This window comes from Cuculus canorus, chromosome 3 (assembly GCF_017976375.1).
Source record: "Cuculus canorus isolate bCucCan1 chromosome 3, bCucCan1.pri, whole genome shotgun sequence".
In the NCBI taxonomy this organism is placed as follows: Eukaryota; Metazoa; Chordata; class Aves; order Cuculiformes; family Cuculidae; genus Cuculus; species Cuculus canorus.
In genome coordinates this window covers 90391864-90534664 of record NC_071403.1, presented here as the reverse complement: position 1 = coordinate 90534664, position 142801 = coordinate 90391864, and the positions used below count along the sequence as shown (strand labels likewise).

Sequence of the window (142801 nt, the reverse complement as noted above, 5' to 3'; positions counted from 1 at the left end):
TTGGCCACAAGGGCACATTGCTGGTTCATGGTTAAGTACTTGTCTTCCAGGACTCCCAGGTCCTTCTCCACAAGCTGCTTTCCAGCAGGTCAACCCCTAACCTGTACTGGTGCATGAGGTTATTCCTCTCTACATGCAGGACTCTACATTTTCCTTTGTTGAACATCATTATGTTCCTCTCCACCCAGCTCTCCAGCCTGTCCAGGTCTCACTAAATGGCAGCACAGCCCTCCGGTGTATCAGCCACTCCTCCCAGTTTTGTATCAGCAGCAAACTTGCTGAGGGTGCACACTGTCCCTTCATCCAGATCATTGATGAACATGCTGAGTAAGACCGCCCAGTACTGACCCATGGGGAACGCCTCTAGCTACAGGTCTCCGACTAGACTCTGCACTACTGATCACAATCCTCTGAGCTCTGCCATCCAGCTTGTTCTAAATCCACCTCACTTCCTACTTGTCTAGCCCAAGCTCATCTATGAGGATGCTTTCCTAAGCTTATCTATGATGTTGTGGGAGACTGTCAAAAGCCTTGCTGATACGAGGTAGACGACATCCACAACTCTTCCCTCATCTATCCACCCAGTTATGCCGTCATAGAAGGCTGTGAGATTGGTCAAGCATGATTTCCCCTTGGCGATCTCATGTTGGCCACTTCCTGGAAAATTTACCGTGTCCCACATAAGCTGTAAGAAAGCCTCCTGGATGCTCAGTCCAGCTGGTGAAAGACTCACGCAAACCCAGAATGGAGAAAAGCATTCCCTTCTGCCACTGCTAACTGTTGTACATTAGACAGTGGGACACAAGTTCTAGGTTAACAGAGTTAATTTCTCATTTGGACTCATTTCATATTGGAGAACTGGGAGGAATGGGACGGCCTCCAGATATGTCTCCAGATACAATTCAGGTTCAAAGACATGGAGAGGTCAGGATTTTATTTCAAACCAAATCAAAGCTAGGCTTCTCCTGTAAATTTAAAAGTGATTCTCTGGAGATTTAGGCCTGTAGACCCTTCTGTGATCCATGGTATTTCTGGGAAATATTGAGTAGTCTTGGGCCTAATTATGGACAGATTCAAGCACATCCATTGAAATAGGAGCTTTCCTGAGCCCACCACATACCATGTGTGTACACTTGGCCTGGGAACAAGAGGAACCTCGTGGTATCCAATCTCCACCCTCCCACCTCCCCACTCCTGGGGAAACGCTTAGCAAGTTATTTACAGAGTTTCTCTGCTTCAGGGAAAGACAATGAGCACACAGGAACCAGCAGACATGAAAACAGTACTAAAATGGCTTTCTTGCAGCTTGTGTTGTCCTCAGTGAAAGTCACATTCTTTTATATGACCTTATTTCTCTCTACTCGCTCCTGTTGCTACTACAAGGGTAACCACATCCCCTGTCTCACACGGGTCTTGCGAGAAGGAAGTGCATCAAAGCTTGTAAGTGCTGTGGTAATCAATTAAACAAGTCTCAACTATGTGAAAGACAAGAAGAATTTGTTTTGGAAGTGGTATCGTCTTTGTAGATTTATAATAACAAATATAAATCAACTAAAATAATAATGCCAGCTTTTATGGTTTGGACATAGGGTGTAATCAGTCTTTTTGCAAAAACAGGGAAGGTAAGAAAGCTGTATTTTTAGCCTGATTAATCAAAACTAATGAGCCCCTAAAACCTTATGTTTCTCTCAATCAGTATACCATTAGCAGTGACACTATGCTCACCTTTGTCCATCAAAGAGCAGGCCAGGGGCCATCTAATGACACTCCAGTGTGAGTCAGTCAGAGTTTCTCCGTAAAGCTTGCCTAAATTTCCAGACCAGATGGTTGAACTGTGAGACAATCAGTCAGATGTCTCTGAAGTGTTTAATACAATTAATTATATGCAATCTGGAAATGCCCTGAGCTCAGACAATTTGTCCACAGATTTCTGTAAAGCTTTCAAAAACAAATTCCCACTGTCTCCTTCTGAACAAGCTTAATGATTTCTCAGCCAACAGCAAGGGAATCAGCCAATAAGGGCAAACAGAACCCCTTGCTAATGCCTTCTCAACCCTGTAATGAGCAAGACAGCAAAGGAACAGAACATCAACTGTTGACGAACATCATTAAATAAGATCAGTTTCTCAATACTAAACAGTTCGTTTGCATAGTGCTTTTCATCTAAGAAATGACAACATTGATTCTCTACAATCCCCAAAGACTTGCAATTACACTTACTTCCTACTTGTACAGGTAGGAAAACTGAGGTGCATCGCTACACAGCTTGTCTCCATCCAGGAGAAAGTGGGAGAACAGCACATACTGGGCCTGCCTGACTTTTCCCTTTTACTCACCCACTTCTCCCTTTCTTTCCGCTTGCACTGCCGCCAGCCTAAGGAAGCATTTCCCAAACTCCTAACAATTTCCCAAGCTCAGGAAGACAGCTTGCCTTTAACACCAGGAGAGACAGGGGGATCCCACTGGAGTGGACAAGCTCATGCTTCTTACTTCAAAACAGCAGACCTGAGTGGAGGCTGACTGTGAACAGAACTTCACCAACACATTGTCCCATCTACTGTTTGTCATCACACCAACAAGGTACCAGGAACAGGAGTATCGGGTAGCAATCATTTCACATGTGACTACTCTTACATAAATATTTCATTTATTGCTAAGTGAAGAGAGAGTCTTGCTGGCTAAAACATATGCCCACAGAGACAGGATGAGGAAAGGAAATAAATGCATGGAAGAGAGGCAAACTGAGAGGCTGAGCTGCCATAACACAAAGCTAAAATCTAGTACCTATGTGCAAATTCAAGATATCATGCATTCAGCTCTGCTTCGTGATCTGTTAAAGGGCAGCAGGGAGATGACCACAACAGCATAGTGAGGTAAGTCAAATCCACTCCAGGCAGGGATTTGTCTTTTTTGAACTCAAACAGAAATACATGAAGAGCTTGAAAGAACTTTCCAATATTTTGAGGTACACTGTACATAAGCGTACTACACGTGTTTCTAAAACAAGCAGTGAAAATCCAGTATATCCAATTTAAAGAAATCAAATTCTGTTTGAGCTGGACAAACACAGACATTAATTGAATGGCTACAACTAAAACCCGTATGTGTAGAGTCATGAGCTCTGGTTCCATTATTATTTTAAGCCAATCTAACTACCAGCTGCCACCAAAAAAATTACTCTCCCACTTCACACTCCTGTGACTCCTTCCTACTCCCACTAGCAACTGGAAGCTGCATCAAGATCTGTGGGTTTTGAAATGCGTGTGGCAGCACTGGTAGAGGGATCAGAGAAGCAGAGGTGGAATTGGAAGACTGGGAGTGATTGTGGCATTGTCATCTCAAATTAAATTCATGTGCCTTTAAAAGATAGATATGATTTCTTTTCCTACCCCTCATACTGACCTTGCAGGCCAGAGGCCTGACTCTTCCTGCCAAAATGGTGCATGTTGTGCTGCTTCGGCCAAGCCCCACAGCCTCCTGTCTAGGCTGAGCTTCACAGCACAAAACATTTCCTTTGAACTGTGCAGCTCATGGAAGAGGCTGTTGTGCAGCCACACAAGTAACATACTTACCACTGCTCAACAAACAGAAGGGAAGATACATGCAACTGTGCAGCAGAGAATTGTATTGAGAACTGTATTTGTTGCACATGCTCAGGTGGACACATTAAAACCTTACAGATTAGCTTCATCTCCTACACCACCAAACTCCTAGGTGTTCATTTTCATGTTTCTTTTGTGCTTCAGGTTTTCTTCTGTGATATAACTATGCATACTTCTAACATCCTCTTTGTTGTGCAAGATTCCTTAGTGTAGCTATTACTGGTTAAATGGCTGTACGCTACACTACACACCATACCTAAAAACAAGTCAAAACCTCCTGATGCGTATTTTTATTATATATAATAAGTGGAAATTGTGCCTGTAAGCATGGAGGGGGGAATTTGATGCTAGAGCATAATTGAAGAGCAAATAGGCTGTAGAAAGTATTTCAAGGTGGAAGACCCCATCTAACTAATGTTCTAGAAAGTCAGAGCTCAGTTCAGTAATTATATATTTAACAACATAGCATTGTCAATCTTTAAAAGGCAAGTCAAGAGTACTTTTTAGCCTTTAAAACCAGGTGTTTGTGGCAGATTAAAACTGTTAAATTAAAGCATGCATTGCTACCTTAAATATCACGTTTTACATCTCAGAATGCTGAGAGGATATTGGCACAACTTTCAGTGTTTAGGGTGTTAGGCTTGCTGCTGAATCCAAGCCACGTGCACAGGGATGTAACAGGAGCACTCACTGGGAGACTGCACGAGTATTGCGCTGCAGGAGTCCACATGAATCAGTCACTAGTTGGAAACCTCACCAGCTCAAGATGAATTACAAGCTGTCTCATTTGAAGACTGCGTATAGCATGAGCTCCCTCTCAGTTCCTACACCACAAATTCACCATCACATTTTGCTCAAGCTGACAGGTGCAGCAACAGATGGAAGAACTGCTGGAGCTGTACCGATTGAAGAGTCGCTGTTCCCACCAGAAAACGTTCCCATACTTCTCCTTGAATCATTGTTGTACTAGGCAGGCAGACTCACGGAGCTGAGAAGTGACCTGCTATGACTTTGTACAAGAGACTCCATTCTTTAGAGTGTAGTATTAAATGTATAGAGTATGCAGTATTAAACGCAGTATTAAATGTATAGAGTCCTCATGCAGGTTATTGGCAAACAAGTTCAATAGATATCAGAGCTTCAGGTAAATTCTCCAGCTGCTCCAATGCCTACTTGTAATCTTCTCACAGGACTCATTTCATACATTGATTGTGAGCTCCCTGTGCTCCACGTTCTCACCCCCCAAGATGTCATACATCTGACCAAAACAACATGCGTACAGTTCGAGGTCCACTCTCAACCTGCTATATTCCCTCTCTCCTCAAGCTCATGAAAAATGCCTTCTGTAGGCAGCTGCTTCAAAGAAATTCTTTTCTATACATGCTTTTATAAACAATCTGTACTACCAGAACAATGTATCTATCAGATAGCATAACTGGTAATTCTGAGACGGGGCCCAGGTACACTTCCATAACATTTTCTTACTGCTATTATTCATCAGAACTACTGATGAAAGTCAGTGGGAGCATGAAGATAAATACTAAAAGGCAAATGAAGTCTTCATGCATTGTGCCATGGTCTTTGTTTTAAAGACAGATAGCAACCTGCAAAATATTGAGCTTCATACTGTATAGGACCCAGTGGATTAGTGACAACAGACATCATCAGCCGCCTAGCCCTGGCTGGACTATCGGAGAAAGGAAGGTGGGATTACACAGGGGAAAGACTTACTTGGTCCCTGTGCGTAATATGTAGGTAAGCAAATCACTTCGTCCCACTCTAAATCTGCAGGATGTGTCATTTTGGTTGACAAAGACACGCCTCTTTATTATTTTCTTTTGGTAGCAGCTTTGGACAAATTAGCTTATGAGCAGTTTTATATGCTCTAACTCTGGCAGTTTCAGATTATGTCCTTTACTGCACAACAAGGACATTTTCAATCTCAGTGTGTAATTCGAATCTCATAATTTCATTGGACAAATGCAGATTAGAGCTCTGAAAGGGTCTCACTTTCTTCCTCCTGCTTCTGAGGTGAAAATGAAAACCGGAGGGGAGCACTTGATGAAGATTTTGCTGATGGGATCACCTACAGTTTTCTCTATTGATACTCATCACAGTTTACAAATTCAGACAAAGAATTATTTTTATTAAATAATGTCCCACAAGCCAAATTATTTTTCTATATGGCACCAGCTATGAGAGGCAGAAAGCGTGTTAAACATAAGCAATCTAATTTGAAATGTAAGCACCTCAAAAAAAATCAAAGAATCATTGAGTGGTTTGGATTGGAAGAGACCTAAATATCCAGATCCTAAATTACACAGATCAAATTGTCATTTAAAATCGTTGGCTTATATTATCATAGGCTCAGATTGTCATCTAGCATAGAGTAGAACAACATAGTATAAAGCAAGACCTAGGATTCACAGTGCAAACATAGTATAAAGCAAGACCTAGGATTCACAGTGCAAACACAGCACACAACCTACTCCAACTAGCCACCAGAAGAAACAAACTCTATGTCCTTTACTTCTCTGATCTGCTATGCAACTTACATAAATTGCTCATCTTCTGCAAAGAATATTTATTGGATATTCCATAGCTCTGTCTCCAATACAGAAACTATTTGAACTCATGATCAGCCAGAAGAGCTTTGAGAAGCTCCACCTGTCATCTTGAGTAAGAGATTCCACATTTATAATGTAGCATAATTCATGCTTCCAAGAACATAAAGTGCCTTCACCTGTCACATGAGCACCCAGAATCTAGGCTACACCCGCCAGGGCCTGCAAGGCAGCCACTGGCAGATGAGGTGATCACCTGCAGTCTAACAGCTACATCCAAGCATAAGGAGAATTTAAGGAAGAAGCTTCCTCAAGGACAAAGCATTGTGGCCTTCCACTGATACCACAAATACGAGACTCCTTGCACCTGGTGGTGCTCCGCAGCACAAGTAAAACTGATGATACAGCATCCAAAAGAGATGGAAGGGAATATAGTCTTGCAAAACAGTGATCTAACCTCTAAGGTTGTATTTGGGTGCTGTGTACCAGAACATGTATCAATCCAACCTGGGCTACAACACACTGATTCACAGAAAGAATATCTGTTTCACTGATGGTCCTTTTCCAAGCAATGCTTAAAGGGAACTTTTGACTTTCCTTCTGTTGCACCACAAAGAGGTGTTAAAATGGGAACTGAGAGAATGAGCCTGAAGAAGGCATTTAAGGGAATAATCCTAGGTCTGAGGGATGAGATAAAGGCTCCGAATTGTTTCTGCCAATTCATCTAAACAATGCTGTGGTCAGGGTTCAAGGACTTTGAGATTTTCATCTACGCAATCTTTAAATTTATTACACTGGTGAGTTTTCAGATGTTTTTTTCCCTCTTGGCAAGGTGTAAATAGTAAAAGGACTATTCCAACTGAGATGGAAAAAGCAGTCCCTCCCTGCTTCATCTAAACACACACAGAGGACACTAAATGCACGCTGCAGCAGCCAATAGCTGGTCTTATTGATATTTTCTAACCTGTCCCCCAGCAGGTTAGGTGGAAAGGGTCACTGGGGAGTCTTTAGCTGAAGTTTGATTGATCAGCTCCTGCTGAACCTCAGTGTTTCTGTAAGTGCTTCTGTAAACAAGCTAATTAAAAGCCCCTGCTACACTGTATTTAGTTTATGCATTTAACAGTGGCAGCTGCACTAGCTAAATCAGATTGGAGCAAGCACACCTACCTCTGGCACTGTATCTAGCAGAGAAAACATATTAAATTTTTTGTTCACAGTTTTTTCTCCTTTCCCTCAAACCTGGTGACCCTCTATGGGAAAGATTTATAGAACTGGCAGTGTAAAGGGAGTAATTGCAGAGGAAGAAAGCGGAAAATGAAAATGGAAGAGGCTACTGGAGATTAGCTTAAACCTAGATTCATGTCTTACAATTATCACTGTAAATGTGCTATTACTTCTCACTAAGCACATTGGAGTGATTTAGAACAAGTGACCATAGGTTCAGCTGGAAACAACTTAGTCTAGTAATTACTTTGACTTGCTACTTGCTGCTTTAAACATGAGCTGTGATGATCCACCTTCCGGTCTGCAGTTTTCAACTCTCATGTGGAAAGACAGCAAGATCTAAGATTTTCAGCAAAATATCTGTAAAAACATCTCTTTGCTGGGACTGCTAAGGAACATTCTCTGGGGAAGGAAAAAGAAGAAATGAACACCAAAGAACAGAAAGACTCTTTGCATTGATTTATTCTCCAGTTCACATTCTTAGGCATTGAATTACCCATCTTCCATATAAGATGATGTATTTATTACTATCTATTTTCCAGACATCCCAAAATATATACCAAGAATTTTCCTTACAGAGAACTCTCAGTCCAAGGACACGTCTAAGGGGATGGGTACAGGTAAACTCATGCTGCTTTGCCATTCCTTCTCAGCTTTCTGCACTAAGAACGTGGGTCTCTCTACTCTTTCTTCATGGCATGTTCAAGGGCTCCAGATGTTAAACATGTATGCAAGGCATAAGAATGATTTAGGGCTGACCGCATGCACTCCACGCTAATGCAAAAGTATTTGACGGACTGGAGATTAGAGTAGTGCTTCTGCATTACTGCTTCTTCTTTTTCTATTCTCCAAAGAACTTTAAAAGTGAGTATATTTATGCTAGGAAGAATCAAACAAGTTTCATTCACTTGTCCTATAAAAGCACAATAGCTGAGTCAGTCTTTAAAGGATTTTTTTTTTAGTGTTGTTTCCTTCATATAGTATTTATTTATTCATGATAACTAGGAATGGGTCAATTTTTATTTACTTGAAGACATGATCATTTTTTTTGCCCAAGCTATTTGAAAGAGAAAATTCCCAATCATAACCTCTTAGACCATATTAATTGGCACTAGAACCTTCAACCTTGAAGCAATTCTGCTTCATCCATAGAACTAAGTGAAAAGTTAATTAATATTTTTTACAGGAAAACAAAAATGGACAGATTGGTCCCACTGCCAGGATTGCTTCCACCAGAAGAAGAGCGGGTTTAGCAGAAGGCGAGAGTAATTTTCAGTAAGCTTTTGCTTAGAGTTACACTGTTGGAAAGGTCACCAGAGCTGGGTCCTCTGTAGGCAAGAGACATCCTTTCTTTCGTGTGATTTTTTTGGAACAATCATACAGAGCTTTTTCACCATGCAGAGGAAATGCCAGCAGCAAAACAAGAATGCCTCATAAACACACCCACAACACAATCCCACAATCCAGCAGTGTCTCAGTGGAAAGACTAAGAACTTCATAGATATGTTGCTAAATTATTTCCTACTTTGTAATGCAAGACACATTTGATATATAAAGCCACTATAAGACCTAACAATTACCAGGCAAATAATATTCCGTGTAATCTAAATTTTAATTGCTCTGCTGATAAGAAATGTGGTCTTAAGACAGTGGGTTTCACACACTGGGTCACAGCAGATGACCCAGCTCTGTTGCACAGCCCATATTTCAGTGAATATGACTCCCTGTTCCTCTATTCGTTCTCATTGGGAATGACTGCGGAGACTAAAACAGAAAAAAAAAAACAATCAGCACAACAAACTAGGCTTTCTGAAGAGCAACAAGACATTACACTTCTCAAATAAAGACGTACTGGAAGGCACAGTAAAGGATTATGGGCTTGGTACAAGCCAGACATTTCAGCACACTTCTGAATACAATTTAAAGTGACAGCATCTAAATATTTTGCCGATCTGAGATCTAAACAGGCTCACATTCATATATACAAACTCCTCATCACCTCCTTTCAATCCCACTGGACATACAAATCTTGTGTTTACCAATGTAATTTGCAGACTGATTTGCTTATAATTTATTTGGCAGAAGTGCCTCGCTGTCCTGACCCTCATCACTTCCTACTTCTGACTACACAGAAATATCGACCAAGTCTTGCCACAGGAGTTGAATAAGTTCCAATCCACATTACAGAAATCATGGGCTTGATAAATCCTCTGCCCTTCATACGGTCCTGGCTGGAGGTTACAAATTAGTCACTTCTAAATTTATTTACATAATACCAAAGTAAATTGGGACAAGCATATCCCAGCACACTAAAACCATTAATACATCAGTTACCTAAGTGAATTAAGATGCTTAAGATATCTACTCTGCCCTATGGCAGATGGAGGCATCCTTCAAATAAATTTTAGTTAGAAGAAGAGTAATAGGCATCTATAAACTTTGAAAGAGAACTGTCACGTATGAAGAGCAGCAGCTGATATTTATACCCTACAAAGAGAGGCTCATTTGGCGTTTGATTACAATAGCCTAATGTTCTGCTTTGTGAATTACACTCAAAAACAATTTATCCCCTTATGCAGATGCAATCTAACCTCATCAGTCCCATCTGACATTCTCAGTGGTGCTTTTAAAGCTTTTGGGCACATTTGACCATGGAATCAGCTTGACAATTCTGCTTAAGTGGATTTGTCAAAGTCATTAGAGTACAAACTGGATGCCAGTGTCTGAAGGATGTAGTATCACCTGCGTTAGCCTTCATTAGCTAGCCAAGACCTCAGTGGTAGATATGTTTGCACTATTATGGAGTGAGATCATTTGAAAAAGACAAGCCTCAAACGAAAAGCTTTACACAAAGCTTGATCCAAATCTTCAAGGCTCAAAACATATCCATTAATTCTTTTCCCATTCATTTTCATCCCTGCATGATGCATTACATCTGGGAATGCCAAAGAAAACAGATAGTACCCTGAGGAGGTCTGTATTCTCAGTATTTCCAACCCAATCAAAAGCAAGAAAAACGGCAAAGGAGATACAAACCCAACCACAAAAGATGAACTGTGGGTCAAACCTTATGCAAAAGAAGGGAATTTCAAGGATGTGCAGACAATTTGGGTTTTCAGAAACAAAGGAAGGACTTGGGAAAAGCCAATTACTCACCACTTTGAAAACCAGACAATATTTTGTCAGCAAAAGCATACTGTGAAACAGTAGCACCAGCCTAAAAACTGAGGAAGGTGAGATTTTTCCATGCTCAGTGGGCAGTCTTACGGAAACAGTGTCAGAAGACGAGCTGATTGCTCAAAAGCTGGCCTGCAAAACTTTTCCAAATGTGGTTCAGGAAAGATTTACAGCAGCAACTTTAAGAGGAGGGGTTTCCATCAATTACTAGCATAAGGCTAGGAGCAGAATCACAGCTTCCCAGCATTCAGGACTGTTCATTTCTCAGATTCTTTTCTGGCTTATTTCTAATGGAAACCAGATCAGAGGAGAGGATGCTCATCTGGTTTGCTATCCTAAAACAAAGCCGTTGTTAGATTTTACTCAGTGAGGCTGCAATGTATCTATGGACTGGTTGCTGTATTTCACCTCAAACTGTAGATATTCATGACTTGCTAAGAGTGTGCACAGGACCCTTGGTGGTTTGGCAGCTGAAGACCACAAGTTCGGAGCATGCAGAACTGCAGCCACTTGCATGATCTGTGTTCAAAACCTTGACCAGCAACAGGAACCAAGGGACTGGAACACGGAGAAGGGCTTCAATATGGCACAAATTCACAAGGGGGGCAGTATACAGAAATTTTCCATCCAATGTTTTTTCATTTCAGTTCATTCTGTCACATATGTTGGTCCAGACTGGTAACTGGAAAGATGAATGTATTCTCCTAGAAGGGACTGAGCCACACATCTCATCCACAGAATAACAGATAAGCCTGCGTGCAAGCAGGACTGTGCAAGTATTTCCATCCAGCCCAACCCCAGAAACAGAGAAATGAATCAGTAAATTCCCATTCTCACTGATGACCAGGGGCTAGTGACCCTACATAGGGGCTGAAACACTTGGTCCCAGTCACTTCTCCGGAACATGTTTCTGCTTCAGCAGAAGTGTCCCGGGCTGCCTATCCTGGGGTGATGAGGACAGATCCCCAAACGCCTGGAGCTCAGCTTTGAGGCACACAAGGAAATATGGTCAAGATAGTCTTAACTAACTGCACTGAAGAATAACATACGGCCTCTTTTGTGACTCTAACCCACCAACTGCTGTCTCTAGCAGCAAACATATGGCAAAACCAGAAACAGAGTTGGGAATAAAACCATATTTTCAGTTCATATACTTTTCCCAGAAGGAAAAAAGTACATATAACCTAGCTCCAGTTATCATGTTCAGCACTTAAGCAACAGTTGGCTTTTCACAGTTTATGTGTTATTTATTATACATGCATCTTTCCTCCATTTACCTTAAGAGAGCTCCAGAACAAAGAACATTCTATTCCTTGATTAGCACAGAGACTGTCTGCCTTCAGAACTCAGATGTGTTTCAGGGAAAAGGGAATGTGAGCACTTGGGGAAGGTGCCTGATGCTTGTGACATGTCTTTTATTTTGATTTCCCAGTACTTGAAACGCAGAGCAGACCCACACGTTTCTGTCTTGCTAAGCGGCATCCTCGTTTGAGCCAAATATTCAATCCCTTGCAAACAGGCCTTGGCTGAGACAATAACCTCCCGTGTACAGCAGTGCTGGCCATACCGGGATGCATTACCTTTTCCCTACCTCCCTGTTACTGAGTTGTAACAGGAACTTACTACTTATAGCTTTACAGCTTCTTGGAAGAAACCATCACAAGAAGTTTATTTAAAACAAGGATTCTGATGTCTATTTTGAAGCTTTGTTCCCTGTATCTAGAAACAGCAACAGAAAAACGAACCTGTTCATACTTTTTTTTCAGAGGCAGGGAGTTTGGGCAACCCTGTTTCTACATTTTATTATTTACAGCCAGCTTGAAATCTTCTATTTTTACACTGATAATAGTTAGATTTTTCATTTATAGAGCACACTACAAACATAGGTATCAGCCATCCCTTTGGGAGGTTGGGAGGGGAGTGGTGAACAGCTATGGAAACAGGGCACAGGGTTAAGTAGCAGAGTCCATATCAGAGTAAGGGTGGGGACTCTGGATGTCCTGGTTCTTCTGACTCACACTTATTCCTGAATTGTGCATCTTCCCGTTTTAAAAGCTTGCTTGGAAAATGTGATCAGTATGGTTTTAGCTTGGTTTTCCTTGGAAAAAAAGGTTCAAGTGACCACATTGGTTGCTAACTCCAGTCCCAAGTAACTTTCAAATCTGCTAACATGTTTCAACCAAATTTGGGAGGATTGAGGGGCTCAAAGGTAGTCCGACATTCCTGCACATTTTGGAAAACAACAATTAATCAGAAGCCTTCAGACTTCAGATATAACTGCTTTACACTCTTCTTGGCAGCATGAGCATGCTTACATGTGTGTATACATACACAGACATAAACTTACATGTTTAGTAACGGATCAACAACAAATGCGCAGCCTGGGTCAGCTGTTTCCTGCCTTGTGGACTTCTGGAGGGGACATGCAAGGACAAGAAACTGGGTGATGGCAGCACACAGCTTTCAATGTGCTGTCCTGTTTGGGCAGCCGGCATGGCTGACACGTGGATCAGGGCTGAGGGGCATCGTGCAGCCATGGTTTGTCTGCAGAGAGCTCTGGGTAGGTTCAACACAGTTCAGGAGGTGAAAAGCACAGACGTCCGGAGAAGGGCCCACAGCTTCACTGTTCAGATCACAGCAAGACGTGTTACACTACTTTCTTTACCCAGCTACTGGAGGATGTCTATCTTGCTGGTGGCTCCAGGAGAGGAACCCTTCATGCTCTCCCAGAGAAGTAAAGCATTGGGTGATCTTTCTCTGTCCCTCCCTGGCAGGGATCCAGGAATGTCTCTAACTTCAAGGCAAAGTCCAGGCAAGGTCAGGTTCTTTTCTGCACTTTGAAGAACATTTTGTCCTTCAGCTAAGACATAGGCCTTCTACATATTTTCAACAAGGAGACAATAACACAGACAGACGCGACTACTTTTTAATATCAGACAGGAAAGGAGAAATATTCTAGATGCTTCCCGGACTACATAACTGTCATAAAACTGTCTTTCACTAGCAGCCAGTTCATCTTGGAGCAGGTAATATCTTGATTTTTCAAAGATCCTAAGGCTCACCACTTATCTTATTATCATAATCAGTAATACTTTATTGTTGTAGCTTTAAATCTCACCTGGATCACAGAAGTAACTCCAAAGTGAACAAGATTGAACTACTCCTTTCTTGTTTCATAAAGCTCAAATAACAAGGTATTTGAAGATGTGATTTCTTCTGCTTGGATTTCTCACATTAAGGAACATACAGAAGATGCATGTTAGCTTCAAGAAATAAACAATAACTGTATCACATGCCACAACAGGAGAGCACAAAGAAAGCAGAGACTGAACTGTTACTCCAGTCTTGAAAATGGTGACGGCCTCTCACTGAAAAGTACTGATGCCCAAACACGAGCAATGAACACCGCAACTCCCATTACATAAGCTGGCCTATGAGCAAATAGAGATGCACGGAATATGGTTGGCTTTACATATCCCTTATGTGTTGTCACTTTTCTGCAGAACAAGAAAGACCTGAATTTTCATAGACACCTCAGTCCCTGGCTTCTCTTCAGAGCTTTACAAAATGCTGTTAAAAAGGCAAGATTTTTTTTTTTTTTCACACATGATAATGGATGTTTGTCCAAAACAAGAGTACTGAGACCACCAAATTAATTCACAATGCTTTTACTAAACAGCTGCTACTAGCCCTCCACTTTTATCAGCATTAATTCACTGAGCCAGATGACAAGAATACATGCTTGGGAAAACCCCAGTTTAGTAAGGGGGACACAGAACATGTCTTTCTGTAAATCAGCAGAAATTTTACAGAGCATATATAAACATGGATCTTTACATGTTTGACACCTCTTTAAGGGTAAAAAGTCCCACAGATTTTTTTTTAAGACATTTATATGGTAAAAATTTACTCAACATTTAAAATCTGCAAAATGTTTTCCTCATCTCTTCATGCAGTACTTAGGTTCCATCTAGTGGCTTTCAACAGCAATAAACAGAATACTATGTAGGCATTTTATTGCTTAAATACTTAGTCTTCAGAGTCTGAGACTCTAGTTGCAAAGATAATCATGGAGTCCTCTTCAGACACATAATTTATCTTGCCGTCTCCCTAAAAATTCTCTTGTTCACCTGATAGGTATTTTCCAGCTACCGTTATTCTAGTTTAAGCATCTAAAGCAAAAAGGTACTAAATTAACCTAAAGCTTATTCCTTGTGCAAACAAGACTGAGAGGATGGGCTCGCTAAGAGCATTAGCAGCTTGCAGACAGGAGCTATGCAGTGCTGTTGTGCTTGTTAAATAAAGCAGCTGTTGTGTCCCTCCCCAGACAGGTCTCACCAGCAGGGTGCCTACTCACTAGCCAAACTTATTCAGTACAAGTCTGTCACATCCAGTCAGACCTGTCTCAATTTCTGACATTTTCAGCATGGACTCACTTCAGAGGCAACTGAGAAACAAGCACTCCTAGGCCATGATTCAGATGACTTATTTTAGAGGTTTACCCTCAGGTGAGATGAATTGTGTCCTAGATGTGTCTCATTTCCTCATTTCCACTACAAAGAAAAGCTAGAGGGCTTGCAGATAGCATGGTACCTCCATCGCAGGACTTGAATCCCACCCAAGGTGTCTGACTAAGACTCTGTCTTCTACACAGCAATTGCAGTGTAGCCCATCTTGCAGCAACCTCTAAGCAGGCAGCAAAAAGAATCTGGAAGCAGGGAAACCACAGCAGTTACAAACTTTGCACTCAAGTTGAAAAAACATAGTGATAAGTAGCCATAGTACCACAGATATCTTGATTTCAACACTGTTCTTGTCTCAGAATACATCTCACCCTGCTGCTGAGCTCTGTTAGACTGATGAAGGTAGATTTGTCTTATAGCAGAAGTGTAAGACAGTTCTGCTCCCACTTACTTTAAGGTTATAAAACAAGCTATGCTTATCATTTAGTTCCCTGAGGCATTAGCAGAACACTCATCAGAGACATTTTAGTCTTCTTTGGAAGAGCTTTACCAACTCTGAAGAGTCACTATCTTCAAAGCGAAAAGGAAAAAAAGCAACCTTCAAAGAAATGTGAGACGTCACAAATTTGTCAGCTGCCACATTAGAGGTCAAAAGCAGATATTTTAAAATCATTTTAGCGTCTTACATAAACAACAAGACGGGGTTCACCAGAACTGATCTAGTTTGTCTACCAAGATCATATGCATTTAAAGAGAGGGTGAAATAAAAGAAAATCAAAAAGAAGTTGACCTAGTTCATGATTTGTGGAGTGTGGGATGGATGAAAGGTCTTTGACACCTTAATGCAGCTTTTTCTGTCTATTCTCATTACAAGGCACTTTACTCTTGGTCCCACACCATTTGAGGCTTGCACCCAGCAAATCATGTCTGCTGGTCTAGACTGTGACTGCAGTGGGCAGCAGAACTACTCTGATTTATTACTTCAGAGCAGTGTCCTTCAGTTTCTTCTCCGCAGCTTATCTTTTCACCTTTACTTAAACTTCCACGGAGGAAGGCTACATGTGTAGACTGGATTTTTTATGCAAAGGAGAGAATCTTCAACAGTTTCAAACTTGCTCTGTCAAAATGACAAGAGAAACAAGCTACACAATACCTGTCTTGCTATTGGGTTTATAGAATCATAGAATGGTTTGAGTTGGAAGGAACCTTAAAGTTCCAACCTCCCTGCCAGTGGGACACCTCCCACTGGATCAGGTTTCTCGAAGCCTCGTCCAGTCTGGCCTTGAACACCTCCGGGGATGGGGCAGCCAGACTTCCCAGGACAACCTGTGCCAGTGCCTCCTCTTTTCACAGGAAAACATTTCTTCCCAATATCTCATTTAAATCTCCCCTTTCAGCTTCAAACTATTCCTCCTCTGCACTACCTGATAAAGAGCCCCTTCCCAGCTTTCCTATAGGCCCCCTTTAAGTACTGGAAGGTTGCTATAAGGTCTCCTGGAGCCCTGTCTTCTCTAGGCTGAACAACCCCAACTCTCTCAGCCTGTCCTGCTGAGGGAGGTGCTCCAGCCCGCTGACAACCTTCATGGCCTCCTCTGGACTCACTCCAACAGATACGTGTCCTTCCTCTGCTGAGGACTCCAGAAATGAATGCAGTACTCCCGGTGAGTCTCACAAGAGCAGAGTAGAAGGGCAGAATCACTTCCTCTGTCCTGCTGGTAACATTTCTGATGCACCCCAGGATACGGTTGGCTTTCTGGGCTGCAAGCTGTACATTACTGGCTTATGTTGAGCTTCTCACCCACCAGCACCCTAAGTCCTTCTCTTCAGCACTACTCTCCAACCATTCTCTGCCCAGCCTGTATTTGTGCTTGAGATTGCCAAAATTGACCTCCAGGAGGGTCATATCCTAATCAGCCTAGAACTGTGAGTTATTTCCAAGATAGTTAAAGCCATTATTGTGCAACAGATATTTCACAAAACCTGAGGAGCTTTACAACACCAATTTGATTATCACCTCTCCATTTAAACTGACATGCCCACACACATACACTTTGCACAAAACCATGTTGTACAGCCTGGCTTCCCAAAGCCTTGAATCAGTTCCCTCCACAGTGAGCAACCACTCCTTCCCTCACAGCGCAGAGGCCACTGCCAGGCAACCCAGGGGCACGAGAGCTCGCTTGTTCTCAGGGCTGAGACCTGAGGTAGGTGGCAGGTGACCCTGCCCACTGCCTCACACTCCTACAGCAAGAGGGGTGCCGAGCCCTGTGGCTGAGATGATACAAGAAGTAGTCACCATTGCAAAAAGTAGAATATTTTTATTTAAGCTAAAGTAGAGTTAAGTTTCATATAAGTAATTGTAATTTTTTTTTTTTTGAAAGGCAGACAGAATGTCCCTCTGAGAGCACATTTGCTTCCACAGTGTTTTTCCAGACCCTATTTGTTCTTCGGGGCTGATAACGCCTTGTGTGCAGTGTGATCTGTTCTGAGCAGGTGTCTTTGCTTCTGCGATCACCCCTGTTTGCAGCCTTTCCCCACCTCAAAGGCAAGGGCAGGCAGAGCTGGAGCCAAAGCTCCAAAGTAGCAAGAGCTTTTGCTGTTGTTAAGTTCCTTATAACATTAAAATGAGTCCTTGGAAAGGAACAGAATATGCATAAGATTTCTGGGAAAGTTTATCCATGTGCATGTGAGTGGGAAATACATCCTGTCCTAGCTCTCGTCTCTCTGCACACGGTGGATGGAGAACGCTCCCTTGCGTTGCCCAGCCCTGAGAAAGGATGCTGGAGGCGGCCCGAATAGTCGCAGAGGGGCTATGAACAGCCGAAAGAGCAGTAGGCGGCTCCATAGCTCAGTGGTTAGAGCACTGGTCTTGTAAACCAGGGGTCGCGAGTTCGATCCTCGCTGGGGCCTTAAGAGCTCTTTTCGGGTTTGTCTTTTGTTTTTGTTTGGTTTTTTTTCCCTTTTCCTTCCCTCTCGCAGACGGGAGTTTCTCTTCGCGGCGGTGGAGGGGTGGGGGCAGCCCCGCTGCGGGGTTCGTTCAGCGCCTCTGCCGGAGGAGCGCCCAGAGGGTGGCGGTAGGAGATAACAGTGACGCTGAAGCTGCAAAACTACGTCATTTGCTTCGGCTCTTCGGTGAGATAAGAGCAGCATTCCGAGACAGGCTGTAGCTCTGCTGCGCAAATAAATGCACTGCTCTAAAAGCTGGGGAGGGGCTCTGGGTCGGGGGTGCAGAGACAGAGCGAGGGGGAATGGTTTTAAGCTGAAAGAGGGAAGATTTACTTTAGATTTTAGGAAGAAATATTTGCCTGTGGGGGTGGCGAAGCACTGGCACAGGTTGCCCAGAGAACACATGGGTGCCCCATCCCCGGACGTGTTCAAGGCCAGGCTGGATGAAGCTTTGAGCACCCTGATCCAGTGGGATGTCCGAGCCCATGGCAGTGAGTTGGAAACGGATGGGCTTTAAGGTCCCTTCCCACACAGACCATTCTGTGATCGTGACATTTGAGGGTTGTTGCCGTCTTTGGAACACTCTATTGCAAATGGGTGTCACAGTGTGCTCTGCGTACCTTCGTACCAGCTCTCTTAGTTCCTTTGCCCTTGAAGTCAACATAAAATCATAGAATCACTAGGTTGGAAAGGACCTACTGGGTCATCGAGTCTAACCATTCCTATCATTCCCTAAACCATACCCCTCAGCACCTCATCCACCTGTCCGTTAAGCACCTCCAGGGAAAGTGACACAACCACCTCCCTGGGCAGCCTCTGCCAGTGACATACGCATGAACTAAATTGTTCTTTTTGAATTGAGAATTCAAATTAAGCAAATTTAACAAAAAATTTTATGACTCTGAACAGCCTTAATGACTCAAAGCTTGCTTTATTTAGTTATGTAGGAAGTAATCATGCTCCTTTCTAGGTTTTCGTGAACTTGTGGAAGGTAAAAAGATCTTTATTTTCTAGCCACTTCGGCTTTGCAAGTTTTATTATAGGTGAGTTTACTTAGGTATTTCACAAATAGATCATCAACCTTCTATTTTTAGTGCTGATAGGTATTATTAATTCACATTGTTGTTTTTTAAATGTAGATACATCCCTCTGCCCCACAGAGCCACCCTCTGGCCCCATAGATGCACTCCCTGCTCCACATCATGCCCAAGAACCCCTCAATTCTGCTTCCATTGGGGTGTCAGGACACACTTTCTGCCCCACAGATCCATAGATATGCCCTCAGCCCCATAGATTCATCCCCTGACCCATAGATTTGTCCTCTGCCCCATAGATCCATAGAGTGCTGCTCCTGGCAGCCTGTCTGGACCCTCACACTCCCCTAGGTCACTCCTAACCCCACGCTGCTCGCATGACAGAGAAAAGACTCAGACAGGGAGAGCTACAGGCAGTAACCCTACACCTGGCCACACCTGTGAGCCAAGAGATGCTCTCCAGAAGGACAGGACCCAGCCTATGTTCAGTTAGAAGCCAGGTGACAGTTCAATCCAGTTTCTCAGCTGTAACTAGTGTTTTTGAGAGGTTGATTGGTTTCTGTTGCTTTGGGTTTGTTTGGTTTAAATATTTACTGGATGTTCCCCACCCTTATTGAATCCTTTGAAACTTGCAGGTGATCCGTGCCTTGAAGAAAATATATATATTTACACTGAAATGCAAGGAAAAGGAAAAAATAAAAAAAAAAAAAAAACAAAAAAAAAAAAAGAAAGTTGAGGTCATTGACATGTCTATTCCTTGATCATGGATTACACATGTAAACCCAGAAAGATGTAGACACTTGGATTTATTAGAAACACATTCACAACCAAGTCTTACCAGTAAATGTCCAAAGACCCTGATAACTACTTCTGTCAGAAAAAAGATGTCATAGCAGGATCTGCAAAGCAAGTTAGTATTAGGAGGCTGGTGCTGTTGAGGTTTAGTAGAACACAGACTGCTAGCACTGATATTAATGGAGGCGCACGTGGGAGCACTGGCATAACGAGTCAACTGATCCTCTTTTATTTGGTCTCTATCAAAAACATTTGTTTAACCATCTTCTAAGTGACTTATTTTTTCTGGGATATCACTGAGCTTCAAAGGCTGCTTCCTAATCTACTCTTCTTCCCCTTCTTCTCCAGTTTTTCCTTGGCTAGTGCTGTTTTCTTTGGAAGGAGCTTCTTGGTTCTGATTAGGTGGGAGCTCTTCTTTTTTAGCAAAGGTGGTGTTGGTATAGTTTTGGAAATGCATGCAATCTTCTCTTTCTGCTTTGACTTGTGATGTTTAGCCTCAGCTTTGATGTTCTATCTGTTTTTCCCAGATGGAGCTTGTTTCACTGTTTATGTCTTCAGCTTTCTTAGAAGAAAATTTTGGGACAGATGCAGTGGGAGTAGAAGATCTTTTTGGAGTCTTAGTTGTTGAAGCAGCTCAAGGACAGTCTGAGGAAAGCTATTAACATGGTTCAGCATCCCTGCTTTAAGACAAAAGGCTACTTCAGAGACATGACTGATACAAACCCTTGTTAGAGTTACAATTAAGAAAAATACCTGACATTCTGAAAGAAGATATACACGCTATGTAAAAAAGAGCCTTGGGTTTCTTGGGAATAAAATTTGTTTAATTTTTGACATGATGAATATTTAAGGAATATAACTCCAGACAGAATATGATGAAACCTTACACACTTCTCTGGCAGACTCAGCAGTATGAATTTTTCATGTTATACTTATATATGGAAATCCCGGACAAGATAATCTCAACTTGCTGAACACTGTTTCTACTGAGTAATAAGATGTAACCCCTGCCCTAGTTGCATGGGACATAGGACAGAAAAAGGGAAGGAGAAAGAAAGATTGGCTCCCCTAGATTTACAAAGATTATTTGACTCAAGGAACCTGTCAGAGAGCCAGGGACAGATGCTTACAACTTCCCAGACCAAATCCAGTGCCTGAGTCAAAGCCATCAGTTCTCTTGTGATGCCCATTCACACTATTACTTGGCAACACTTAGAAAATATCAGAGACTGGGATTAAGAAAAGGCATGGCAGAAGCACACATTAAATGTGATAACCTAACTTCAAGATTGCTCCTACTCCGTGCTTTAGTTTTTAAGACACAAAGATTTTAATCACATGCCTGAATAATAGTTATATGTTTTGCTTCTCAGTAAAATTAAAGCCTAACCACTTACTTGCATGTGGAACAAATAGTGTCCGTTTGCTCTTTGCTTTCACCAGAACAGGACTGTATTTGTATTTCCCTGGTAGAGCTCACCTTGAAAGACACAAAGCCATATGCAGATATCTGAGTGATTGTTATGGGTTGGGTTTTTTTTATTCCAGAGGCACACATCAATCCCCCATTGTCATTTGCCTCTGCTGGAGGAGGCATGAAATCACTTTAGGCAACTGGAGTGCAACATAGGTGGAATTCAAGAGCCTAACTCAGGGCTGCAAACCATAAAATTCCTTTCTGAATAGCAATAACAGCTGGAAGGCTGCAGCTTCCGTTCTATCACCCTTCTGGTCAATCTTCTGCCATCAGGTAGTCAGGACTGTCTCTATGCAACATCTGGTTTATTTCTGTGTGGGATGCTGGCCTGCCTGCATGAACTGGTAACCCACCACTGAACTCAGGGGTGCTGATTAACTGTGCTCAGCTAGGTCTCCTGCTGCTGAAGGCGCAGCACAAGGCTGTTTCTAGAAGTCTGGTGGATGCATTGTTTGAACTTCAGACTATCAGTTACTTTGTACTGTCCTCACCAACGTTAGCTTGTGCATTCTACCTTGAAGTGAAGTCCCATTCATGCACTTAAGGCTTGTCATGGTGCAGCGTAAGGATGTCTATACACGCAGCAGAACATTCCCACACAACCACAAGCAAGTTAGTGTGACCTTCAAAGGGTGCCGCTTCAGACACAATGTAATGCTGCAGCAGGAGGGGTGAGAAAGGAAAGGACCAGGCAAGGAGAGAGGAAACTCGAACTGCAAAGAAAATGTAACCACGTTCCTCTCCTGCCATTCCCTAGCAACTCCCCTCAGCGCAAAAGCACCTAAAAAAAAGCACATTTTCCCCGAGGTAAAGCTGTCACATGTTAAATGACAGGAAGAGGGGTACAAGGAAGAGCAACACACCCGTATTTTCTGTTCCCCACTGAGGGAACTGCTATAGGACAAATAAGAAAGGTTCTTCCAATTTGGCACGCTTGACAACACAGAGCAAACAAAGCATGACCTAAGGCATCACATCTTCTCGTGATGAGCATTCTCCTTCAGATATGAGCAGCAGCCAAGTACTTCCTCCGTACCATTTCAATCGAAAAAAAAAAAAAAGGTTACTAGAGCAGAGATGATGGCATTATTGTGGGTTTGTTGTTGGGTTTCTTTAGAGGGATTGGTGGGGTTTTTTACCCCCTCTCTAACTTTTAAAGCACCTTCCAACAGCTCTTCCCTCTGTTCCCAACCGAAGGGATTTGGTGCCAACCCAGGCAGAGACACTCCAGCCACTTTGCTGTCTCTGAGACCACTGGTGGAGAGGCAGGCAGAAGTGTGGACACCGCTGCCATCCATTCTCCTGGGAAGTTCTGAGGTAAAGTTGCCACTCTTAGGTAAATAGCAGTGGTCCTACTAGCGTTTTGGATCAGGTGTTTGCGGGGCTTGCTGCCCCTGCCAGAGTGCTTGCTGAAGTTTGGGCAGAAAGTAGGGAGTGTCCGGGCTGGGCAGACTAGCCTGCACCTATCAGAGGTGTCACAGGAGCCAGTTATCCCAGCCACCACTCACAGTGGGACAGAAGTGGAAGAATCCTATGAACTGCATTAAACTGCAAAGGAGAATGGAAAAATCTCCTCTCATTATACCACCAGAAGAAGGACAGACTACAACCCTGGGTGTGGAGGTGCTAGGACTCCCTGTCCCAGCGCCAGGCAAGCTCAGCCTCCAGAGGATAGGTCAGTGCTTTGCACACCCTGGACAAGCTTGCAAAGAGCTTAAGCAAACACACAAGGGCAAAGCTGAGCAGAGCAGCATCCGGGCTAAGGTAAACAAGGGGAACCAGAAAACACAATAATAAATTCCAATTAACCAAGGGAATAAGTGTCTGGTCCTGCTCCAGATGTGATAGTTATGAAGCTCCAAAAGCACGAGGAAGAGTTGGCTTCTTTCCAGAAAGCCCTTCTAAACAGTTAAAGCATTGCACTCCTGGCAGGGACTTGCTGCCCCAATATGAAGTCGTTGTAAGGTGTGCATTGTTGCACACCACTTCTCAGACAGGCAGCCTCCTGGAAAGGCTTCCACAGGTTACTCGTGAAACAGAAAGCTGAATTTCTCCCCTTCCAGCAGGAGAGAAGAGAGAATTTATCATCCTGTTATTCTCATGGCATATTACAGAGTGGCATATGGACTGTAGGACTATTTCTCATACAATAGAAAGTGCTCAAACTCCTGATGTTTGTACTAGCTCACAATTTTATTTTTTTTAGTTGAAAATGTTGCAGTTTGGTTAGCCACAGTTAACACAGTTCAAAGGCTTCCTGGCAGACAGTAATCTGTTAAAGGCAGGAGTCTCAGCTAGTTACAACAAGTAAAAGACTGAAGTTCCTATTCTCATCACCTTGGTACAAAGGTTGAGTTAACCACCTAGCTTTGGATTTAACTTTCCAAGAAAGAAAATCTTAGTTTCTTCATTTTGTTAATGTCTGAGATCTCAGCAACAGCGTGGATATGTTATTACTGTATCCACTTTGCAGGGCGATTTGAAACTCATTTAATGCTTTTTAGTAAAATCCAAAAGCTTGGAAGAGGAAAAAATTACATAAGCATGCTTATTGTTGTAAAAACAGACATTAGCAGGGATAACTTTTTAATTGGGAAAAAAAATATTTTGTTTGAGAAAAGTCAGGTTCAGGCTTCAATTATTATTTGAACACTGCATGAACCATTAGGTTTCACTCGTCTTTGTTAAGAAAACTAATCTGTTGACTGCAATTTATTTCTTCATGTGAAAGTGCATCACAAATATTTGACATCATGACCCTAAAGGCTATGGACTGTCATCTTTGAAAAAACACTATGATGTACTTTAGATATGCAACCAAGGAGACATTATTTCCATCTTTACTGTTCCAGACCTTTTAGGTAACTGAACTCCATCTGCTTCTGGGTGCACACTTACAATTCATGTGGAATAACTTCACTAGAACTGACTAAATTTGCACTGGATGTAAAACAAGGGCTGGATGTAGAAGTCAGTGAGATTATGTATGAGCAGTACGTCTTTCTACTCTGATAGCTGAAGAATGTATGGTGATTTTAGAAGAATTTGGAATGGAAAAACATGTTTAATTACTAACCTCATGGGATCAACAAACTTGTAGAGCAAACCATGTAGTGCATAGACGCTGGGATAAGAAGTAGTTGTGAAATACAACTGACCTAAGTGAATGTGAAAAGAGAAAACCAGTCTCAGATTCAAATGCCCATGCTGAATCACAGTTTTCCATATTCCTCTTTCCTGAGTCTTCGCTAATTCACATGGTCAGAAAAGAAAACCCCTTCAGCCACTCCCTCATTTGTGTCTTACCTCCAAGAAGTGGTCTTTGGTTTCACCCTGCTCTGTACAGGTGGACTTCCAAGGGCACCAAGTGATCTCTAGGTTGCAGCAGCACTCCATGGAGAACCAGCAGCCCTCACTCAAGCACAATGCCTGAGCAGGACCTTCGTGACCTCATGTCAGTGGCCCTCCAAACAGTTACTTTCCTTTGTATAAGTACTTTTTGTTCTCATTTGTTTGTACCAAAGAAGCAGTGAGAAGCTACAAACAGAGGGAAAAAACACATAATTATTTAGCCTCTTGCAGTTCTACCAAAAAAAAAAAATCCAACAAGAGCTAAATCAGCTGGTCCATGGAAGACAGAAGCTTCTTATTCCCGTATGGTTGCTGAAGAAAACAACTACTCCTCACACCTTCCCTCCAGCACCTACTAGAACGTTAGCCAGGGAAATTATAGTAGCTTGCAAAAGAGGTAAAACTGTTCTTCTCTGTCAAATTACATGATGACATCATATTGATTTCTTTAAGAACAAACAGTAGAAGAGATATTTCACATCCACTTACTTCATGTGTTGCTAGAACAGTTAAGAAACTCTACATATTCCACAACAAAGCCTGCATCTGCCCTGCATCTTTGACAGAATATGCTAGCCAGATGATCTATTTCATTACAAGGATTAGTAAGCCAGGATTATTTCATTACAAGCATTAGTCCACTATTAACAACTTCTTCTCCGTAACTGAGAACTAACCTTTTTTTAGCAAATGGATGGGGGAGGGGCACATATGTCAGATCAAATGAATGAACAGTAAAGTGAAGCATCCCTTTTCTCCTACAGAATAGAACATTTCAAGGCAGATATTAATTCCACAATAGGCATAAGGCTATTACTGCTCTTTAGAAGGCAAGAGCACAAGACAGGGTGAAAACAACCTGGAAGCATGTATCTTGGGTCCTCTTCTTGGTTTTGTTCCTAGTTTGCTGTGTGACTTTGAATCAACCTGCCTCTGGTAGCTTCATACCAGGCCAGTTACACACCTGGACCAGGGTGACTGAGAATGTACAGGTTCTGCAAGGGGGAAGGACTGGAACACAGAAAAATAATTTCTCATTGTCGCATGCAATAGCATTCAACATGAAGTTTTACCTTTCCGAGAGTGGATCAGCTTTGTTGACATCAGATGCTAAAGCCTTTGATTCACTGATCCCGATTGTTTCTACTTGGTTCTTATCCATGTGTAAGTAGTAGATATAAAATTTTTCATTGTATTCATACTCGGGGTGGAAAGACATTCCCACAAAGCCTCTCTTATCCCCTATCCACAGCGTAGCCAGCACCATACTCTTAGTATCCAGAAAGGGCTCCTCCAGCCAGCTGCCATCAGGTAAAGTCGACCCAGATCATGCCCACCAGCTCAGCTACAAAAATGCAATGGATATGGGCATTCACGTGCACCATGGGCCCCGGGCTCCTCAGCCCGTTAGCAGTCTCAATCAGAGAGCTGGAGGCAGCCTTTGCAGTCCTCCACCACTGAGCCCAGGCTGTGGTTGAAGGATGCATTCATCATATTGGGGAAGTTACAGTTCTCATTTTGTAGGTGCAGAAGTGTGTCTTACCTCACAGCATTCTTGGACATGCTTATCGCTTCTGAGCAGGCTGATAGCAAAGCAGCAGTTGAAGTAAAACTTGGAGCAGTAGTCAAAACAAAATCCGGGGAGGTTTCTTGGAGGTATCTGAGGGTTTTCTGCATCACAGAGATGAGAACATTGCTAGAAAGTAAAAGAAACTAAATATGTGGCTGTGTACACACGTACAGGAGAGGCCGAGACACTTTCATGGATGCAAACAAGTTAATGAAAATGGAATATTAGTAAGGCAGAAAACAATGAGTCATCTTTGAAGTGGAGTATTAGAAAGTCACTCAGAACATTGCTGAAGGGTATTTAGAGGTCACTAGTTGTTTCCTTTAGCAAAGCAATGAGCTGCACCTGAATTATTGCCAATAGAAACATATTTATGGAGGCCATGAATTCTACATTACTAGAGAGTTTTAAGGAAGTGACAAGCCATTTCTTCTCACCTTTTCTTTTAGAAACCCCCCTTAGCTTCCCTTATTAAGCTAATCTTTGGTCTGATGCTGTACAACTTCAATCATGTGGTTGCACGCAGAATACCACAACCATGATATCACTGAAGCAAACTGTAGCTGAGATTTAAAACTGTTTCAAATAAGCAAATATAATCTTAAGCAATTAATTTAGCTATCATTGACTCAATATGTCATCTTCAGGAAAAAAAAATACTACAGGCAATTACTTGAACTGTTACACATCTAAAAATCCTGTCCCTTCGAATATCGTTATGTAAAATATAGGTTAAATACTGAAAATCAGGCATCGTATTTGAATTTGCAAGTAAAATTAAATTCCTCATCTTGCGAAAATTCTGGGCCAGAACTTCTATAAAATAGTTCCATTAAAATCCCATCTCTATTTTAATCAGCACAAACTTGCAGAAGTTAAAACAGAAGGAGCTAAAATCTGCAGAAAGATTTTACTGGTTTTCCTGCCAGTAGCCTGAATACATCTATCCAGAGTTTTTATTGGGCACACATGAAGGAAGATGAGTACACAGACAGTCAAAGAATGAAGAACTACTACATTAGTATTTTTCCACCTCATTAAACAAGTCTGCTTCATTAAAAAAATAACCATTATATAAATCTGTGTTAGTTATATAAGCACTGACATGGAGGGGGTGTTGGCGTAAATGGCAGCCTTTCCAGAGTATTTAATGTGAAGGCTACAGACTCTCATTCCAAACTCAGCATAGCAAGCTGTTTCATTTGCTCATAGAAGAGCCTGAGGGCTTTTGGACATGCTAAGAACGTACATGACTTCCAAGTAGCAAAGCCCTTTCAACTCTGGGATGATGAAATATGTTTCTCATTTTTCATTGCTGCCATTTGATTATAAAGCTACAGGGAACAAGTTGGTTTCTGTTGCTTTCACATCGCATCTGTAAGAAACCTCTCCTCTTCACAGATCAGAAGTCCCCATATAGCTAAGGGTAGCCCCACGCCTGTCCTTGCAGCCTCAGCCCAGACCCAGATGGTAGAGCCACTCTGTTTTTTCTGTGCTTAACATCTTCCCAGAACAAAGAAGGGCATCGTTAGGCCCTGAGTGCCATCCCCAAAAGCCAGAGCTTCAGATAAGTTCCTTGCTGTTCTCACCTTCTTGAAGGAGAGCAGCTTTGGTGCAGGCATTCAGTAACACCTGGCTGGCACATTCCTCCCTTGATGCTTACTAAGTCTATTAACCATCACTCACCTCCTCCACTTTCACCAGTGTATACTTGCACATCCCTGAATATGCTGAGTTTCTAATTATATCACTGTTTTCACAAAATCTGGTGCTGATCTCAAGTGACCAAGAGAGGTGACAGACTGATAAGGTGCCACCAAGGGAAAGGGGAGGAGAGCAGATAGAGCCTCACTTTTATTGCCTCCATGAAGTTCCCTCACACCCACTAACGCATGGCTGCCTCACCACTTTGTGCACAAGACAGGAAGATGTGCCAGGGGAGGTTTAGGTTGGACATTATGAAAAGGTTCTTCACACAGAGGGTGGTGGAACACTGGAACTGGCTCTCCAGGGAAGTAATCGTGGCACCAACCCTGACAATATTCAAGAAGCATTTGGACAATGCCCTCAGACACTTGGTGTGAATTTTGGGGTTGTCAGGTACTGGGATAGGAGTTGGACTCTATGATCCTTGGGGTCTCTCGCAACTTTGGGCTTTTCTATGATTACTTCATTAACATCTTTGAAAAGATTTTTAATTGTTCTCAATAAGCTGAGAACAGAGCCCAGCCCCCAGACCAGCAATCTGAGAGGAGAAAGAGAAGAAAAGAGAAGAAAAAAACTCTGAACAAGGCATATCGTCAGAACTTTCAAGCTCCATCAACACTATACTGCCAACAGTCTGCAGTATAAGGGTCTTACAACTCATCTTCCTAAATAAGAGCAGCCCCTGAGCAGCTGCCACGCTTTTCCAGCCACTGGGCTTCCTACACAGTGTTTGCCTGGCAAACGGCACCTCTGGCACATTGATCCAGCAAGACACATGACATGGAGGCATTTCCTCAGGACCTTGCAGTTACTGTTGGTTGTCTGCTTTCCTTTCATTCAAGCGTGCATGAAACAATACAATTAATCCCACTGATTTACAAGGCGGAAGAAAGAGAAGCTGCTAATGCTATTTTGTCATGGATCCTCTGCAAAAAAGTGTGTGCATTTGGCAACGAAGTAAGGCCTCAGATTAAAACTGGCTTTAAAAGTATGTTGCTTTCCCTGCACTAGCTTCTATCCTGTTCTATATCACAGCTTTCAATCAGCTTGAACGAGGCTTAGTTGTCCTTTTTGTTTTTTAAGCTTCTTCCATAGCAGTTTTCTGAAGAGAGAACATCCTGTCAGCCAGCAGCCAAACAGCTGTTCTAGCATGTGTAGCCAGGTTTGCATCCAGGGAATTTTTATAGCCATGCAATTTGAACATCTCCTTAAGAACATTACAGTGATTTTTCAAAGTTCCATATCCAGATTTTAAATCCTAGAACAGCTCATCTGAGGGTGAGACTCTAAACCTACAAATGCTTAGGACAAGTGTAGCTAGCAAAAATAGACCCAAATTTTGCCAGATGCGAAGTGGAGCAGCTCTACCAGCAGAGCCAGACTGTTTTGGATGCCCCTTCTAGCCTGTTAGTTTTCAAAAGGAACATACCTGGTTTAGAGTGACAGCAGGAAACCCATGACCCGGAACACATCCTCATCCAGTAGTCTAGTTGTTAAGAAACACAGCTCCACTGCTAAGGTAAGGTGCACTCCCTTGCATCCTTCCTGAGCTCTGTGGGATCAGCAGGACTGCTGCAGTCACCAAAAGCAGCTTTCTCTGTATAACCCTCAGCACTCCATTCATTACCATGCCAGGAAGGGTGGGGTGGGGGGAATTTGTCTTTTTTTGCTGTCTGCTGGTTTCAGCACTGTGAAGGAGCTGCATTGTTACAATGCATTATTACTACTTTGATCTCCCACTCAAAGACAAAATAATGCTGTTTTCACTAAACTAGGGTGGCTAGTAATGATTCAGGTTTATCAACAAGCACCTACAACTCTTTCTCACAGTTTATTTTGTTCAAAAGACAAGATAATAATATTTTTGTCTACCATTGCTTGTAAGTCTAACCTTTACATTCCAAGTTCTGTACAAATAATATCAATAAAAGCAGTTGGTGCCAGCAGCAGTTTATCTGGAGTCCTGCTGTACGCAGCAGAAATAAGCAGTTGGCACAACTACATCCTGTCACGTATACGCATCCATCTTTTTGTATTTGATGTAGCACTAAGTACAGGTCAATGTTTTGCAGGTAGTGACTACATACTATGAGGATGCTGTGAAGGTGGTAGAGTGGAGGCGTCATCATCTTCCGTCCTTTCTACACATGACCATCAGTCACAATTTGGTTCAGCAAAGTGACATCACTAAAGCAAAACCATTTGGTAGATATTTGCTCCTTCACTAATTATTTCAAAATCCAAATAATATTTGCCAAAGAACACTACCCTATTCCCATATTTGTCACCAACTTGAACAGGAAGAGCAACACAACACAATCACAAGCTCCTCCCTGAAGATTTAACAGCAATCTTACTCTGGAAAGATGTGAAAAGAATTATAACTTATTACTTTGAAAGCACGTAGGGTAGGTTTGAGTTTTTTCTACAATATACAATTAGAACAAATGCAAAATTAAGTTATGCCCTACAGAATGAGCAAAGAGGCAGTAGGCACATTTTAGTCTTTTTTCCTACATGATACATGTAAAAAAATCTTTGTAACACCAAGATTAGTGTTTCTGCTAGGACCGGTAAGACATACAGTTGATATAATAGTACCAACTGTAAAATAACCAACAACCCTGAAGCTACTTTTTTCAGCCCTTATGCTGAAGGGTGTCCCCACCCCAAGGAGATGCCAGAATCCTTCCATCGTCAGAAAAGAATGGAAACATTTCAGTACACAGATAATATTTTAGGCCTTAAGCAATATTAACTACAAGAGTTTTATATGTTCGTAGGAAGATTAAGTGTGTGTTTTGGCTGCTTTGTGTTTTGGCATGCAGTAAGTCCAGCTTCGCATGACTAACAGTTGTTCAAACAGCAGGTCGGTTCTGCCCTCTAGTTACGAGAAGCAGGGAAACTCGGAAAGAACACCAGCATTGGTCTTTTCTCACTGCACAATGCCTGTTTGTGTGAGCCAGGTGGACTGTGGGCAGACAGCATTGAAAAAAATGCAATAGACAGACTGAAGCCTCAGGACCTTGCAGCAGCTGTGTGAAAACACTTCCTATCACATTTTATTCTCCAGGGATACAGACACTTTGCCTGATGATTTCCATACCATTTGATCCTGTAGAATTTGTAATCCAGCATCTAGTAGCTGCAAGCAGAAAATAAATATTGATCTGTAACTCTCCTCTTCATTATGAGAAAATTGGCAGAGCAGCAGGATTCCCATAATTCCCAGAGTTGTGTAATGCTTTCATAAATCATTATTGCTCACAAATGTCACTATATATTTCCCGGTACCACAAAGTAATGCATCTTATACAAAGCACTTTGCAAAGTGTGTGCTAACAATTAGGAACCATTACTCCATCAGCCTACTTTTCCTGCCCCCGTATGGAAAATGTGGCTCTTTCCACGGAAACACAACTAGCTATAAGAGGCCATCAGAACCACGATCAACCCCCAAGTCATCCTGAAGCATAGGATACAGACACTGTTTTTCTGCCCTGCCTGACACAAAGTAAGTTTGATGTATGTTCCACAGAGCTTACATCCTTGGTAATTGATCTAATCCATGATGTCCTAGTATTTTTCTGCAATGCTGTTGTCTCTCACCTGGTCACAGCAGCCAAAGTTTTCAAGGGCAGAGCAGAACTCAAAGTGAAAAGAGGGCCAGGAAGGTGGCACAGTAAGGAGAGGCACAGTAAGGAGAGGCAAAGACTGGCATGTGCACAAGAAAAGGAAACTCGAGAGCTGCTGCTGCTCTGTCCAGTCATGCTTCCAAACATTCACTTCCTTCAATGTCAGTTTCTTGAGGTCAGATGTACAGAAATCCTGGACTGCTTCATAGTACGGTTCATTCATCTTCTCTGCTTTATTAATTGCCAAACACAGAGCTCATCATTCACTGAAGTTTGCTTACATTCTCTCTCTCTTTTTCATTCTGAAGTTTACTGCTTGGCAGGAAAGAAACCCTCTGGGCTGTCTCTTTGGTATTTCACACATCACATAGCTGAACACCCCCCCGGACACTTCTTACGCCCCTAGAAGAACTTGTAAGCTTAATTTCCTACATCTGACTCTAAATTGGCTCAGAAATCCTTCACCAAGAAATACAAACAACAAAAATATGAAATACAATACCTACACCAGGAACCTGATAATCCCTCCCCATTTACAAAAGACACAAGACAGATCTTTTTGAGGGAGCCCAGAGGAAGGCAACAAAGACGATCAGAGGGCTGGAGCACCTCCCATATGAGGACAGGCTGAGAGAGTTGGGGTGTTCAGCTTAGAGAAGACAAGGCTCTAGGTGTTAGCATAGAGACAAACACATAACCATTCCAGGAAGGTTATATGTGGTGCTTTATTTCGAGGCCCCGGAAACCAGGGGTATGCACACCCAAATCAGGTTCCAAGACGATCCCGGCGCGTCCGCAATTTAATCCTTAAGTGTTTCGCAATCTAATGTATATTCAACAGACTACATCATTTCTTCATGCATATGTATTTGAGGATTGTCTCATCATTTGTGTGGACACCAGCATTTCCTTATCTTCACTTGACTACCCTTGGTATGCTTCTGGCCTTCACAAATGTAGGCTGTGTTCAGATAAGGTTGTTAGTAAAAGTGTAGGCTCTGCTCGGATAAGGTTGTTAGTACATTCTTTCTAAGTACTCCCTAATACCATACTTGTGAAGGTTATATGTGGTTTGTGAGAAAACTGTCACTGTCTGCAGAGACAGACACAAAGTCTGCACATACTTAACTATAAAGATCAACAAAATTAAATGCTAAACACAATATATATCAAACGCTAAATACAATATACATAACCTATAATTTTAATCTTATTTTAATTGAGCCCTAATTCTTCAGCTAAATTAACGTTTTCCAACATTTCCCCCCTTTGAAAATACTTCATTTTTCTGCAAGTATTTTCATTTACCATAACTGTTTCCTGGTAAATCGGCAGGGATGTTGGGTGTTGTGGGGATTCTCATGTGATGGCTCCAATGATTATGTGCATCCAATTGTTTTTACGAACAATTTCCTTTCGGATACACAGGTATACCAGACAAATTGCAAGAAAGATAAGCAAGAAGGTGAATAGTGTTTCAGCCAGGGATTGAATCCAGCCAGTAAGATGGATTCTCAATCCATTAAACAGTTCCCCAATCCAATTGTGACCAATTATCTCCTTTTCTCTTTCAGCCTCCCCTTCTATTTTCCTGAGCTGTGAGATATCATATTCTATGTCTGCAGTTACATTTGGTATATGTACACAACAATGATCGGTCCGGCCTTTAAGGTACCCGCATACCCCATGTTCTTTTAATAGCAATATATCTAATGCCATTCCGTTCTGCAAGGTCATTTTTGTTGTTGTCTGCAATTGCAAATTTAGATCTCTGAATCCCTTCTTGATTACTCTAGCTAACCTTTCAGTTTGTCCAATTAAATTATAAATCATTTCCCTATTACGATATGCAACTACCTGAGCAAAAAAAAAGATTCCAATGCCCAGCCTATATTAACCCCAGTTGAAGGTTCTTGCCAAGTGTCATCTATATCTTTAACACCTTGCCTCTAGATTTCCGTTTTCCCTGCAATTCCCATCCATACCTGTTTGATTCCAAGTTCCTTGGGACAGTGTTTTTGAACTTGCAAAACAGAGTGGCATTTTGTCCAGTGACATATTTCATCACTTCCTTTTTCTGTGGAACCTGTACAAAAGTGATAACCGTTAGGGGTGTCAAGGACCAGACTGCAATTAAGGTATTATATACAAAATTCGACATCTATCTGCTTTTCAGCCTCGGTTTTGTTGGTCCAAGAGCTTCTACTTCCCAATTTCTAGGAACCTTTTTCACTCGGGTATAATGAATCCAAGAGTTTATTCCTTCTACTTTTACTGCAGTAAATGTTGTTAGTAGCACCAAGTACGGTCCATTCCACCGTTCCTTCAGTGGTTCTTCATTCCAATCTTGAACGTAGACCTGGTCTCCTGGCTCAGTTTGGTGTACTGGATTTTCTAATGATAATGGACGATTCCAGATCAGGGCACTTCATAGCCGCGCCAGAGTTCTACTGAGAGACAGTACATAGTTATATATATCTTGATTCCCTTTGATATGTATATTTGGATTTGGTTGCGGCGCCTCATATGTTTTCCCAAAAAGGATTTTGTAAGGCCTTACTGTCATCCCACTCCTTGGCTTAATTCTTATCCTTAGGAGTGCTATTGGTAACGCTTGTGGCCATTGAATTTTAGCCTCCTGACATATTTTACTGATTTGCTGCTTAGTTGTCTGATTCATCTTTTCTACTTGTCTGCTTGACTGTGGCCTCCACGGTGTGTGGAGGTTCCAAGAGATTCCTAACATCTTGCTTACCTCTTGAACTATAGCTGCTACGAAGTGTGGTCCCCTATCTGACGATAGGCCTAGGGGTACCCCAAATCTTGGAATAATCTCTCGCAGCAGCCATTTCACTGTTTCCTTAGCTTGGTTGGTGCGACAAGGAAAGGCTTCCAGCCACCCAGAAAAAGTGTCAACCCCGATTAACAAATACCTGTATCCTTGACTTCTAGGCAATTCTACAAAATCAATCTGCCAATAATCACCCGGTTCCATACCTACTTTGATATGTCCCATTTCTATTCTTTTTCTAACCACCGGATTGTTCTTCAAACAGATTTCACATTTCGAATTTATTGGCTTTGCCATTGTTAACATCTGTGTCGAGATTATGCTGCACTTTAAATACGCCACTAAAGCTTCTGCTCCCCAGTGACATTTCTGATGTTCTGTCTGTAAAACTGTCCGCATGATGGTAGGTGGTACAATCACTTGTCCAGTTGCAGTTAGGTACCATCCATCTGAACCCAACTGGGCCTTCATTAGTCTAGCTAATTTCTCATCTTCCTCTGAGTACTTCGGCTTCTGCATTAAATAATTTTGTAAAGGGCTTACCTTCGTGGGTATTAAGGCCATCATATTTGATACCTGTCGTGCAATCCGTCGAGCAGTCCAGTCCGCCAGCGTGTTCCCTTCAGCTATTTTGGAATCTCCTCCTTGATGTGCTTTACAGTGCATGATCGCCACCTGTTTGGGTAACTGTACAGCAGTTATCAAATTCAGAATTTCTTTTTGGTATTTTATATTCGTACCTTGCGAAGATAAGAGTCCTCGTTCTTTCCATAGTGCTCCATGTGTATGAACCACTCCAAATGCATATTTTGAGTCCGTCCATACATTTACTCATTGATCCTTGCTCAATTCCAAGGCTCTCGTGAGAGCTATTATTTCTGCTCGCTGTGCTGAAGTTCCTACAGAAAGAGCCTCTGCTTTTATTACCCTATTTTGTGTGGTTACTGCTTACCCAGCATATTGTGTCCCATTTTCTACATAACTACTTCCATCTGTAAAAAGTTCTTGATCAGGCTGTTCAAGTGGGGTGTCTTTCAGGTCAGCCCTTGTTGCATGAGTGTGTTCAATAACTTCCACACAATCATGTTCCAAAGGGCCGTCTTCCACAGGTGCTCATAAGAAGGCTGCTGGATTTAACAAATTAGTTGTTTTTAAGCTTACATCATCTTGTTCGGTCAGTACTGCCTGGAATTTCATCATCCTGCTAGGGGAAAGCCAATGCCCCCCTTTTTGTTCTAAGACAGTTAATACCGTATGAGGTACATATACCTCAATACACTTTCCCAAAGTCAATTTTCTGGCTTCTTGTATCAAAATCACCGTCACTGCTACCGCTCTCAAACATGATGGCCAGCCAGCACTCACAGGGTCTAACTGTTTAGAAAAATATCCTACTGGTCATTTCCAGCTTCCTAACTTCTGCGTTAAGACCCCTAGTGCTAGCCATTGTCTTTCATGGACAAACAACTGGAATTCCTTAGTCAAATCCGGCAGGCCTAATGCTGGTGCCTTAGTCAGGGCTTCTTTTAATTTCTTAAAGGCCTCCCTCTGAGGTCCTTCCCAGATGAAAGTTGGTGACTTCTGTGCCTCATATAGAGGTTTTGCTATGAGTCCATAATCCAATATCCACAACCTACAACAGCCTGCCATTCCCAAAAATGTCCTTAATTCATGTAAGTTTTGAGGCTCTGGAATTGCACAGATTGCTCTAATACGATCCATTCTTAGTCGTCGTTGTCCCTGTGTTATTTCACAACCCAAATATAAGACAGTTGTACAGGCAATTTGAGCTTTCTCTTTCGAGACTTTGTACCCATTGAGGCCTAATTGATTTAAAATTCCACTTGTCACTTGGATACATACTGATTTGTGCTCTGTTGCAATGAAAATATCATCCACATATTGTAGCAGAAGACATTGTGATTGCGGTACCTGAACTTTCTCCTGCATTGTCCATGATTCCAATTCTTTTACCAGCTGGTTCCCAAAAAGCGTTGGACTGTTCTTGAATCCTTGTGGAAGCCTTGTCCATGTCAACTGCTTTTTTCATCCATTATGCGGGTTCTCCCACTCAAAAGTGAAGAATTTCCTACTATCTTTGTCAAGGGGAATACAGAAGGCATCATCTTTTAAATCAATTACTGTAAACCATTTGTATTTCTCCTTCACAGATGTTAACAATGTGTATGGGTTAGGTACTACCGGATGTATATCTTTCGTGATTTCATTAATAGCCCTTAAATCCTGTACCAATCTATATTCTCCACTTGGTTTCTTTACTGGAAAAATTGGGGTATTATATTCTGATTCACATTCTTCTAATATTCCAAACTTTAAGAACTTTTCAATAATTTTCACTATTCCATATCGGGCCTCTAATTTTATGGGATATTGTTTTATCCATACTGGTTTCGTTCCTTCCTTCAATTCTACTACTACCAGTTGAGCCATTTTCGATTTCCCTGGTATATCAGTTTCCCATACTGTAGGGATCACTGCCTCTTCTACCTCTCCGGGTACTTGAACTTCTGGATTTTCCTTCAACACTAGTATCTGTCCTGACTTTGATTCTGGAACTTGCATAATTAATTCTCCATTCTCAAAGACAATTCTTGCATTTAATTTAGATAATAAATCCCGTCCCAACAGGGAGATTGGACAATCAGGCATATACAAGAATTCATGCCATATTTCCTTTCCTCCAAACCGTAGTTCCAGGGGTTGCATGATGGCCGGGTTTCCTCTTTCCCTGTGGCTCCCACTATTGTGGTTGTCCTTTTCCTTTTCTGTCCACATAAATCATTTAAAACTGAGTATGTTGCACCAGTATCTATTAAAAATTGCACTTCTTCCCCCTCTTTCACTACGGGTTCATCCTTTCCTGATTCTAGTCAGCTCTGATTCCCATACTCTTCCAAAACCATTGCCTTGGCCATCTCGGTGTTTCTGAATGGCATTCCTGGCTGCAAATTCTGCCTCATTCTCTGCGGGCACGCATTCTTCCAATGCCCTTCCTGCTTGCAATATGCACATTGGTTAATACCCAATTTATTCAACCTTGATCCTAACTCATTAGACAAGTAATTAAATCCAAACCCCCTTCCTCGTCCACGTATCAAGCCTCTTCCTCTACCTCGACCTCCAGGATTATTCTGGCTTCTGCCCTTCATCACCGCCAGCAGATGTCGCTGTTGCCTTTGAGAACTCTCCCTCTCACGGCTGTTGTATACTTCCCAAGCAGTCTCAGCCTATCCAGATTACGCAGCTCCGCGCCCTCCAGTTTCTGCAGTTTCTTTCTAATATCATCCTGCGACTGCCCTAAGAAAATCAGGGCCAGCTGCACCTTAGCTTGCTCTGTTTCTACGTCTAAATCTGTGTATTTCCTCGCCACCTCTTTAAGCCGCTCCAAAAATGCAGACGGGGATTCTGTTTTCTCTTGCCTGGCATTATACAGTTTTGACCAATTTATTGTTTTTGGCATAGCATTTTGTACTCCAACAACTATCCACTCCTGGTATCTCCTCAGATTTCCCATTCCTCTTGCAGTATTATAATCCCACATGGGATCTTCAGTCGGAAAATTCTGATCAATTGTCCCTGTGACAATCCCCTGCCTAATGTCTTCTCTAACTCTCTCCCGGGCAGTTCTCAACACCATTTCCTTCTCTGCAGAGTCCATTAGGGTGTCCAGTAATACCTGTATATCATCCCAACCAGGATTCTGAGTTTTCAGAATCATCTTTACAACTCGTGCCACTTTACTCGGGTTCTCCCGATAAGTTCCAGCAGATTGTTTCCAGAGTATCAGATCTCCTGGAGTGAAAGGTACTTTAACATATACGGGTCCTTCTGCCCCAACTCCTTGGCTGAAGCGGTGCTAATATAGCACTGGATGTCTGCTGTCTAACTTGAATATCCCGCTGTCGTGTTCGGTGGGATATTGGGGTAGTGGGATACTCCTGTTCCTCTTCACACTCATATTTTCTATCTATTTCTACCTCATCCTCCCCATCACCTCTTACTCCTGTATCTCTGGGGGCTGGTGGGACTGACGGAGCCACTAATAAATCAAAATCATCATCTTCCTTATGCTGCAAAGCATTTTCCACTGCCAGGCATTTCATGTATTTCTTCTCAGTCACACATCTCTCACATTGCTCATCCAATTTTGTGCTAACAACCATTATCCCACACGCCTTTTTCCATTCCTCTTTCTCTCTTAAAATAAAAAACAATTCTACATATGGTACTTCATCCCATTTGCCCTTGCGCTTACAAAATAACATCAATTGTAGGATGGTATTATAGTCTAAATTTCCATTTTCTGGCCAACGAACCTGATCCTCTAAATTATACTGTGTCCACCATACATTACAATACTCAACCAATTTCTTTTTTTGCATGTCTTGCCCAAACTGCCCCTCTTTCCAATGCATCAAAATACACCCTAACAGTGATGACGTGGGTATCGGCGGCATTTTATAACAGTCCAGACCAACACCAAATGACAAAAATTAACAAAATTCCACGTAACAAATAGTACAGATTACCGAAAATACAAGACCAGAATACAGTTGCCGAACCTGCAGAGCTAATAATACAGATTACGAATAATACAGATTACCAAAAATACAAAACCAGACCACTGATGCCGAACCTGCAGAGCTTTCGCTACTGTCTTACAGACGGTGCCTAGGCTTCCCTCTGGAGCTCCATAGCCCAACCAAGTGTAGCTTTCGCCGCGTCTAACAGGCAGGCTTTTACCAGACCAGAAAATATGGTACCATTCCCGATAAAGCACCATGTCTTACCAATATCCCTGGTCTGTCAGGGGCAGTGGAGGTCGGTTGCGGTCGATGGTTCCCCAAGAATCACTCGGTGCTGGCTGGAGCGAGATCAATGCGCGAGCTGCCTCAGCAATGCCCGCGAGGTCCCATCTGGGTCGCCAAAACTGTTAGCGTAGAGACAAACACATAACCATTCCAGGAAGGTTATATGTGGTGCTTTATTTCGAGGCCCCGGAAACCAGGGGTATGCACACCCAAATCAGGTTCCAAGATGATCCCGGCGCGTCCACAATTTAACCCTTAAGTGTTTCGCAATCTAATGTATATTCAACAGACTACATCATTTCTTCATGCATATGTATTTGAGGATTGTCTCATCATTTGTGTGGACACCAGCATTTCCTTATCTTCACTTGACTACCCTTGGTATGCTTCTGGCCTTCACAAATGTAGGCTGTGTTCAGATAAGGTTGTTAGCAAAAGCGTAGGCTCTGCTCGGATAAGGTTGTTAGTACATTCTTTCTAAGTACTCCCTAATACCATACTTGTGAAGGTTATATGTGGTTTGTGAGAAAACTGTCACTGTCTGCAGAGACAGACACAAAGTCTGCACATACTTAACTATAAAGATCAACAAAATTAAATGCTAAACACAATATATATCAAATGCTAAATACAATATACATAACCTATAATTTTAATCTTATTTTAATTGAGCCCTAATTCTTCAGCTAAATTAACGTTTTCCAACACAGGGAGACCTTATAAGCAGACTTTCAGTAAAGGGGGCCTACAGGAAAGGAAAGCTGGGAGGGACTCAATGAGTGCAGTGATACGACGACAGGTAATGGTTTTAACAAAAGAGGAGAAATTTAGATTAGATATTAGGTCCTCATAGACCCTAGGAGATTATGGCCAATGCACAGGTACCCTGCGTGCTGTTTATAGCAGCCTCCTAGTTACTGTTTCCCTTCCGTGGGACACAGAAGGAGAGTGGGGAAAGGGAAGCTGATGGAAGAATCTCATAGATAGGAACTCCTCCAGTCACCCAACGCTCTTTCACCTCTCCCCACACACCACCATTTACCTCCAGGGTCTATCTGCATGTGGCTCAGGAGGAAGTCGAAGCTCCCAGTTCTAGGTTCTCTGTACCATAACAATTGTAACATGACAGCTGAGAATACACTGTGATTATAAATTACCTCAGAGCCTTTATTGAAAAATGTCCATTTTAAAAAGTCTCTGGGTTTTTAACCATCATTTGTTTCATGATGACTAACTTGTGGCACCTTGGCTGTCCACCAGCTTGCCAATCCTACCATCTCTGCCTAGGCTTCAATGAACTGAAAACACAAGATGTAGCACTGTCATAAGACAAAGCACTTTAAATGCAAGCATTTAAATCTGCTGAAGTACCAGCATACTTCAGTTATTGCTCTCATACATTAGAAACAATCACTGAAAATGAGTCATTACTTTGGTGTTCCCTGGCAACTGATATACTTTGAAAGCACAAAAAGCAGTAAGGATGAGTGAGGTTATTTGCATACTCTTCATTTCTAACTACAGCCTACAAATTCCCTATGCTTTTAATTCCTTTAGCATCACTGAGCTCTTCGGGGTAACTAACACTGTTCACCAGTTCAACCCTTTCCTGTTAAGAGAACGTAAGCGCTTCTCTCCCTTTCTTGGATACATGCCACTTGCAGACAATAACTCGGAATATTTACCCGTGTAGGAGCTGTGCTTCCCAGTTACCGGATACTTTGGACCAGGAAGCAAGAACACTCCTCACCACTCTGATGAGGGCAGAAAAGCTTTACTTGCATTTGGCAAGGAGAGAATGCTGCTCCCATTACTCAAGCACTCCTTGCAGCAGGCAGTGCTTTTTCTTTGGCAAACACACCGCCTCCAGCCATTCTTTAAATGCAATAAGACAACACTTAGTGGAACCCACCATTTACCATCGCAGATAAGAACACCAATTCCAGAAAGCCCTCCCGAACTGTAATTCAGACCAGTACAAGGCTCATCAATCCTCTGATTCTGCGGAGACTATTCCAAAAGTAACACATGAACCTGTCCAATATCGACAACATGCTCACACCACTCTGAAAGCTAAAGTCCATGCTTCCAGTATAATTCATCTGCCCAGAACACAGACAACACAGTAGGGAAAAAGAGGTAAAAACACATGGATTTACATTCTTTTAAAAGCAGCTGACACTTCATTATCTGGCTTTTCTTAAGCTGCAGTAAAGACATTTTTAAAACAGGAAAGCACAAGCAGAAGCATTGAAAACATGAATGGAACAACAGGGAAAGAAGAGGTTAGAGATGAAGTGAATTGTGATTTTATGTAATCATTATGTTAGGTTTTAATATTAACAATATTAGAACAAGAGGTGGAATAATCCACATCTTCTGAGCACAACAGACACTGGGTCTGTGGATCAGAAGATGTGGATTCCATGAACAAGTTCCTTGCCTGTGCATAAAGGCAATCGGCAAAGAACAAATATGCTATTTGTCTCACAGAAGAAAATAAACTCACAGAAATTTTGCACACAGGGTAAAGATGAGAAAAAACAAACCTAGACCACAGAATTCAGAGCCAAAGCAGAATATTCCAGTCCACTAAGAGTTACCATATTCAAAGTACAACACACAAGCTTGAAACACAATACACGCTGAGTAACTTCTGCAGGAAATTCTACTCAGGAATTGTGATGTGCAGGTTTGTCTCTGTTGTAAGTCCTATGGTGTCAGAAAACAGCAAGTTTCTTGCAGGACATGAAAGAACAATGCCCAAGATATACGTGAAAGCTGGGACTGTGCTGCTCTCCTGCTTGCTGACTGCACCATGGTAATTCTGGCACTAGGAGAACAAAAACCTTAGGAATAACCCTGCTTCCGAAGGTCATAGAAGAAAGCTGTCCCCCACATTCCTGGGAAGCCACCTGCCTTAGTCTGAAAGGGCATTCAGATTGTTGCTCCCAATGAGTCATCTTCAGGGGTTTCACACATCCTTCTCGCCTTTAGCCCAATCTCTGCTGCTTTTTTCCCCACATTTCTTCCTAACAAAGAGATGGCTTCTCAGCTGCTGCAAGCCATACACATCTCCCACAGACATATAAGGGGACAATAGGAAAATTATAAGGGAGGTCTCAGAAAGCAGCAGGCACTATAGCATTCAATTTTTATACTGTTCTGTGTTAGGTTATATAATATAAGCACCTCTGCACCCCGAAAGGAGCACAGAGACAACAGAAGGGGGAAGCCCAACTAATACCCTGCTGGGATGCTCCCAGTCCCATCACAGGAGAGTCACCACCCCATCATAGGCCCATCTTTGTAAGTCCAGAGGAGCAGAGGGGCACAATGGCAAGCATAAAACCAAATTAAGGACTCCAAGAAAGGGACACCCTGTCCAGTTGCCTCCCAGGGCAGTTCCAGGACAGCCCCATTGTCCAGGCATGAAACCCCTGAAGAGAGTTATTAGGAGCAACAATCTGAATCCCCTTTCAGACTCAGGCAGGTTGCTTCCCATGGGGGTAGGACACGCTACAGGAGACTGTTGAAACTTTGCAATCTAAATTAAAGCAGTCAGAATCCAGCTGAAGGCCTCGAGAAAAAAAAACAGGTTATTACAGAATGAGGCAGCCACATTCTTAGTGAGTCAGAACTAAACTAACATACAGGTCTAGAATGACAGATAATCACCCCTTTTTTTTTTTCCGATAGAACATATAGTTATGGCAAGTAGCTCACTATATTTCTAAGATATACTGTGTTAAGGCATTTATCACAAGAACCATATTAACCCAGATCAAAAGCCCAGAAAACCACTCAGCTTTTAAAAGCACAGCTGTACTTATCCATACACTGCTAAGCCATTAAAGACCTTTCTTTAATTCCCACAGGTAGTTCTAGCGGTTCACCCATCAGGGTTCTGCAGACCTATCATTACAACAGAAGTAGTATTTGAAAACTATTTTGTTGTTGCTTTCAAGCAAACTGGGATGCTAGTTTGTGACAACACATTAACATTTGCTCTCCAAACACAACAGTGCATATTTCAGCTTATAGGCAAGACTGCAAAAAGATCCTAGGCAGTGTTTTGCACCAGGCAGAGAGGTTTTCAGTAGTTCTGTGCCTTTGCTCTTTCAAAACACTGCAATATTAACTTTCCCCTGTAGCCTTGCAGCTACAGCAACCTTTCAACCTCTCCTACTGATGATGTGAAAACAACTCCTGAACTGAACAAAAAACGTTTAGGTTTGACGTGCGAAAATGCCTTTGAATATGTTGAAGTGCATCGTCTCCTTGAACAAGCTGTAATTCTTCTCCATATACAATGCAAAAAAATGTGACGCATGACACTTGTCATAAAGATACGGGTACATTTAGCTCGGATACTTAGACACAGAATTAAGACTCAAGCAAGGTCAAGTGCCACTGTTTTATGAGGCAGGAGGGGAAAGAAAGGGAGGCAGGGGGAAGAAAGGAAGGCATAAAGATATCCCCCATGGCGCTGTGGCATCCTACCAGTCCAATGCCCACCACCCAGTCTGGTGAGAGCACACGCTCCAAGTCCTCACCATTGCTTCATCCCTTTATATGCTAGGGGTCATACCTTGCTAACAGGCTCATTTCACTAACTCCGCCCCTTATTTCCCCACAAAAAACGCACACCTATTCGGGCATGTCCAGCTTCTGGCAGTTGTTTTGTTCATCTAGTGTCCAGCTCCTGGCAGTTTTGTCTGGTAGCTGTATCCATCATCACGGTGGACCCTGCAAACCCGTCCTGTTCAGTACTGCAGTCCACGTGCAGTCATCTGGGTGATGAGATCTTCAGGTTAGGAGTGATGTTGAGACAGACCAGTTCTTTCTGTGGTAAACTACACCCATGCCTCTCCTTTTCCCACATATTTCAGGAAATGATAAGTTACAAGCAGCAAGCTTTATAACCTTTACAGGCTGAGAATGCATTTTCTCAATAGATCTTGGACTGTTCCTAGGTTAAGACACTCCGCCTATTATGAATGCCACTGTTAGTCCAAAATGGATTTTGAACTACGTTCCAGCAGTCATTTAAGTCACCATCTGCGTGTCTAAACATGAGGACCAACCGTAAAATACTATTGATGCAGAAATTCCACACCATAATACTAAATATTTCTCAAGCTACATTTTACATCAACTCTGTCTGTATTTCATACAATAGAAAAGTTCTTCAACCTGATCAGTTGATTCATATTAATTTTATTAAAAAATACATAGAAAACAAAGCATTTTTGCATAAATATATAAAAAAGTTTAATACTGAGTCAATAGGGTCTGCCTAGAAGTTTTAGAATAGTACCAATACAGAAATCAGTTTCACAGAGAGGAAAAAAAATGCAGCAAGAACTTAAAGGATGCCTTCTAATCAAGGTTGTACAGAGGAATCTGAAAGACCAGATATTCTCAGGTGGACGGGAATGTGCTTATTCACAAATTTCTTCAGTATTCGAAACTTTTTCGCCTGAGCTTTGCAGCCTTGGTGTGATACATATCTAAAGTACTTGCAATCTAAACAAAAAAACCAAAAAAAAGATAAAAAGCATTGTAAATTATAACATGATACAAGCAAATCCAAAATGCTTTCACTGTTTAAACAACATGCAAACATCTAAAATTTTCATTAATGACTGATAATAAAAGACATGCACATTAGAGAACTGCAGCATCAAATAATCTTTTTTAATTTGACCCAGAGAGCATCCTACACGTATTATAACTGGATGCTGTGTCTTGCAAAATATTTTTTCTCTTTTGTTTTTACTTTTCAAATAGATTTAAAAGTAAAATTTCAAGAGTATAAAGCAGCACTGGTTTAATATATTAACTTACTGTGTTACATAAGGAAAATAGAGGCTTATATTGACACCAATGAGCACAGAAACTTCATTAAAGAAAATCAGAGCTGGAACAATTTTGTCTTACAGCTTTTATTTCCAGATGGCTGATACTTGATAACATATTACCAAAAGCAAAAAAGACTTCAATATAAGAAATTGCTTTATGAAGTTCAGAAGATGAAGTTCTAGAAAAGCTGACAACAATCAAGTTGCCTATAAAACAGAAGTCCAAACTGATGTATGAGCCACAGTCTCCATGCTATATTCTCATTACTTTAGCAGCTGCTTCTTGGCCTGATAGTCCACTTGATTTTGGCAGCATTTCAAATAATACTACTGAACAGGTCATGATATTCACCTTCTTAGCAAAAGGTTTTCACTCAATATTCCTCCACCTCCTCTTTTCTGCATTACAACACCCCCACAGTCCTGAAGGATCAGTTGCTCTACAGATTTGCTGAAGCATGCAAACTCTCCTCAGTCCTTCCAAGATTCACTCAGGACCATGTTGTGTACTTTCAAAATTGTGGTTTGAAAGTTAAACAAGATAAATTGTATTGCAACTGCTCAACAAGGCCAGATGAAACAGAACTCTAAGTTAGGATAAGTTATGCAAAATATGCATCACTGTCAAATATCAAGCCAATTTAAGCATTTTTCTCATGTTCAGCTTCAAAGACTACAAATCTTTCCTAGAAGAAAAACTGTATTTCTTCCAGGGAGTAGATCAGCTGCATCCCATCTCGTTAGAGTTAGAAGTAGACATTATTTCAGTTCTAGGTAGTGAAAATGAAAGTTTAGTATTACCCTTTCCCAGTATGATTCCAGCCACCAGAGCTTTTTCATATGAAAGGCTTTTATTTTCCTGCCAATTCTTTTTTGCCAAGTAATGGCTAAAATGGAAGGCTGGCCACCAATCCTTTCTGGAGTCCCACTCTTGCTCGATCCAGTCAGGGTGCTTGTCAGAGCTGAAAAAAGTAAAACAAGTTACAGAAAAGCTTAAATTGGGATGAAAAGATCATTAGGAGATACTGAATTTTATAACCAGCTTGCTACAAGTCTCACAAACAGTTAGCATAGACACACTGACCTTACACTGCAGACTGAAATACCGATCTAAACAGAAATAACCTCTTATATTTTATCCCTGGCAACACCAGTGAGGCAGGAGGCAAACTCCAGCAGTCTTATTAGACTTGGCAGTAACAGATCATAGTGTGAAACAAAGCAAGCCTTTGACTTCTGTGCCAGTCTGTCAACAGTAATAAGAAAGTTTCTTCTAGTTTGTCAACCAATTAGTAGTATGAAAGGATTTCTTTGGTTTTAGAAAGACGTTGTTACTCTATGCATACTCAAAGACTAACTTATCCCAATAACTGTTACGCAATAAAGACCTTATACCAAGCATTTCAGAAATATAAACCACCTGCATCAGGGAATTAATACTCCCATAAAATCACCGAGATGCCCAGTATATTTCAAGATACTCTGAAGTTGTCTCTTCAAACACAAAAATGCAGGCAAAGTTAGAGTATCATTAACATTTTTACTCATTCTACGCAACAACACTCCTGGCTTTAATCCATTTGCTTCTGGACCTTAACAGCATATGCTGTGTAGGTGTAGGTGGTACTAAAACAGCAAATCAGGCCAAATTAAGTACTGAATTAATTTACTACAAATATATAGGGCTTAGAAAACACAACACTTCGGTAAAATAAAGTCTAGGCATTGGAAGCATTCTGGGCACAGGTTGCCTGAGATGGCTCTTTCTGAAACCAGAGGCCATGTCTGTCAGTGTTGGCAAGGACACAGGAGTCTCCAGGCACATTGGCTCAGCTGTAAAGACAACACTGGCTGCACTCTGTAACAGCTACCACCATCGCACCAGTCATGTCCTTAGGGCAGCCAAGCAATTCTCAAATCAACTTCAAATCATGTACATGTAGTAACAGAGCAGAAGACCCAACAACCTGGTTTCCCTTCCCTCTACTCCCAAAAAAGATGGAGATTAGTGATGCACAGAAAATGCTACCCAAACATCTGAATAATTCTTTCTACATAAGCATGTAACCTGATGGAAAAAAAAGAAAACAACTACTTTTCTCAGGTGCTGATAATACTGGAAATTTGGAATTATCCTCAGTAATAATTTCTTCTTTCCTCCCAACAAAAGCACACTGCAGCCAAGCACTGCCACAGAACTCAAGGTGGGCCAGAGGACAGTTCCCCTCCCCAGCACATAAGACAAAGGCTACAGTGTCATTTGGTCAGTGCTTAAAGGTGGAGACTTGACACATTTGATTTTAGCACATTGTATCAGGGATACTTACATTACAATTTGTTTCACCTGTCTTGCCAAACAGCTCCATGCTTTTACATTTTCCTTCCAGCCAGCATAATCCAAGACCGCAAAAATAACTTGTAGCCCCAGGCGGCGGTTTTTTCTTTTCTCTGGAAAATGATTAGGCTTATTAACGAATTACTAATGAGTGAAGCCTGATCTAAGTGAGCAATAAGTGAAATACAGTTCTCCATCCTTCCTCTCTAAGTGGTGCTACTTTCCCTATTACTCAGGGTTCCCTCCATTGCATTTTGCCTCTTCCAAAAGATGAAGTTAAGGAATACTTCCAGGCTTTAGAGAACAACTCATATCAGAGACACTGTCCCTGCTCCAACCCTGCTCAGACACTGCTGGCTCAAGAAGAACACATAGCACTACTCACTTAGCCTACACTGCCTTGCTTACAATAGTTGCTTTTTCCAAAGTTCACTAGACATTGCTTCCAACAGACACCACTGTTCAACATGTTCTTCCCATGGGAAGGCAATACAGCATCTCTCAAACTCTTCAAAATCTGAGATGCTACCAAATAAACCCAAAACACGAAATAAAATCTGGGACTAGTACGAGTAAAACAGACATTTCATATCAGCAGTTCTGTATCAGCAAAGTTCTTAAAACACCACTTGACCTATCACAGTGCCTTATGTTTATTGGTATAAGTTTCTTCAAAAATCAGATTGTCCTCATTGGCTACGAAAAGTTAGCAAATGTGTCATGCATGAACATAAAAAAGGAGGTTTCAGCCAGGAGGTTGTTTTTTCCCCTTGCAAAGAGGAAAAGCAGAAGAGAGAGCAATCTTGATTCAAGGACATTTCACCAATATGCTGACCTGCTGGAACATACCAGGTCACAAGCAGACAGATAGCTTGGAATACAATTGATCAGCATGGAAAAAACAGTCTCCAAATTGTAAGAGTTTTCTACCAGCTAGAAGATAAGATTCCCCTGAAGAGGAGGAAGGTTTTGTTCTTTGCTCAATAACAATGAACTAAAACATTGATCCACCTCAAATCCTTGAGAAGAATAAACAGATAAATCGAAGAACCCAAAATGGGAATAGAGACCTTGGCATTCAGTGTAGGGTACCTCAAAAAAAAAAAAAAAAGTTATTTTTGAGATCCTGGCTGTGCCTTACAACAGTTTGCTTTGGGCAGCTTTTAAAATAAAAAAGGCATTTGTTTAGAGAAGTTAGTAAACGCTTGCTCACACATCCAGGTTAAAGGTTCCTGTGATTGGAAAGTCGAAGTTTGGGTTGTTTGTTTTGGTTTTTTATCTTAACAAAACTAATTCCATAAGCAGAAAGAAGGCTGCAGAATAATTTCAGAATAGTATTCTAGATTAACATAAAGAAAAAGAGCAAAAATATTTAAAGACTTACTTGATTTTTGAAGCATGGTATTAAAATCTATCATCAGTTCATGAGAAGGAACAAGATCATGCAATATCTGAAAAAAAGACCAAAACAAAACCACAAAATCCAGACACATTTTAAAGCAAAACCTTCTGAAGACTTCTGCCTGATCAAGAGAAGTACAGGCTTCAGGGTTCAAGATGTTTTTGTTTGACAAATTAGGCAATGTTGTACCTTAGTGCCTTGATATAAAGAACAAATATCTAGATCTTTTTTGTACATCTGTAACACTATTCTGACTCAAAGGATGAAGTACCTTGACAGCTGCTGAAAAATACTTTATGTGACAAACACAACATTCTCGAGGAACAGCCCAAATCCATATCCACCGAACTGTCTTTAGAAAGCAACAACATTTCCTTCCTAGGCCAGTTCTAGCTCCCCTGTCTAGTGTTCTGTCCATTAGACCACGGATTCTGGACTTATTTGATCAGTTCTTTGATTTGTCACTACCTCGTGAGAGACTAGTGTATAAAATCACTGCTAAAAAGCACTGAGAATATGGAAGTTATTACATATATGCTAGAGTTTAAAAGTCTAAGCTTTATGAAATGGTTTTAAAACATCTGCCCTAACAAAAGCCTATTACTGCCATCAAGAGGCAAAATAGATTGCAAAACACTGTTTGCAAGAAGCTACCAATACCAACGAGCAAGGGCAAGGAAAGCAGAAATTTAAAAGCAAATACACAAAAGCTTAAAACAGCATGGCGTGGTCTGAAACAGTGACTTTAGTTTATATGCATGGTTCATTGAAAACAAGCAGAAAACGTAGTTGCTAGACAGGATCAATATGTCAAAGAGCAAACACCTAATCATTTCTTCAATAAAGATCAAACTGCAGCAGAAATCAATGCACATTATGTAAGAGACTGCTGATACAGACTTCTGGAACCAAGTAAGCACATTCTCTGAGCTTACTTACTGACTTGAAATTATATGATGTATCAGTTAAAGGCAAAACAAAGACTTGAATTCAAAGATCGTAAAGGATCTTGTTTGCTCCACCCATTAGCATCCCTCTCATTAACTTTCCTGTAACCTTCTGCTTCCCACAAATAATATAATAGGATAAATAATGTAACAGGAGTTCAACTGAACCAAACTCTCAAACCACTGTGCAAGATGAATGACCACAGGCTGTATCTACTATATAATATATACCTTGAGTGCAGATATGAGTGATTTTTTCGATTCACCATGTCTCTTCAGGAACTGATAGAAGTAAACATGAGCGTTGGGATTAGCAGGAAACTTTGAGTTGTAGGCATATTCACTTAATACTTGGCGGGCTTCTTCATCGTCTCCATAGAACTCCAACAACTAAGAAAAGTTAACACAGAATCATATAAACATTTAGGAATCAAACACTTAGAACTAATTTTGAGCTGCCACAGAGCTATCCAATACAACAATCTGTATCTAAGAATGCAGCATATTAGATAAGACACACATATGTATATTTTCATTTTTCTGGCTGCTCTTACCACAAATAGACAAAAACTCACACATAGGAGACACTACAGGAGAAAATTCCTTTAACACATTTAATTGTCAAAGAGTTACCAGCACTTGCTCACTGACAAGAAGCACTGAAGTAGATTGCCACATCTTCAAAGAGAACTCGATGAGAGAATTTGACAGCTGTCAGTGCCCAGTAAAATTCTGTAAGACGTACTTAGAGAAGTCAGAGCTTATCAGCTTTTACAAAAGAAGTAAATAATTCCAAAGAGATTAAAACTAATTCTATTTTTTAAAAACAAATTCTAAGCAGATACTTATATTAAAAAAAAAAAACAAACAAAACAAAAAAATGGAACACAGAAGGATTGCACATTTGGTGTCTTTAACATTTAGGGTATCTAGAAAAAACATTGTCCTGCCAAAAAGAGGTAACTTGCTTTCAGAAATTTGAACAAAGCAGCTGTGTGCCAATTTCTGAAATAGCACAAGGAAAACAAGTTGTTCCCCTATTTCTTTTTCCTAGTAACACGCAGATTAAGCCTGTTTTGCACTCTGTGCGGGCTCTGCAGTTCTACTAGGAGTGAATTGTGCTCTAAATCAAAGTCAGTGAGACACATGTAGAGACATGCTTTGAAAAACTTTGTTGTCACCCACACATATATAACAAAGCTGCACATAGGCTTATTAATGTCTGCTGTTCAGTATCTTCATCTTCATCAATGATACAGACAGTGAGATCAAGTGCATGCTCAGCGAGTTTGCAGATGACACCAAGCTGAGTGACACAGTTGCCACACCGGAAGGATGAAATAGAACAGGCTGGAGAAGTGGGTCTCTAAGAACCTCATGAGGTTCAACAAGGCCAAGTGCAAGGTCCTACACCTGGGTCAGGTCAATCTGCAGTTTCAATACAGGATGGGGGATGATGTGATTGAGAGCAGCCCTGCGGAGAAGGACTTGGAGGTGCTGGTTGACGAGAAGTACAATATGAGCCAGCAATGCATGCTCGCAGCCCAGGCCAACTGTATCCTGGGCTGCATTAAAAGAAAGCATGCCCAGCAGGTCGAGGGAGGTGATTCTGCCCTCTATTCCTCTCATGTGAGACCTCATCTGGAGCACTGTGTCCAGTTCTGGAATTCTCAATATAAGGACATAGAACTGTTAGAACAGGTCCAGAGGAGGGCTACAAGGACGATCAGAGGGCTGGAGCACCTCCCATACGAGGACAGGCTGAGAGAGTTGAGGTTGTTCAGCCTGGAGAAGAGAAGGCTCCAAGGAGATCCTATAGCAACCTTCCAGCAGTTGAAGGGGCTACAAGAAAGCTGGGGAGAAACTTTTTACAAAGGCTTGTAGTGATAGAACTAGAGGCAATGGATATAAACTGGAAAGGGGTAGATTTGGACTAAACATCAGGAGGAATTTCTTCACGATGAGAGTGGTGAGGCACTGGAACAGGTTGCTCAGGGAAGACAGAGATGCCCCATCCCTGAAGGTGTTCAAGGCCAGCTTGGATGGGGCCTTGGGTACCCTGGTCTCGTGGGAGGTATCCCTGCCCCTGCAAGGTCCCTTCCAACCCAAACTATTCAATGATTCTATGAAATTGGACAGGGAAACACAAAAGAAAGATATCTGTAAAACATGCCCTTACGTCCACATAGCATTTCACAAAGATATCCCAGACTCCAGGTATTTTAATGATCTCCTTTAAGTTCACTGCTGCCTTCCGAAAGTAACTGTGCATTTCCTGTTCCACAGATAAGTCTTCAAATTCATCCTCATCTACCAAAACATGAAAAAATGCCACCAAGTTAGTTCTGCTAATCAGAAGGGATCTTGAAGAAGTGGTGCATCTAAGATACTAGCACATTTTGCTATGCAAGAACTCCAGTCAGAGCGTTTTTAAGAAAAGGGGCCTCAGTTTCCTCCATATTGAAATAAGAAATTTTCACTGCTCCTCATTCAAATTAATCATCACCCAATTTCAACTCATGGTGCATGGCAGGTAGTATTCCAAGACAAGACACTACCAGACAAGGTCCATAAACAAAACTCAATACTTAGCTTTCTCAGAAACAAGTAGAAATCCAATGTAATTGACAAGGCAGAGCCAGCAGGTATACGCACTATTAGACACCACACACAAGCAACAACTTACAGATCTTTAAAGAAACTGTTTAATTTCAAACACAAGTTTTGAGGGCTCTTCCTAGCACTCAAAAGTCTAGAAACAGTTAAGAGCTTCAGGATGCATTAAGCCTTGCTATAAATAGATACATTCCTTTGACCATTATTTTAGGTGAAACCAGCCGAATACTAGAAACATGATTCAGTGAGGAGAAAAAGTTTCAGAATAGCATTTCAGGACTCTTCAGAAAAATGCAGGTCAGTGTGCTGTTTCGGCACCAGCATCACTGCTGATGCAGAATTATGTACCATCCACAACACCAAATATCAAACTCTAGTATTTCCCTTTGGTGCCTTCATATGCAGATAAAGGCAGAAGAGCAGATCACATGTAGAAGATGTCAATGCCAACCATGGTGTCTACACAAAAAGCATACACATTCCATTAGGACTCACCATGCTCTAACAGGATGTTCTTCTGCTTAGACCAGCTGTAGTAGTCCAACAGTCCCTTGTAAGCCTGAATCAGTTTAATTTCTTTATCCCGAATGGCTGTGTGTTCTCCAAACCTCCAGCTTTCTGCCAGGGACAGGTTTTGGTAAGCTTCATCTACTAGCCCATTACAAAGGAGATGAAAGGAATGTTCTAAACAAACCTGCAATTCAAATAGTCCACATCACAGCGTTTCATATCACAGATGTAGAGAACCTCAGCAGTACAGCAAAGTTCTACACAGATGTGCAGGGAAAGAAGAGTTATAACTAACATGCACATAAAATACTGCAAACACAGCGAGTAAAGTATTTTAACTAGAAGAGCATTTTACGCATTCTTTTATCCATACAGTATCTTTACAGGGAATTTTGGAGAAAAATGCAGGAACAGGAGAACACAAGTGTCACTGGGGGCAGCGAAATGAACCTGGGTAATTTTTCCTGTCAGAAGATGCTGGAGATACATTAACGATCAAAAGCATATCCGATATATAAAGCTGTATCCCTGGGAAGGGCTGAAGCTCTTGCAACCTGTCAAGCAGAAAGTCTCCCAGCAGGCGACAGAAACTCAGTGGTACTTATCAAGGCTGCACAAAACAGTTGTCTCAAAAAACTGCTTGTTATTAACAAGTGCTGTACCCATTAAAGACGGTCCAGAAATGTCCCGTCCTGCTAGGTTACATTTGCTGATTTTTCACTTGGCTATCTAACTGCAGAACACCTGAAAGAGGGGTGTCCTACCACGCTGATTAGATACTGGATAAAAGTATAAGCCCTCAGTCCACTCTAATAAACTCTTATTTAGAGCTTCTGTTGAAAGCCTTGAACAAATACAACAGAATGAGACAGAAGCATCAGCACAAACAACAAAGAAACAGACAAGGAAACAAAAACAATACAGGTCTGAATGCACCACCACAGGACAAAAAACTACAGCTGGGTGACACAGATCCACAGTAGGTGACATACTGTTTTGTAAATATAGATTAGCTACCTGAAAAGTGAGCTGATAACAACAGCAAAATTTAAGTAGAACTGTTTAGTCAGGAGCACAGTGGCCAAATTAAGGACTGGAAACATGACTTTGCAGGTGTTAACATGTAACTAGACATTACTGGGGCTTGCATGAAAGAATTTAACTGTTTCAAACTAGAAGATTAACTAAAGGACCTAGGCACTCCTAAGAACTGACAATACACATCTATGATAAAATATAAACCAAGATATGGTTAGGAATAGAATAACCCTTACGTTATCTTGCAATTGGTAACTTGGATGTACTATCTTTTGTGACACTATTGTCAATAACACACTTCAAGAGAAGAGACTCAGAAACTAACACTGTTCAAGTGAACCTGTGGGAAAAATATCAAGACTGCACTAAGTACACTCACCTTCAAATACCTTTTTACTCCAAAAGTTTTCATCTGTTCTATGAAAGAGTTGAACTCTTTCATGCCGCTGTGGGAATGATGGCACAGGATTTCAGTTCCTATTCTCCAAATTATCTGTTAACAGGGAGAAAGAAATTTAAAAAACTTGAGTAGAAAAAACGGAAACAGCCATCATGTATACAGTCTTATCAAACTTGTAGTTACTGTAACATATGAACACAACATACATTTGAATTGCAAATACAAGATGAATACCAAGTCTAATCTACTGCTATAGTCACCTAGATGTTGATCTAGTAGTAGTTTTACAATCACTCAGTGGGTGGCTTCACAATTGCTCATTACAAACACAGCACTCCAGCAAAACTTATGAAAATTGCATTTGCCAGAACATTCCCCCTCCTCTTAACAAAAGCAAGATGTTTCAAAGTTACTGAAAATTTATGTTCTCTTTGATATGCTTCCATTGAGATGCAAGGTATACATAATTGAGCTTATCAGTAACGGTTATTTCCAGTTAGATGCAGCTTCCTATCTACACGCAATTGTTTTCTACGTCTGCCTAGAGAAGAAAATCAACTATTACAGCAGGATAGGCAATATTCAAGTAGTTTACTTCATTTGTTGAACAACTCCAATCCGTTTCCTCCTGCTCCTATCTCAGTACCTGCTTGGAGTTTTAGTAGAAGCTGCTGAAGACCTAAAAAAGCCACTAACTTTCAAATAGACTCTGACAGCATGCCAGTGGCAAACGCATCTACTGCTTGTCCATTTTAAAAGACTACATTAAGAAGACTTTTCATAGATATGCTCCTGATGAAATTAACTTGTACCAAGCCAAGCTGTCATTAGTTATGTCATTTAAAAAAAAAAAAAAAAAAAAACAAAACCCCACAACACCAGCCTGCAAGCCCAGAGAACTTTTCAGGAGGACTGATAACTTTGTGAGGAAAAACATCAGGCAGTACTGCAGATTCTCAGCACACCTGAAAGTAAGAAATCAGCAGAATTCAAGCTCCAGACAGACTTTCAGTGAGGAACTGGACATCATGCTGCCTTGAGCACTACCAACGATGAGGTCTGGAGTACTTTCTGCAGCCTGCCATTCAAGAGTTCCTACATCAGTACATGAAGAGTTGTTTATTTCTTTTTAAAAGCATCATTATTTTGTTTTGGTGTTTTGTTTTCTGCTTTTCTTTTTTTAAAAGAAACTAGTTTGGTTTCTGAAAGTTGCCTAGGCTTTCAGGTCTTAACCTCCGATACATTTTATTAAATTTTAAAAGCAAAACCAAAAAAACAACAAATGAGCCTATGATCAGTTAATTAAGACAAATGTTGATCCTGAAATATTACAGATGCTTCTTGCAAGTATTTTTAAACTACAAAAGAAGTCTGGTAAGGGACACTGGCTTACCTCTGATGGACCCATGTAGTCTCTAGAAAAGTCTTTCTCTAGTGCCTCAGCATAGAAGGTCAGAAACTCTGCAGCCCTGTTCCATTGCTTTTGTAGCATAGCATCTTGAATGAAGTTTAAACACATTTCCTTGCTCTTCCCAAAGTTTAATTTGTGTTCATGGGAAGATACTAAACAAAGAAACAAACCAAAAGAATCAACCAAACCCACAAATTTCACAGACCTTCTTCAAATAACACTCATTGCCTACCATTTCAGCATCTCTCTTACACGGTCTTTCTCACACACTACAGAAAGGGATCTTAGGCTATGTAGGTCTGAAGCTAAAAACACCTACTAGTCTGCAGAGAAGCAAGATAATGGCAAAAGCTGGAAATATGACATGCAATGGCATTATCCACAAGTGGCACACAGCTAGAGACACCTGAAACAATGAAGAGCCAATAAATACACACTACGGCCCTACTGTAATTAAAAGACCATGGTGCTTTGATAACTTCACAGTATGTTTTCTTATACTTTGGGAACCACTCTCCTTCCTTACTAATCACCATCTAAGTTTGTGACCCTACTGTACAGATTTGCATACCCACATACAAATGCTATTTCAGTATCAAAGTCAAAGCAACTCTCACTAAAAACAATGATCATAGAATCATAGAATGTCCTGAGTTGGTTGGGACCCACAAGGATCATTAAGTCCAATTCCTGTCCCTGCACAGGACTACCCTAACATTCACACCATGTGTCTGAGGGCATTGTCCAAATGCTTCTTGAATACTGTCGAGCTTGGCGATGTGACTACTTCCCTGGGGAGCCTGTTCCAGTGCTCCATCATCCTCTGTGTGAAGAGCCTTTTCCTAATGTCCAACCTAAACCTCCCCTGGCATATCTTCCTGCCACTCCTTTGGGTCTTAACATTGGTTGCGAGAGAAAAAAAAAAAAAAAAAGAAAAATCAATGTCTGCTAGTCTCTTTGCAGTATAACACTGGAAAGAGGCCACTTACCCTTTCTAAATGCATACTGTTTCAACTCCTGTTATGGCACAAAACAAAAACCTCACTTCCACATCTGACTAAAGTTCATGGTTGTATGCCATCGTCTAATGTGCCCCGGCAACACTGTTCAAGCCACAAGAACCTTCCATGAAGGACATACACAGAGCTCACAGAACCACCTCCTATGTGGATGCTGTAGGTAAAGAAGTAACTCAAGCACTGGCTTGAAGCAGTTATACTACAGTGAGTTAGGCAAAATTACCTTTAACTAACCTACCTACAAGGTCCAATCTTCCCACCTATTCCTAACTTCACAGGTTACAAGTACTAAGAAACTAGACCCCACAGGGAACACCACAAGATCACATACAGCAGCACTGCTGAGGGTGCCGGGAGCCCTGGCCACCCCTTGACAGGAGGCCAACAGCAAAGCACTCAGGGAGGGGGCACAGCAGGGCAGATGACGGTGCTCCTTCTGAGACCAAAAATGCCGGCAAATAAACTAAGTCTTGTTTTGGAGTTTTAGAAAGCAAGCACCCTTTATTGGGCCTGAGCAACACAAGGGAGTGATCTCCATCCATCAGATGCAGTGAGACAAGAGCTGAGACAGGATGTATTTCCCACTCACACGCATATGTATAATTTTTCCCAGTAATCTTATGCATATTTGATTACTTTTCAAGGGCTCATTTTAATGTTACTATGAACTTCACAACAGCCAAACCTCTTGCTACTTTGGAGCTTTGGCTCCAGCTCTGCCTGCCCTTGCCTTTGAGATGGGGAAAGGCTGCAAACAGGTGAATGCAGCAGCAGAGACACCTGCTCAGCACAGATCACATTGCACACAAGGCATTTATCAGCTCTGAAGAATGAACGGGGTCTGGATAAACACTGTTTGAAAGAAAACATGCCCTCAGAGGGACATTCTGTCTGACTTTCAAAAAAAAATACAATTATTTAGATGAAACTTAACTCTATCTTAAATCAAAAATATTCCACCTTTTGTAGCAGTAACGATTTCCTGTATCAGAGCACCTCTGCTATGAGGACAGGCTGAGAGTTAGGGCTGTTCAGCTTGGAGGAGGCTGCAGAGAGACCTTAAAGCAGGTTCCAGCACCCGAAGGGGCAACAGGAAAGCCGAGGAAGGACTTTTTTAAAAGGGCATGGAGTGATAGGACAGGGAGGAATGGCTTTAAATTGGGAGGGGGCAGATTTAGACTGGACCTTAGGAAGAAATCCTTCACTATGAGAGTGGTGAGACACTGGCCCAGGTTGCCCAGGGAAGTTGTGGACGCCCCATCCCTGCAGATGTTCAAGGCCAGGCTGGATAGGGGCTTGACCAGCCTAGTCCGGTAAGAGGTGTCCCTGCCCATGGCAGTGGGGTTGGAACAAGATGGGCTTTAAGCTCTCCCCCAACCCAACCCGCTCCACGATTCTATGAACCGGGGCCGCCTCCACCCTTACCCGGCTGACAGGGCAGGCGCAGGGGCGGCAGCGGGATGCTCCCCGCCGCCTCCATGGTGCTCTTCGTCACTGCCGCTCCCTCCTTCCCCTCCTCCAGCTCAGCCATGACCGGGCGGAGAACAACCTTTCCCACCCTCGCTAAGCACACAACCCCTCCCACCCGTAGCGGACGCCAGCCATCACCGGGCCGGCAGCCATCTTCGGGCGGCACCACCCCCCCTTCTAAGCCAGCCAATGGCAGGCTCGCTTCGCGCACGTGATCGCCTCACGTCGCACTCCTGCCGCCATGATGGGAGGGGGCTCTTACGGTCACGTGGGCGGGGCGGGGCTGCTGCGCCCCCGCCTCCTCGTGTTTAGCCTTGAATGAGTGTCGTGAGGGTTGGGGAGGCAAGAAGGGGTTCGTATTGCAACAAGTGGAGTGTTTTGGGGTTTTTTAATATTTAAGCTAAAGCAGAGTTAAGTTGCTGTAGCGAGAGGTGTCCCTGCCCATGTCTGTCGTGGGGGGAACTGGATGATATTTAAGGTCCCCTGCAACCCAAAGCATTCTATGATTTGTTTAAGTAATTGTGTTTCTTTGAAAGTTAGACAGTGTCCAGAAAGTTAGGCACTGTTAGGCAGATTGCATGTTTTCTTTCAGACAGTGGTTTTCCCAGGCACTGCTCGTTCTCCGGAGCTGATAACACCTTGTGTACAGTGTGATCTGTGCTGAGCAGATGTCTCTGCTGCTGTGATCACCTCTGTTTGCAGCCTTTTCCCATCTCAAAGGCAAGGGCAGGCAGAGCTGGAGTGCATTTCATAATAACACTAAATGAGCCCTTGGAAAGTAATAGAATATGCATAAGATTTGGGGGAGGGGGTGAACAGAGATATGCATGTGAATAAGGAGTGTATTTTTTATATCAATAGAGTATTATGAAAATTTGGAACCAGCAAAGCTCTTGCTAATTTGGAGCTGGCTCCAGCTCTCTGCCTGACCTTGCCTGTAAGACAGGAAACTCCAAACAGAGGTGGTTAGAGAAGAAGAGACATCTGTTTGGCCCTGGTGTCCACCAGAAATACAATTTCCTCTTCCCCCAGGTTGATTTCAACCAGAAGTTCTGCAGAAAATTCCACTGTCCTCCTTTAATCCTGGTCTACAGAGACCAGGCTGCTCGAGGCCTCATCCAACCTGGCGTTGAACACTTCTAGGCAGTGGGCATCCACAGCTTCCCTGGGCAGCCTGTTCCAGTGCCTCACCACCTTCATTTCATCCTAATGTCTGTCTAAATCTTGCCTCTTCCAACTTAGAGTCACAGAATCATAAAATAGTTTGGCTTGGAAGGGACCATAAAGATCATCTAGTTTCAACCCCCCTGCGATGGACAGGGACAGTTCCCACTGGATCAGGCTGCCCAAGGTCCCATCCAACCTGGCCTTGAACTCCTCCAGGGACGGGTCATCCACAACTTTCCTGAGCAACCTGTTCCAATGCCTCACCATTCTCATCATGAAGACATGAGAAGACATCTTCCTTATGTCTTAAAGCCATTCCCACTCATCACTACATGCCCTTGTAAGAAGTCCCTCCCCAGCTTTCTTATAGGCATAAATCAAAAGAAAAGAGTACTTGGTGACTAGAAAGCCAGAACTGGTGGCTGGAGGAGACCAACCTTGGAGAGGGGACATGTTGCAGAACATCACCTTAACCAGGCATGCTCAACAAGCAGAGTTGGACAAAAAAGATACTTTGAAGCAATTCAAAGTATCTGAGACCCATCAGAGAGTAGCAGGAATGCACGTGTAATGAGTATGCCATTATTAAGACTAGTTCTGAGAAGTAGTTTGAATATGTAAAGCCCTTCTGAGAAATAAGATGCATGTAAGGAGAAGATAAAAAACTCTAGTACTAGTGTCTGGGTTTGCATGTGTCGGGCATAGCTACTTCCCCCACGCACCCAGTGCTGAATAGAGAATGTTTACTTTCTAAAAATCAAAAAAAATCTTAGACAATTTTATTTTGACTGACCTTTATGGTTACAGCAGGGGGTAAGGATGGTGAGGGCTCTGGAGTCATCACAGCACTGGCAAAGGAGCCGGAAGCCTCCTTTGGGAGCCAGCTCCTGAGCTGTGCAGCTGCCAGAGGCGAGGTGAGCGGGCTCACCTGCCTGCAGCCATGGCGAAATGAGGAATGCTGTGCAGGGTGAAGAGGGAGGGATCAGGAGGAGCACTGGATGCCAGCTGGGTGTGTTCAGTAGCGTGGCACAGAGCTGTTAATCTTACAAGTAGCATAACCAGAGTGTTGCTACAACTGTGGCTAATGCAATGGCTACTCTGAAAGTGATAGCTAGGTTCTGTTGTCACTTTCCATTAGCTGTATTGCTACTTTTCTGTTAGATTGTAATTTAGAACATCCTGTTCTACAGAAAAAAACAGGATTCCAACTTGAAATCTTGTTCATGGTAGAGCAATGATATTGCCTGTGTTCCTGGCACCTGGATTCTAGAAATCTGTCTCAATCACAGAATCTGGTTTGTACAAATTTGTGCTGGAACGTGTTTCCTTAAACCATTTTTGGCAACTGACTTTGCCATGGAGTGTTTTGGCACGTGTAAAGACCAGTTTTCCAAGAAAGAATTTACAGGCTTTTTCCAAACAGCTCTGCCACGTAAGGGTGGGTAAATAATAAACTGGCTCAGATTAAAGGTTGATGTAATCCAGTATCCTGGTTCAACTGTGATCAATAACAAGCATCAAGGGAATAGCGCAAGGCAGAACAGTTGTTTCGTACCATCTAAAGGTTTAACCTCAGTATCATGCCTTAATATCATATTTAATAAATCTGTGTGGGCATAACAGAAGTCTCTTGTTTTTTTGATTTTTTTTTGTTTAGTTTTTTTTTTGTTTGGTTGGTTATTTTTTTTTTCTTTGTTAGATCCTGTGTTCTTCCATTTGCTGTGACCAGCATTTCAGTTCATAGGTGTTCTATGTTTTAACTGATGGTTAACTAGCTTGATGATAAACTGTTATGTAGCACTACTTCTTTAACAGTGTCAACTTCTTTGTTCTTTATAACATGTATCTTGTATGAGTGCCTCAATCACTGGCTTTCCCCAAGTGTATTGTCACTTCCTACAATATTTCTGATATTTTGTTAGGTCGGGACTCCAGCTTACCCCACTTTATTTCTCAAAGTTCACATGACCGCTTAGAAGCACGTTTGCATTTGGTTTGTTATTTTTATCTTTCTGTGCCATTCACAAGTGAGAGTCTGTGCTGATTCCTATATAAATGTAACTACTTGGTCTTGTTACTGGGTATTAGTTACTTTTAGTTCAGGAGAGATGGGAGAATGGCTTTGTAACTGTGGACACATATTTCTTTTTTTTTTTTTTTTTTTTTTTTTTGTCACGCATTGGGGAAAGCTGGGTATGTCAATAAGTGGGTACAATATTACTCTGAAATACCTGAAATTGTAGGGTGTGCTGGACAGTTGCAGTGGTAAACTTATGTATTTGTATCGACTGCAAGCTACTCGTTACTGCATAATAAAGGCAATAACTTACACAAGAAGTACAGGATCTTGTTTCTTTTCACATCTCCCTGTCTTACCTTTATGTTTATGACCAGAGATGCAATTACCTTTTATCTTGGTCTTTATTAAAAGATAAGCTTCACAACCTCATACTCATGAGGAATTACCAGACAGCTCAGTATTCACAAGCAATTGGACCTAAAGATCTGGCTGGGCATTAAGCCACAAGAAATGTTGATGTCAAGGGAAAAATTACTCTTCTTTCATTCATACAGTCATCCTAAGATGTGACTTGAATATATTTACATCCATATTATAAATTGTGATAAAATTCACCACTGAATTTTATGAGTTAGGCTCTCTTAGAACTTTTGATCGGCCAATATCAGCAATGGCAAACAGGTATCGCCTCATTTTATGGGATGTGAAATATAAAAATGTCAACAGAATTCTGGGGAGGCTGTCATCAATGCTGCATGCTACAGCCGCGAGATTGCACTGGGCCTGGAGAATATGTGTGGGCACTGGGTGAATGAATTGCTTCATTCCTGTAGTGTGGATGTTGCTTTGATTTCAGGATGGACTTGGCCGTAAGAAATGTCAGGATGTCCAAGGTACTTTTGGCAAAGCAGTTACCAAAGCTGTTGATGGCAGCACTGAGGAAGATACCTGTTTCTACCTTGATGCTTTTTCATAATGTGATTAAAACATTAGACTTCTCTAAATGGCAGCTGAAAATTAAATGCTTACATATTTTTTAGAGATTACGTAGCAGTAACTAAGCTTGGATATTAGGCCCTGTACGATGAGGCTGTAACAATGAGAGTATGTAGAGCAAAGATCAATAATCATGAGGATACAATTCTAACACAAGCTGTGCCTCTAATGTAATCAGCAGTGGTGATTGCTAACTGATGTGATAGGAGTTAGCAATAGGTGGAGCACTAGGATCAACTGCTTCTACTATACTTGCAGAACAAACTCCAAACAGCTGAAACAAGGAGTGTCTGCAAATATATAATTTAAAATGGCTCTTAAAAATACTGCAGATCTACAGAGTTGTCCTTTGACATGCACAAAAAGCAGAATATTTTACCTTGACCAACAATTTTGCCAAGCCCCTCTTAATTTTGAGAGCAGCTTCAGAATTTGCCCTTTGGAAAGTGATATTTTTTATGTGATAAACCAGCAAGAAGATTCTTCTACATCATCTATCCCTTCTTGGCTGCACCTTTTATTCCCTTTGTCCGGTGAGGTGTTGTGCTCTATGAATCACATGGGTCTTTCACTTTCACTGCCTGCCATCACTGCAGCTTTACCTCAGTCTCCCAGGAGGTCACCAGAGGTCACACGCTGGCTTCTCAGGCAGGAAAGTGAACTTCTTGGTGGGACAGGATGGAGAACAGCGGGATGGGCATGTGGATCTGTTGGCTCCCTGTCCTTGTTGGGTGGGAGAGAGAGGGCGCTGGGGGAGGAATTACACCTTCTCTGCACCATGGTCAGACTGCTGGGCTATTCTTGATGCTTCAGTGATCCTCTGTTAGTGAAAACCACCATTCATAAGCACAAATAATTATATCATAGAATCATTGAATCACTAGGTTGGAAAAGATCTTTGAGATCATCAAGCCCAAGCATACCTGTCCACTTCTAAGTCATGTCCCTAAGCACCTCATCCACACATCTTTTAAACACCAAAGGAATTGGGGACTCGACCACCTCCCTGGGCAGCATCTGCCGGTGCCTGAGAATGTCGAGGATAGGGCCACAATCACTTCCCTGGTCATGCTGGCCACACCATTTCTGATACTAGCAAAGACATCATTGGCCTTCTTGCCCACCCGGGCCACCATGTTCATTCGGCTGTCAGCCAACACCTCCAGGTCCCTCTGTACCAGGTGGCTTTTCAGCCACTCTTACTCAAGCCTGTAGCACTGCACAGGGTTGTTGAGCCACAAGTGCAGGACTAGGTGTTTGACATCGTTAAACCTGATCCCATTGGCCTCAGCCCATCCATCCAGCCTATTCAGATCCCTCTGCAGAGCTTCCCTAGCCTCTAGTGGATTGACACTTCCACCCAGCTTAGTGTCATCCACAGATAAGGTGCAAGACCTTTAAGGAGGAGCAGAAATGGCCCTGTTGTGCCAGGGCAGGTTCAGATTGGACATTAGGAAAAATTTCTTCACTGAAAGTGTTCTTAGGCACTGGAAGGGGCTGCTCAGGGAGGTGGTTGAGTTTCCATCCCTGAAGGTGTTTAAAATACAAGTGAGTGAAGTGCTTAGAGATATGACTTAGTAGTGGACAGGTATGGTTTGGCTTGATGATCTCAAAGGTCTTTTTCAGCCTAGGAATTCTATGATTGCATGGTTCTATGATTATATGACACCATGATACTATGGTTCTATGATTCCATGGTTCCAGGATTCTGTGGTTCTACGATTCAATGATTCTGTGATATCGCTCTGTGATTCTATGATTTCATAAGTCTATGGTTCCATGAGTCTACGGTTCTCTGATTCCATGATTTTGTGATTCAATGATTCTATGGTTCTATGATTCCATGATTCTATGGTTCCACGATTTTGTGATTATATGATTCCATGGTTGTATGATCCCATTATTCCATGATTCCATGGCTCCACGATTCCACGCTTCTATGACCCCGCTCTGGGCCGGGCCTGGCCCCGTGCCGCTCTCGCCGTGCCAGTTACGGGCGGCGCTGCCCGCGCGGGGCGGGCTCCGCCGGGGCCGCCGAGGGGAGGGTCCGCCCGCCGCCCGCCCCCCGCCGTCCCTCGCCCTCCCGGTGGCGCTGCTGACGTGTCTGCTCCCTCCCCGCCGTCGGCGCCGCCACCATGGCCGCTGCGCCGCCCGACCCCCGCCTGCTGCTCGCCCTGCTGCTGCTGCTGCCCGCGCGAGCGCCCCGCGCCGCTGGCACCGACCTCGGACGCCGCTTCGCCGAGCGCAAGCGCTGCGCCGACCCCGAGTGCAGCAGTGAGTGCGGCGGGAGGCGCCCCTCGCCCCGGGGGCGGCCACTGGAAAGGATGCGAATGCTGCATGCCACGCGGAGGAGGCATTTCTCAAAGGCTCCCTACTTCCTCCCCTCTCTCCCTCCTTCCTTCCCTGCTTCCTTCCCTCCCTCCCTCCCCTTCTCTCCTTCCCTCCCTCCTTCCCTCCCTTCTTCCCTCTCTCCTTCCCTCCCTCCTACCCTTCTCTCCTTCCCTTTCTTCCTCTCTCTTCTTCTCTTCTTCCCTTTCCTCCTTCCTCTCCCTCCCTCCCTGCTTCCCTTTCTCCCTGCTTCCAGCTTCCTTCCCTCCTTTCCTCCCCACCCCAGCTTTGGCACAGAAATAGAGGAGATTCAGGAAAATGGAAACGCGACGCTGACACACATCCTCCTTCCATCCAAGTTTTCAGATCCCTGCAGCTCCTTGGGTTCTTTTTTCCCTGCAAAATCCTCTTGTAATAGACCCGCTTTCTGGGTGGTGGTTATGTTGGATAATGTCGGGGCTGATGCACTGGGACACAGAAGTAATCTCACAGCCCATCTAGTTTAGTATTAATAATTAGCTTCATAGCTCATTTCTGAAATGTAATTCTCAACTGCTTTATCAAACCCTTGTCTTGATCAGTGAGCTTGCCTTTTTTAAGCATAATCACTTATTTTAGCTATACTTTCAGTTTTAATTTCTTGTCTCTTGATTTAATCTGTAAAATAAGAAACTGGTGTGTGTGGGGAGGTCTCTTTTTATGTCAGCTGGCAAAGACACTTTTTATCAAACTGCTTTATTATTATTATTTTTAATGTAATACTCTTTTTCTGCTTGTTTTCTTTAAACAGTGTTAATGTGCCGAGGGAAGGCCATGCAGGATTTTAAAGGTCCAGACTGTCGCTTTGTAAATTTTAAGAAGGGGGAAGCGGTGTACGTGTACTACAAACTAACAGGAGAATCAACTGAGCTTTGGGCTGGAAGTGTAAGTACCGTCAAACTTTTTTTGTTCTTCCTCTTCTCATTGCTCTCTGTTCATAATCTTTTTTCCTTCCTTTTGCCTCATAGGAAGGTGCTTAGGGTTTTGAGAATAGCTAAATAACATAATGAATGCCATTTTGTCCAGAGATCTGTGTGAAATGGGATGCGGTTTGATCAAACCGAGGTCATTAAGTGCTGTCAAAAATGGGCAACACTAATGTGTGCTAAAAAACTGTTGCAAAACTGCCTTTATGTTGAAAACCTGCCCGTGTAGCACTGTAAGTGGTGGCCTATGAGCCTGACTCCAGCTTCCAAGCTGAGCCTCCCTTCCCATCTACGGAGTCTTAAGCCTGCTTTTGTGTTTACCTGTGACACGGTCTCCTCCTGCGCTCTGTAATCCTGCTAAAGATCATTCCATGTACACATTTTAATCATGTTTCTCTTCCTACTCTTCAGCAGCTGTCTTTCCCTTTTTATCTAAGCTGCATGCAGATTTGGGAGAATAAAAGGTAGTAAAACTAAACAGAATTGAGGTAAATTTGATTTTTAAAAAAGTCTGTCTCTCAGATGTAATGACACATTGTAGCAGCTTGCAGAGCAGTGGCCTTGTCTGAGTCTATCTTAGTTAAGGGGAAAAAAGGGCCCCTGTACTTGCAGTTATTTCATAGAAAACTCCTCTTGGCTTCGTGATAAACAGCTTACTTGCCCGACAGAAGCAGAACTGAGGTACACTGGAGGAAGGGCTGGTTTTGTGGACTTCCCCTGAAAATGCTGGTATTCTGGAGGTTACTTAGACCCAGTCCTCATTGCCCCCTCCCCGCGCTATCCCTACTTGTGTCCCAATTGTTTACCTCAACCTCCTTTCTTGCTTAGGCAGTTTCCTATGACAGTGGTCCAGGCTGCCTGAAGCCACAGCTGGGTGTTGACTGTGGGACTAGTGGTTTAGTGAAAAGCAGGATGTATCACTTTCTCTAACCTGTTCAGGCTGGGTGTGGACAGCCAAGCTCTCAGCAGGAGCTGAATCCAATTAGAATAATACAGAAGAGAGCAGAAAACTGCAGTGCATGGTTAAATAAGAGTTTATAATTGTATCATGCTGGTAATTCCCTTCTGACATGTACTGTACCATAAATAATCTGGTTAATTAGCCAGTCCAGGTTTCGAGGGCTGCCAGTTCTTGAGACGTGGAGTAGCAGCATGGGGCCAATTTTGCATCTTCTAACAAGGTGTGTGCAGCCTGCAAGAGCAGACAGCAGGTGTAAGGTAATTGTGGAGTTAATATTTAGTTTACCTAGTCACTTATAGGAAGCTCATGCAACAGCTAGGTGTGTCTCCAAGTTAAAAGGATGTTTGGTTTGAGTTTAGCAAGTAAAAGCAGTTTTTTTTAAAGTTTTTAAAAGTTGGTAGATCTAAAAGAATTGTAAAGGTCCATTTTATTTGTTGTCATTTTATAATTGTGTTACGCTATTTTCTATGTTCCTTTTAGGGCAGTGATAACAGACTAATTCCTTTCAGTTGGTGTCTATAGTAATCCTCATTTCTTTTTCCCCTGGTTTGATTAACTTCTTCTGCATTACTTGTAGTACTCCAACAATCGCTTTGCAAATGCTGCAGCAGAGTCAGAGGTGCTTACTCTTGCACATTGAGTAGGGCATGGGCATATCTGACCCTGTCCCTGACTTGCAGATAGCATTGGGGTCTCTCTTGTGCATTGTGACTTCCCATGCCAGATTCAGCTGGGCAACTTGATTTATGCAGGCCAGCTGTGCCTGCTGTGTGCAGTCTTGGAGCTGAATGGATGTTGTTGCTTGCTAATTAAAACCAGCTTACCTAGTGAGGCCTGTGATCAAACAAATTCCAGTGGAAGGCATGTTATCTTCTGCCCTAGCCGTTTTGGGATCTCATGGCATGACTTTATATGTGCTCGTGCATGTCATTTGGTCCCCTACATCTACCTTACTGCCTTTTCCAATCCCAAAAGTGTTTGGGGAAAGTCTTTATTAGGGCACAATGGCAACTATGAAATCAAGCAGTATTCTGGCCTTCAGATGGGGAAAGAGGTTAAGGGAATGTGTGCATGAGAAGCTTCAACTACTGCAACCTGCGACTTACTTAAACAAGTTGTAAATACAAGCTCTAATTCTGAAACTAATTTTGAGGAGCCATGAGAAATACAGTAGTATTTCTCACCTGATAGGAGATAATCTGATAAGAAAAGGAGCCTTTCACTAGGGCTTGAAAAATCTATAGCAGTTGAGCCTGGGCTTTATTTGCTTTTCTAATTCACTCCACCTTTTTCAAGCCATTGTTGATTTTTTTTTTTTTGCCCTGTGCCAATAAACATGCTGTATTTTAACAAAATAGATCCTTTATTTTATGATCCCAGTCTTGTATACTTTGTTGCTTGCAATTGAGCTGAGTATTTTTCACGTGAAAAAATCCTATAACTGAACTGTAATATATATTCTGCATGTTATATGACATGCAGGTTTTAGCAGAGCTGTCTAAACCTCATTAATAAAGCAAACCTAAATGCTTGGACAATATTCTGTGACCACTATAGGATAGTGATTTTATGTTATGAATATCACAAATACATCAGCTCCTGGAAAATACTTGTTTTTTTCCCCAAAGCTGAAAGGTGGAACACATCCAGTACTCCTACTGTTCAGTGTACCATGCCCCTCTCTAAAATGAAGTGGCTCTTCAGTATCCACCTCATGTTTTTTCAAGTGAGCAGGTTGTGCGATGTAGACCACCTATGCATTTCTCCTGCATTCTGTCATGATCTTTAGCGGGGTCCAGAACTCCAAAGCTGCTTCAGATCACTCCAAATAAAACCTGCTGATTTTTAACAAAACATTTCAACAAAGACACTTCAACTTATTGCTGCAGAAGATTGTTTTTTCTTTTTATGGCAAAAGGCTGAACTTTATTCCTTTGATTCAGGGTTTGGAAAGCTATTTCTGGCCTTGCATTACAAGAAGTGGACTTGGCTGCAGATCGTGGCTTTTTTGTTTGCTTTCAAATCTTATACATAGGGTAATAAAAGGAACACAGGAGGGATCAATTTATGGTGAGCCAGGAAAACAGAGTATGTCTGGAGGACCCAGAGGATCAGGATTTTTTTCCTGTTGTTTCTGTGTTTTCTTAGCAATGCTAGTGTTCAGCAAGGGCAGACCAAAACAACTCTTCCTTGACCGATGTCTTGCTGTTTTAGGTACCTGTGATGCCTTTATTTTAGGGCTGTGGGCTTTAAGATTGAAAATGTTTGAACGTCTTTCCCAGCTGTCTGTTTTCTGTCACTGGTTTAGGGGGTGTGTGGGTCTGGCTTCTTGACCAGTGGTGGTTGGTGAATGCTGCAGCTGGCTGTGGCACATGGGCATTGGTGGGGACAGATGCTGTACACACAGCTTTGTGTTTCATCCATCCACGGCCTTGTAGCTGGGAGGGAGTAGAAATGAAGGATGCGCTTTTTTCTCCCTTAATTACTTGGCATTCATAATGCTTTTCCTCTATCATGTCTGTGGAGAATGAAGAATGTTCCTTTTATTTGCACAATGAGGCATTTTTCCCTTACAAGAGAGGATTTGTAGAGAGAAAAGCAGATGAAATTTTGGGCATGCAGATCCCATATGGCTCATAAACCACATAAGTGGCAAACTGGGTCACTGCAGAGGACTTGTATGGTCAGCAGCTTGGATTACACTAAATGAGTTTCAAATTGTGGTGCCTAATTATAATGGTAGTCACGGAGATTAGTCTGTAAGGAGGCTACTTTGAAGCTTTGGCTTTTGTTTTCAGACAGATCATTTAAAACTAGAAGAGAGCTTTGTAGAGAGAAATGGGCCAATTTAGAATAAAACTGTAGTACACCACACAAGTACAAGACTTTGATTTGACTTGTTTAATTTAATTTCCAAATTCCAGTAATTCCCAATAATAAAACTGCGTATATTATCTCTTTTCCGTAAGAGAATATCTCATACAAAAGACAGGAAGGTAATGTATTTTTAATATATATGTTATTAACTTCAGAGATATCAACTATTGGAGGTAAGATTTGAATGAGAAATGGTGTAAAGAAGAAGCCCTGTAATGTATCGGTGCTTACTTCATTTGCATAACAACAACAAAAAAGTATAGTATGTATTATTCACTGGATACAATTTTCCTCCTTTTTTATGTCATTTTAAATTCATAAAACTTCAGCCCAGGTTAACCTATTTCAGTGATATACCTATATATCCCTAATTATTTTAGCATAACTGTTTTCCTTTTTAATTAGACCTTTAACTGAGTCCTCTTCCCAAACAAACTCTTAAAGAAAATTGGCAGATTATCATCTTCCTCCTAAAAGCAAACACTGAGGAAAGAATCAACAATTTTTTTTTTTTTTACCACTGGATATTTTGGTTGTCTAGGAACTCTGTGCATTTCTAGGTGTGTCCTCCAGACTCTAATTGCCTGGATTATCTAATCTGCAGAGTGATAGCATGCTATTAATATTGGCTTCTTCACAGCCCTTTGTCAGAACTCTCAAGTGAGAGCATTACTGCATAGATGTTATCTGATGAATGATAAGAGATTCTTGTCTTCTGCTTTTTGCCTTGGCTTGGCATGTTGACTCACTTGAAAATAGCCATCTGCAACTGATCTGTGCTTGTATTAATCACTGAAGAGCAACAATGCATTTGCAGAGGGGGGGAGTATGTTTTCCACATGGGTTTTAAAATATATTATTACCTCAGGTACAATTTAGCATTTTCCTAAACTCTGCTTTAAGAATTTTTTTTTTTCCTTAAGCTACAAAGTGAGCATATTTTGGGCTATAACATTGTGCATGGACGTAAATCTTATTAGTCAAAGATCCTCTTCTGCTTACTATTTGAGAAAATAATTGAGGCATATGTGGTACCAGTGAGAGCACAAAATAGTGGTTATAGCACAAGAGTCAGAATGCCTGGGCTTCACTCTCAACTCTCCTAATAATTTGTCATAAGACAGACTTTAAAACGTGAAGAGTAAAACATAATAACTTCAAAAAGGTGTTGTGAAATGCAAGTATAAAACCTCAGTGGGTACTCTTGCATAAACAAAGTATTGCTAATCTTTTTCTTTTATTCACAGTGTTAGACTTCATGTAGAAATATTTAAGAGTGAGTTTGATAGGTTTGTTACTGGTGTCCCTAAATAGGATTTTAAAATAGTCATGTGACCTTGAAAGATGCTTTACTGATTTTTCTTTGCTTGTGTTTGTTTTCTGGCAGGTTGGAAGCGATTTTGGATATTTTCCAAAGGATTTACTTGAAATAAATCATAATTATTCCAATGAGGAGCTAGAATTGCCAACAGATGTAAGTCTTATTTGTTATTTTTCAATTGGTCTTCTTGCTGTTTCTTACTTTGGCTTTCGATAAAATCCTTGAGAAGGAGAAGGGAACATCACTAATCCTTACTTACCTTTTGTTAGTAAGCAGATACTTATGTGCAGAGATGCACCTATGTGTTGCTGGTGTAGAGTGTTCATGCAGCTATGTATGCGGCTGAGTGTGTAAGCATCAGCCCCAAATGGGGGCATTGATCTTTCTTTTCTTGAACATTCTGGTTTTCTTCTTCAAAATTTCTTTGGATTCAGCTCTAGAAATGCTGCTAGCTGGCTCGCACATAGGCTGTTTGGTATGTATTCAGAATTGTTTCTTTTCCCCAACTTTTGAAATTTTATGTACTATCAGAAACAAACAAAACCTGATATACTTAGCCCTTTGATTCTAGAATTGGTCCTTCAACCCTTACACACACAAATAGCTTTCATGCACTAATAGCTAGTAACTCCAGAGTTGTGTAGATCCTGTTTGTAGGTGCAGTTTCAGACCCCTATGAGATCATGTCTGGTGGCTTGCACTGCTGTTTAATTTGTGGGGTTTTTTTTTTCAGAAATTGTGTGACAGACAGCTCCTGCTCGGAGAACTTGGTTGTTTGAAGAGAGACCAGCTAAAAGAAATTGTGACAAACAAACTTAGCAACATTTGCTTTCTTCCCAGAGGCATTTAGCAATATATTTTTTCTTAATTCACGATGTATGTCATGAGAAAAGTACAGTACTGTCTGCTCAGTTATTGACTTCCAGTTTGTTCCTTATTGGGAGGTCTTTGATGGGACTAAGCAGTAAACTTCTTATTTAGGTTTTTAAGAGTCCTTGGGCAAAACTTCGACTGATTTAAAAGAATTTTGGTTAAGGGCTCAGGGTTAATTCTGCACAATTAATATAATTTACTTTGCTGCTGCATCTCCCTCTAACCAACCAAATGGATTTGGTCTCACCAAAGTAGTAAAGAAAATATTTGTGACTACATATTGCTTTTCATTTCAGGAAACAGACTTTGTCTGCTTTGATGGTGGAAGGGATGACTTTGATAATTATAATGTGGATGAGCTTTTGAAGTCAATGCAAATGATGGCAACAAATGAAGGGGAAACTGTATCAAGTGATCTAGGGACAAAACCAGCTGAAGAAACTGAACAGGCTGATACAGTAAAGTCCCTTGATGCTCTGGAGACAGACAGTTTTGAGCTTGACACAGAAATAGACAAGGAAGTCTTTGCTATGACAGAAGAAGTAGACAGTTCTCTTACAGAAAGAACTGAAAATACTGGGGGAGACTCCAGTGTCACTAGTCATGAAGAAAACTCTCAGGGAGATAAAATTGCACATGAGCACTTGAAAGGAATGCTACACGGAAAACTAAAAGGGCTAGAAAGTGAAAATACCAAAAATGCTAGTATTCCTCAGGGTGAAACCAGTCAACTTGACACAGACAGCAAAGAAGTAAATGCCTATACAGTTTTAAACAGAGAGCATTCTGTGAACTTGAAAACAAAATTTGGCTCAACTGCTGATGCTGTTGTATCAGATGATGAGGTGACTCGCCTTGTTACGTCGCTGGAAGATGATTTTAATGAAGATTTGAGCATTGATACTCCTGATGCAGAGGGGGAGCCAGACTTTGCAGAACAGTCTGAAGAAATCTCTTTGCTGTCTTTTACACCAGAGGAAGAAACTGCATCCCCAGCAGATTTAGGTGATGATGAAAATGATGACATAGAGTCACAAAATTATGAACTTGATGAAGATGCAAAGGGTGCTACAGAGCTAAATAACCAAAGAGACAATGAAAAAGAACACGATTCAGAGGCATTAATTCTTAAGGATGCCTTCAGTAAAAGCAAGAAGTTGAGTGACAGTGTAAGTATGGACAGGTACAAATCTCAAGAAACAAAAGAGAAACAGGACGAGGTGATGCTAATTAGTAAGAGAGAAGCACCAGCAACAACTCAACATGAGGATCTGTCTGAAGAACTCCTTAGAAAGGAACCTATAGGTACAGGTGATCTGGGTTCAAAAGAAAAACCAAACAGAACTGAACAGTTTGAAGAGCAGCTCATAGTTGATGGAACTGAGTCATATACTGAAAAGCTGAAGAGTACTGAGTCACGTACTGAAGAGCTGAAAAGTACAGGTGTGCCTGATCCTCATGTTTTGCCTAGTCCAGGGGATGATCTGGAGTCCAAATCATTTGTTAAGCAAGATGCTTTTAAACCACCTGTTGGTGATATCAATGGAAGTACAGAGAGAGTGCCACTTGCTCAAATAGAGAATGATGAGCAAAAATTTGAGGATGACACATTGGAAGAAGTCTTAGAAAGTGATTTAAAGCACAAAATGTTATGGGAGAAAACAAAGGAGAAAGGAGGAGCTGACAACAAGCCTTCTGTTGATGTTCCAGCCAAACCAGTGGAAGAGGTAAACACTGTATCTCAAAGTGACTTAGGAGATACTGACTTCTTAAAAGAGAAACTAGAGCATGGAGTGCCCACTGTGGAAAAAGACCTTTTAAGACATGAATATTTGAAGCAAACAGAAGAGACTGATCATGAGAATCAAAAAACCACCTCTCTTAACAAAGAACCTGAAATAAAAAGTAGAAACATGAAAGAAACCTCTAGAGCACAGGGAGATCCAAAATATAGAAGAGCTGTCGAGCAACCTAAGCCGTGGGAAAATGAGTATTCAGAGGCAGATAGGAAAGAAGAGCTTTCAAGAAATCTTGGCAAGATAACAGTGTTTAAAGAAAGTGTTGAGAACTCAAGTTCCCCTGAAGAAAAATCAAAAAGCACTACACAGAATACTAATATGGAGAATCTTACTAAGCAAGGAGCTGCTCGTGCTGAAGATGCAGATTCAGACAGAAATCTTGGCACAAATTTAGCTAAAGAAAGAACACTAAGACCAGAATTGCATTCCGAAGAGCCAGACACTGATGACAACCCTGACCCGAAACAAGCAGAGGAAGAGCTACTGGAAGATGAGAATGCCGCAAGTGCAAAGTTGTCACAAGCAAGGCCTTCAAGTGTACAGGGTGATACACCAAATATTAGAAGAACAAACCCTGAATTAGAAGTACTAAGTGAAGCTGTTTCGGGAACTGCAAATCAGACTTACAAAACAGGAGAAGAAACAAACTCATTTTCTAAGGAGGGTAAAAAACCAATCAGCATGCAAGGTACAAGCGAGACTTGGAACAAAGAGGGTGATGTACCAGTGAGTGAAGATGCAAAATTGGATGAGATGGAACATACTGTAGAAGATGAGGAGTCTTCTGAAGCTGAGGAACTATCAGCTGTGGAGGAACATAATTTCCAGTCTCCTGACACAGAAGACAACAATGACTTTAACCAAAAGGAAAACCTTCTCTCAGAGAGCATTTCACAGAAAGACTCAGAAGAGGTGAAAAATTTGGAGCATACAAGAACTGACCACCAGCAATCTGCACATTTTCCTAGTCCTACTGACAGCTTAGCAGCCCCCAATGACACTGCAACAGACTTCAATGAGTCTGTGAAGCGGCTTACAATAATGAGAGATTTTCTTGATGAAAAGCGCATAACACGTCTACGAAAGTACCTTGGCCTCCAACACATGTTTAGGATAGAAGCTATGTTTCACGACATGAAGGTAGAGATGGAGCTTGCTCAGAAGGCAAGCCATAATAATGAAGATATAGAAAAAGCTTTGGATCAGATACTTGAGTTTTCAGAATCAAGCATTATGGATGTTGTGGGAAAAGTTCTGGATTCCAGAGTGGAAGAAAATAAAGAGGAGGTGGTGAAAGAGATGGATTTGTATGATGAGGAGAGTGCACTCATGGATGACATTCAAGAATTAATATATTCTTTAAGGAGTAGATATTCGTCTGCTAGTGAGAGTGTCCCACTTGCGTCCATTCCAGAACAGGAAGATGATCAGCTGCACATTCAAGGTAAGATGTTAAACAAGTTAATAAATACGTGAAAAAAAGGTAAAACTATTCCAGACAGCACTTTGAAACCTAGAGAAGCTTTAAGAAGAGAGTGAGGGAGAGGAATTGAAAGAGGCCCTTCAGAATCCACTGGGATTTTGCTGATTTTTAATGCATATTTCTAGCATTGTGATGGGACAAATCCTGAGAGAAAATGTTGAGTTCAGCAGGTCTATTCTTAAGGGCCAGGTTCAGTGCAAGTAAGTGGGATCTGTGCATGGATATGGCTAAAAGGAGCTATTCAGGTCATGTCTGTCCCTCCTGTCTCTAATGTGCTTAATTTTCTAGAGGATTTAGATCAGTCTGTGTTCTGAATGAACTAGCAACCAATTAGGAGAGATCCAATGATTAATGTGTAATTCAGGCACTAGATCTATACCCCTAAAATTTCAGTTATCCCACATTTTTGCCCACGTTCATAAAAGGGTGCCTAAGTAGAAATACTGAGCAAACATATCTTTTGATGAGGGAAGAAACAGGTACAGTCTGCTACAAACTTGCTGTTTTTTCTAATTATTGTGCGATATGGTAAGATATGCTCCTAGCAAGGCTCCTTTCACAGTAGTATCTATCAAGTATGTGGTTTCTGATAGAGTCATGAATGATAAAAATATTTTGCCTTGCAGTTTTTCATTGCAAGGTCAGTGGTTGATACCTTGTGTAAATTCCTTATAAACATTTAATTAGTTTTTACTGAAAGTTGTTTGAGAATATATTTGAAGCAACATACAAGCTGAAGTGTCAAGAAAGCTTTGTTAAATGCCATAATTCACTGGAGACAGCTGCAGGTACAAAATACACAATAGCTCAGTGCTCAATTCATGTCTCCCTGTCTGTCATAGATGTTGCAGAAGAGGCTGAGTATGATGAAGTTCCCAACAGAAACCCAAATGCCATTGATGAGAGCAATCAGAAATTTCAGCACCTTGAAGATAAGAAGCCAGAACAGCCTATTGAGAAGGAGGAGGAGGAGGAGCAGGAGCAGAGTCCTGTTAATACTGCATCTCAGAGTGAAGAGGCCAACTTACTGGATAATAGAGAATCTGAAGAGGGATACAATAGTGAAAGAGGATCTCATCTGGAAGATACTTCTTTTGGATCAGTTGATTCAGAACAGAGTGCCAAGGAAGATATCGATGCAGGTAATCTTTTGGAATTGAGTTATTTTGGTCTTTTGCTCTCAAAGAGGACCATAGTTGAATGTTTTTTTTAGGCAAATACTAAGGTTTTCCACCAATGTTTTCATTGCACTTTGCTATAATCCTAATGGCTTTCACTAATTGTGACGGTCCCTCTAGTGGCAGTATTGTCTTGTTATTACTGAGCGGAGAGGTTTTTCTACTGCTTTTTTGCACTATGGAAATAAGAAAAGTTCTCTTGTAACTGTCATAGTTGGAGCTCTGTGCTCGGGCTGGTGGACAGTGACTCAGAATGGTAGTGGATAGCAGAAATGGTAGCTAAAATCACTGGAAGTGTAACATCAGCCCAGTTTGCAGGAGAACTGATGGTCTAACCATTAGGTTCTAAATCACCCGCTCTCCCTTGCTTTTTTTAACCTGTGACTCTGGGCTTATATTACTTTCCAGGAAAGATGGAGCGTAGCTTCTCTCAAGCAGTTCAGCAATTTCTGGCTAAGGTGTTTGTTGGGGCAGGAGAAATGTTTGACTCTGTTTTGCTGAACCTTCTCCCTCTGGAGCAAGTATGCTGACTGGTCATTATGCTATGGAGGGATCCGGTTACCCTCATCTCCCCTAGCTCTGTTTTGGCACGAAACTACCTCTGATTCCATTCTCAGTGCTAAGCTCAGCTTTGCTGTTCTGCATTACACTTAATAAATCTGTCCTCGCTGAGCATTTAAAAAAAAGTCAGGCACGTCTTGCTTAGCTTTTTTATGCTGCTGAGGTACTCTACCATCCACATAGACAAGCACTTTTGAGCACCTTCTAAGTTCTGAGGGAAACTCTAGGTTGAAGCAGAGACACCTAATGAATTTTTTATGGCCGGTAGATTACTTGTGTAGTTTAGCAGTCAGGTGCTGAGTTGTATTTTAGACCGCCTTCCATTCCTTCTTTAGCAGTAGTTAAAAGCTGTTTGTCAGTAATTCTTATGAGGAGTGCCAGGAGCACTGAGAAGAAACGGGGGCAGATGTTTGTAGAACTGCTAGTTGCAGGAGCCCTTCCACAATGTAACAACAGGCTGGGTAGTAGTTATTTGAATCTGTTAACCTGCATTCACGGTCATGAGTGGCATGAGAGTATTCACATGAGAGTGGTGAGGCACTGGCCCCGATTGCCCAGGGAAGTTGCGGATGCCCCCTGCCTGGAGGTGTTCAAGGCCAAGCTGGATGGGACCTTGAGCAGCCTGATCTAGTGGGAGGCGTACCTGTCCATGACAGGGGCGTTGGAACTGGATGGGCTTTAATGTCCCTTCCAACCCAAACTATTCTATGATTCCATGAGAGGAGGCATCAGCCTTCAGATCAGGGTAGAAGTAAAGGTGGTTTAAAGCTTGTGCTATACTAACAGTACTGTAAACTTATTAGAATCATAGAATCAGTCATCAAGAAGATGTAGGTTTATTGATTAGGAAGAGATTGTGATTTTGTTGTAGTTGGCTCACTGCTGATGTTGTACGTGCTCTGCCTGAAGCTTTGCTTTGTATACTTGTGCCCTTCTCTGTGGTGCCTTTTCTAAACCAGCCTGTGGAATATTCCTGTCCTTTCTAACCACTTTTGCCCTGTCTCCAATGCCTTCCTGGAGAAGCAGGGGCCATGATCTGAAATCTCACCTCGCATGCCGCAGAAACTATTGTGTGGGAGGGCGGCTCCCAGGCAAGGGCAGCAGTGGGGCACCAGGTAGATTCCTGCCCCATGCATCCCTGCCCGCGGGGCTCCCGGTGCATCCCTGCCCTGGGCAGCCGCAGGGCTCTCAGTGCATCCCTGCCCGCGGGGCTCCCGGTGCATCCCTGCCCTTGGCGGCAGTGGGGCTCCCGGTGCATCTCTGCCCCGTGCATCCCTGCCGTGGGCGGCAGCGGGGCTCGTGGTGCATCCCTGCCCTGGGCGGCAGTGGAGTTCCCGGTGCATCCCTGCCCTGGGCGGCCGCGGGGCTCCCGGCGCACCCCTGACCTCGCGCTCCTCTCCCCGCAGGCCCCGCGGAGGGCGTCGCGCGGGCGGCGTCGCGGGAGCTGCTGCTGCAGGTGAGTCCAAAGCTGTCGGTCGGTCGAGGCGCGGCCGAAGCGCGTCTGCGCGCGGGCGGCGCGCGGCGATGACGCGCGCGGGGGCCGGCGGCGGCGGGAGGTGCGGGTGTCACCGCGGGCTGACGTGTGCCTGCCTGGCGGCTTGGGCTCGCGCCGCCATGGGCCCCGGCGCGCGCCTGGCGGAGCCCCCGGCGCGGCGGCTGCTGCAGGTGCGGGGTCGGGGGGGAGGCGTCGCGCGCGCTGGGCGGGCTCCCCCCCCCCCCCCAAACAGTGGGTAGCGGGGGGGAGGGGATGTCACTATCCCTAGCCTCCCCTTCCCGAGGGGTGTTCCACAGGAAGGGCTTCTTGAGAGGGAAAAGGCTTGCGTGTTGGGAACTAAAACAGCAATAATGAAATAATAACGCTGCTGCTGTTGATAAAGGAATAATCGCGCCTCCCCTGTGAGGGCAGGCTGTGCAGCCTGGAGAAGGGAGGGCTCTGGAGACACCTTATAGCGACCTTCCAGCACCTGAAGGGCTGCAGGAAAGCTGGGGAGGGACTTTTTACAAGGGAATGGAGTGATAGGACGAGGGGGAATGGCTTTAAATTGGAGGGGGGGAAGATTTAGATTCGACATTAGGAAGGAATTCCTACTGGAGTTCGGCTGGCACAGGTTTCCCAGAAAAGTTGTGGCTGCCCCATCCCTGGAGGTGTTGAAGGCCAGGTTGGATAGGAGTTTGAGCAACCTGGTCTACTAGCATGTGTCCCTGCTTGTGGCAGGGGGTTGGAATTAGGTGATCTTTAAGGTCTCTTCCAACCCAAACCATTCTATGAACTGATGAATAATAACAAAATATATTTAAATACGTGATCCCCACCCACCCGTGATGCAGGTCAGCCCTGCGGGGGAGGCACACGTGTGCCCTCGTTTTGCTTCTGCCGGGCGGCAGTGGCTTCTGCAAGGCTCACACATTTTATTTCCCAAGCGCCATGTCACGTCTGTGTCAGCCCTGCATGTTCTGCCAGGTGTTCCCACCTCTCCCGGGCCATTGTGCTCTCTGGCCTCCAGACACGTATGACGGGACACTTGGCACGTGACCCAGTGACCGGGGTGGCAGCCAGGAAAAGATACCAACCATTTGTACTGGATTGTTACAAACATCCAGGTGTAAAGCCATTTGTTTTTTCTCTATTTTTCCATCCTTATAGCTTTGTTTGCAAACAGACCAAATAACTACTAGTGATGTATAACAGGAAACCTGTATTGGCTTGTTTCGATGTAGCCTTTCTTTTCTCGATGTAGCCATTCTTTTCCAGTGCATTATTACTGTAAGGTGTTTTCCAGATTGTCAAGGTTTAGCCCTGGCCCAGCCAATTTCAGCAACTAAAGCTGAGCAGTTGGGCTCCCGATTCCTTTCCCAATTACCCCTAGGGAAAGGGGAATGAGAGGAAAAAGACTTGTGAGTTGGAAACTAAAACTAAAGCAGCTTTAATGAAATAATAATAACAATAATAATAATAATAATAAATGCTATTAATAAGAGAATAATAATAAAATATATACAGATATATGAAAATGTGTTTCCCCCCCACACCCCCTCCCCCGATGACTATGTGTCACCACAGATGCTGCAGAGCAGACACAGGGAAGGTGAGTGGTAGGAGGGAGCTGGGCACAGGAACTGGATTCAGGAACCCGTGGATCCAGGATCTGGGGCAAACAGACAGATAAGCTCCTTGCTGGACATCGGCTATCAATGAAGAGAGTCAGACCCTCATGATCCCTCAGTTTTATGCTGCATGTGACGTATACGGGATGGAATACTCTGGTCAGTTTGGGGTCACTTGTCCTGTCCAGCCCTCCCTGCAGGTGTGACCTTTTTTGCCTCTTTGACTTATGACACTCCATCAGCTTGAACTTAGCCTTGGTTACTATAGGAATAAGTGTAAGCGGTGGCCTCACTGTATACCAATGCCTCATGTTATCACTTCTAGATAGAAACACTGTCTGAAAAACATGTAGTTAACCGTCAGAAAATGAAATTACGTGGATGAGCCTTAGCTGAAGTTAGAAAACTCATTCTACTTTAGCTTGAGCCGGAACATGGAGATTCAGACTGAAATGCAAGCTTTGAGCTGCTCTGTGGTTTTCTTAATTTTCGGTTTTCAATTTACTGAAAGACTATGAGAAAGCTCTAGATGGTTCTCTGCTTTCAGGAAAGGAATAAAAGCATTTGGCAGACTACTTATTTTGTTGGAGTAGTTAATGAAAACGTATTCATAGTCATCAATGTTGTTGGGTTTCAGCTGGTTGCTGCCCTGCCTGAGGAAATGCGTCCTGGGCCTGATTTCCATGGACTTCCATGGGAGCCTGTTATTATCACTGCCTTAGTGGGAATTGCAACGCTTGCTATAATTTTCTGGAGAACCTGCCTTTCAGTGAGTATGCTTCACGCTTGCAGGCCTGCTGATATTTCACTTACTGTGTGGTCTTTTGTATGGTTAAACTGTTTCAGCATTACCAGGGTCAAAGCAATATGTAGTCTTTCACGTTTTTACTTTTTCTGTATAGAGCATTAATGTGAACTAAATGCTGGGCATAATAGTCAAAAGAAGTTGTAATTTTTTTAGAGTTAAGAAGTGTTTCTTTTAAGCTATTAATTGAAAGTGTTTATTTGTAAGGGTCATTTTTTTAAAGCAAAGTAAGGGAGTATGATGTAAATAGGCCAAGGAAAGAGCCAGTATATCTTTGAAATGAGAAGCCTTCCGTGTGCTTGAGCCTGTTGCTGACTGTCTTTTAAACAAGCAATTCATTCTCCCTTTATATTATCCAACTGCTTGTACTGCTGCGTTTGGGACCCTAAACACCTGATATTAATTCTTACTGGAAGAGCCCCTTCCCCACTCTGCTTTTTACTCTTTTCTACACGGATAATTTTCTGTGCGAAAAAAATACCACCCCAGCTCTCCAGTATAGCGGTGCATCTCCTTGGGAATTGATTGATGACTATCAAATAGGACAGTTTATTTTATAGGTGTCCAGTTCAGCTGATTATATGGTCTGGAAGCCTGTGGAATACAATCTTTGCTTGACAAAAATAAACCAAATATTATCTGATAGTTTTTTTCATTGCTTAGTTTCGATATTGAATATACTCTACCAGTTTCAAATGCAAAATAGTGTTACCCTAGCAGCACAAAAAAAAGCTTCTGAAATTCTTCTTTAAGGGTGTTAACTTCGAATTGAGCAACTGTCATGTAAACATATGTTGCTTTAAAAGGAAAAGAACTAGGCTACAGGTGTGTTTTGAGTTTGCAGTTTGTGACTTTTTTTGATGCAAAATGGCCTTATTTTCTTTGTTTCAAATTGCATGTGGGCAGTTACTGCTATCCGTTTAGTGACTGAGTAAACAAGCTCTAGGACAGGGCATTAGCCTAGAAGCTTTTATTAGAAAATAGCTTAAGCTTGTTTGTAGTGTTATTCAACACTCTCGTTGGCAGTGATAGATGTGTTTTCCATATGCTTCTTTTATCTGCATAGAGGTGGTGACTTTTTCTGTAGGGAAAATTAATAAAATCTTTCACTTACCACTTTTTATGGCTAATTTTTTTTTTTTTTCTTCTGTAGGTAAAGAGTAGAATATATCAAGGTAAGTTTTTCTGTGCTTTTCAGTCTACTTGCTGCTTAGGTGTGTAAAAGTTTTGAAGATTGTTTCAAAGGACCAAGTATTCATCTTCACTCCGTTTCAAGGAGAATGCCGAGTCTAAGGTTACAGTGTAAGCTAGTCCAGTAAGTGATACTTGCTTGAATCTGAGGATTTTGGTTTTGCTTTTGATAACATTTTAATTAGTAGAAACAATGCAGCTCACAGCTGCAAATTAAAGGACAAGGAAAAGCTCCATCTTGTTCAATATAAACACGATCCATTGGTTTACTGGTACGACGGTAGTGGGACATGGTTTGTTTTGGTTTTCTGACTAGCACTGGATCTGCTTTTGCTTGTTGTTTCTCACAAAAAGCAGTAGCTGCTTCCTCTTGGCTTTTTGGATTGAGTGGACCCTGAAACACACTGCTGTGCAGTTGCAAATAGACCTTCTGAATGTAGACCTAAATATGCAGATACTTCTGTGGCTAGCATGTTGCTTTTTACAAGAACATTTCACTAGCTTGAAGTATATAAAATTAAAGTGTACTGAATGGAAATTTAAATGCTGAAATTTGTAGTTAATACAGAACAAAAATATGGAAGAATGGTCTTCACGTGAACTCTCTGCCTCTTTCTTCTTCACAAACCATACTAATTATAAGCCATTCCTCTCTAGTTTCATTGTAGTTACATTGCAGTTTCCTTCTATTCAAAGAGTGCAGGATTGATGAGCTGAAAAAAATCTGTCTTAGGTCTGTAAGGTGATTGCTGTATGGCAAAACAATTACTGCTACTGGAGGTGGGAAACACACTGTTATTGGTGGTGTAGAAAGTACTTAGCAGCCTGCCATAAAAAAATGAGCTACATAGGTCTAATCAATTTTTTTTGCCCGAAAGTATTCTTCTGTATGATACTGTCTAGAAACTACTAAAGTTAAGAACAAATGGTTATTCTTCAAGTGTGGTTAAGATCATGTTGTTCTTAAAATCTTTATCCAAAATAGGGCAATATTAACAGTGATAAAAATGCTTTAAAAAATTATTATATTTGGAGTCCCAAGGATAAAATCTATTCTTCACTCTTCATGACAGCAGTAAAATTGGCAGACCAAGCTAATGCAGGGATTCCTGCCCCCCTTCAACTGCTGAGAACTATCTCGTACCTCAGGAGTCACTTGTTGCCTCTCCTCTTCCCAGGGCAGGAAGGGCTAGGCTAGGCTCCTTCTCCCCAGAAGCCTTCAAGTGGGAGGGGAAGGAGGAGCAGCAGTTGCCATTGCATCCTGTGGGATGCAGTTGGAACAACCAGTGCTTCCTGTTTGTGCTGCAGGATTTGCTTAGAGACAAATGGGGCTTGGGGTGTTCAAAACCAGGGGTGGTTTAGGACTTGAAAAAGATCAACAATTGGATATTCTTTAAATTAATTTGCAATAAAAATTTAAGTATGTTAATGATTTTCACTGAATCGTAAGGGGTGTTTGGTTTACATTGAGAAAAGATGCGTGCCTAATGAACTGGTGCTTGGTCACAGCCCTTTTGTGGTCTGTTAGAAAGCAACGCAGTTCCTTGAGGCTCACTGATACTCTCTGCTAGCTGACAGTCTTTTTTCTGTTCACAGCTGGTCTTTCAGAGCTTTCATCCTATTATCTTTGCTGACCAAACATTCAGTTTCAATACAACAGGAAGAGATGGTGGTTAGGGAAGGTGTTGCATCTCCCAGAGTGTCACAGCAGTGCTCTGAGACTGCTCTGACAATCTCACTGCCAACTCTTCCCTCGAAAATACCTCATCTGTGTGTAGCTAGCACTTTGCTCTGCTGTGCGTTCTCTGACCAGATTCTGTGGAGTGGATGTAAGAGCCATATGTTTTGTGTCAGTGTTCAATGCGTTACTGCCTTGTTTTCAATCCTAACTTTAAATGAAAGCTAGAGATGCATAGGCTCCTGCCAGTAATTGACACTACCCTGATTTATGCTTCAGTCCTTACTTGAAAATGTTCCCTAAACTAGAAGTAGTAGTGATAGCTCTGATTTTATTTCCCCCCACGATATGAAGTACAATTACTGTAAACTTTCTTTTTTTCCTAGTGACTGAAAAGCAACTGGCTGAAAAGATTAAAAACCTTCTGCAAGAAAAAACAGAAATCTTAGAAAAGATGTCAGAATATGATCAAAAGGTATTGTTCTAGGTTCTTGTCTCATCCTTCCTCATTTTCTGTCAGTGGTTTAATGTCACAGTTAGTGCAACAGCTGATATCTTTTTACTTTCCATTCTTACTGAATTGACAGTTTCCTCAGTTCTGTTTGTTTGTTTCTGTGCTTAGATAAAGGAAGCACAGGAATCTGTGAAAGTGGCCCAAGAACAAAAAGAGGTTCTTTCTGATGAAACTGCAGGGCTTAAGGTAAGAAACAATTAACTGTCTTTTCTGAAAGCAAAAACATCAGTAAAATTGCTTGCTTTAGATGGTCTTTTTTTTTAGGACACTGTCAAAGGACTGGAAGAAGCAAATCGCCAGCTGGATGACAAAGTAAAAGATCTGCACACAATGCTTGAAACAGAGAGAAAACAGAATGAGAAGAAGCAGAACAAGGTAAGAGCAATCACATTCATATTGTTTTTAACTTCATGTGCCCTAAAAACTGGTCACGACCTAATGGGTGAACAGAGAGAGGTAGAGCAAATGAGATGAACCATCTCAAAAAAGAGAACTGAAACTAAATTTCAGGTTCATCCTCAGCTAAAAGGGGAGAATCTATTGATTGTAATGTTTTTAGGTTTTTTTTTTTTTTTTCTCTATTTTAATTAGATATTGATGAACTTGTGTGTTGTGTGCTTTCACACACAAATGGATGTATTCAAGTCTGGGGCTAGTCTAATGCTTCCTAGCCAGAGACAGGAAGTTCCTTAATACTGAGGGCTAAAGGTTTCATGTTGGCAAGAGGTGTTTTCTTGTACGTAGAGGAAGCATCTAGTTCTCTAGTAAATGTGAAAATATCTAAGCTACCCCTCATTCTTGTTGTCCAGAGATGTGTTGAGCTCTTTTGTTTGTGGGTTGTTTCTCTTTTAAGTTTTTCTTCTTTTTTCCTTAAGCCTGTAATAATGGCTCCAACCTTGGCCTTGTTTTGATCAAAGGTTGTTGCTAATGACAGCAGCACATGGTACTTTCACTCTAGTCTGTGCAGGTGTACAAGGAACTTTTGCAGGCAGAGTCACAGAGGGAAGTTGATCCTGAAGTGTTGTGTGTTTGTATTCCTTTCCTTGCCAAATAAGGCAGTGCTGTGTTGCTACCAATCTAATGGCTGCTCTAAATGGAAGTTCGATGGTGTTTTGACTTTCCTTCTATGCTTCCAAAACATACAGGTAAAGTAATCACACACTGGAGCTAAGGCGTGTACCAGGCTAATACAAAGTCGTTTCTCATCTTTTTCTGATATAGATCTCTGAAACCCGAAAGTCCTTGGAGAAACTTCAAGAGGCTATCACTGTGCATTCTGTAGAGCTTTCAGAGGTAAAGCGTTACCTGTGCCTTCTTAATGGTGACAGGTACAAGCTCTTGTACGAGGAAGATTTGTGTCTAGGTTGTAATCAAAATGCTAGCTTGTCAGATTCGAGGTGGTTGTTTGTTGTTTGTACATGTATAAGTTTTTCTTTTTCATTGCTGGGTAATATGCAGCTCTTGCTCTGTTACATTTTGGTTTTATTTCTTTTTGTTTGTTTTTGTTTCATGTGTAGGTGCAGATAGCCCTTAACGAAGCTAAGCTAAGTGAAGAAAAAGTGAAATCTGAACTTCATCAAGTGCAGGAAGAGAATGCTAGGCTGAAGCAGAGCAAGGAGCAAGTAAGTTATGCCCAGGCCAGGCAACTTGGCTTCTCTTTTGAATGAAATACCAGGGCTTTATTCCTAGTTTTCTTGAGTATAACTTCAGTGAGTCTCTGTTTTCTTGACATGTCAGAATTCCACATTTCATATTATCAAGATAAAATTTAACCCCCTTGTGCCTGCCTGCATAGGAGAGTGCCTGCCTGTACATGTGAGCCACGTATCTTCAGTATGAAGGTTTTGCCAGTTCTGGTGATTCAGTTTTTGTCAGCAACTTCACAGAAAGTCTGTGCTGATGTGGTGGTCACTGCATGATCGAGAACAGGACTGAAGGAAATGGTGGTAAAGAATTGCTAAAAAGCAATTCTGAATCTACACGAAATGGCAAGGGCCTTTAGCCCTGAAATGTTATGGCAGTTCTTTTCTTTCAGTTCTGTTTTCTTTCTCCATGTATAAATTAGATAGCCTTTTAAAGATTGTGGTTTGGTTATCTCTGGACTGCAATTAATTTCTCGTATTTCTAAGTGTGCAGTTTGATTCTGATGTTGGGTTATTAGCTGAGAAAATGTCAAATTTGTGAAATCACCTAATAATATAGATTGCGGAAGGATTCCCAGCATCCAGTTCTTCCAGTGGACTATGAGGCGTGTGATAATTGTGAAGTTTACCCTTTATCTGTGATCTGTGGTGATCAGTTATCACTAGAGCTGGTAGTAAAATAGCTTTTAGTTACATATACCTTGTACTAAACACAAAGTGAGTAATCATCTTGCTTTGGTGCCTCATACAGCTGCTAAAAGAAGCTGAAGGTTGGAGTGAGAGGCATACAGAGCTCAGTGAGCAGATCAAACTTTATCAGAAATCTCAGAAGGACATAGAAGAAGCACTTGCCTACAAGGAAAATGAAATTGAAGTAGGTTCTCTATATCAAGCTTGCTTTAGATATTACACATCGTAAAATACTTGAAATACTTTACAAAATACAGAGTGATTCTTCATCAGTGAACCTTTGATTTCATTACTAGGTTTTAACTAACTGCCTTATGCAGCTGAAGCAACTTGACATGGATTCGGCGTCTGAAGCCAAGAAGGACGATGAAGGGCGTGAATGGAGCACAGGAGATGATCTGGCCAATGGGGAGTTGCCAGGTACAGTAAATCCTGCCTGCCAGCTGATACGCCCAGTGGCTGAAGTGTAGGCGGTGGTATGCTTGTGTCATGTCCTATGGGGAACAAGGGGAATCCGTGCTTGGATCTGCCTGTGGGTTGACTGCCAGCTTTAATCCTCAAACACAAAATACCTCCTAGGTGAACAGAGAAACTGTTACAAAGGCCTGTAGCTGCTTTTAGATTATCCTTTAGGTTATATCGTAAGTGTAATGACACAGTTTTAAAGATTGTGTATGAAGTTTAGTAATGAAGAACCTTCTGAAAGCTGTGAATCTCAGCTTTGTTGTTATGCTATGTTTATTTCTAATATGAATTTTTGATCAGTTTTATGCTTGCATCTGGTTAGAATTTAGGGAATCATGTCTTTTAAATCTGAAAGACTGAAATAGATTTTTTCAAAACTATTCAAGCAGTTTGTCATTCCAGTTGTGCACGTACTTGCTACATTTCTGGTTTTGAAGTCCTTTTCCCCCCTTTTTTTCTAACCATACGGTGTATGTGGGCTGGAAATTCCCACTTTTTGGTTTTCAGATACTATGTGCAGAAACAGGTACTGCATTCACGTTAGTATTAGTGTGGTAGCTAGAAGAAGTGACAAGAAGGAATCTTCTGAATGCCTTTTGAAATAAATCTAATAGTTCTGTTCTGCTGGTCATGGAATTGCTATTGTGCTTTGTTCCCCACCTCCCCCTCGTTTTGTTTTTTTGACCACGTAAGGAGACCTATCCCAGATTAAATCGTAGGGAGTGTTATTTTTAACAGCCCTATAGTCCAGGGAATTGGGGTTGAGAAACGGGGAAAACAAATACATTTTTCTCTTCTAGATGATGAGAGTGAGAAGATGAAGACTCAGATTAAGCAGATGATGGACGTCTCCAGGGTATGACTGCACAAGATATCTAATAAATGCAGCCATATAATTGTTCTGCCTGAGATGATAAACTTTTTGCTCCTCTTTTCAGGTGAAAACTATGTTATCCATAGTTGAAGAAGACCGAAATCTTCTCCAATCCAAACTGAGCGATGAAGTAACAGCAAGACTTGAGTTAGAAGGTAGGCTTAGCAAAAGAATTGCTTAGAGTGAAATGCTGTTTGTGGTTTTAAAAAGAAACAGCATTTAAGCGGCGTTTAAGTTCTTACTGCAACTTCCTGACTTACTTTTGCTTCTCCAATAGAGCAAATAAAAAAGTTAGAACATGACTCCTGTTCGCTCAAGTCAGCCAAAGCTCGACTAGAAAATGAATGCAAAACGCTGCAGCAAAAAGTGGAGATTCTTGGTGAACTTTACCAGCAGAAGGAGATGGCGCTCCAGAAGTAAGCCTTTAATTAGCCTTCCACAATATGGTGTGTTATATTATAGGTACTATCCAACAGCTCTTTGCTCAGAAGGATCAAATAACTTGAAGTTGTATTTGGAATGAAAAGTGACTTCTGTTTCAGTATGGTTGAAGATACCACCCTTTTTCTTTTTATTTTTTCTACCATTCCATAAATTCTAAAAAGACTGTCACTTTGCACACGCAGTATTGCCTTCTACTGTTTGAAAAAAAACAAAAAACAAAACCCACCAAACTTCTGGAGAGGGGAGATGGGTGGTTTGGTCTGCGATTTTTGTGGTTGCTCTGTCACATTGTTGAGAAATATCAAGGAGAATATAGTGGCCATGAAGATTTGTTTCAGTTAGTCTGACCTCAGTTCAGTGAGTCTAATACTCATAATGTAGAAAGTTAGTATTTTAGCCCTGTGAGCTGCTTTTGCGTTCTCAGGGCTAAATTAAGGCTGAGTTTGTGGTGGCAGCTGATTCGAATGAATTGTTAGCAGTGAAGAACTAGTTGTATATCTGTGTTCATTCCTCATTTATTTATTTATTTATTTACTTATTGAAATGTCTTGGTAAGTAAAGTACAGGATTTTGAGAGATGAACTGTCTGCAGTTGTTAGATTCTGACAAGTTTTTAGATGCTGACAGAACTTTGAGGTCAACTTTGTGTCCTTAATTTTCAGGCTTTATACCCAAAGGGTTTGTCTGTTTATTTCCAAAGACAGTATCTCTCTCTCTTTGTAAACAAAAAATTTATTCTCTCTCCGTATCCTCATGCATTATTATGGATTGCTGCTGTTAGCAGGACAATACCTTGGTTTCGAATTGTAGTAGATGTAGGATGGTGGAATATACAGTGGTGCTCTTTTTTTCCCCCCTATACAGGAAACTAAACCAGGAGGAGTATGAGCGTCAGGAGAAGGAACAGAAATTGCCTGCTGCCGATGAAAAAGCCCTGCTGGCCATGGAGGAAGTTAAAGTTTACAAGTAACTTCAATTTCTGAAGACATTTGTTTTCCTTTATTTCAGCTATCAAAGAAAATTAATTTAAACCTCTCTCCTTCTCGTCTTTTCTTTTGTACAGGCAAAGGATTCAAGATATGGAAGAAGAATTGCAAAAAACAGAGAGATCTTACAAAAACCAGGTAAACTTCTCTTGTTTGCTTGTTATTGTGTCACCTTTTATGGCATCATTCCAGTAGTTATTGGAAATACTGGTAGTTGGACAAAATGAACTAAGACACTTCTTTTCTCTTCAGATTGCTGCTCATGAGAAAAAGGCACATGACAATTGGGTAAGAACGTTCTTCCTTTTCTGACATGAAGGGTTTGTATTTGACTTTGGGTTGGTGTAGCTAATGCAGTTGGCAAAACTTTCCCTAACAGCTTATTGCCCGCTCTGCTGAGAGAGCTCTGGCTGAAGAAAAAAGAGAAGCAGCCAACCTGAGACAAAAGTAAGTACAGTACAGACTGTTTTTATTGTTCTTTGAATGTGCTGCATGTTGTTGGGGTGAGAGGGAGCTCAAACAATGCAAGGTGCTCAGTTATCCTGGTTGCTCCAACTGGGCAGTGCATATTCGAGTTACTTGTTTTAAACAATTATTAAACTGTGTTGATGGTTCAAATAAGATTTCTTGCTGAAAGCTGTAACTTCTCACAATGCAGTTTGCTTTGTTGCACTATAATAAATAGAACTCACGTGTACTACTTGAATTATAAAAATTCTTTATTTTTTAAAATTAGATTAATAGAAGTAAACCAAAAAATCATCATGCTCCAAAGACCGTTGATTGTAAAGCCAACTCCAGGCAGACCTGATCGCCAGGTCCCACCACGACGAGGTAAATGCTGCTGTTTCTCCCAAAAGTTTGGTCTTTGAGTCAGTATATCCTAAAAACATAAGGCTATGATAAACTGTAAAAAAGGTAAATCAAGTGTGTTTTCTTCTTTGGCTTAGGGCCCTTAAGCAGAGATGGCTCTTTTGGCCCATCACCTGTGAGTGGAGGAAATCCATCACCCACACAGATGATAGAAGTTCCTGCCCGGCCCCTTTCTGCTCCTCGAAGGGAAGGCTCGAGAGGTGAATTTGGTAAGCAGTGAAGCTTCCTTTCTGTGACAACTAGCTCTTATGCTACAAACCCAAGAAAGCTTGAGGTCTGGTCTTGGTACTAGGGACAGTGTCAAGTACTGATGCCTGCTTTATTAACACACAAACGAGTGGTGGGTGTGTTGTTGCTTTTTTAAAAAAAAGCCTCAGGCATGTGTTGATGAGGATCTCTGAGGTTCTTGTTTCCCTCAAGGTGCAGTGGTAGATGGCCCCCCTGCTCCACGAAGGCCACCAGAGTTACCTGGAAGGATGTCTGTTCCTGGTAAGTTATGTGGCCTGCAACCAACTGCAACTTTTTCAGTTTTTCTTTCACTTCAGAAATGTAATTTAAAACCCATGTTCCTTACTGCAAGCCTGGTAATACATGCATTCATGGCTCTCTTTGCAGATCTCGGGCCCGCTGTAGCATCCCTGATGAGTAGTGGGCCAAGAACCTCCTCCCCTTCCACAGCAATGGATGGAGTGGTAAGCTGGAAAAAACCAACCTTCAGGAAGCATTTTTAATACATGATTCACTGTGCTTCCTGCAGTCTCTTTAACTGTATCATGTTCTGTCTTATCTATATCCTGTCACTGTCCTTATTTACTGTCCAAAAAAAAAAAAAGCAACCTTCTCCCAAAGAGTCAGAAGCCCCCTGTGTAACCATTGATTCACCTTCATCTATTGAACCAGCTCCAGTGAGTATTCAGAGGCTGAACGTGGTGTTACTCTGCTTTGATGGAGAGGAATAACAGGCTTGGTGTTCTGAATTGCTAAATAACAAACTGCTGTGCGGGACTAATCAAAGGCTTTTATACCTCTGTCTCACAAGGTTTCTCTAATGAACAGTTGCTGTCTGTTTTTTATGGAATTGAGGAAATGAGTTCTTTCTTGTTAATGACTGCAGGCGCACACTTTGGAGTGACTACAACAATAATCTTAAACTGACTTACCTGTGGTATTTAAGAACAGTTCCATATGTAACTCAAGGTGCCAGGCCCTTTACCAAAGGGCTGCCCACCAAGGACACTTAAAAAAGGAATGGAACGTTTCTTTAGCTAAAAGGTACACTAAGCACTCATTCCTAGGTAGTGCAAGCAGTGTTCTGGGTGAAGGAAAATGATGGTGCACTAACTTTCCCTATCTTCTCCTTGGGCTATGTGTGTATTGGGGTGTGGATTTTTTGTTTTCATTTTTTCTCCCCATCTCTTTCACTTCTTGGCCGTTGGGCGGGTGGTTGTGGTGTTCAGCAGTGTCAATACTTCTCTGATGCAAGGCACTGAAGTATAATTTCATGTCACACAGGCTAATGCTAGTCCCAAAGGCCCACCGTCTTTCCCTGGGACACCTATCATGACCTCCCCTGTGATGGGACCTCCACTGCCTGTTCGCTATGGACCGCCGCCGGCTCCTCTTCGTGGGCACTTTGGGCCTCGACCTCTTCCTGTACCCCTAGGTACAGTTGCATTGCCCTGTGTTGAAACTTAGCTTTTCCCACTGTGCTTCCCAGAAGCCTAATGTGGGACTGAGATCGGCTAGCACGCAGCTAGTGTCAAGCTGTCTTGTTTAGTTAGCTTGGGCAGGTATGTTGTTTCAAGCCTCCTTAATGCTGAGGTGTTTTCCTTGCTTAGTCTAAAATGGAAACCAGCAGCCAAAAGTCACTAGAATTTAATTCATGGACTGTGAAGTCTGTACATGACAGGTCCTCCTTGGAGACCTATGCCCAAAAAAATGAGGAACAAGTCAGGAGTGTCACCATTTAGGTTAAAGCAAGATGTCATTTAAAGCCTTGTTTTCCTTTCCTTCTAGTTCATGGTGCTCCCTTGCCACCTCCAGCTGCAAGAGATTTTTTACCTGGCCCACCCTTAGGAATGAGAGATCTGCCTCCTGGCCCACTACCACCACCTCCAGATCCAAGAGGCTATGGACGCGGGCACCCTCCGTTCCGACCCTTAGGGCCTCCTGGTCCAAGAGATTATCCTCCAGGCCCACGGCTCCCCCCACCTGGTTCCAGAGACTATACACCTGCTAACAGAGACTTGCCTCCGCTGGGACCCAGGGACTACCCCCCAGGCCCTCCACCGCCACCTGCAGCCTCAAAGGACTACACACAGCCTCCAGCGCAGAAACCCTGACTGTAGTGCCTGGGCAGCAGCTCAATGGAATGGACTGGCACACTTCCTGCAGTCAGGATTTTAGGAAATGGTTCTCTATTAGAAGCCACTTGTCTCATTTCAGTATATTTTGGCTTTTGCAGGATTAATTTTTAACCAATTGCTACAGACATCTTGCGTGCATTTATGATCACCTTAAACTCATCCATCGTCTTGGGCTGCAAGAACCTTTTTGTGATGGACTTGAACCTACTCTAAATGTGCAATAGGAAGGCTGTACCTGTGTGGCTAGTTTAATTAAATGTAGCCTCTGTAACCAGTTGGTGAATGAACTAATTTCATGAAAAATGTAAATCAAATCATTTCCTGTGGAAATAATTTTTAAGTAAAATGCTATCCTACCTGCCTTCTCTCTCCCATCATTGAGCTGCAGTTACTGTAGGCTGGGCCTTTTAAAAAGATGTCTGATCAAGAGATCAGAAGCACAATTGACACTGAATTCAAAGGAAAGTTATAATAAACAGCAAAATTCCTTTTGCTAAACCCCAAGGGCTTTGTTTCAGTGCTGTTTTTTTGTTCAGAAAGGACATGGGTTCAGAAATTTAACCAGAGAATGCTGCAGCCATGACTGAGTTCCAGAACTGAATCAAGGCTGTGTAACTGCTGCTGCAAGATTGCTATTAGCTGGCTGTGGAACTAGTCTGGTGTGTTACGGACTTGCTTCATGTACAAACCGGGGATGCAGCCCAGCTCAGCTGAAGGGTAGGACAGAGCTGGAATCCTTTATGAAGCTGTGTGGCAGCTCAGCCATTCAGATGAGAGCTGCAGGGTTCTAAAAATCAAGAAATTTCATAATTGCTTTCTACTTTAAAGACTGACTTTCAGTATTAAGCACAGTTGAGAGCTGAGTTTTCATCTTAGTATTTAAGACTAATTCAGCTTCCTTGGCAGCAGGGCTATATTTTTAAAGCCTTTTTCTCTTACATTAAAAAGTAACCCATGTTAACCTGCATTGCTTTAAATCAGTCTGCGGCCCCAGGATGCTGCACAGGTTTAAAGAAAACATCCCACACTGGTAGATGTTCAGAGAAGTCCTACCCATCCTCATATTATTTGGCAAGGCCAACCACTTAACATTGAGGGGTTTCAAAAGTGCTCTGCCCAAAAGTAAGCCTAAGGGAGGAAAAAAAAAAGGAAGAGAAAACAACTAGAAATAAAAAAAACCCTACTGAAAGGCCATCACAGCTTTACTGCCAGAGTACAAGCAGCCAGTAAACTTGCCATTGCATTATTACATTCTTACATTACAAGTATTAAGCTTTAGCTTTCAGATGAAAGACAGGACAGAACATCACTAAAGCATAAAACCACAGATAAGCTTGTGTTGGGAGGAGGAGTCCTTTTGGTGAAAGAGTTCACAGAAAAACCACCAAGGAGAGAAACAACTTTAAAATGGTATTTCACACTACAGACATTAATTCACAATCAGTTAAATACAAAGCTCTACTTGTGTATTTAACAGAAATACTTCAAAGTTGACATTTCATGTAACTGGAGTTAACACAGACATCTACAAGCTGAGCAAGAGTCAAGGTAAGCAGCTGAAACAACGGGTTTGCGATTCAAGTGTAAGTGTTCAGTTCCACACAGTGGGTAATCACACACACAGATGAACATTCATGTTTTTAAGGTTCTCCAAGTTCGGGATCTTCCTTTCCCCCATACTAAGCTTTGCGATGCTCCGTGTCTCCTCCCTTGCTCACCCCATTAGCTGTAATAACTTAGAATGGGGTGGACTGGCCTTCCAGGAGCACACAATTGGCTGACTGCAGTACTTCCACCACGCCAAATGTGATGCCAAAGGCGATGGCAGAGCTGGGACAGACCAGTCCCTTGCTGGGCAAGCCAGGCTGTGCGCCTTGCATGGAGACTCACTGCTACAGGCTTGGGTCAGAGACTGGAGCCAGCCATGGATCAGGGGAACTTTACAGTGACTGCCTGAACTCCGAGTCACTCAGCCACAGACCAACGCTGTGCTCCACCCTGCTGCAGCATTCAAAGGATAAGTTTTTATTTATTCATTAAGAATTTATGCATCCTCTTGTCTGGTACCCAGAACGCTACATTCAGACATATTTCCATAACTCACAGGGATATGTTTTTAGGGCTTGACATCCCCTGTATCAGCTGTAATACCATCAGGGTACTGTAAAGATCCCTAACCAGGAAAATTCAATTGCACAATTTTACTTGCCCCAACCAGAAGTGGAATTTGACAAAGCACTGCTGGCTTTTGTTGTAACACCCAAAATGTTTTCATCCTTAGTCATATCAGAACAGAGGGAAGGCAAGAAGATTAGGACAGTCAACAATAGCCTTCTATCCTAATCAATATGGTAAAGCCAAAAATTCTGAACACGTGGCTGTAGCCAGACAAATAGCATGAGGAAAAGTAACTTCTTTCCCATTAAAGCAGAACATAACATGACATAAAAGAGGAATCGGTGATACATCTGCACCCAGACTGTTTAAAACAAACTTAATTGACACTGTTTGAGGAGCTGGGTCTTTTGTTAGCATAGCAGAGTATGTAGGCACTAGTTCGATATGCAAGAGGTACATCAAACCTTAAAGTATTGTATTAAATATCCACACAAATATAGGAAAGATTTGACTGGGTTCTACTTCTGTCCCTTTATTAGGTCAAAAGGTGAATGCAAGTGTGACACAATAAGCCCATGTCCTGCAGCTTATCACACACCAAATCAAAAATACAGAAAATAAATGATAAACCTATCTACTTACATAAACAGGTAATTTTTAGAGTAAGTTTCCAGACTTGCACAAAAAGATGCAGAAAACTGCATACAATCAGTTTCCATAAGAACAGCAGTTTCATGTAAAAGGTGGGTCACCCTGCTGGCCAGATCTACTTTACCAGAAGCTCTGGAAAATTGACACTTAACACTGAGGGGCCTGTCCTGCTGTCATTGAAATGGTGGAACAGCCACCAACATGAGGATGAAGCCACAGAGAAGGCCTCTCTTTATCCCCCACCCACACTTACAAATCACTCTGTGACAAGATACAGAAAAAAACAGCTCTATTGGGGAGTAATGGTGGTTTAAAGGATTGCAACACATATTGTATCCAAAACTCAGTACAAGTGGGTCAGGCAAAGCTGTTAAAATCATAGTTCAGGGTTCTCATCTGCAGTTGTCCTCCCGTCCCAAAGCAGAACAGCTGACTGAGGAGCTCTTCTGTGGCCACCCCGCTTGACCCAGGATCCTCTTGTCTCACTTTATCATCTGCAGTACCTCAAGCTCCTTCCCACCCACCTCATCTTCCTCCCAGTCTTCTGCCACCCAGCCCGCTACAGAGAACTCCCAAATGCAGATGAGAGGAACTACAATAGCACAGCAAATGTAAACAGTTAGTAAGCCTGCCACATCTTTATTGCTACAGGTTTGGCAAAGGGGCACTCTCCACCCTCGAGTAGAGTTTGAGGCAAAAGGATAGTAACAGTTAAGATAAAAAATGATGAACAGCAAAATTAGGAAAAGCAGTCAACGTATTTCAGGAGTCTCTGAAAAACCTGTATCTGGAAGGTACTGAAAAAAATCTTGCACTGGAATGGTAGGCTTGCCTCTGACCCTGAAGTAGTGCTGTGCAGCGCATGATGGTCCTGTCTGACCTACTGGCATGAATACAGTCATTTTCCAGCCCCGTGAAGGCTAAGGCTACTACACACAGCTACCATGACTTGTGGTTCAGTTCACAGAAGTCTCACGACTAGGGTCATTCCTTGTGCAACGTTTGATGGAGGTGAAGGTAAAGTGGTTTCTTGGTCAACAGTTGCAATTTCTTCCTTTTAAAGTCAGTGGGTTTTTTGTACCTGTAACCACAAGAACGTTAAGTTACTCCAAGTCCTAATGGCTGTGTAGGAAGATGAAAGCAAACTGGAAAGCCTCTCCTGTACAGATCTTATTATCGTAATCGTTTAAATACATCTGGAGGTGTTCGAGGCCAGGTCGGACAGGGCCTTGGGCAGCCTGATCTAGTGGGATACATCCCTGCCCACTGCCGGGGGGCTGGAACTAGATGATCTCTAAGGTCTCTTCCAACCCAAACTATTCTATGATTCTATGACGAGACTTACTGGAAGCAACAATAATGAGTAGATTAACAGGAAGAAACTCAAACCACTCTTTTCTCTGCCTTAGTATTTTAACAAAGCAAAGATTTCCATTTTTAAATGAAGTAAGGTTTCTGTAAGAATTCCCAATACACTCCTCTGAACTGAAGGAGATGCAGGATTGGTTATGCAGTACTTCAGACTTACGCCAGCTAGCACAGATTAAGCACTTCTCCTAGAGATGCCCAGGCCTGCAAGGTTCACCCTCTTCCTGGAAACAACCCTCAAAAACCTCAATCAGACCTTCAGCCCCACAGTAACAGTAGGATGCACGTCATAACCACCACAGCATAACTGGCTAATCTATTTCTCCATGTACTTATAGTAGGGGAAAAAGCCACCACCACCCAACAATGCTTTAAAACGTCCATAAAATTCAAATGTACATCAGTACCCACATCTCAAATCAGATTTCCTCTACAGAAGTTCTGTACCAAAGATTGTGAGAGCTGACTTTTTAAAATATAGTGGACCTAACTCTGAGCCTAAGGTCAAAATTAAAATCTCCCATATGAGATTTGTTAACTTCATACAAAACTGAGTGACAAACATTTAAGAAGGGTCTCTAGCCATTTCATTTGCCCAAAAGAAATTTACCTGCCCTTCTTTATTAAAAATAGAATATTCCTTCCTTAACGCAACACGTCACACATTATAACTGAAGTCCAGCCCATTCCTCTGCCATTGGCATCTATAATTGTGAGTCACTTACAGTTCTATAACAATTGCCCCAGGTTTAATTTCATCCATCTCCATGAAGGCAAAGCACTTGGTGCTAGTAAACCTTTTCTTAGGCTTGTAGTGTTTGAATTCAAAGAAAATAGCTGCACCTATAGTGAAAAATGGTTTAATATAAAAGTTAGCAATTACAGCCAATAGTTATCTGAAAACTTCTCTGCTATTAAGATGTTCCACATACTTTGGAGGAAATTATCTCCAACACTTCTGTCAGTTACTCAAAAGTTATACTGTGTTCTTACAATAGTCACCACACTCACAAGAGCTTGTACTCGTCACTCAGTTATTCATATCTAGGTAACAGTTTGTCCAATGACTACAGTGGTGATAAAGCAGGTCAAGACCTGTGCAGTAGAGCAGACTGCACTGTTTTCATCTCTTTTCATTCCTCCCCTGTCTGCAAGTCATTGCAGTAACTGACTTGAAAGAGACAGGTTGCAAAGGTCTATTTTTATCCTTTTCTGGATCTTGAGCCTTGCAGCAGCAGCTCGGGCACAGCCTGTTTATTAGATCAGGAACAGCCTAGTGTCTATGCTTTCAAAGCTCCAGGGTCCCTTTTCAGGTCTCAAGATACTACGTACCTTTCGTTAGTTTTTCGATGTGTTTCTGAATCTCAATGTCCACATTAAAATGGACATACATGTCCTCCTTCCTCAAAGCCACAGGAGTATCTTGCACAGGAGTCAGATCTATCCCATTCAAATCTGCAGGAAAGAAACAGCATGAAAATGGCAGAAGCTTCTCAGACTTTGACATCCTGCTTTAAGACATTTAGGAATCACTACTAATACTGCCACAAAAACTTAATGCACACCTGGGTTTTTCTGCTAAACTTAAACAAGGGGCAATCATGCTCCTTAACAGTCACTGCACTATCTTCTTGTTTACAACATGAACACAGGTAAAGTTCTGACAATATTTAAGATGAAAATTTGGGATTATCCCTCTCTATTTTTAAGAGTGCATTTCTTTTGGCTGCCAGCAAAGGATTCCACTCCCTCTTGTAAGCAGGACTCCAGTCCTTCAGTGATACACACCAAAGGCTGCCCTCCACACAGGGTCTGCGGTGCACAGCTAGCACAGCTTACACAAGGAGTACACACCCTGCTTTGCTGCCTAGACTCAACATGTGTTATTCCTCTTGATTTTTCCACAGGCAAAGGCACAGTGGAGCCATGGTTGGACTCCAGCTCTCTGCACTGGCCACCAATTGTGCTGCTCAGGCACAGCCACCACAGATGATACGTTTCTTACTAAGTCTCCACTGTTTACACGAGTACATTTACCTCCTTCTCCTCTCATTAGTGATCCCTTTCCCTCAGGTGGAGCAAACTTGCTAATGCAGTGGCCAAGATTAAAAGGACGTAGGTAAGATGATCTTTGTTTTACTAAAAAATCAGTTTAATTACAGGGCAAGAATGAAGTCATGGGCTATGGCTCATTATCTCCAGAGACCAATATGCGCTGGGGAGTACAAGCAGTCCAAACAGATCTGTACTTAAGAGTCAGCAGAAGAAGCTAGAATAGGGAAGTATAGTTTGCCAAGTCACTGATACTCAGCTGCCAGCATGGGGAAAGCACCCCAGAGTGCACAAATAAGCATGTCTCTTGCAGTGATTCACCTCCCACTATCTCTCAAATACAGAATTTTTCCACCCTTGATTAAAGCAGAAGCCTTAAGTCCACAACAGAAAATGCAAGTACCAACACATTTTTTCCCAGCAGGCTGAAAAATCAATACAGCTTTCACAAAAACCACACTCTCTCCAAACTATAAACGAGGAGCAAGGAACAGAAATCATTACCCTTCACACTGACTGTGATGTAAGGATCAATGCACTGCCCAGCATCTTTCAGACCAATTTTCTCTATGTTGATGGTGAGTAATGTCATCCCGGGTTCAGATGGCAATCTGGGTAATAAAGTACCTGGAAAGAGCAAAGCATATTATTAACCCTTGGTGTCATCTTACAGCACAGACCTTGCTTATCCCATCATCTCTCATGGAAGATGCTGCTCTCCTTAGGAGGTTCAAAGCCCAAGGATTCATACCCCAATAGAACAGAACTATGGGAAAGTCTGTGTGCACAGACACACAACATCATTTGACAGATTTCAAAGCCCACACCAAAAAAATCTCAGGACTGCCCCATGCCAAATGAATTCATAAAAACCAAATGCCATTAAAAAAAGAGAGGAGCTTTGTTTAAAGTGTTCTTTCTTGCTCTTAAGAATAACTCATTCATGGAGCCCACTTCATATAATTTTTAAAGTTTGAATCTGGGAAGCTGGATTCAATCTGCAGTTGCAGCAAGTTCAGACACTTAATCAGGAGTCTCACCCCACTGAGCATGACTTGGCTTCTCGTTGAATGTTTACGACTGGGAGAATAAGGAGGAAAACGGCATTGTCGCAAACCCCACTGGACATATGGGAACCAGAAAAGAAATTCTTAATTATCTAAATTCTACTGGCCTCTACTTAGTGTTAATAAATAAATAAGTAAATGTTTTCATCCCCCAAGTTCCCTTAAGGAAGGAGTTCCCAGCTCTGTGTCAAGAGCATTTAGCATCTAAACTTTGTGGCCAGCGTAAACGAATCATTGTAGTGCTGAGGAAGACAGTGCAGCTGGCAAATCCAAACTGTTCAAACTCAGTAAAAGTCACGAGATTGTCATCAACAATGGAGTAGGTTTCTTCATGTTGATTTTAGCAAAAACTGGCAGACTTCAAGCCTCTCTCCAGTATTAGATGAATAAGTACCAAGACAGAAAATGCTTAGTCATAAGCAATTTGATTTACAGTTTTGGTTTTCTAATTAAAAAAAAGTGTTATTCCAAGGCTTGCTAAACAAAGTAATAGCTTCCTTCGGCAAGTCTCAATATGGGTTTTCCTTGATACTTTATCTCCTTGTCTGCTTGAGGAGGTTGAGAACCAAAGAGGTTTTGTCCTACTGGAGAGACTGGCTTTGGAAGAGGGGACTGTGTATTTTGCTCTTAGAAGTACAGTCACAGCTTCAGCAAGATTTCATGAGCCAGTCCCTCTTTCAGGATCATCAACAGGACTTGAATTCACATGTATTTTTAAGCTGAAACAGCAGAGATTTATATTTGATATTAGGAAGACATTTTCTGCTGTGAGGGTGAGGAGGCATTGGAACACGTTGCCCAAAGAAGTCTGATTCTGTGATGCAGTACATTTCTGTATTTCCCATCTTGGCTGCTAGCAGACTCATGGCCTCCAAGGTAATGTGTCTGCAGACACTTCACATATCACAGCAAAATTCCACCTACTGTTCTAAACTGATGGGACAAGCTTCTGGAAACAGTATGAGAAATGTTAAAAAACAAACTTAAAGAACACCCATTTCTACAAAGCAGCATATGTGCTCTAGTTCATCTTGCCATCTCTCTCGAACAGATGTTTAGAGCTCTTATTTCAATCCAAATGAAAGTACAAGCAAGCCCATCTTCTCCATGGCACAAACCCTTTTGTTATCTTTCAGTTGTCTCCTAAAAGCAACATGCCTCCCAATAACCAAGAATAACTGTAACCTTCAGTTTTCCTAACCATCACTCAAAGGGATATTTGACACAAAAATTACCTGAAAGACGAATCAGACTGGCGCTTATTATAAAAATAGTGGCCTAAGAAAAATTATCCTGTCCTTGAAAAATGCTTTCCAGCACGTCTGAAATGACAGAGTTAAAATGAACAGAAAAGTCAAGCTCTCTACCAGCAGGCAAGAGAACAGTAGGACAGATGGTCTCCAAGGAACGTGGTCTCCTTTCTGCCTCATCAGGAGAGCCACCAATGGACTAAACAGCTGACTGTAACCTGTCATGTGAGCCACAATCACCCAAGCAGGTTTTTTGCTGAAGCCTCTGAAGTAATTTCAGACAGGAACCATTAGCTGACAGTAACTTTTCCAAGGTATAGCTTCACTAGGGCTGAGCATCACACTACCAGTCTGCCACCACTGCTTGGGCCTTGCGGGGGAGGTGGGGGGGGCGGAAGGGAAGCATCTACAAAAGAAATGCCTCCTCCTTCAAGTGCATTTCAGACACACAAAGGTGAGTCAACCCAACAACACACAGGCATCAGCATCTCCATTTCCAAACCTCAATTCAGACAAAGGGGAAAAAATGACAAGTCTCCTGCTGGGTTGATGAATGGGAATAGTTGACAGAAGAATCCACTGCCAGCACAGCACTGGAATAAAGAAGTATATGACCAGGAAAAAGTCAGGAAATCTTTGCTGTTAGAGGCAGCAAGCCATTGGTCAGTTTAGCTCCACAAAGCACAGATTTCTAACTACATAAGTGCTCTTTGTGTAAGATATCCCACAAAATATGTATTCCACTAAAGAAAACCTAGGTACGCCTACCTTTGGCTACACTGCAAGTCAGAACATCTTTATTAGCACAGTAGGACTGGAACCAAAGGCAAATGAAGATCAATGCACAGATGCCTAGTACTATGGCTGCTGCCAAAGACTGTACTTTGAGGGTTCCAACTAAGAGCTGAATGACAGACATCACAGCTACACGAATATGATCAAAGAATTAACTGTATATACTAAAAGGTTATCATACCTTCATTGGCTCCTGGGTTACATGAATGGTGCAATGTGATAACGATGAAGCCATGCATGTAGAAGACAAGACCACGATCAGTTAGACAATACAGTTATGCACTATGGATTAAAGGCATACAGAAGCAAGGAGTGCAGCTGAGTTCTATCAATTCAATATGGAAAGTCCACTTTACTTATAAGGCTCACCCCACAAGGATGCAAAGTGCTTTTGTTTAAGCCGCATCACTCAGATAAAGAGCAACAGACCAACCTCCAATCAGGTAAGAAACACCACACTAATATACAATTAATGGGGAAACAGGACCTGTATTCAAGCAGTACAAAAGCACCACAGGGGTGTAGATTATTGTAGCTATGGGGAGGTTTACCTTAATGAAAAAAAAAAAAATCAGAAAAGTTAGATACACAGTTTATAAATATCAGTAAATTCAGGAATTCTCACCTCCTATTAAAAGCATGGTCTTACTGATGAATAATTCTGTAAGGAAGTATATGGCCCAAACCTCTCTTCTTTCAGATTTGGCTAACTTACTACTTTGAAAATTATTTAACTGTAAACTCAATCTGTCTATCATCAGTTTAGATTCTCTCTTAAGCACATACACAGCTCTAATGGGCTGTACAGAGGTAAGTGTTGGCACTATGGTAACAGATGCACCACCATACCAACAGCTTTTCACGGTGTCTCTGCTATACTTTGGACAGACAGAATCCATCTTCATAAATGGATTTATCATGGTGTATAACAAGGACCAAGACAGTAAACATATTACAGCCTATTTGCTAACTTAGCATAAACAACTGTAGATTGTGTATATTTACACCAGTATAGCCTGCAGGGATCATACTCAGTAGCATGAACTGGCTGAGATCTAAGGACAGAGATATGTTTTCTCCAGGCGTAAGTAATGCAACACTCCAGCTTGTCTAACCATAATTCCAGTACTAGTTTCCCTACTTGCTACATCCTTCCTGAAATATAAAGTTTGCCAGCCTTCTCAGTAAGTAGAAACTTGCCTCTTCTACAAAGAAACTACAGCAGGAACCAAAATAATCTCTGTTCGAACATTGTACTCAGTTACCTAGAAAATTGTCAAAAAGTGAAACTACAGGAAGACCTTCTCTAGAATCTGTAGGTATAGTCAGTTCTGCTAGTGTTTTCAGGTGGACAAGGACTTATACTATCAAAACCAAAGCTTTATCCTCTGAGAGCCTGGCTTTAGTCTAAGCCATTGTCTCACCAGATGATACAATACAAAAATAACCAGCAACAACTTATCTTTAGCAGGATGTGATGCTCCTTGCAGGAGAAACTTTGCCACAACTTACATTTGAATGCATTTTAAACACTTCACATAATTAAGAAGGTGCACAGAATGAAAACACTGACTTTGAACAAGGAATAATGGCTAATTATTTGACGTAGATGGTACCCCGCTCACAGGCTATCCATACAACTGTTTTGCAATAAGATCTTGTTTGCTGAGAAAAAAAATAAATCCATTGGACACTTTCGTGGTTCTCAGCATCAGAGTTTACATTAGCCTGTTGCTCCTCACTTAAGCTTTTCAAATCACTTGTGTAGGAAGGGACTTCTCAGAGACGGAACTTGCATATGCTGCATAGGCTGGCATGACATGGCAAGGCTAGTGCCCCTACCTGGAACTCTAGCAGGAAAAGAGTCTGGAGACCCTGCTCCAGCTCCTCCTTCCTCATCATCCTCCTCAAACTCCAAGTGTTCCTCTTCTCCAGGTGCTAAAATCTTCCTGCAAAACATGTGAAAGAAGAATGAGACCAAAGCTCATTCATCATCTGGCTTTCAACTCACAAGTCAGTGTCTGAGCTTAGAGCAGGGGAAATACGCTTTAATTTCATTTCATATGTCTTATTAACTACTACCTATACGCATAGACTCTGACAGAGATTGCAGGAGCTCAGCCCAAAAGAAAGCACAGAGTCTACAAACAAGAGACAATACTAGCAATTTCAGAGAGAGGCAGGGATGTACGAAGTCCTGATTCTACCAAAAGCAAAGCCTTGATTTACAGGGGTACCTGGACAAACAGAATTAAAAAGTTTTTATTAACCAGTTCACCCAAAGCAGTAGAGTGAGTAGGTGGCTGGAAGAATCCTAGTGCTTCAGATATATACCAGATCCCAGGCTACGCTCCATTTCAGATACATACCTGTATGTGAAGTGACCCAGTTCTTTCTTACCTGAGTGGGACAGGCTGAACATCAAAGGGGAACTCCTTATTGTAAGTGAGGATATTCTTTAAAACTGCAGAGAGAGGGTAAAACCAAGAATCCATATCCATAAACAGGCATTAATGCTACTCTTTTGCTATGTCCATTCTCACAGCATCTTAATACACTCAAATACTACTACTATTTTTTTTAAAAAAAAATAATATATCAGATCAAAAAAAAAAAAACCCCTCTCTCTCTCATATTTTAAACACTAGTAGAGTCCCAATCAGAGTTATATCATTATAACATTCAGACAGGATAACTGCAACTGCAGCATATAATGACCACTACATTTACACAGACAGGGAAAACAAACATGGCAATAAGCAAAAGTATCATGAGAAAAAGCTATAGGCCTCAAGATGATGGCAGCAATCTTTGGTGGCTATTGACAGGAGGGTGGTTCTGTTACTGGCATTGGCTCCAAACATGTTGAAGTCTCCAGAGCTGACACACTGAAGCAGTTATGTCAGCTGCATATTCAGACAGCCACTGTAGGAGTCCAAGCATGCTGGTGACACATAGCTTAGTTGATATTTCCAGTTTCTTCATGCATGTGTTTTGCTTTTGTAGTGGTTTTTGTTTATTTTTGTCTTTTTTTTTTTCCATCCTCAGATATCTGGGCAGACTGGCAAAATTCAGAAGCATTATGGTACAGCATCTGAGCATCAGGCCCCAGAGTCACCAACTATACTCTCCAGCATTCAGTGGAGAATGCCTGTGCCATTTGCATTGGAAATTTACTCGGTTTTGGTAATCACAACTTTAGCTGTTATTTCCAAAAGCATTTATAAGTAAAAACGTCCAACAGCATGTGGAAGAAAAGCGTTTCATGACAGTTCAAGGGCCTAAGAATTTATAAGAGAATGCCTACAGAGAGAAATGCTTTCCTACCAGACAATTGAGTGCCCCGGAGTGGGAAGGGGGAGAGAAGGTAGAACACCCAAATCCTCTCACTGAGCCTCACTCTGCAATACACCCTCTCAGAGTACATTTTTGAAATCTCCCCTTAGGACTACAGATTGAGAACAAAATTGTTTTAAAACAGTGTTAACATTATCCAAATACCCAGAGGTAATTAAATACCAGTTATGTTTAAGGAACCACTGCCAGGCTCCTTTGCCTCTGCACACCATGATTCAGCCAGTGTAGGAGAGCTTTCCTGTCTGTCTTCATAATCACATCACTCAGTGTAGGTTCCATCATTAACTTACCAGACACCATCTGAATGCTACAATGAATAAAGAACCCCTCAGGAAAGCAATAAAGAACTTGAAAAATCCTTCCTGTCTTTGCTGCTTCTGATTCTTTTTCTGATTCTTATACCAACACCCAAGAGGTCTGGTACTGCCCGATTAAAGCTGGTCACAACACAAACGCATAAAAAGCCTTAAGTTGCTTTCACAGTCAGATGCGACATACAAAACTGATGCCAAGTCTTTCTTTCTCTCTCTCTCTCTCCAAAGACTTCTGCTCCAAGGATCAGTAAAGCAGATCTCAACATGGTGGCGAAGAACCACAGCCACTTCCCAACAGAAAAGAAGCTGATTAATAGCAGTCACCTTCCAGCACAGCTCAGGTTCAAGAAAAGAAGGGGGGGTTTATCACTCTCAGAATTCCCCAGCTCTTGGACAGCTACATCATATGGGAAACAGAAAGTGAAACTGCCCCAGGCAGAAAAATCCCAGTAAAGCCAGATCTCTTACAGATCATTGGCACATTATATGGAAGCAATAGAAATTACAGCAGCTCTCCTCCAATCTTCCAAAGGTTGGTAAGCACTAAATTCCTCTCTTCCCAGTAACCACTTTCTCTCACAAGGTGAATGAACATCCCCTGAAAAAAATCTCGTCATTCATTTTATCATCACTAGAGGGCATAAACCCATCAGGAGCAGGGCTGGTGTGGAGGGGTTAGCTCAGAAACACTTTTGGAAACGCCATCCAGAATCTTTTGCTGCAGAATGCTGTGGATCAAATTTTTAAATTAACTCTGCCATTTTTTTTGCTAGTGATGATGAGACAAGGTTGGAATAGGGCAATCTGGCAAAGCATTGGCTGCCCAGGGCAGTGGTGGAGTCACCATCCCATCGGGTGTTCAAAAACCTTGTAGACGTGGCACTTGGGGGCATGGTTTAGTAGGCACAGTGATGTTGGGCTGACAGTGGGATTTGACGATCTTAGAGGTCTTTTCCAACCTTAATTATTCTATGATTTACTAAAGTGTTTCTTTGAACATCATCACAGTAAGAAGTGGATCTACAGCACTCCACCTAGGGAAATATTTATTCAAAAATTGCTAAGAAAAAGCAACGCAACAATCACCCTTTGAGGAAAAGGAAAATCTTTACACCTACGACTGTGAATTTTGGTTGATTTAATTAAAAATAACCACATCACAGAAAAAAAAGAAACCAAATAGGTTACAATGAACAGGAATCTATCTTGCAATACTGCAATCACCCAAACTTTAAGAGCTTGGTTTGGTCTTTTCTGGTTTTAGTTTTGTTTTGAAACACAGACATCACCTCTGGGAGAAAGTGGACTTCCCCTCTATAACACTGTTAATGAGAACGTCATTCACAGAAAGTTCTCCATATGCACTGAGCAGAATCCAGCATCATGGCCTGCATTTACATTGACTTTTCCAACAGAAATCTTTTTAAAATACTGTTTTGCATGCTCACATGCAGAAGCTGCCTTCTCTTTCATGACATTGATTATATCAGCAGTCATCTCTCTTGAAAGATTTCAAAAGAAATTATCAATGTCAGCAGAAAGACCAGTACATGCTAACTTGGTAAAGACCACTGTCCATTTAGATTTTTAGTGACAGTCTATGAAATCTGTCATTTTTTTTAACACAGACAACACAAAATAATTCAGATATCAGGTTCCCCAGTACAACCCAGTATCTACTTATATACTCTTATAACACTGTAATACCTACTCATATGAGTTTAATAACACACACAGACACACAGTCTGAAACTAGTCACTTAGTGGCAAGAATTATTACACACAAACACAGGCACATGGGATGTAGCAGCCTATCCATTTGTAATGTGTATTATAACACTAGTAAGGATTTGTGAGATGCTGTGGGTTAGCAATGATTTCACACAATGCAGTCTCAAAAGAACCATTTGTATGTATGTACCCTCCTGTAGCATTATTCTAGCACAAAAGATTCAGTGACAAATCCGATAAACAAGCAAAACTATCCAACTGCTTCACTTTCCAAGCAGCGTGAAATGTAAGTTTAAGTAAGAAAAGTTAGAATTTAACAACATAAGATTAAAAACCCCAAAAGTTAATTAAGTCTAAAACCCTTAGCTGTTTTAACAACACCTAAAACAAATTTCTCAGCCATTTTGACAGCTTCAGCCACAAAAGTAATTAAACCAAGCCAAATGGTGTGAATAGCTGTTTTCGTTCCACCCTAGCAGAATGGCTTGACCTACAAAGGAATCACTTATTTGCACTGCCAGCACAGATTTTTTTCAGCTTTTTCTGGTGGAATACAAGAGAAAATTGACAACATACAAATTAAAACACTTCACGGTGTGTTTCATGAAATGGCTGGTGTTGGCCTGATTAAGATTTACTCTGTTCAAGATACACTTAAAATGCACAAAACAAAGGCACAATTCAGAGAGAAAGAGGCCAGAACAATCCAAGTCAGACAGCAGCATTAAGAACATCAATGTTCAATTGTTGTCATAGAAGCACCAGTTCTCCTCCAAGCAAAATAACTCAGTGTCTTTGAAAACTGATGGCCTCATGCTAATCCTCAGTTTTAATATAGTTGCTTGTTGTATGAGGCATGGGCTGAAAGCACTTTACACTGTTGAACAGGTTTTTTGACAGCTAAAAATCAATTCCCCGATTGAGGGCAAGATAAGCAACAGGACAGTTGCACCACAATTGAAATTGTAAGAAAAGGAGGCATTTCCAGGGAAGCCTTATGTCCACTGGCAGAATGTAAATTCTGACCAAACACTTCAATAATCAGTCCTTTTGATTTGTAGAATAGTTCCATGAATTAAAACATGATTCTTCTCCCTCTTCCATTACTCAGCCCCTCATAACACATTTGCACAATGGAGTCTTAAAATGCAGAGTCATACAATGATTACAACATTTTAAATACTTGAGAAACAGAGAGCAAAATATATATACAAAATAATCCCAAATCAAAGGCCAGGCATGCAATATGTAGACTAAGAGAGACCTAATACTTTCAAACAGAGTTAAACCTCTTCCTGAGTTACGAACTTCACAGACCTACTGGTCTTCTAATGAAGCTTCACTATCATTTTCAGGGAACAGTTTAAAATCATTCAGATTCCATGTTTTGGTAGAGACATCAGGAAGCTCGATTCAATGCTCTGCTTCTTGACAAGCTCCCCTGTAGGATCCTGTGCTTGTTACTTAGAATACAGGAGTGCAGAGAAGCTCAGCTTATTCCTGAAGTGAAAACGCTTGCCTGCCCATCATGTCTATCCCAAAGTATCCTCTTAATGATACAAATGTGACAGAAGCAAAATAGAACCAGCTTTTGCCGAAATGAAAGAAGCTCTTCCCACCTCTTGTTCCCATAGGATCATAGAAATGTTAGCATTAAAGATAATATTGCTTAGATGTGGAAGCTCCGATCATTCTTTGAGAATAAAGCAGCCGGTATTATGGGAAAGGAGATGTAGCAGATAAATAGATGAAAAAAATTATTTCTGGATAGACATACCAAGAACTGACCAGTTGGGAAAAAAAACACCACACAAATCCATTCAAAGACTGACTCACATCCTCACGTTGACTCTTAACTTCATTAATCTGACACCATTACAGCAGTAGGTGACACGTGATTGGCCACCATGAGCACAAGTTAAATATTTTTAGAAGAAAAAATAAGGAGGGAGACCAAAGTGTTTAAATTGAGTCAAGTTACAAATGTGCGGGTAAAATTTCCAGCTGATTCTATATGGTACTACTGATAACTTAAATTACATTATTTTGTGCAAAATTTAATAACATACAAAGGAACACTTATTTGATAATACAGATGAATACATGATCTGAAACATGAAGACTACTATACTTGGAAATGATACACCTTACATCCCTTAATACACATCAAGTTTTCTCTACATGGTAATGGATATTTGTAAGAATTATCTAAAATGAGCATTACTGACCACACTGTGGACAATCAGTGTCATGCTTTCCTCTGTAATGATAAACATGACTCACTTATAACAAAAAGATACTACTTACTTGGTTCCAGCTTCTTCAGATCCTCAAGTTTAAATTCATCCTGTGATTGGGTGGACTAGAACATTACAAAGAAAGAGTTAGATCTTAGTATATATCTTCCCCTCAGACAGAGCTACCATATCTTAGAATAAGCATGTAAGATGCTTCCTTTGTTCAAGCATGTCAAATACTTCAAAGACACATCCTAAAAAAGCCCAAACAAAATCTCCCCAACAGAGACTATTTTCACATGTGAGGTGGAAAGTACATTACTTCTCATTTATCATGTTCCAAGTTCTAATACAAGATAAATATTTTCAAAGCAACCAGTTGCTCTTTCAAACTTAAGTGTACGCAGGAACATTAAGACAGAGGGACTTGTTTTAATTCTTCCCCCATCAAGCTGTTCCAAAGAAAGCTCAGCCATAAGACTGTACTGCACAGTGATGCTCCAACAGAAGCATTCACTGTTCAAGACACCTTCAACATCATAGTAGAAATTAAAGCATACAGGGTGAGCTTGACAAAACTCAGCTAAGCGCTCACTGCAAATGGAAAAGGGATTTCCATCTCTCCTATCTCCAACCCAGATCATGCTGTTTCCTCACCCGTCTGTGGCACACCTGCTTCTCACTAAGCCTATTTGACTTACGACTCAACAGAAAAGTTTTTAGTTTTTCACTCTAAGGTGCAGTTTGGTAAGCTGAACCAGCCTATTCTGAGAGCTGGCAGAGAGGCATAAGAAAAATGGCAGAGCTGGCATAAGAAAAGCAGTTCAAATAAAAGGTTTGACACTGGACACACTCTTTCAGGCAGAGCACCAGGTCTCACCTACTGTGTCATTGCACCCTTGGCATCTCTTAAGATTGCCCATTGTTTCCAACACTTCTTTTAGGCCCAAGGGTTTTGGTTTTTTCCCTTGATTTTTCCAAGTGGCAACAGGGACCTTCTGCAAAACTACAGAAGGATAGTAAAAGCACCTCTACCCTTACTGCTGAAGAATGGGAAAAGAAAACCAAACTCTCTAACTGCGTTAATCTCTGCTAAAAACTGTAACAAGAATGCAGAAAGTAAAACACTCCCCAAAGTGAAGTGGATGAGAAGTTCTAGTACCCTCACACAGGTTAAAACATCCTTGAGTTATTGCTGAGGAACCAGCAGCAAGGCACACTGTTCTTACAAGACACCATCTCTTCATTTTGGCAGGTTATGACATTACTACATCCTCTGCTGTTGCTCCAAGATGTGACCTGACCCATGAAGCTGTCTCACAAGAAAACACATCTGCCCTTGTCACACAGTCACAGCGACTCAGAACAAGTGCAACACTGCTCAAATGCCACAGGTTAGATAAAAACAGGAAGACAGGCAGAGTTAAATAATTTTCCAAACACTGCACAGCCTTGATACTGGTCAGCTCCCACCTCATTAGTCCAGCTCCAGCATGTTGCTTAAATTGCCACTGTATTCCAGCCTCTCAGACAACTGAAGGCAGGACAACAGAGCTGCTGCACCTCGTACAGCAACGTGAAGTACTTGCTAGCAACTTGATGCAAAATTTGCCTGTCGCAGCACTTCGTTGGTGAAGAGATAATCCAGTAACCCAACCTTTGCTTCAGTTGATGCATCCCCTCCCCACACTTTTCTGGAAATTTCTCTCACTTCCTTTTTCTTTTGGGGATAGACTTATGCTGAGAGAAAAAGAAATTCACTTCCATGACATCTACTTTCAGTACAGTAAAAAGCACAACAAATAGTTTTTAAATTTTTATTTTCACACATTTGCCTACAGTACTGCCAGTTTTCATGACTGCTACAAAGTCACTTTTCTCCTACACATTCTTACTCATGTTGTATTATGCTCTGTGAAGCAGCTGAATTAGTGCAAGGGTGAGTCCAGGATCTTTTTACCTTTGCGCACAGGTTAGGAAGACAAACTGATCAGTTCTGAAGGAGGAAAGTGAGGCAAAGAGCCAAAGACACAAAAACTGGTGTCAAATTCCTGTACAACCCCCAATAGACGCTCATATAAGCACTTAAAGGTTTTTAAGGCAGACATCTAGAGCATCCTGTTCACAAACGGGAAAGTTTAAGTATTCAATCCAGGTTTTGTTAACTCTGCTTTCAGAAGTTTTGGCTATGTCTGAAGACAATAAACCAGCTTTAAAAATTTCTACAGTTATGTATTACTACAGTGTGAAGTTACATAGGAAAAAAGCTATACCTGTAAAGCTGCACTTCTCAGTTCCAAGCATGTTGCAATTTTAGCTATGGTTTTCTGAAAGGAAAAAAAAATTGCTTAATTTAGTACTGAAACAGTATTCTCCCACGTTTTTAAAAAATAAACATGAACAATTGTTTTTTGTTGCAAAGATTTCAGATCTATTATTCAGTACCAGATCATTCAGCATCAAAAGCTTTTTTATATACAACCAAGATTTTCCAAAAGCACAACAGATGAAACGGACACCTGCCACTTAACTCCCCTCCCACAGCTCATCAACACAGATAGGGGTCATTCACTCAGCAGAAACTGTAATAATGCCTACTACATCATAAATTGTTTATAAATTCGACTGCTCTGAAATGATAGGGGAGAAAACAAAAAAAAAATCCAAACCAACCACTGTATCATCTTCTGAGAACTTGAGTGGTTTGTTTAATTTGCCCTTTTAGGAGTCATGTTCACAGTTCCTTTATCAGGCTTACAATTTCAGCAAAGCAAGACATGTTACAGAAGCTCAGCATCTTGGCACTGAAAAACACAGTGTGCTTTGGTGGATTTTGGTAGGAGAAGTAGTACAAAGACAGATTCTTTTTCTAACTTATTTTTGAGATTTTAAGACATTTAAACCCCAAGTGAAGCATGAAACAGGCTCTTTGATTCCAACTTGTCAGCTGTCTAAAATATCCCCGAGCCTAACTGTGAAGTAATACCTCACTTTTATTTAAAAATATAAAAGAGAGGGAAGTGCTTCAAAAGAGCACATTACTAGCAGTCTAGCTTTCAAGATAGTGCTACGTAAGCTTTTAAGTCACACAAAATAAGAAGCCTGAGCAGTAGTTACATTTGTTTTGCTTACTATCAGGTGAAAGAAATCAAGAGGAATTCAGATTTCCATAACTGACATCAAGGGGACAAAACTCTGTAATTTACTTTACCTTGCTTTACCACGACAAGTTTGTTTTTTAACTAGGTTTCAGTGAAGAAGAACTAAATCTATCTGCAGAGATAAAGGCCAAACATAATTCAACATGCTCTATGGAACAATGAACATGATCTATAAGGCAAGAAAAATAGCAGCAATGAAGCTATAAAGAAAAGCAGGTTATTTTCAAAGTAAGATTTCCTCTCAGAAGGAAGATAAATGTTGAAACAAGCACCTGTAACTCATTCTCTCCTTTTAAGCCAGGCAGTATAATAGAAGCTTCCCTCAAGCTGGACACAAGGGGAGGAAAAGATTTCCTAGAGCACAATTCTAGCATCAGAGAGCTTCAAGAGTATGGGCATTTGGGAAGTTATGTGGTATCAGCCAGAAGCCAAAACTTCCCTTTAAAGGAGGGTTACATTTTAGGGCTCCAAGAGGTTTGAGGCAGCAGATAAAACTGGGTGTGCTTTCACAACTATCTTCTCCAGTCATCTGCTTTGACTCCCCTGCAGTCAGAACTGCTTCTCAGTCAGTTCTCGGGCCACCACTAGTTTCAATAGGCTAGGCTGAAAGCTAAGCTATTCCATTTTCAGATCACCTTACACCACGCTCAACGCTGAAAGAGTTCAGGAGCTAAATCATAAGCAGAGCAGACATCAATACCTCAAGGGCAGAGACAACAGCTGGAATACGTAAAAGCCTCAGACACCCGATTTTCATCTGCCGCCACAGGCTCATCAAAGCTTTCTAAGACATTTCTCCCCAAATGATATCTCCTGCTGTCTTAAATACTCTTTTACAACATGGCATTAGCCAAGACTTCACATCCTCATAATTTATATTACTTCCCATTGTATAGCGGTTATAAAAAATTCAGTTCTTTTGAGCACCTTCCAGGAAAGTAGTGAGTGATGCATATTAGCACACGTCATACATTGTTTTCGCCTCATGCAGCACGTTCAGCAGTGTGCGGTTTGGAAATTTTAATATAGAACGTGACCATGCACCCGCAAGCAACATGGCAGAATAAAAATATTACAGCTCCATCTCTGTGGAGGCTCATTTTTAAGTTAAGGCTCAGTTACCAAACTTCTACCTCCCTGAAATTAATGCTGCTACATACAAGATCCATAGCTGCATCTCCAGCATGGCTTGGAAAAGCACAGAGTTTTGAAAAAGAAGTGCACACAGTCCTGGATTAATTTGGACACTTCCACCCCATTGTTCCACACAGGTGTTGTGGATTTACATGTACCTGCAAGGCAGGATGGGAGGACACCAGGTAGCAATACAGAAAAAGATCCTCAGTCCCTAGAGCAAGAACTCACTACATCCCTCTAATCAGCTGCAGTGTAACAAAAGGAATTCCTTTTTATATTTGAGAACATCTGGAAAGATACCTTTGCAAAGGTAGAATCCTAAAGAGGAAGGTGTGAAGTAATGGGTAAAAGAATCCAGAGGTTCCCTAGGAAAGGGAGGGGAAATCTCTAAGGTTTGACTACAGCTCTAACACTTGCAAAAATCCAGCTGCTCCAATGATTTGGGTGTCGACTGCTGAGCAAAGAGCACACTCATTGTGTGTTAGATCAAAACCCCTCTGCACAAGAGAAGAGAGCTACACGTTCACAGGATGCTAGCACACAGTCTCCATGCTCCATCACAGAATCAGAACATGTAAACAGATCTTCACATGGCTCTTCCTCTCCTCTCACATGTACAGCATTAAGCCCACACCATAAACGAGTCTCAAAAAGCACTGTTCAACCCCCATCTCCTTTGTCAATTCACAGATAAGCTCAGCAACACCCCTGTTTCCAATCCTGCACATTCATAACTGTGTGTTCTTAAAGCCGCCTGAACTACATACCTCCTAACAGGACAAACAGTAACACAAAACGTGTGTCCTCATGCTCCTGGGGGCTGGGGGGCAATAAAGGCTTGACAAACAGATTAACTGAGGAGACTTTGGGAGTCTTAAAATAGTAAAGAATAGGTTTTATATGGAATCTATTGAAATATGGCAAGCTCCCAGCAGGCATTATTCACAACTATTTTTTTAAGGGACCACACCCAACCCAAAAGTTAAAAATGCAGCTAAACACTGCTATCATTTTCAGCTGCAACTATCCCATGCGAAGGCTCCTTTTTGCAGCAGGGAAAACATTCTCATCTCATTAGAAAGACTGAAGCAATAATGAACTTTGCTCTTTTAAAATAGTTAAGATTCAGTTTTATGTAAACTTGTGATTAGAAAAGGAAAAAGTCAGTTGATCTCGTAGTCAAGGTTTCTTCAGTGCCGTTGTGTGAGTAATGACTGTGCTAACTGTAATGCAGTCAAAGATGTTTGCATAAATACAGAGCCAGAGCAGAGTTTGGCTTTAAAGAGAGGTCTGGGCTGTTAGGAGACCAGTAGTTTAACGAATCATGCTAAGACTGTTAACAGTGCTCTTATTTCAGCAAGTTACCATGGCATAAAAAAAGCATGATTTTCCAGTAGTACAGCAAACTCAGTCTAGCACAAAAACAGTTACATGAGAAGCAACAACTGCGGTTAGAAGAGGGCTCTAAAGGTCAAATTTATTGCATAGAGAACTGGGTGAGAGTAACTATAGCTGGAAGCAGACTGACAGCCACAGCCAAACCTAACTGGAACAATTCATGCAGGAAAACACAGAGGCTGATCATGAATGAAGATGGGATTTTTAGAGTATGAAGGTAAAATAACTATATTTGTTAATATTCCATACACACAGCTTCTAGGTGATAAAATTGCTGCACAGCCTCCCAGCTGTTGCAGGGTGACTAAACACAATGATTTGTTGTTTATAGTATTTATCTGCAGAGAAATTGTTCAATAAAATTCAAAACCATTAATGAAGATTTCAACACTGCCAACTATCCAAGTCAAAATAGAGCCTACCCTAATGACTAAAGCTCCAGAATTATGTCCAACAGCAGGTAACACAACACTCACCACCCCTGCCCCCCCGCCAACTGAAAATCCAAGAATGAATGGCAAATTCTGGAGAACAGTCTGCTCTACCAAGGGAAGTAGCACACAGTGTTTCAAAACAGACCCTTCAGATCAATAGCAAAAAGGCAAGATATGAATACTTAAAAGTCTTACTATAAACAATCCATTTATCAGAATATAATTGATAAGTGGCTCACAGCACAGCTAGGAAAGAAATTGGTGATATTTTTCAAGTGTTGTTAGATTAACAGATTATATGAATACATCAGCAACACACCGTCAATTATGATGTGGCCACATCTGCACTGCACCACCTCCTGTGATGCATGAAATAAACCCAAACATGGTAAAAGTTCATACAGACAGATGGGGTTGAGAGTTTGAACCTATCCTTGTCCTTTCCCTGTAGCTGTAAAGCTACTAGATTTCCCCTGGTACAGACGAATCACTGCTGAAATCCATCTTCTCCACAGAGTATGTCAAGTAGGAAACAGTGACAGTCTCACAGTACTTCTCAGCAGTACGTATGGTTCTTTGGAAAACAGCCAGCTGTAAATAGTCTACACAAAGACTGGAATGAGGGTAAATCAAGCACCTGGAAATCATAATTAGCTTCTCAGCCTTGCCTTCTCCACTCTAGGAAATTCTGTGCACAACCTTGGCCAGATAAGCAAGCCTTAAAATTTACACACTATTAAGCAAACCTTGAAATTTACACACTATTCTACATGCAGAAAACAAAAAGGTGGCTCTTTATGACGTACAGAACCTCAGAAAGACAAGATATTAGGAAAGATCCAGAAGGAAACAGCATGCTGGTGGATACATTGGCAGAAACTTAGTTGAGCAAAAGTAGCTGGTTTGGTAAGAAAAGTTTTTGAAGGATGGTGAGAGAGAAGATACCCTTCTATTTAACCAAACTGCTTGAAAACCCAGAAACATGCTGAACTCTACTCCTATGTGCCACGTGAGTGACACTAGCGATCACAGTAATTGGTCATGATCCCTAGGTGATACTGGCTGACCTCCTGCAGAAATACAGAAGACCAGAACAGCAAGGAGTTTAACATCACACTAAAAGATTTTGCTGTGAAGAGTTTTAAGTACTTCTTTCAATGCAATAACAAGACTATTCTTGTTGTGACTAGCATTCCTCATAGTAGAGGAGAGAAAGAGAGTGGTGGCGAATGCAGCTGTGTATGTGACTAATTAGATAAGCACCACCATTTATTTGATAACCAGGCTCAAAGCTTCAGGGCATCAGCCCCTTACTGATCTGCAAAAAAAATCCAAGTGACATAAATATCAACCTCTTTTATAACTTAAATCAGCTTTAGAAACAGGTATCACTCTGCAAGGATTCAAACCAGCCACGCCTTATGCTTTTTTTTTTTCAGAAGACTGTCACCTTAAGGAATGATCCCAGTTACACATCTAACATCTGAGGTTCGTTATCTCTGCTTCCTGAACCCCCCAGGCTGTCCCTTGTAGCTGACCTCTCTCACTTCCACAGTCTGGTCCAAGGGCCTTTCCACAAGATTCAGGGAACATCTGGAAGCAAAACCCTGTGTAGTTCTGGTTCCCACACTCACAGGAGATGATGCCTCCAGAAGTGAGATTAACAGCTTGGCCTTCATAAAGCCTTCATATTTTCAAAAGTATCCACAAAGGGAAAACACACAGTGAAGATGACTATAGCTGAGAATGCTTGAGAATGCTTCCAGCAAGGGAGAGAGAGCAGAAGCAATCAGAAAGTAAAAGCTGTCCAATGCTAACAAGGTTCCCAAACCTTCAGTGCAGGAAAGGTGGAACAAATCCTTCTCCAAGAATATAACTCATTTTAATATGATCATGAGTGTTATCATCATAGTTACAGAGGATGAACAGAACATGGAAAACTGTCTCTGTGCTTTTCTTACTGGTACACTTCAAGGGAACAGTTACAAACATCTGTCAGACTGCACCTAATGGAGTATTCCTTTGCAACGAGTTCATTTAAACACATCAAGTTCATCTCCAATTTCTGCAGCCAGGACCTGTCTTCAGAACCAACACTTCCAAACATAGATCACTAACTCTAGCACTCTATTCCCACAGGTGAGATTCTAGCCTGTTAATTTTCAAACAAGTGACTTTACTACTTCAAAATCGGGAAGTACAGGGGCTCTCTAGTTTGGTATTCCTAAGAAAAATATGCCTTTATACAAGACATGAAAATGTAGCAGGGTCTCATATCTCAAAAGATTTTATTTCGCTGAAAATGCTTGAGTGTATGAGACCTTCACTAGCATTTTCCTCTTAAATACAGTCACAGAACTGCATTAATATGACACTGATAAAGAAACAGCCTTTTCAGCTGAGGGGAGGGAGTAGAGTAATTTCAATATTTTGGAAGATTATGAACAAATAACATTCTAAAAGCCTACTAGAGAATGCTCTGCCAGGACTCTTCCCAGTCAGGTGTTACATGTTAAGCTAACATCCTCCCCACACACCCTCAACGTCTGCAGTTCAAGATGTTTTGTATTCAGACGTCACAACAGAAATTGTCCTAACATTGTATAAGCAAATTATCAAAAGGTCACCCAAAAAAAGAAACATCCAAGTTATGAAGGATTCTGGCCAGCATGCACAACATTCAACATTACACAGCAAAGCATCTGTCACATCTAATGACAGCACCTGTTTTAGCAATGCTGGACTCTGTTTTGGTTTGGTATATCAAGGGAGGAAGAAAGGTCTTATAAGGCTCTGGTCTGCAAGATACAGAAACCATAACACACAAACATCTACAAGCAAAGCTCCTTGACTGAGAAAACAGCAATACTCACCTTCTGATCTTCTGTGAATTCGGAGTTGTTGTGCTGAGATTGTGCTTCTTTTTGTAGATGCCTTGCTAATCTGGATTAGGGGGAAAGAAAATTGTAGAATGGGAACACACTCCAAATACACACAGCCCCCACAGTCTCTAGAAAACCAAAAGGTCCACAGATTGCTGCTCCAAACAGTTGGGTTTTGTTTTTTTAAACAAAGATTTCTACAGCCATGGTAGGCCACACTTAAAAAAAAATCCAGAAGATGGACAAAGATGGACAATTACATCAGGCAAGAAAGACTATACAAGGTATCATAAAGGAAGAACAGGTAAGAAGGTCCTTCTAGCCAACAGTCCCTTTTATAAGCACTAAACCTCTTCCTCCCTGCATCCCCTTATATTATCACAACAAACCAAACCCTCTGTGATATAAGCATTTCATGGGGAGTTTTGGGGCAACTCAGACTGCCAAGAGCAACCTATGTGGGCACCCTAGGCAATGGCCACATGCTCTCCCAGTGATGGAAGGCAGGGGCAGAGTGGCTTGGCCCAGGCTGAGAGTATTTCAGCTCACATTTGGGCCCTTTAGCACCTCCTGCAGAGCAGAGACTCCACCCTGTGACACCACGGAGGCAGGAGTATCAAGGGGGTTGGAAAGTCACGGTAAGCAAACGGCTCCAGAAAGCGAAAGGAAGCTAAAGAGGGAAGCTATGGGAAGAGTTACAGCTTCCGTCCGGAGAGGAAGGAGAACATTAAACAAGCAAAACCTCTGGACAATTGTTGCCATTCTCTGTATATACCTTTTTTAAAAAAAAAACAAAAACAAAACACAAAACACAGGGGAAAAGAGGGAGCAGGGGCTTTAGGGGAAACCCAGGGACAGCAGCAGCACTTCGGGCGCTGCAATGCATCTGGGACCTCACAAGTTTGCATTGTTAAAGGGATTCACCAAAATTGCAGTGGGCACTAGCCTGGTTTTGGGGGGTGGTGAGTAGTGTTAAAATACATCCACCAAGATGCATACACCAAAACAGATCACCATCAAAGCCTGTTTCAAGAACAAAAATCAGAACTTAATTATTTCTTTGCCTTTCCTAAAAATAAGCTCTTTTAAAAGACAAAAAGATTCAGGCCACTGGAGTTTTTAACTAGCACCAGTGAAAACACAACCAAAGAGGACAAGGTAACTGCACAACTCAGTGGCGTTGTCCTCCTTCTTAAGCAGGGGAAAGATGGTGGCTGAGAAAAGACAAAACACAAAAACATACTTGAACTCAAATATACACTTCTTCCCTACCACCCCACTGACAGAATACACAGGACATATAGAAAGGGCATTTAAAAGTAACAACTTGAGGAAACATATCACCATAGCAGCAATATGTTGGCCACAACATGTAGCATCCCAGTATTAACATTTCTGCAAGCAACAGTAACACAATCCTCTTTGCATTTGTCACTAATGCAAAAAAAAACCCACTCCAATCCAAATAAAGGCTTCTGCATCCCACTTGAAGCTTGTTCAAAGTCAGATCAGATCAAGCTCCACAGACAGGGCCATTCAAAAGGGAAGACACTGGCAACAGCTCAGAGGGCTTTTGTGTGAGTAAGCACTTGAATGAACAAGGCACCAGCCTTCCTGCACTTCTAGGACTCAAAGAGCTGAGCACACAGAGGTCCCCTGGACACAGGAGGTAAATAATTGTGTTTTGCATTAATAGTCATTAAATCCATGGAATGAACTAGCTTAGATTCAGGATGATCTTTCTCAGCATCAGCAAGCTCACTTCCTAGGAAATATATACCTGTAATTCTTCGAACTTCTCTCCCCTTTCTCCTCCCTCTTGGAACCACATCTACTGACAACTACTGTATTCAGTAGACACTCAATGATATGGCTTGCAAGATCAGCTTACAATACTACTACCCAAGAGCAGCTCTGCAAGAAAGACATCACACTGCTCCACAGTCAGAACAAAGCAAGGGCACAGACATCAACGATAGACAAGTGATGCTGGGAGGACAGGAACAAAAGCTACACTTGGGCTTTCAAACTGGACTGTCTGCAGACATTTAGTGACCTTACTTCTCAATGAAGTGAGCTCAGCATAAGAAGCCTTAAGAACTTTCATTGTGAAGAAACCTCATCATATGAAACTGACCACTGAAACTGCCAAGATGGTTTAAAGCATTAGGATCCTACTGGACTTCTTGTAGATGTCTACATAAGGACAACCATTAAAAATATCTTTTTACTTTCTAATGACTGGTTTTTTTTCTTCTGAGATACTGATCTGGGAGAGAACTTCTTTTTATCCCTAGGTCAAGGTTTGTAGGAACAGCTTTCCCTGCTCTAAAGACCTTCAGCAAACTCCAGATAACTGAACTTGCATCATCTTGTCTGGTGAGTGAATGTAATTATGAGATTATAGCATCTCATGGCTAATGCTGTACCCAGCCAGCAGACTAGCTACAACTGAACTGGTAGTCAGTGTGGTTAGAGCCCATAACTTGAACAGTCCTGCATAGCGCTAGAAGACCTCTCAGAGCAGACCCTTTCAGCTGCCTTGCTCTTGGGGAACAAGTGCAAACACTCTGAACTTCTTCCAGAAAATACACCACAAGAAACTCAGCCTGCGACACTCCCATTACAAGGAAATAGCTTTCATCTTCATGGTGAACAGAGTCCTAGAGGAAAGTATTTGACTAAAGCTACCAGGTGTGTTTCTAAAGATACTATCAACAGTGCCAATACTTGTCTGACACCAAGAGATTCACTAACGATGCAGTCTCACCCAGTGCAAGCCAACCTAACCGGGGCTGCCACCAGTCGCTGCCCTCCCACCATCGACTTCCCCACTCTCCCACCCCCTGCTTTCATCAGGGGTGAAACACAGAAGGGTGTGATGGACTAGTTTTCACCCTGGTGGCTTGTCTGGGATGATTTTGGGTAAAGCTGATATTTCAGCTACTCATTTGCCTCTGCGGGTCGTCGTTTTCCTGCAAGCATGGTGCCCGGAGGGCAGGCCGATGGGATGGGGTTACCCCGTGGGTTACATCGCTGCTCCTGCCCATGGGGCTCCATCATCCAACCGCCTCGCGAGCCAAAAGGCCTCCCAAAAGGCCGGGTCGGCTCACGCCTCGTCCCCGACCGGCGGTGCCGAAAAGGCGACTCCTGGAGACAGCCTGCCCCAGGTCACGGCCCCGCACCTCGGGGAACGGCGGGGACGGGAGGGTGAGGAACGAGGTGGGGGGGACACGGGGCATGAGGGGAGACGAGGGGATGAGGCGGGGGAAGGAACAAGGGGCCAGAGCTGAGGGCTGAAGGGGGCAGGCGAGGGACGGGGTGGGTGCGAGGCAAGGGAAGAGGAGAGAACACAAGGCTCGAGGGGCGAAGAGGAACGGGACCCGATGGACTTAGGGGAAGGGACGGGGCACGAGAGGCGGGAGAGGGAGATCTTGAGATAGGGAGGACGGGGCAGGATGGGCGGGAGAGGGGGGTCTCCAGATGAGGAGAACGGAACATGAGGGACGACGATGGAGCAGGAGGGGACAGCGCCCAAAGGGTGCAAGGAGCCCGACAGGGACCCCTGCCCCGCTTCCCTCGGCTCCTCGTTCGGGGTCCCGAGCCGCCCGCCCCCGCACTCACATCTGGTACTCGTCGATCGCCTCCACCAGCTGCCCCCAGGAGTCGAAGTCAGTACCCTTCCTGAAGCTGGCGCACCAGCGCTGCAGGAGGCTCCGGGCCGCCTCCGACATAGCCCCACCAGCACTAAGGCACCATGCTCACCCCGCGCCGGGGCTCCGCGCTGGACGCTGGAGACTCGCGCTCGCGCTCCCGCCAGCCCCGCGCCCGCCGCCGGCCCAGCCCAGCCCAGCCCAGCCCAGGCGCCGCGACAACCAAACGCAGCCGAGCGCCTCCCGCCAGCGCCGCCCAGCGAGGGAAGCTGCGCCAGCCGCGCCCTCCGGCGCCATCGCTACCGAGGCGCTAGAGCCGCCACTTCCGCCTCGGTAGGTGTCATGGCGGCAGTCACGTGTTCGAGGTCACGTGGCCATGCTGGGAGCACCCGCCTCTCCTTACCCCCTCTCCCATCTTCCTTCACAGCTAGGGCTTGGCGGTGGCCGAGAAGGGATTGCTCCGCTCCCGGTCGTGCCGCTGTGGGAGGCTCCTCCGGTAAGCGGTGGCGCTGTAGTCGGGTCATGCGTTTGCAAGGGCCTGTGTCATCTTTTCTCCCACCCCCGTCTCTGTTTGCGGGGGAGGGGCTGGTGGGAGCGGCTGCCCGGAGCGGTGCTCAGGGGCTGGGGCTGTGTCGGAGGCGGCTGCGGGGCCTGGCAGTCCCGGGAGCTACTGCAGCCCTGAGGCTGGGGGCACCCGCTGAGGCGGGGGCGACGACGCACACACACAACAGGGCGGGATCGATGCATTCGGCCCGCCGTGCCGCCGATGCTATCGGCTCTTGGCTGGCACTGCCTGGGAGTACCTGGCGTGGAGGGAGCGGGGGACTCGACAACCGGCGGTGGGATGGATGCGTTCGGCCCATCCGCGCCGTGTGGGGTGATGCCATCGGCTCTCGGCTGGCGCTGCCTGCGGCACTGTGCGCGCGACGGGGCCGGGCGGAAGCGGCGGAGGTATCGGCGCCGAGCAGGGAGGGAGGGAGCGGCGGGGCCTGAGGCGGCTGGCACCGGGCAGGGTCCCGGCCTGCGCTCTGCCGGGCGTGGCGGGGGGGTGTACCAACACTGGTTGTTGTTACAAAGAGCGGCGTATCTTTGATTTAAGGTAAAATGGAGTTAGGGTTCATCTAAGTCATTGTGTTCTTTGGAAGTCAGACAGAAGGTCCCTCTGAGAGCATGTTTTCTTTCAGTGTCTTTCCAGACCCTGTTCATTCTCTGGAACTTATAACGCCTTGTGTGCAGTGTGATCTGTACTGAGCAGGTGTCTCTGCTGCTGCGATCACCTGTTTGCAGCCTTTCCCTCAAAGGCAAGGGCAGGCAGAGCTGGAGCCAAAGCTCCACATCAGCAAGAGCTTTGGCTGTTTTGAAGTTCATAATAACATTAAAATGAGTCCTTGGAAAGTAATCGAATATGCGTAAGATCTCTGGGAGAATGTATCCATGTGCATGTGAGTGGGAAATACATCCCGTCCCAGCTCTTGTCTCGCTGCACACGATGATAGAGATCACTCCCTCGCGTTGCCCAGCCCTGAGAAAGGATGCCGGCTTTCTGAAACGAGTCTTACAGTTTATTCGCCGGCAGTTTCGGTACCTGGGTGGCGCCGGCACGGAGAGGAGCTGCTGCGAAGCGCCCGTCCCGCCGGGGTAGGTTGCGGGGCCGAGACTGGCGCTGCTCGGCGGAGCCGCTTTGGCCAGCTGAACCACACCTTGTTCTGTAACAATGAACTTGGAGATGCGGAAAGGCTCGTAAGGTGGTGGAGGCCTATGGAGGTCCCTGGTCCAGTGTCCTGCTTGGAGCAGGGTCAGAGTGGGGACCTGAAAGACTTTGAGGACAGGGACCACACGAGCTTTCTGGGTAGCTTGTTCCTCATCTTGACTACACTCATGGTGAAGGGATTCTTTCTTTTGATACCAAAAATGCCGGTAAATAAACTGTCTAAGACTTGTTTTGGAGTTTTAGAAAGCAGGCATCCTTTATCAGGGCTGGGCAAATGCTTGTCCTTGCATTTGAGATGGGAAAAGGCTGCAAACAAAGGTGATTGGAGAAAAGACATCTGCTCAGGACATATACTGTACAAAACATGTTCTCATTTCCTAGGAATGAACAGGGTCTGGAAAAACACTGTTTCAAAGAAGATGTGCTCTCAGAGAGCCATTCTGTCTGACTTTCGAATAACACAATTATTTAGGTGAAACTTAACTCTACTTTAGCGTAAATAAAAAATATTCTACCTTTTGTAATAGTAAGTACTTCTTGTATCATTTTTACCCAGTACCGACCTCCCTTATTACAGCTTGTGCCCATTACATTTCGTCCTCCCACCATGCCCCACTGTTGAAAGCTTGCAAAAACATCTCACTGGAATGCTTGTGCTGTATGTGTTCTCTGAGATTGAGGTAATAAAAGGGGAAAAGATGGTCTGTTTTAGCTGTACTCTACCAAATTTCAAGGTCTGTTGCTTGTATGTAAATGTGAGTGTTTTCAGCAAGTTACTGTATAGTTGCAGTTTGTCTGGGTCAGTGCTGCCACAATAAAAGCTACTTTATTGATTGACCAGATACAATGTAACAACCTCAATGAATTGAGGTGTACCTGTAAATGACATAGGAAATGTTCAGCCTCATGCATGAGATAACAGTTGTGCTTTTTTTCAGTAAGAAAGTACAGTAATGTAAAACAAAGGTTGTAGCATTTTGCCCAACTTGCAATAGCTGCTTCACAAAACATGTATTTCAACAGAGTGAAATTCTCAGACTGAGCACATGAATGGTGAAGACAAGGCCTATGAAAAGTTGGTGTTTCAAGTGGGAAAACAATAATTTCTTCTCTGGAATTATATATAAAAGTTTGCAAATTAATTTCTTTCCTAGTTGTTTACATTTGGATTTTTTTTGGGAGCACGACATATATAATACCTTAGCTGTACCTGTTTCTACAGCTATTAATTTCTTTTCACATCTTAGATTTGGCGTGAACAGCTCTAAAAAAAGAAAATGACGCACTGGTTTCATCGCAACCCTTTGAAGGCTACAGCTCCTGTTTCCTTCAATTTTTATGGGGTGGCTACCACTCCAGCTGCAACAAAGGTTTGCAAGTAAGTGTCCTTGTGATTAAATTCACTCTGTCTGTCACAGTTTGGATGACATACTTAAGAGTAACTTAACAATGGTTATTCTTCAGTGTTTGTTCTGAAGATGACTAGAAACATGAAGGCTAGGAGACAATGAGACACTCATAATGCTGAGCATTTAGTTACAAAGAATGAATTATCCAGTTTCCAAGTCTCTTGAGTGTATGGCAAGGCCTATTATAATAATGCACAGGGAAAAGAGCAAACATTTCATTGTCTTTCTCATGACGATGCATTCTTCTGCAAAAGATTACTTAAAATAATTTCCATAAGTGGATAAGGCATGAATGTTCTATTGTAGCTGGGAATATGATGAAAAGACAGCTTATTTTGCAGATCTGTTCTTACCTTTTCAAATGTTCATCCCATTTTAATGTTGAAGAATGCTCCTGCTTGTTACTTATCTTCCCCTGCACCCAGCCTCTTGGTAGATAAAGGCTTAGTTATTTTAGTTTGTGTTAGAATGTTAGATCGATAATGAGTACTGATTATCCATTGCTGTCTGTCCAGAATTGATTATACTTCTAAATTAAAGAGTCAATCATACATACCCAGAGGAGAAAGGAAGGTTTGTCTGTATTTATTGGCATCTTCCTTTTAAAGTACATTTCCTTGCCTTCCCATAGCTTTCTTATCCAAAAAAGGTGATGGTATATATGAGCGGGTACTTTATTAATAGTATATTTTTGGGTAGAATTTCTTAGGTTTCTTTTTTCTGGTTTTTTTTTTTCACCTCCATACAGTGATTTGAGGTTATCTCGGACACGGCTGTTGGAGCTGTTTACAGACTCAAGTTGTAATCCAGAAATGATGAAGAATGCAACTGACTTGTACTTCTCACTTTTGCAAGGTAGAAACTCACAATACTGCTCATAAATTGAGAGATATATAATTTGAATTTTCAAAACACTTCTCAGAATATGTATTATGCTAATCTTCTGTAAAGAAACTCCGCACTGCTCAGGAAGGAGGGTATTCATGGATCCTATGCTTGATACCAGTCACTGGTAATCACCAGGCTTTTTCTACAAGTTTAATGTCCTTTGTGACTCTGTCAGCACTGAGTGTTGGCAGTCTTGTCCTCTTGCTTTTAGCCTCATTCTGCTTCCTGCTGGACGAGAAAATGTCTGTCTCTTAAGATTGTGGTGGATTGCACTTTAGGAAAAAATTTAATCTATTAGTTGATGGGAGTCACTCTTCAGTGTAAACTTTTGGTTTGTCTAATGCCAGGTAATAGATTTGTTGCAAGTTTGCACTTCTGCTGCTGCTTATCTTAGGTATAAATATGTTCTCATTAGATAGTATCTACATTTTCAGTAAATGGTCACAAGAGACTGTGCTTTCTTTTGAAACCTTCCTCCTGCCAATATTTTGATAACCCTTTCTTAGCAGTCAGGTGCTCAGACAGGTTTCTTAGGACAGAGTTTGCAGGAATCGGCTGATGCGTGAAAACTATGTGATCTTTCACTCTATAGGAAGGGAAGCAGCTCAAGTTTGTGGAGCTCGCTCAGGCTCTGGGAGGATGTAAGCTAGTGAGACTTTCTAGATGAAGGTAAATTAACAGTCCATGTTTCTGCAGATAAAATTTGGAGAGTTTCCTCAGGAAAGCATCACGTTTGATCACTAAAGTCTTCTGCATGTGAAAGTAATAAGTATCTTCTGTCTTTATAAACACATGACAGCACTCAAAGCTGTAGTCCCAGTAGCTGCTGTTGCAAGTCTTGCATTCTTGAAGTCTTTAAGACTTGATCAGGCCAAGGCCCATTTTGCTCCTTCCTGAAAAATTCCTTCTTGGGCCTGCATATGCTAGCATTTGAATGTCCCGTAGCATGACCTTCATCCCACTGACTGCAGCTTTCTGAACGGCTGGACATAAAGAACCAATTTCTTGTAGTTCTGGAGACAAAAGTGAGGATTACTAGACAAGTCCATGCTTACAAGGCCTTTTCCATTTCCGTGTTAGGTAGGCAGCTTTTCCTGGAGTTTCCCCATCACCACTACGGTGGCAGGCACAGTCACTTGCACACCTTGAGCAGCCTTAGCCATCCCATACCTGGGTCAGTCCAACTCCCAGCCAGTCGCTGTGTGGGACATACAGACACCTGCAAGTTTTTCCTTGAGCGGTCAAGGCTCACAGAGTTGAGCTGATAACCTGGAGCAAGGCTTTTCTTGTAGTAGTCAGGTTGGGGCTTTGTACCTCTTGCTTTCAAGATGTTGAGGAATAAAAGCCTCAGGAAGTAACATGAGTTTTTGAGTGGTACAGCAAGAAACATTCTGTTACCTCTGTCTGTATTCTCTCCTCATTCCTTTATTGCTTGTTCCTGTTTCTTTCTTTGAGATTGCCTGTCACTAGATTTTTTTTATTCTCTAGGTTTTATCCTTCCACTGGATGACTCTTCCCAAGAAAGCAAGTTGAGATTCATTCAGAATTTCAAGTGGACAGACACACTACAAGGACAAGTTCCAAGGTTTATATACTTTTATGTTCACAGGGTGTGCGGCTGTTTTGGTCTGGTCTGTTATTTAGAAGCATATGTGCCCACAAGAGTATGAAGGAAATTTTGAGTTACAAAATGCTTAACACAAAGTAGTTTCCAAAAATATTTTGCTTTACAGTTTTGATAATTGCAGTACTATATTCAGTCTTCTGAAGTATGTGTTGCTTTAACTGTAAAGGTGTGATAACAGATAAGGGTAGATGGAACTATTTTATCTTAGTTATCTACAACCTCTGACTGCAGTTGGCCACAGCAGTATAAAGAAGAACCTTAAGAGTATTGGTGAATTTAATATGATAGCATAGATTACTACAGTTGAAAAGTCTTACATTTGGCACTTACATTTGCCTGACCGTTATCTCCTGAGTTTTTTGAACTACAAATGTTGCTGAAGATCTGATTTTGTTCTTGTCTTCTGAGGTTCCTAGTACATGTACTCCAGGTACTAAAAAACAAAGCTTCTGTTTTAAGTAGGAGTGTGGATCTGTAACCTTCTGGATTATTCAGTTGTCCCTCGCTGTTGTAGGTAATTGTGTTTTATAACCAAGCTTACAAGTTTGTCAAGCTTTGTCTAAAAATGCTCAAGTTCCTCAAAGCTTTTATTCCCCTTGGAAGACAATCTTTTGATTGGGACTCTTCTCATTTTCTCATGGTCACGCACACTTGTTCTTGTGCCAGCATTATTCCTCTAACTCCCACACCTTTCTTTTTAAAGATTACTAGTTCCTAAGCTATACTGAGCTTGTGATTGCACGTTCACTCTTTTCAAATACCATGTTTTTTAGCTTCTGAAATTTCCTGCTGTTTGCACATGCTGTTTGACTGCAGTTACATAAATACTTGCAATAACATTCATTTGAGGGAGATGTAATAGACTTTGACTTATTAACTTAGCAGCTACAACTTTAGGGTAGACATTCCAGAGCAAGGCTTTCCACAAAATGTGCAATGTTTTTTTTTTTTTAAAAAAAAAAAAAAGAGGGAAAAATGTCAGCCACACCCAGAGCTAAATAAATATCAAGTTACTGTTTTAAAATAAAAGTTCCCCAATGGCAAGGGTCAGCATCTGAATGTGGGAAATTTTAATTGTGAGCTCTTAAAGAGAATAAGTAAAAAATGAACTCTCTTTTAGGCAGTTCAGCAAGGAGGATGTTCTGAATTAGGAATTGTTGACTTTTCTCCATAAAGTATTTTTTGTTCAAGAAATGTCAACCTATGCTATGTGAACTATAATCAGAGAACTCGTCATAACAAAATTAAAAGGATTAAATTGTTTGGGGTTTTTTTGTCTTGTCTTTCTTTAGTGCCCAGCAGGATGCAGTGTTTGAACTGGTTTCCATGGGATTTAATGTAGCCCTGTGGTACACAAAATATGCATCAAGACTTGCTGGAAAAGAAGAGTAAGTGATTTTCTAGTAATTCCTTCTCAGTGATATTCCATTAAAAAAATAGGAGTTTCTGAGTTAGTGTATGTCCAGCTGAGACAGCAGGAGTTTAAGGAGGCAGTTGGCCTTCATTCATGTGCCAGCATGTTCAAGCGCACTTCAGTCCCTACTTGAACAAAGTGTTGAACTACCATGTGACTGTGGTACAGAGAAAGCATCAGTAGTTAATACATCTTTCATCAATCCTGCTCTAAATACGCAGGTACAAAACTGAGATTCTCGAAATCACAACTTTGCTGACTTTTAGCCTAACAGATTTCTAAAGCTTTGGTTTTTAACACTGAGACTACATTTTACTTGGAAGGCATTACAAGGTCTTACGTTTCTTTTTTCAAGTGAATTCTATTTGATTATTTAACGATTGGACACTGTAATAAACTTCTTTACCATGAGGGCAGCACAGCCATAGAACAGGCTAGTTAAAGAATTAGTGGAGTCTCTGTTCCTGAAAGATTAGATATTCAGCTGTACAAAGAAATAAGTAACCTGATCTAGTGTTTGCAATTTTGCTGCTCCAAAGCAGAAGGTGGGACTAAATGGCACCCAGAGATCCTTTCTAACTAAAATTTCATTGATTCATTTTATATTCTTAGTATAACAGAAGATGAAGCAAAAGATGTTCACAGAAGCCTGAAGATAGCAGCTGGGATTTTTAAACACTTGAAGGTACAAAACCCATCTTTGCTGTCTGTTCTTTATGTTGTCTCCAAGTACTTGACTTGTCCTAGAAAAGCCTTTGCATTTCTGACAAGGCTAGAGAGTAAACAAAGGCCTAAAACTACTACTGAAGGGTACTGGAAGAAGAAGGGTATGTTGTGCTACCACTCAGTCCCTGCTGCACTTCTCCTGGCAGTGGAAGAGTTATCGGTCTGTCTGCCCAGCAGCCCATGCAGCAGTGCGGCTAGCTGTCTTGGGACCTTCGCTCAGTGTCTCATCCATTTAGGAATAAGAGACTTGCTGTGCATTGGCAGCAATGGTATTAAGCCTAAACTAACTTTGAGACTTGCTTTGTACTTAGGAAAGTCATATTCCAAAATTGATTACACCTGTAGAAAAGGGAAGAGATTTAGAAGCTCGACTTATAGACTCTTACATCATACAGTGCCAAGCGGAAGCTCAAGAAGGTATCTTCAAATATGAGTGTTTGTTGGGGATGGGCAATGACAGTCTTTGTGGGTTACTTTATCTCATGAGGTCTTCTTGGCAGCAGTGCCATTTTTTTCTTCTCCTGAAGTGCTGTGGTTTAGTAGGGTGGGTTGCTTTTAAAGAAACTGAAGTTACAATTACAGGAGGAGAATGCCAAAAATTCGTCTGGTATTATAAATGAAACCACTGTGGACGAACTTGTATGTGACATTCTTCCCCTCTTCTTTTTTCCTTTCATTGTAGTCTCTTTACTACCATGCTTGCCTAATATAAATTCTCAGTTCCTTTACTCTAAAATACTTGCAGTTTCTGTTTACCAGCTAGTCTTCAGACTAACCTTCCTTCACCTGTTCTGTTAATTTGGAATCATTCTGTCTAAGAAACAATGTCTTTATTCCACAGTTTGCTTAACTGCACAATAGTTATCTCCTCATGGAGGGATTTTAAAATGCTAAATGCCACTGCTGACATTTTCAATTAAACTTCAGTACTGTGATGTGGATTTTTTTTCAGTGACAATTGCTCGGGCCATTGAGCTGAAACACAATCCAGGACTAATAGCTGCTCTTGCTTATGAAACAGCTAACTTCTACCAAAAAGCTGGTAAGAGCCTTGTTTTGTATCCTTAGTGACCTGGTTTATGCATTCATGCCAGCAAATATACTTCAGCACTTGTCAGTTGTGAGATGAACACTGTTTCTCAGTGGATCTGCTTTGTATATTTAGCTTCTGTTCAGCACATTTAAGGTTTCAGCTATCACCATAACAGATATATTTTGATAAGGCCTTTTGTTTTGGAGGGAAACTTTTTCTGTAGCTAGTGGTAGGAAATGTTAGTGAGGGGAGATAGAAGACAGAGTAACATCTTGAGACTATGTCATAACAGCCAACAAACAAATGGATTGATGTAAATGACGTGTTTCAGCTGTCTTTGGGCAGCAGAATATGATGCAGACTGTAAAATGTGTAGCAGGTTAATTATGTGTATCCTTCCAAATAATTAAGCTGATCTGTGGGCTTGCTGAAGCAAGTGGGAAAAGTGCAGAAATACAGGATTCAGTATAGGAGGTGAAATATTGCAACATAAGCAGGATTTTATAAATCATTACTTGAAATTAAACTAGTTACAAGCTTTGAAATACTGCCTAAAAATACTTAGGAAAATTGGCCTTCCAAACTTAGTGGACAGCAGTTCCAGGGATTCTGGTAACAACTGCCTGATAGCTCAATAAACTGCATGGTTTTATTAATTTTTTCATAGTGCAGGAGTAATTTATGTCATTTGATTCGGGCTACTTTGTAGTTAAGAATTATGGCTAAGTTTAAGAATTCTCGTCACTGAATTTTGGGGGGGGATTTTTGTTTTTGGAAATGTCTTAAAGAATAACTTTACGTATGTGTTCATAGATCAAACGTTATCCAGTTTGGATCCAATCTATGCAGGTAAATGGAGGAAGTACTTAAACTTGAAGAACTGTTTCTATATGGCCTATGTAAGTACTGCTGACAGCAGATACAGTTTTTAATGATGTCTAAGGCGGGATAGGGAATGGGGGCTAAGTATTACCTTGACTTTCTGTGAAGAGAGACTATGCAGTGTCAGTGGCATTGGAAGTATTTTTGTTGAGCCAAGTGAAATTACTACAGTGTGGAATTTGCTGTCATCACATATCATTAAGTGAAGCAATTCAGGTTGAATATAATACTCGTCTTCAGTTATCTGTGTTGCAGTCTGCTTCTAGGTATAATTCAGAGCTGATCATGTTTTTAGAGGCCTTGAATGAAGATGCATCTAGTAATGTTAGGTACCATTCCAAGTGCTGTCCCTTTTTGGCTGACTGATTTCTTAGCAGGGGTAGTGCACCCTTGGGATCATCACCTGCTAAATTTGCTGTTTATCTTTTGTAGCCTGTAATCTGGCTCTTTCAGGGTGATGCTTCAGGTGTCCCTGCCCATGACAGGGGGTTGGAATTAAATTATCTTTAAGGTCCCTTCCAACCCAAACCATTCTATGATTATATACTGTGAAAAAGGTCCAAACTAAACAGTTAACAGAATTGTCTTTCTCTTATGTTAAACCTGTAGCTAAAAGCTGATTGCTTTATTAGCAAGTTTGAGAGATGAGAGCGGGCCAGAATTGTGATACTTTTTCTTTTTTTTTTTTTTTAACTTGTGCAGTATAGGCAGGAGTAGATTTAAGTAACGTTAGTTATACTGTGAGAACAGACATGAAAAGCAGATATTCAAGGTAGGCATTAGTCCATGGGATTGTTCCTTCACCTATGGTATTTAGTATTTAAACTCAGAAATTCCTGATAATAGAAAAGAGGCCATTCAGGTACTCACTGGAATACAGTTCTATCTTCAAGCATAAGTGTGAAGAAATGGGCCTTTTTGGAGTGGGAAACTTATTTGGATAAGGCAAAATACCTCAAGCAGGAGAAATGCATCATGTTTTCTCGATGTTTGCTGTAGATTCAGTTTTTGAGTGTTCAGGTAGTTTTAGTTTTTAGAGGTCTTTGCTTTGTAAACTTGACTAGAGTTCATCCTCTTTCTGTGATGGATCTTAATGCTGCACATTGATACAAGGAGAGAGAGAGAGGTTTGGACTAGTCTATATGCTAGTGCTTCTGTTAAACAGCCTTAATGAAGCTCAGAGTTAATCTTGACCTGAAACAGCTTGCTTCATATGTGCTTCATGGCGCTTGTGTTGAGCTGCATTGTCCAGTGAATGCTGCCTTAACTTGCATTTCCGAGTTGTCAGCTATCTGCAGCTTCAATGAGATGCAACTCTGATGTAAGAAAGAGCCGAAGTTAATTGGTGCAGGTTGCGCCTGATGATGTTGGTAGTGATTTTGTCCTCTCGCATTAGGCATACTGTTACCATGGTCAAACCTTACTGGCGAGTGATAAATGTGGGGAAGCAATCAGATCTCTGCAGGAATCAGAAAAATGTAAGTTTGAGTGAGACTGGATTACACGGTCTCATCGTGACATGCCTGTTTCTTTTTTTCTGTATCACGTTTATTTGGTCCCCCGTAAATTTAAGATTTTCTGTGTCACCTGATGAAAATCCAGTATGCTTTTGAATAGAGACAGCATATTCTTTTTCGGTCTTGACAAAGACTGCCTTTCGTTACAGTGCTGCAGAAACTTTTTTCTTTGCTTCTCAGCCCATTAACCTGTTTAAAAATAAATAGTATTTACAATAACTTGTTTCCTTTCTATTAATTTCAAATGAAGATTAAGGGAAGTTCAGGGTCTTCTACCCATCCTCCTCTCTCCAAAGCTGTTGCTGCCCCAATGCCTGCACTGCATAAATGTAACCACAATGTATAAAAAAATGCTCAAATCATCAAACTGAAAGCATTTAATATTATTTAAAAAAAAATAAAAATAACTTATTAAGAACAATCTAAGTTGTATTGCTTGCAGTGAAAAAAATTCTGTGTTTTTTACTGTGCCTGCTGCTCAGAGGAGAGTGCTTCCTTATTTTGGGGCATCAACCATGTGTGGACACCTTTTTAACCACAGTTCTTAGGCTTATTGTTGCCTTTTGCCCCACAAGCAGGAATGCTTTCCTGCATCTTCCTACCCAAAAAGCTGTCTGGTTTTGGGTTTTTTTTTTTAAATTCCTAATCACTTTTTGAATGCAGCAAATCTTGGCTTGAAGTGCTGCCTTTGAGGTAGTTCAGTTTTGTTTCTAAGAAGCAAGAAGCCAAGTGGATTCTGGTATCTGCTGAAACTAAAGCACTGTAGATCAGAATCGTGATTTGACAGAGTCATGTAAATTATTTTTATTACATTTCTTTCTTGCAAAGTTTTTGCCAAGGCTGAAGCGTTGTGCAAGGAATATGGAGAAACCAAAGGACCTGGGACTACTGCCAAACCTTCTGGACATCTCTTCTTTAGGAAATTAGGAAGTTTGGTTAAGAACACGCTAGAAAAATGCCAGAGAGAGAATGGATTCATGTAAGTAATTCGTGGTTGTTATAGTACTCTATATGAACTGTTATTACCTCATTTGCATTTATTTCAAGATGGGATGGTAAATTTTTGCTCTCCAGTTCTTATATTCCTTTAGGGCAAGGCAAGTAGCTTAAAGATATATTTGCAATTCTGTAATTTTCTCATAGTATGATTTGCTATTTGTCTGTACTATAATCTTCTCGGTGTTCTGTGCCAGTTCAGCAGGGTAGATTGTATTGATGTGTTGCAGAAGTTAAGCAGTTTTCTTCCTTCATTCCTCAGACACTTTGTTTCTTTTTCTTCTGCACAAGAGAAAGTCCTGCAGACCTTGCTGTGTTGCTCTAATGGCCTCCTTACAGCTGCTAGGATCCAGTAGACAAAAGAGAACAGAGGGGAAATGGAGAAGATTGGAGTTGGTGTGTTTTGACTTCCCTACTAGCAATCATACCTTCAGTGAAGCGTATGCTTAGGGTGCTAGGAACTCTACTAGTCTAAGTATAATTAATATTGTGAATATATGTAAAGCTCCTTCCACAAAGAGTTCAGAAGCAGCTTAAAATAGCAAGATTAACTTGGCTTTAAAATTCTTTTGCTCATTTCTTTCTCCTCTCCCCTCCTCTTATGATACGGTAGTCCATAATAGATTTGTTATTTCCCTTTTAATGATATTTAAAGAGATGCATAATATAGGAATAAGTAAAAAATATTCAAGCTGAAATAAATAGGAAAAGAAATTCTTTAGTCTGCTTTAGTTCCAATAACCATTGTCATAGCTTACAGCAACAGGAGATTTCAATAAATCCATGTCTCTCTACAGACAAACTTTGAACAAAAAAAAAACCAAACCTGGATAACCAGTGACTGTTTTGGGAGATGTGCCTATCGCAGAGCTCTTCTGCAGTGTGGGAAGTAAGGGAACATGTGTCAGTATTTGTCAGTTTTCAGCTCTTGTTTGGTTTGCCTAGGAGAGATTTATACCCTCATTCAGGTTTTTTGTAGCAAGCCCTTGTGGGTTTTGCAGTGTCGTTGCTGTTATGCAGTGTGGCAAATTAAGACTGGTTTAGGAAAAGAACTAACCTCTTCATCTTTCTGGGGAAGTGGTTTAAATCCTGATTTGGATTTTTAAGGTCTTTTTGGACAAAAGGTGTTCTTCTCATTGAAGCGCTGGGAATAATGGTTATCAGGTAAGAAAAAACCCACTGAGAAGGAATTGCTTTTGGTTTTGTGAATCTTACTGGTGGGATGAATGTTGGACAGTGCCTTCATGAAATGGAAGAGAGCAGAAGTGGTTGCCTCTGTAAAAACCCAGATTGTTTTGTCTTTAGAATTGCAAACGAGACTTGCAGAGATAGTGCATTGTGTTTAAAATGTATTGCTGTCTTCTATTACAGCTATTTTCAGAAGGTGCCAGCAGAGGCTCCCCAGTTGGAACTGAAAGCAAACTATGGTTTAGTAGAGCCTATTCCTTTTGAATTTCCTGCCTTGAACGCACATTGGACTCTTGAAACACTTGGGGCATTTGATCTAACCAAGAGACCAAAGGATGATGCTGTAAGATAACCTTATGTACTGTTCTTCGCTGTTAGCTTTTTTGTGTGTGTAATACAGAGTTACTCTTTTGCTCTTCTGTGATGCTTCCCAGCTCACTGCAGGAGATAAGCACAAGGCTAACACCTGAACTCATGTTTCCGCTGTGCCAGGAGGCAAGTCAGTTAACCTCTCCGCCACACTGTCAGCATCTGGAAATTAGGAGTAATTTTTTTTTGCCCCCAAGTCCTGAATAGGAGGAAATTCTTTAATGTGTGTAAGATGCTGAAGTGTTACAGTGAATGCTATAAAAAGATCCTTTTCTAGAAAAGGATTCATTTAAGGATACTGAAATAGAGAATATTTGGGTTTTCTCCCTTACTTGAGGCTTGCCTAAAGCCTTCAGCCTTGAAAAGAGAGGGGACTGTTAGATTAGAGTATGTAAAGTCAGCTGTGGGTAAATACTGTGCAGACACATCTGTTTTTTTCCTGCGGTATTTAAGTTTTATTTCTTCTTATTTGCAGGCTAAACCAAAGCCAGACGAAGAAGTAAAACCTCTGAAGGAACCAGATATAAAGCCTCAAAAAGACAGTGGATGCCAGATTTCTTAAGTCCCATAAGACTTTGAATTCACTTTGAAACTGTATTCATTAGACTCTGGGGCTTTAGTTCTGGTCTCCCTTTTTCTGATTCTTCTTTTGTAATTTAGAAGACTAATTTAATTTACTTTTGTTTGTATATGTCTATCTTGCTTGAGAATGTGGTGGATTTCTAAGAGTTTATTTATATCCGACCTATTTTTGGTTTCAGTAGGGTATAATAGAATGAGTGGGTTTAAAATGTTCCTATTGTGCCTCTAGAGAATTTCTTTTTGTGGGTTTAGTTTCTACCCACAAGTAGCAAAGAAAGTATCATGATTGGAATACTTGAGGAGTTTTCCATTAGATTATATGCTATATATCATGTCAAATTCTGCAAGTAAAAGTTTATATGAACAGTAATAATTATTCAGGTTTTGTCATTCAGGCTTAACACCCTGTTGTATTCTGGCTCACTTAATTGTAGTGAGCGAAAAAGATCTGGGTTTGGTTTTTAACACCTTTATGATATTTCACAGGAGTTGCACAGAACTTGGAAAACCTTAAGTTCTGCAAAACTGGAGCACAATTCATATTCTTCTGAAACAGCCTCTGTTCTTCCCTCCAACAGATAAGGGTTCTTGTATAATGGGTTGTAGTAAGGTATGTTAGCTTGTCTGTTCTTAAATTAAAATCTTTAATATTAAAGTATTTGTGAAGGTGACACAATAAGTCATATGGAATTTCTTAAAAGTAATGCATCATGGTGTCACTCATTCAAAGTTTTTGAATCTTGAAAGATTTGGGAAATTTGAAAGCTGCAGATAGTCAAAATCTCCTGGCATTAGAAAAGCTCTGGTTGATGTTGTGTTTCCATCTGAGTAATTTCTATAAGAAGCTGTTAGAAGAACAGGGAGGAAAGATGAGCTGGGGAACTGATGATACAATTGGGAAACCAGGCTCTAGGTTTCCATTATGCCATATGTAAACAGTAATATTTCTCAGCTTTTGCACTGAAATCAGCTCCTTATGACGAAAACTTGCCAAAAGCCAAGCCCAGTTAAGACTGAGGAAGTATTTTGTAGAACTTGCTTCTTCCATTTCTGCCTCCTGTGGAAAATGTGATAACGCCTTCAGAGCTGAGCACTCCAAAACACCCGTGTCAACAAAAACATAGCTTTCTGGTTTGCCACAAATGCAAAAGAATGTGATGCATTGTGTTGAAGTGAGGTTATGTAATCTCTGGGTACCTGTTGCTGCACTTTACTTTACCCAAGAAAACAACCGAACAGCCTGAAATTTTCCTGTTTCAACAAAACATGATGGCATATGCAGTTATGATGTATACTGTAAACACATTCCTTGCTTTGTACAGTTTGGATTGGTTTGTCTTCCACTCGGGCATAATTCAGTGCTTTTGTTTCAAATCTTTCATGGGACTTCAAATAACTTAGCTTAGAGGGCAGGTGTGTAGCTCTTTGAAGGCCTGTGGAACAAAAGCTTTCGAGGAGTTCAATAGGAAATTCAAGACTCTTCCTGAGATACTGGACCAAACTACAGAATTCATTGCTGCAAAAGGATCTTAATGTTGGCTGTCGTGGGTGAATCAAATGCAGAACTCATTGCTTCCAGTGATGGATTTTTCTTTCAGCCAGTCACACACACAAAAATAAGTGTAAACTCAGATGAATTGATGAATTTGGAAGAAGTTTCTGTTCTGTCAGGGCTTAGGTGGGTAGAGGATAATGAGCATCAAGAAGAATTTATATCTAAAATGGGGCCATTTCTTCTGATGCTGCACAGGGGCCTGGCTATGTTTTATGAAGAGTTACTCAGATCTGTTCATAACTTGATCAGCTGAATTCTTAACTTCTTGCATTATTGAAAGACCAGCTTAGGTTTTGCCAGAACAGTGTGGAGCTATAATGCTTGCCTATGCAGGTTTTGATTCTCCTAAGAACATAATTACTGCTGTAGTCATCTACATTTGCTTAGCCTGCCCCCTTTAAGGATAAAGATGCTGTTAACTCAGTTTCATAACCACAATTTTTTAGTTACTCATTGTTTTGCAGGTGCCTGTGTGTTAATACATACATGTCTCAACCTAATTCGTTTTCTTTAGATTGCATCTTTCCTCCTCCCCTCATTTTCCCTTCCATCTGCTCCATGCTGTGGCACAGACTTACCCTTGTTTACTAATGCATGTGTAGGTGCTGGGTCTCGTTTCCAATGAGGCTTTTGCCCATGGGTGTATTTTAGTAAATGAATAACTTAAAATAACATGAACAGATCGTGACTAAATCATTTCCAAGCAACATTTTAGGAAAGATTATTTTATAATTAAATTCTTAGTTCTTCAGATGCTTTCTCAAACCAAGTGGTTTGTTTGAATCAAGTTCACTGTAAATAGTTTGGGGCATAATCAAGTGGATTGTGTCAGATGATGGCATTACTTAAGCCTAGCCTCTTATGCCATAGCCATTTCGGTAAATATGATGTAGTAGTTTAAAAATAGACTAATGGAACAAACTAATTCACTTAACGTGCGTTGCTTTTCAAGACAAACTTTGTTTACTTGTAGTTAAAATCTTATGGCAAACATTGGATAGTTGTGCCCAAAGATAAGAAACTGGAGACTGTTTAGTTTGCCGAAGTATAGCAAGCTGTGACTCAACAAGCAGTTTTCTCTTTGATTGTGTTGGGTAGTAGCAAAAATTGTTGTAAATAATTCGTAGATTAACTGTCCACTATGCATGGGTGAATTGACGGGGAGTTTCAGTTAATCTGGAAACCTAGCAGCCATTTTTCCTTCTATTATGATTTCCTTAAGTAATTTTTAAGAACGAAGTATTTTGAATGGTGACTTTTTAATACTCTAATGCTGCAAGAGCCTGTTTTTGTGGCCTCACTCTGGTTTCAGAGGCCCTCATGGCCTTGTTGGTGTAAATAGTCTTTAAAATTTTGTGACGGTCTGAACTGGGACAGGACTGCAGCTAAATAAAATACAGAGTGCTGGGCCCTCTATTTTGTCCTTTTAGAAATGCAGTGATTGTCTTTAGTCTACTATAAAGCAAAGCAGTAAGCTCTTTAAGATTTCTATTTCACTACCTTCCTTCATGTATTTAAATACACTTCCTCCATGTTTCACATCCCTGGGTTTACAGTAGTTAATCTCCATCCAGTATGCAACACTCCTAGAACTGAGGGACTAAATTTGGCCCTTGGATGCTGATGTCTGCCTCCCGCTGGATTCAGTAGAGGAGTTTTTCTTCTCAGCCCAAGGATGACGTTTGGTCACTTAAATGTTCAGCATGAATATGTGGTGCATCTATAGTGATGATATTGCTTCATAGGATAAGCAAGAAAACAGATCCCTGGATCTGTGTAGATTATAGCCAACTTTGCACTTTAGATCTAAATTTCTGATCTTGCCATTTCAGTACAATACAATATGGTTGTAAATACTCCTTCCTCTCATTTTAGTATTGTTGCACTGATTTCAGGACTGTGCTATTGGTAAGGTTTTTATGGGAGACATTAGTAAAATGTATTTTTAATTGTCTGTGTATAAAATAAACTCATGAAGCATATCTCTGCCTTAGTATTGGGGGAGCATGAGGAGAGGCTTCATCTGCTTTCCATGACAGTTCAGAGAAATGAAAATTTTGTCTATTGGCTGATGCTACTCTTCATCCCACTGCTGCACCTATTATCTAAAGAGAAGTTTCAGCAATAACATAAATCCTGTTCATGCCTGTTAATTATCCCTAAAAAACATCTGTTGATCAATGATCATTGCCAATTTACAGCGGTGTAAGCTGCCTTCCCCCTGCCCCACCAACAGGCCCAGCTGAGTGCGGAGTGAGGCAAAATGTGTATGACTGGCCTGGAAGAGCCTCTGTAGTGGTACCTGTCTTCAGATTTTGAGTGCAGCATAACAGTCTTTGCACATCAACCATTGGATTCACTTAGATCTTTCCCCACTGTTATTGCTCTCAAATTCAAACAACATCACGTGGTAACTGAGGAAGCTTTTTCTGTAGGAAGGCCAGCCTCCTCCATGTTGGGGCCTTCACAGATTACAGCCTTCTTGAAGCCGTCCTGTACTCAAACTTCAGTGGAATGGACTCCAATGAGATTGACCCTGCAGCCTTATTTTGTGAAGACAGTCATCATGTGATCTTAAGCTTCATAGTTTAAAAATTTGTATATAACCATGAGTTTCAGAATACCATTTAAAATAAATGATATTAATGTATCATGTTTTGTTTCATCATTTCAAATTTTAAGTATAGTAGCAAGAAATAGTCTTATCTTGACTGTTACTTTCTCCATCTTAATGAAAATGTAATAATTATAGAGAATACTTCCTCCTTGCAGTGTGTCTGAAGGAGGACTTAAATAAGCAAGATAGGTGAATTGGGAACACACGGAAGTAGTAGTTACAATGAAGTGCTTCAAGTCGTGGGGCAGGAAGAGAACGGGTGGAAGTTCCAAACTTATGTTAAGAAAAAAGAATAATTGGGTATGATTTCATATGCCTGTACAAAACCCTAGTGCTTGCCAGGGTCTGTGACATTGTAGGATGTTCTGTATGCTTCATGAAAGGGCTGTTTGGGAAGAGCAGATTGCTGGCCACCAGCAAGTGGGAAGTATACTTGCAGGAAACACATTTTTTCATTTTCAGAGGTATGGTTGACTCTTACACTTTCTTAAAGTGTAAATACACACTAATGCCTTTTAGCCTCTTGGGTTTTAGCACAGTTCCATGAAGAAAAAAATAGTCTCTATTTGGTTCTGATGTTATTTTCCTTCTGAAAAAAATCTTTCCTCAACAAAGTACTTTGAAAACACCTACAGAAAAAGTGATTTCATTTGTGTGGGTTGTGACTTCAGTAAAAGTATCTGCAACTGATTCTATAATACTGTTCCTCCCTCACAGTAATTTACACTATTTCAATTGCTATGTAGTCCGCAGAGAATAAGAATTGTTTGGCTGTCTAAAACCATCTCTACTTTATTTTGATAATAGCAAATAATGTTATAGGAATATGAAGACTGGACTGTTTAGACTGGTAATTTGACAATGTCCTGGATATTGGCTTTAAGGCAAACCTTCCCTCCTAGCTTAGAAACCAAACTACTTCTACTTCACAGGGTATTTTTTTTCTGACATCAGATCCCTCCTTCAACCAGGGAGCCAAACAAACAGATTGTCACATTTGCAGTGTTCGTAATTCCAGCATACATGGTGTTGGACTGGATTTTTGTTTTCCTTTCCTGAAAGGAAATCTTTTCAGTTTCAGGAAAGCAATCTTTTCAGCAGCACTTTCCTATTAAGTCACTAAATTGCTGGTTTGTGTTGGGAACTCCAGAAGACCCACAATTTCCCTCATGTCAGCTAGTGAGTTAATTGGAACACTTTTCTTCAGACTTCAGAAAGCCAAGCAGTTCCTTGGATATGAAAGACCTACGTACCTTACTGTGTGCTTTTTCTAGTGCCTTGCAGGCTGCTTTTCATGCCTACTTCTAAGTGACAGGAAGTGAGGGAAACTCTTGATTTCCATGCTTTATTGTTTTTCTTATTTTCTTCCACACTTAAGTGGGAAGTGAAATCATAGAATCATAGAATGCTTTGGGCTGGAAGGGACCTTAAAGCGGGAGAATTCCCTCCCTCAACCTGCTGGCAGCCCAAGATACAGTTGCCTCTCTCAGCTGCAAGCACACATTGCTGGCTCGTGCTGAGCTTCTCATCCACCAGCATCCTTCTCTTCAGGGCTACTCTTCATGCTTTCTCAGCCCAGCCTGTATTTGTATATAAATATAAATATAATTATAAATATATATATATATAAAATAGATATATACTATGTAACAATGCTTATAGTGCGTTTTGGGATAAAGTGTATGTCTGGACAGTTCAACCCACAAAACTGCTTTTTCAGATTATATCTAGACATCTACACATTGCTTACTTCCATTTATATTTGGAAATTTTCAGTTGAAGCCATAAGAAATAGAGACTTGGCTTTACAAAAGTGAAAACTGAGATTCTAGTAAGCATCAGCGTGGCAGATGCCATACTGATTTGTTTTCAATACCTTTGGAAAATCGAGGCTGAATGTTGTTATCCTGGGCTGGATGTTGTAAGAAAAATCTATAGGATTTTTCTCTGAACTGTGACTACAGATCGGATGAAGGCTGATGGGAAGTCTAAATACATAGTTCATCTCAGACATTTGTGACAAGCTAATTCTTGTTAACTAGGCTGGTGCTTTTGGTTGTATTTGTAACTCGATTACAAATCTTATGCCACAATACTCTTTCCAGAGATCGATGCAAGCTGACGTTCTTGCATTTTCTGTTGTGTACATGAAGTGGGAACTTCTCAGACAACACAGACTTTCTTTCTTAAATTATTTGCTTTTTAAAACATAGCAAATCTTACAGTTTTCCCTCAGTTCTCACAGGCAGCTGGCATATAATTTTAATGCAAAAAAAGAGATTCCTTCCTTTGTAGCTCTGCTTTCCACTACATCATACATGCCTAGTAAGTGTTTTTGT

The 142801-nt window shown here is 41.7% G+C and overlaps 5 protein-coding genes and 1 non-coding gene across 19 annotated transcripts; 3 read left to right on the top strand and 3 right to left on the bottom strand.

Annotated features, from left to right (window-relative positions):
- Positions 1-17867: 17867 nt before the first annotated feature.
- On the top strand, positions 17868-17940 carry TRNAT-UGU (transfer RNA threonine (anticodon UGU)). Its single transcript has one exon. It is a non-coding gene; the product is annotated as a tRNA-Thr (tRNA).
- A 95-nt stretch (positions 17941-18035) lies between these two features.
- On the bottom strand, positions 18036-39484 carry LOC104067047 (uncharacterized). 8 transcript variants are annotated; one of them, XR_008449430.1, is made up of 7 exons: positions 39148-39484; positions 33531-33631; positions 26177-26329; positions 25493-25644; positions 24589-24819; positions 21203-21285; positions 18036-20485 (listed from the first exon to the last, which is right to left on the bottom strand). XR_008449430.1 is itself a non-coding variant. In XM_054064182.1 (7 exons), the coding sequence occupies exon 1, from the start codon at positions 35000-35002 to the stop codon at positions 33974-33976; it is 1029 nt and encodes a 342-aa protein (XP_053920157.1). In that variant the 5' UTR covers positions 35003-35780; the 3' UTR covers positions 18036-20485; positions 21203-21285; positions 24359-24440; positions 24589-24819; positions 25493-25644; positions 26177-26329; positions 33531-33973. The 8 variants fall into 8 exon arrangements, 6 of the variants coding, with proteins under 6 accessions (XP_053920157.1, XP_053920159.1, XP_053920156.1 ...); XM_054064182.1 differs by lacking the exon at positions 39148-39484 and adding an exon at positions 24359-24440 and having other exon boundaries at positions 33531-35780; XM_054064184.1 differs by lacking the exon at positions 39148-39484 and adding an exon at positions 24359-24440 and having other exon boundaries at positions 18036-20482; positions 33531-35780.
- A 4214-nt stretch (positions 39485-43698) lies between these two features.
- On the bottom strand, positions 43699-58346 carry TAF1A (TATA-box binding protein associated factor, RNA polymerase I subunit A). Its single transcript, XM_054063680.1, has 10 exons — positions 58136-58346; positions 55674-55843; positions 54260-54373; positions 52828-53026; positions 51896-52026; positions 49948-50106; positions 48752-48818; positions 47360-47480; positions 45834-45994; positions 43699-44697 (listed from the first exon to the last, which is right to left on the bottom strand). Exons 1-10 carry the CDS (start codon positions 58239-58241, stop codon positions 44555-44557), a joined length of 1371 nt encoding a protein of 456 aa, XP_053919655.1. The 5' UTR covers positions 58242-58346; the 3' UTR covers positions 43699-44554.
- Positions 58347-64439: 6093 nt separating this feature from the next.
- Positions 64440-92847, top strand: MIA3 (MIA SH3 domain ER export factor 3). Of its 3 annotated transcripts, none has more exons than XM_054062931.1 (29): positions 64440-64637; positions 65482-65615; positions 70882-70968; positions 71985-74931; positions 75813-76112; positions 78116-78165; positions 80452-80583; positions 81773-81794; positions 83875-83963; positions 84111-84188; positions 84267-84377; positions 85224-85295; positions 85520-85624; positions 86397-86519; positions 86632-86755; positions 87601-87656; positions 87739-87829; positions 87952-88090; positions 88983-89084; positions 89182-89242; positions 89357-89392; positions 89484-89551; positions 89841-89938; positions 90055-90186; positions 90398-90466; positions 90593-90669; positions 90811-90882; positions 91490-91640; positions 91994-92847. In XM_054062931.1, the coding sequence occupies exons 1-29, from the start codon at positions 64499-64501 to the stop codon at positions 92317-92319; spliced, it is 5991 nt and encodes a 1996-aa protein (XP_053918906.1). In that variant the 5' UTR covers positions 64440-64498; the 3' UTR covers positions 92320-92847. The 3 variants fall into 3 exon arrangements, with proteins under 3 accessions (XP_053918906.1, XP_053918908.1, XP_053918909.1); XM_054062934.1 differs by lacking the exon at positions 64440-64637 and adding an exon at positions 65117-65171; XM_054062933.1 differs by lacking the exon at positions 90811-90882.
- A 657-nt stretch (positions 92848-93504) lies between these two features.
- On the bottom strand, positions 93505-122169 carry AIDA (axin interactor, dorsalization associated). 3 transcript variants are annotated; one of them, XM_054062938.1, is made up of 11 exons: positions 121920-122169; positions 118287-118356; positions 111557-111610; positions 109354-109408; positions 104045-104108; positions 103487-103593; positions 101826-101837; positions 99037-99159; positions 97813-97935; positions 97206-97323; positions 93506-96193 (listed from the first exon to the last, which is right to left on the bottom strand). In XM_054062938.1, exons 1-11 carry the CDS (start codon positions 122027-122029, stop codon positions 96097-96099), a joined length of 933 nt encoding a protein of 310 aa, XP_053918913.1. In that variant the 5' UTR covers positions 122030-122169; the 3' UTR covers positions 93506-96096. The 3 variants fall into 3 exon arrangements, with proteins under 3 accessions (XP_053918914.1, XP_053918913.1, XP_009568007.1); XM_009569712.2 differs by lacking the exon at positions 101826-101837; XM_054062939.1 differs by lacking the exons at positions 101826-101837; positions 103487-103593; positions 104045-104108 and having other exon boundaries at positions 93505-96193.
- Positions 122170-122297: 128 nt separating this feature from the next.
- On the top strand, positions 122298-140486 carry BROX (BRO1 domain and CAAX motif containing). 3 transcript variants are annotated; one of them, XM_054062935.1, is made up of 13 exons: positions 122298-122444; positions 124907-125037; positions 125817-125923; positions 127445-127541; positions 128876-128971; positions 129610-129682; positions 130035-130140; positions 130676-130765; positions 131570-131655; positions 133035-133116; positions 133984-134134; positions 135523-135682; positions 136184-140486. In XM_054062935.1, the coding sequence occupies exons 2-13, from the start codon at positions 124937-124939 to the stop codon at positions 136268-136270; spliced, it is 1236 nt and encodes a 411-aa protein (XP_053918910.1). In that variant the 5' UTR covers positions 122298-122444; positions 124907-124936; the 3' UTR covers positions 136271-140486. The 3 variants fall into 3 exon arrangements, with proteins under 3 accessions (XP_053918910.1, XP_053918911.1, XP_053918912.1); XM_054062936.1 differs by lacking the exon at positions 122298-122444 and adding an exon at positions 122778-122899; XM_054062937.1 differs by lacking the exon at positions 122298-122444 and adding an exon at positions 123029-123047.
- The last annotated feature ends 2315 nt before the right edge of the window (positions 140487-142801 follow it).

What these genes read in the sequence shown, in the direction of transcription:
- LOC104067047 (XM_054064182.1), bottom strand. Translation starts at nt 35,002, where the DNA reads ATGCACTGTAAAGCACATCAAGGAGGAGATTCCAAAATAGCTGAAGGG.
- TAF1A (XM_054063680.1), bottom strand. Translation starts at nt 58,241, where the DNA reads ATGGCTGAGCTGGAGGAGGGGAAGGAGGGAGCGGCAGTGACGAAGAGC. An exon ending in GAACATCCTGTTAGAGCATG is followed by an intron (nt 52,027 to 52,827) that starts GTGAGTCCTAAT and finishes ATGTTTTGGTAG; the next exon opens with ATGAGGATGAATTTGAAGAC. An exon ending in TTGTGAAATGCTATGTGGAC is followed by an intron (nt 50,107 to 51,895) that starts GTAAGGGCATGT and finishes AACTTTTCTTAG; the next exon opens with TTGTTGGAGTTCTATGGAGA.
- MIA3 (XM_054062931.1), top strand. Translation starts at nt 64,499, where the DNA reads ATGGCCGCTGCGCCGCCCGACCCCCGCCTGCTGCTCGCCCTGCTGCTG. An exon ending in ACAAGGAAAATGAAATTGAA is followed by an intron (nt 86,520 to 86,631) that starts GTAGGTTCTCTA and finishes TTTCATTACTAG; the next exon opens with GTTTTAACTAACTGCCTTAT. An exon ending in AGGCTCGAGAGGTGAATTTG is followed by an intron (nt 90,187 to 90,397) that starts GTAAGCAGTGAA and finishes GTTTCCCTCAAG; the next exon opens with GTGCAGTGGTAGATGGCCCC.
- AIDA (XM_054062938.1), bottom strand. Translation starts at nt 122,029, where the DNA reads ATGTCGGAGGCGGCCCGGAGCCTCCTGCAGCGCTGGTGCGCCAGCTTC. An exon ending in CATCACAGTCAGTGTGAAGG is followed by an intron (nt 97,936 to 99,036) that starts GTAATGATTTCT and finishes TCTTTCCTGCAG; the next exon opens with ATTTGAATGGGATAGATCTG. An exon ending in CATCGAAAAACTAACGAAAG is followed by an intron (nt 97,324 to 97,812) that starts GTACGTAGTATC and finishes TTTTCACTATAG; the next exon opens with GTGCAGCTATTTTCTTTGAA.
- BROX (XM_054062935.1), top strand. Translation starts at nt 124,937, where the DNA reads ATGACGCACTGGTTTCATCGCAACCCTTTGAAGGCTACAGCTCCTGTT. An exon ending in CTACAAGGACAAGTTCCAAG is followed by an intron (nt 127,542 to 128,875) that starts GTTTATATACTT and finishes GTCTTTCTTTAG; the next exon opens with TGCCCAGCAGGATGCAGTGT. An exon ending in AGAGACCAAAGGATGATGCT is followed by an intron (nt 135,683 to 136,183) that starts GTAAGATAACCT and finishes TCTTATTTGCAG; the next exon opens with GCTAAACCAAAGCCAGACGA.